The sequence below is a fragment of the Ziziphus jujuba genome, chromosome 10 (genome assembly GCF_031755915.1).
Source record: "Ziziphus jujuba cultivar Dongzao chromosome 10, ASM3175591v1".
NCBI lineage: Eukaryota > Viridiplantae > Streptophyta > Magnoliopsida > Rosales > Rhamnaceae > Ziziphus > Ziziphus jujuba.
The window spans coordinates 20,982,418-21,125,603 of record NC_083388.1 but is presented as its reverse complement, the minus strand read 5'-3'; the positions used below and the strand labels follow the sequence as shown (position 1 = coordinate 21,125,603).

The 143,186-nt window shown below is 33.4% G+C and overlaps 11 protein-coding genes and 1 long non-coding RNA gene across 26 annotated transcripts in view; 6 read left to right on the top strand and 6 right to left on the bottom strand.

Annotated features, from left to right (window-relative positions):
* Positions 1-7,347, top strand: part of LOC107411897 (phospholipase D zeta 1) — a 13,227-nt gene extending 5,880 nt beyond the window's left edge. The window contains exons 9-21 of the mRNA XM_060812414.1: positions 2,871-2,887; positions 3,030-3,169; positions 3,306-3,455; positions 3,652-3,808; positions 3,899-4,393; positions 4,545-4,655; positions 5,033-5,179; positions 5,284-5,481; positions 5,672-5,773; positions 5,955-6,086; positions 6,248-6,313; positions 6,616-6,677; positions 6,780-7,347. Of these exons, the coding sequence (XP_060668397.1) occupies positions 2,871-2,887; positions 3,030-3,169; positions 3,306-3,455; positions 3,652-3,808; positions 3,899-4,393; positions 4,545-4,655; positions 5,033-5,179; positions 5,284-5,481; positions 5,672-5,773; positions 5,955-6,086; positions 6,248-6,313; positions 6,616-6,677; positions 6,780-7,029 (2,027 nt within the window). The 3' untranslated portion in view covers positions 7,030-7,347. The remainder of the gene's footprint in view (positions 1-2,870; positions 2,888-3,029; positions 3,170-3,305; positions 3,456-3,651; positions 3,809-3,898; positions 4,394-4,544; positions 4,656-5,032; positions 5,180-5,283; positions 5,482-5,671; positions 5,774-5,954; positions 6,087-6,247; positions 6,314-6,615; positions 6,678-6,779) is intronic.
* A 118-nt stretch (positions 7,348-7,465) lies between these two features.
* Positions 7,466-11,397, bottom strand: LOC107411817 (ABC transporter G family member 11). The gene is made up of 10 exons (XM_016019485.4): positions 10,685-11,397; positions 10,223-10,512; positions 9,747-9,918; positions 9,536-9,658; positions 9,281-9,409; positions 8,971-9,165; positions 8,777-8,863; positions 8,396-8,668; positions 8,174-8,281; positions 7,466-8,084 (listed from the first exon to the last, which is right to left on the bottom strand). Exons 1-10 carry the CDS (start codon positions 11,096-11,098, stop codon positions 7,743-7,745), a joined length of 2,133 nt encoding a protein of 710 aa, XP_015874971.3. The 5' UTR covers positions 11,099-11,397; the 3' UTR covers positions 7,466-7,742.
* Positions 11,398-23,851: 12,454 nt separating this feature from the next.
* On the bottom strand, positions 23,852-26,077 carry LOC112491256 (uncharacterized). Its single transcript, XM_048480249.2, has 5 exons — positions 25,930-26,077; positions 25,685-25,845; positions 24,655-24,775; positions 24,271-24,526; positions 23,852-24,176 (listed from the first exon to the last, which is right to left on the bottom strand). The coding sequence occupies exons 1-5, from the start codon at positions 26,035-26,037 to the stop codon at positions 23,941-23,943; spliced, it is 882 nt and encodes a 293-aa protein (XP_048336206.2). The 5' UTR covers positions 26,038-26,077; the 3' UTR covers positions 23,852-23,940.
* A 31,323-nt stretch (positions 26,078-57,400) lies between these two features.
* On the top strand, positions 57,401-60,885 carry LOC107404838 (probable protein phosphatase 2C 34). Its single transcript, XM_048469098.2, has 6 exons — positions 57,401-57,763; positions 58,927-59,222; positions 59,342-59,650; positions 59,857-59,974; positions 60,056-60,279; positions 60,575-60,885. The coding sequence occupies exons 2-6, from the start codon at positions 58,980-58,982 to the stop codon at positions 60,785-60,787; spliced, it is 1,107 nt and encodes a 368-aa protein (XP_048325055.2). The 5' UTR covers positions 57,401-57,763; positions 58,927-58,979; the 3' UTR covers positions 60,788-60,885.
* A 7,913-nt stretch (positions 60,886-68,798) lies between these two features.
* LOC107407453 (topless-related protein 3) lies at positions 68,799-77,867 on the top strand. 3 transcript variants are annotated; one of them, XM_025069803.3, is made up of 25 exons: positions 68,799-69,194; positions 70,053-70,232; positions 70,335-70,448; positions 70,646-70,804; positions 70,960-71,134; positions 71,234-71,363; positions 71,910-72,025; positions 72,166-72,301; positions 72,410-72,483; positions 72,705-72,774; positions 72,855-72,928; positions 73,012-73,107; positions 73,179-73,271; positions 73,759-73,886; positions 74,149-74,386; positions 74,472-74,639; positions 74,751-74,837; positions 74,994-75,143; positions 75,233-75,343; positions 75,438-75,617; positions 75,703-75,831; positions 75,957-76,052; positions 76,586-76,768; positions 76,843-77,018; positions 77,110-77,867. In XM_025069803.3, the coding sequence occupies exons 1-25, from the start codon at positions 69,115-69,117 to the stop codon at positions 77,321-77,323; spliced, it is 3,357 nt and encodes a 1,118-aa protein (XP_024925571.3). In that variant the 5' UTR covers positions 68,799-69,114; the 3' UTR covers positions 77,324-77,867. The 3 variants fall into 3 exon arrangements, with proteins under 3 accessions (XP_024925571.3, XP_048324289.2, XP_015870224.3); XM_016014738.4 differs by having other exon boundaries at positions 68,800-69,194; positions 77,107-77,867; XM_048468332.2 differs by lacking the exon at positions 74,751-74,837 and having other exon boundaries at positions 77,107-77,867.
* A 530-nt stretch (positions 77,868-78,397) lies between these two features.
* Positions 78,398-82,334, top strand: LOC107411811 (pre-mRNA-splicing factor 38). The gene is made up of 6 exons (XM_016019470.4): positions 78,398-78,834; positions 79,565-79,686; positions 79,825-79,915; positions 80,142-80,271; positions 80,376-80,446; positions 81,704-82,334. The coding sequence occupies exons 1-6, from the start codon at positions 78,545-78,547 to the stop codon at positions 82,152-82,154; spliced, it is 1,155 nt and encodes a 384-aa protein (XP_015874956.3). The 5' UTR covers positions 78,398-78,544; the 3' UTR covers positions 82,155-82,334.
* A 6,319-nt stretch (positions 82,335-88,653) lies between these two features.
* Positions 88,654-94,727, bottom strand: LOC112489799 (uncharacterized). 9 transcript variants are annotated; one of them, XR_009634314.1, is made up of 5 exons: positions 93,142-94,726; positions 91,254-93,016; positions 91,083-91,155; positions 90,864-90,889; positions 88,654-90,757 (listed from the first exon to the last, which is right to left on the bottom strand). It is a non-coding gene; the product is annotated as an uncharacterized LOC112489799 (long non-coding RNA). The 9 variants fall into 9 exon arrangements; XR_009634313.1 differs by having other exon boundaries at positions 88,654-91,155; positions 91,254-91,506; positions 92,383-92,504; positions 92,687-93,016; positions 93,142-94,725; XR_007239382.2 differs by having other exon boundaries at positions 88,654-91,155; positions 93,142-93,788; positions 93,929-94,727.
* An 11,165-nt stretch (positions 94,728-105,892) lies between these two features.
* Positions 105,893-112,937, top strand: LOC107411802 (kinesin-like protein KIN-14G). Its single transcript, XM_060811817.1, has 19 exons — positions 105,893-106,419; positions 107,137-107,303; positions 107,410-107,553; positions 107,751-107,981; positions 108,071-108,142; positions 108,524-108,592; positions 108,839-108,916; positions 109,071-109,202; positions 109,299-109,380; positions 109,465-109,560; positions 109,671-109,847; positions 109,932-110,038; positions 110,173-110,353; positions 110,448-110,607; positions 110,743-110,996; positions 111,096-111,259; positions 111,483-111,668; positions 111,923-112,458; positions 112,601-112,937. Exons 1-19 carry the CDS (start codon positions 106,299-106,301, stop codon positions 112,728-112,730), a joined length of 3,087 nt encoding a protein of 1,028 aa, XP_060667800.1. The 5' UTR covers positions 105,893-106,298; the 3' UTR covers positions 112,731-112,937.
* Positions 112,938-115,359: 2,422 nt separating this feature from the next.
* On the top strand, positions 115,360-118,894 carry LOC107411796 (probable protein phosphatase 2C 5). Of its 2 annotated transcripts, XM_016019453.4 has the most exons (8): positions 115,360-115,627; positions 116,419-116,672; positions 116,949-117,120; positions 117,197-117,414; positions 117,521-117,628; positions 117,741-117,866; positions 117,952-118,181; positions 118,340-118,894. In XM_016019453.4, the coding sequence occupies exons 2-8, from the start codon at positions 116,463-116,465 to the stop codon at positions 118,557-118,559; spliced, it is 1,284 nt and encodes a 427-aa protein (XP_015874939.1). In that variant the 5' UTR covers positions 115,360-115,627; positions 116,419-116,462; the 3' UTR covers positions 118,560-118,894. The 2 variants fall into 2 exon arrangements, with proteins under 2 accessions (XP_015874939.1, XP_048325084.1); XM_048469127.2 differs by lacking the exon at positions 115,360-115,627 and having other exon boundaries at positions 116,541-116,672; positions 116,860-117,120.
* Positions 118,895-119,971: 1,077 nt separating this feature from the next.
* LOC107411787 (wall-associated receptor kinase-like 20) lies at positions 119,972-120,799 on the bottom strand. Its single transcript, XM_016019444.3, has one exon. The coding sequence runs from the start codon at positions 120,677-120,679 to the stop codon at positions 120,023-120,025; it is 657 nt and encodes a 218-aa protein (XP_015874930.2). The 5' UTR covers positions 120,680-120,799; the 3' UTR covers positions 119,972-120,022.
* Positions 120,800-122,873: 2,074 nt separating this feature from the next.
* Positions 122,874-125,594, bottom strand: LOC107411801 (single-stranded DNA-binding protein, mitochondrial). The gene is made up of 6 exons (XM_016019459.4): positions 125,436-125,594; positions 124,790-124,977; positions 124,120-124,328; positions 123,950-124,050; positions 123,462-123,521; positions 122,874-123,239 (listed from the first exon to the last, which is right to left on the bottom strand). Exons 1-6 carry the CDS (start codon positions 125,506-125,508, stop codon positions 123,223-123,225), a joined length of 648 nt encoding a protein of 215 aa, XP_015874945.1. The 5' UTR covers positions 125,509-125,594; the 3' UTR covers positions 122,874-123,222.
* Positions 125,595-126,345: 751 nt separating this feature from the next.
* On the bottom strand, positions 126,346-134,078 carry LOC107411812 (eukaryotic translation initiation factor 3 subunit A). 4 transcript variants are annotated; one of them, XM_016019471.4, is made up of 14 exons: positions 133,902-134,078; positions 133,459-133,553; positions 132,633-133,114; positions 131,810-132,025; positions 131,319-131,687; positions 131,189-131,218; positions 130,585-130,812; positions 130,318-130,479; positions 129,301-129,522; positions 129,008-129,208; positions 128,720-128,926; positions 128,413-128,493; positions 127,593-127,794; positions 126,346-127,054 (listed from the first exon to the last, which is right to left on the bottom strand). In XM_016019471.4, exons 2-14 carry the CDS (start codon positions 133,502-133,504, stop codon positions 126,603-126,605), a joined length of 2,898 nt encoding a protein of 965 aa, XP_015874957.1. In that variant the 5' UTR covers positions 133,505-133,553; positions 133,902-134,078; the 3' UTR covers positions 126,346-126,602. The 4 variants fall into 4 exon arrangements, with proteins under 4 accessions (XP_015874957.1, XP_015874960.1, XP_015874962.1 ...); XM_016019474.4 differs by having other exon boundaries at positions 133,459-133,524; XM_016019476.4 differs by having other exon boundaries at positions 133,459-133,506.
* Positions 134,079-143,186: the final 9,108 nt, after the last annotated feature.

Here is a 143,186-nt window from a genome sequence, read left to right as displayed (position 1 = left end):
ACAAGGTATGGTTCCTATGAATTTCTAGTGATGCCTTTTGGTTTGACAAATGCTCCTGCAATGTTTTGCACCTTGATGAATAAGCTCTTCCACCCATACCTTGATCGTTTCGTAGTAGTATATTTGGATGATATTGTCGTATATAGCAATACTATGGAAGAACACTTACAACACCTTAGACAAGTCTTCCAAGTACTACGAGATAACGAGCTATACATCAAGCTGGAGAAGTGCTCCTTCGCACAAAGAGAAGTTATGTTCTTGGGGCACAAGATCAAGGATGGGACACTTATGATGGATGAAGCAAAGGTACAAGCTATACAGAAGTGGGAACCACCAACCAAGGTGCATGAATTAAGATCCTTCTTAGGCCTCGTCAACTACTACCGGCGGTTTATCAAGGGATACTCGACGAGGGCTACCCCATTGACCAACATGTTGAAGAAGAACCAAGCTTGGGGTTGGACGGAGAAGTGCCAACAAGCCTTCGAAGACCTAAAGAAAGCAATCACGGAGGAACCGGTGTTGTGCCTGCCCGACCACTCTAGGCCATTCGAAGTGCATACGGATGCATCGGACTTTGCCATCGGTGGAGTGCTAATGCAAGATGGGCACCCAATTGCTTTCGAAAGCAGGAAGCTCAACGACACGGAACGACGTTACACGGTGCAAGAAAAGGAGATGACGGCGGTCATCCATTGTCTGCGCACGTGGAGGCATTACCTTTTAGGGAGCTTCTTCACCATTATGACGGATAATGTTGCCACTAGTTATTTCCAAACCCAAAAGAAACTCACCCCCAAGCAAGCTCGATGGCAAGACTTCTTGGCGGAGTTCCATTATAAGATGGAGTACAAGCCGGGGAAGGGGAATGTGGTGGCAGACGCACTTAGCAGGAAGGCCGAACTTGCATCCATAAGTCGGCTTGAGTGTACCTTGCTGGAGCGTATCAAGGAAGGACTCCCACAAGACCCTATAGCCAAGAACATCATGGCCCTAGTCAACGAGGGAAAGACTAGGAGGTTCTGGGTAAGAGATGGCCTGCTTTACACTACGGGGGACCGTATATATGTGCCCAAGAAGGAGAATCTAAGAAAGGAATTGATTAAGGAGTGCCATGACACCAAGTGGGCCGGCCACCCAGGCACTCGACGCACCCTAGCCCTTATAGGAGCCACATACTATTGGCCCCATATGAGGGACGATGTGGAAGTCTACGTGAGGACATGTCTTGTGTGCCAACAAGACAAAATAGAGCAAAAGCAACAAGGAGGGTTGCTAGATCCGTTGCCCATTCCAAACGGACCTTGGGAGAGTGTCTCAATGGACTTCATCACTTGTTTACCTAAGTCGGAGGGCTACGGTAGCATTATCGTTGTAGTGGATCGGTTTAGCAAGTATGCTACCTTTATCCCTGCACCTACGGATTGCACGGCAGAGGAGACTGCCCGACTATTTCTAAGGCACGTGGTGAAGCTGTGGGGAGTACCTAACAATATAGTAAGTGATCGGGACCCTCGATTCACTGGAAGGTTTTGGACCGAGCTCTTCAAACTTCTTGGTTCAGATTTAAACTTCTCCACTAGCTTCCACCCACAGAGTGATGGGCAAACGGAGCGCACGAATGCGTTATTGGAGCTCTACTTGAGGCACTATGTGAGTGCCAACCAACGAGATTGGGCTAAGTTGCTAGATGTGGCCCAATTCTCCTACAATCTACAGCGGAGTGAATCAACTAATAGGAGTCCATTCGAGATTGTGACAGGGAGACAACCAATGACTCCTAATGCCCTAGCCTTAAGCTATGGAGGCAAAAGCCCCGCTGCCTACAGGTTTGCCAAGTCCTGGGAGGAACAAGCCGATTTGGCTAGAGCATATTTGGACAAGGCATCTAAAAAGATGAAGAAGTGGGCAGATACTAAGAGAAGGCATGTAGCATTCCAAGAAGGGGAGTTGGTCATGGTGAAGCTACTGCCCCAACAATTCAAAGCCCTACGGAAGGTACACAAGGGGTTGGTTCGACGCTATGAAGGACCATTTCCCATTGTGAGGAAGGTGGGTAAGGTTTCCTATCAACTACAACTTCCTCCTAAGTTGAAGATTCACCCCGTTTTCCATGTGAGTGTCTTGAAGCCTTACCATCAAGACATGGAAGACCCTAGTCGGGGGGAATCAAATAGGGCACCTACGGCGGTTGTGACTTCGTTTGATAAGGACATAGAGGCTATACTTGCAGATCGGGTCATACGACGTAGAGGGGTGCCTAACTATACCGAATACTTAGTGAAGTGGAAGAACCTACCGGATAGTGAAGCTAGTTGGGAACATGAAGACGCTTTATGGCAATTTAAAGACCACATTCGGAGGTTCAAGGAAGAAGACGCGACGAGGGCGTCGCGAGATTAGGTGGGGGAGGGTGTCACGTCCCGTCCAGAAGAGGTGAAAACCTTGAGGTTTGGGCTGGAAGGTTCTACACTCTCCATAAAGATCCATGAGAAGTCCGGAATATTCTAGAGGATTCAAGAGAAACCTAGACTAATGTAGATGAGAATCTCTCTAGAATGCTCCATGTAAATATCTTGTACATAACCCTAGAATAATCTAGAACCCTAACTAGATGGGTGACATGTGTACATATCTAGAACTTTCCTACATGCCAAGCCCTCTATATAAAGGGTTGGTCTTTCATTTGTAACACATCAAGAATTCTAGCAATACAAGTATTCTCCACATTCTCTCAAACTCTCCTACTTCCTACTCTCTCACTCTTAGCTTCCGCATTTTCATAGCTTGTGAGCAAGGCTTACTTAGCAAGGGAGGTGCTAAGTGCCGCACGGGAGTGTTGGAAAAGTTAGGCCCGTGACAAAAAGCTAAGAAAGGGGTTCAGGTGCTGCAAATATTTAAGTCTCATTCCTCCTTTTCACTATGTTTATTTTTATCCATTTCTTTTTACTCCTCATTCTTGTTTTAAATCTGTTTCATGTGCATTTGAGCACAGTTAATTTGACTTTGAAGTTAATGATATGCAGATATACATTCTTCTTTACAAGGAGGTTTCACTTGCTTTAAAAATTAACAGTGGATACAGTAAGAGAAGCCTCTTAAATATTCACGAAAATGTTAGAGTACTTCGCTATCCTGACCACTTTTCCACCGGTGTTTATTTATGGTATATATGCTATTTTTCGATCATTTTCATTCAGTGTATTTTTCAGTGGCATCAAGATTTATCTTTTCAGCTTCTGCTTAGTACTTACTCTTAAATTGGTTTCTTTTATGCCCCATCAATTACTTTTGGGTTGCAGGTCACACCATGAGAAACTTGTAATTGTTGATCACCAGATGTGCTTCATTGGAGGATTAGACTTATGCTTTGGCCGTTATGACACAACTGAACACAAAGTTGGTGATTGCCCTCCTCTTATGTGGCCAGGAAAGGACTATTACAATCCAAGGTGATTGTACTATTATTATAAACAATGTTCAAAATATTACGCCCATGGAAGAGTCAGGACATCTGTCATTGAAATTTGATACGAACAGCTTTTCCCCCAGACAATGTATTTGTTAAAACTGTCATGGATTTAAAAATGCTTCATGTAAACTATTACGTCCATTTTATTTGATTTTTTGTTTTGATGGTGGTGCTAGAGAATCTGAACCAAATTCTTGGGAAGACACTATGAAAGATGAGCTGCAACGTGAAAAATATCCCCGTATGCCATGGCATGATGTCCATTGTGCTCTTTGGGGGCCAGCCTGCCGTGATATCGCTAGGCACTTCGTTCAACGATGGAACCATGCTAAGGTTGGTCTCTGCTACTTGCCATAGTTGATAAATCATATATGTTCTTTTCTACTCAAGTAGATCTACTAACATTTTGAACCATTTATGTAGAGAAACAAGGCTCCGAATGAACAAACAATACCACTGCTTATGCCCCACAACCACATGGTCCTCCCTCATTATATGGGAAAAAGCAGAGAGATAGACATTGAGAATAATAACAGTGAAAATCAGACTGACATCAGCAGACAAAATTCTTTTTCCTCACAGTCACCGTTGCAAGATATCCCTTTGCTTTTACCTCAAGAAGCCGATGGTTTAGCTGTTCCTAATTTAGATCAAGAGAATAGTCTGCAAGCGAATCATAATCTTCTTGATCATCCAAATGGGACTAAGGTCGAAGCTTTAGTTCCAGATGAACAGATAAATGGTTCAGTGGGAGATCTTGATTTTACAGACCATCAAAGAAATATAAATCTCAACATGGAGGAAGATTCTAGCATGACAGTTTCAGATGAGTGGTGGGAACATCAAGAGGAAAGCTATCATAATGCTGCTGTTCATGATTGTGGGGAAGTTGGTCCACGTATTGCATGTCATTGTCAGGTTACTTAGGCCTCTTTGCTTTGTCAGGTTACTTAGGCCTCTTTGCTATCCGTTAACAAATTCCATGTGTTGTATTTTGAGATTATTCTTATTATTATTTTCTCTTTCGACCTTCTAATTGTGGCTTCTTTCCATGAATCTATTAATGTAGGTTGTCAGAAGTGTCAGCCAGTGGTCTGCTGGTACAAGTCAAACAGAAGAAAGCATTCACAAGGCTTATTGTTCACTAATTGAGAAAGCAGAACATTTTGTTTATATTGAGGTAAAAGCCACCAGATGAATCCATCAGAAACTGCATTTCTCCTTATACGTTCTGGTATATAACAAATTAGTCTTGATCATAGCTCTAGTTTGATACTCCTATAATTGAACCAGGCTAGCATTATGGAATTAGGATTTAATATATAGGATGATGGATCAGTATTTTATGAGTTGAGGACTGGAGGTACTTTATGTACAGAACAGTAGTGGTATTTTTGGAATGGTTAAATGATGTTGTATGAAGAAATATAGATCATATGTACTGATTTCAGTTTTTTTTCTTTTCTTTTTTTCTTTTATTATTTTTATTGTAATGGAAAACCGCTAATTTTAGTACTACTGATTATTGTGCTGTTTCCGTTGCCTCTTTTCTTCCAGAATCAATTTTTCATATCAGGTCTTTCTGGAGACGAGATCATACAGAATCGGGTACTGGAAGCATTGTACAGGCGTATCCTTCAAGCACACAAAGAGCAAAAGCTCTTCAGGGTTATAATTGTCATACCACTCTTACCTGGATTTCAGGTACATAAAATGATCTTGGCATATCTAAGTCTTAGATATGTCTTTATGATAAATTACTGTTATTTTTTTTTTTTCTTTTTTTAACCCTGGTGTACAAATAACAGGGGGGTGTTGATGACAGTGGTGCTGCAACTGTTAGAGCCTTAATGCGTTGGCAATATAGAACAATTAGCTGGGAGAAAACCTCAATATTGTATAATCTCAGTGTTTTGCTTGGTCCTAAAACACATGATTATATTTCTTTCTATGGTCTAAGATCACATGGTAGACTCTTCGAAGGTGGCCCCGTGGCGACAAGTCAGGTACTATATATTATCTTGCATTACATATATATATATGTCCATGTCCATTTTTACAGCTTCTTTCATCAGGATGGTTAGCTGATTACAATTTATTTTTACGTCCCTATGGTTAATTCTGTTAAAAAAAAAAGTCATACATATCCAATAGACAGTTCTTTGTATCATAGTTTTTCCTTTGTTATATATGCAGGTTTATGTTCACAGCAAACTGATTATAATAGATGATCGTGCTGCCTTGATTGGATCTTCCAATATCAATGATAGAAGTTTGCTTGGGTCCAGAGACTCTGAGGTATTATATGTGATTTTTTTTTTTTTTTTTTTTTTGTTTTTTTTGTATTTACAACTGAACATCATTGAGCAAAGTTAAACGGTGAGATTTTAAAAGTACTTGTACCTTTTGCATTTATAAAGATTTGAAGTTTAAAATGAAAAAATTAATAGAAAGATGAGGTGTTGGTACTGTGTTACAGATTGGGGTATTAATTGAGGATAAGGAGTTTGTTGAATCATCTATGAATGGACAGCCATGGAAGGCTGGGAAATTTGCTTATAGTCTTAGGCGTTCACTGTGGTCTGAGCACCTTGGTCTTTACGCAGGAGAGGTTGGTAACACTTTTCAAACTTTAGTTATTCTGGATGGATATATTTATTATACTTTCCTTTTCATTATTATTCCAACTGTCATTTTTTATTTACTGAGTATTTTTGTTTGTTAATTAATCTTCATAAAAAAAATTAACAAGAAGTTGTTAATTACCTTCAGAAAAGTGAAATCAGTGATCCCGTATCAGACAAGACATACAAAGAGTTGTGGGTAGCAACTGCAAAGGTGAGATTAGCACGTACAAAAACACAGAAAAGTAGATTTTAATTTAATTTACCTTTGGACATATATATATATATATATATATGCACATATATTTTGATTCCGTGAGCAATGTTAGGACCCATGCTAAGGTGTACACCTTAAAATGGTGCCATCTCACTAAAACCATAAAAGGAAATTGACAATCTTAAGCATTTTTCACATAGGCAGTTTTCTAACATAAGGTGGAGATCAAGATCGTACCATCACTATGTTTATATTCTTTTATGTTGCGCTACATAATCTAGTTGTCTTATATTTTACAGAAGAATTCCAAGATTTATCATGAAGTTTTTTCTTGCATTCCCAATGATGGTGTACACTCGAGGTAAAATACTGTTAGCATACTATCAAAGATTTTACTTATTCATTTATTTTATTTAATGTTCAACTTCTTAATAGTTTTGTTACTATTTTCCATCAACTGCAGAGCTGCTCTGAGACAATGCATGGCTTATTGGAAAGAGAAACTAGGCCACACAACAATTGATTTAGGAATTGCCCCAGAGAAGCTACATTCTCATGACAATGGAAAAGTAAAAGTAATAGATCCACTGGAAAAATTGAACTCTGTAAAAGGACATCTTGTTTCCTTCCCTTTAGAGTTCATGTGTAAAGAAGATTTGAGACCAGTTTTCAATGAGAGTGAATTTTATGCCTCTCCTCAAGTATTTCATTAAAGAATTATCTCGTGCATTGAGGAACAGAAGATCATACACATACAAAAAAAGGTGGGACCAGTTGTTTGTGTTACAATTGTACATAAAAATTCCACAAAACAATTTTGGGAGATCAGCAATACGGGAATCACTAACAAATACTAACAGCCTACCAATATATAGAGATATGTGATAGGCAAAATTATTTTTGCCACATTGGCCTTGATATGCTCTCTGTATAGGGCTAGTCTCTAGTTGCGCAGAGTATGTACAATTTTCTCATGGTAAATTATGTAAGTGCATTTTTTTCATTTTTTTATTTAATAATAGTCGAAATCTGTAAAATTTACTGTTTTTTTTCCTTTTTTTTTTAAAAAAAAAAATTTCAATTGCCAAAATGACTGATCATTTTTCAATAGTTCAAATCTGTAAAGTCCATATGTATAGAAAATGTTGCGGAGGGAATTTCCTGCTAGACATTAACATTATCACAAGGAGTCCAGCATACTGATTAAACATTTGTTCACCCTTTGGTGAATCCCAATTTCTGTGGTAAATGAAGCAACCAAAACAGATACTCTTTGACTATATATAATCAAACTAAAAAAAAAGTTTAAAAAAAAAAACTTAATTCTATTCCATAGAGCATTTTCTAAACTAGTTTTATTCAAACTTGAGTGTTTTTAAGTATATAGTTTGGCTGAAATATATTCTTGCCTTGTGGTGAATCACATCTATCTTTTACTGGTTCCAGTTGCAACATAGGCCCTCAAAGAAGGAGACTGGGTGAGACCATCAGGAGCAACTGTCTTGTTTTGGCTTACATTCTTCTGTTGCATTCTTCTCCTTGCTACATAACCTCTCACCCAAGGAGTCACATCCTCATTGATCTTGATCATGATCAAAAAGATGATGCGGTAGACAACAATCATGCTGAAGATAACACTGAGGTCTATCCATTTTGATCTGTGCACATCAATCTGGAAGATCTTTTCAAGAATGTATTCACCGGGTATCTTGAAGCCTGGAGTTTGACTGTCGAACAACAAGCCCCTGAGGTCATTCTGGTATTGCCCCTGAAGGTGTAACAAGATTTATAGCTTCGGTCATATGTATGCATACAGCTTTCATTTCAACACCTTCAATGATGATTTTAGTATTTTACCTGTAAAGCCCAGAAGTGGAAACTGATATAGGACATTGGATACCGCCAGACAGGCTTTGGGATGTCATTTGGGAGCCTGAAGTAGCCAGAGACCAGCATGAATATACCCTAACACATGGAGAATAACAAAAATTACTAATCAAATATGATCAGAAAGTACTTGAATATTATTTTTTGATATTTAATGGGGCATGCATTTCAGTTGGAAAGCAAGGAATATACCTGAATTCCAGCCCCTATGATGATACCCATTAAGAAGTTAGGGACAACACTGGCTATGGCCATCATCAAGCTCTCAACCACAGTGACACTTGCATAAAGGCACAACACAAAGAATATATAATGCTCAAAACCCGGGTGGAGGCGGACCATGAAATAACAGATAGTTCCAGCCAGAAAGGTGATCAATATTAAGAATGGCATTGCAGAGAGTGTGTTGCTGATGACGAATGAAGTAACACCATAGTGGCCATTCAGCCTTTCTCTCTGGAAAACCTGTAAAAAAATATAAAATAAAATAAAATAAAAAGGGTAGGGAATTATGATAACCACTTAAGCAAACGTTTTAGGGGTATTAATGTGTAGGATAATCAGAAGACTTGCCTTCATGTCCTCTACAAATGAAGGAAATCCACCAATCGACATGAATGTAACAAACCCGAACACAAAGGATGCACATGAACCTCTGGCCTGTCCTCGTAACAATAACAAAGCAGGAAGAAAAGAACTTGTCAGTACGTGAATGATTCTGACATTAGAAAAGTTTGCAGTGCAGAAATTGTTAAATGTATTTATACCAGAATTGAAGTGTAGCTCGTCCCGACATTCAAGTAGATGGTTCCAATACATATTGTGACTACGATATAAATTACAAGCCTGAGCCAGTAGTACCCAAAGTCCCTTGACATGTTTACAAACGATCGCTTGGTCAATGTAAAGGACTGCATCAAGAAACTAGCCTGACTTCCTCCTGAATCCAGCACAGTTCCTTTCTGCAACATATGAGAAATAAACTTCCAATTTCAACTCTCTCACTCTTAATGCGTAGTATTAGCAGATTCAAAGAAAATGCTGAAAGAGTGATAGTATATACAGAAAAACACTTACAACTTTAGATATCTCTTCGACTTTTTCTCTAGCGGTGTAGCAGTATTGAGAAGTTCGATAGTAATCAATGAGAGTTCTTATAGCTTCAGCAGTTGTCATCTTCTCCAGAGGATCATCACTTGCCTCAAACTGACAATCACAAAGCAAAAGTTTAAACCACTTCAACTGTCCAATAGCTATTGCTGCAAAATGTCCATTCTATTGGAGCAGCAAATCAGGACAAAAAGGACAAAAAAACTATAACCAATCATATACCCTGAGTTTCATGGACCCTTTCAAGGTTGCCTTTACTTTATCAAAGTCAGAGTTAATGCATCTAAGAAAATGATCAGACGGGTTCCTCAAAGCAGGGCAGGGAAAGCCAGCTTGTGCAAAGAACTGCATAAATTAGACGACATGAGAATTTCATTATACTAAGTTCATCAAATGCTTGCAAGGAAAAAAATGATAATTCTTAGTTTCTTGCCTCGTATGCCTCGGAAGCCTGACCGAAATATACAGTTTTGCCACCAGAAAGCAAGTATAATTGATCAAATAGTTCAAAGACTTCACTGCTAGGCTGATGAATCGAGGCTATAACAGTCCTTCCATCCCTTGATAGGCCACGTAATGTCTGAGTTACAAAGAAAGCCGAAGCACTGCCATAGAATCAAATTGGTTAAAACTTCTATGACAGAACTTTGTACAATTTACTAGTTCAGTAGAGGACAACAATAATTATTTACAATCCAAAAGCATGGAATATATATATATATATATCTGTAAAAGATAAGCATATATTTTCAAAACAACAAAGAGAAAAATTACAATATCTAAGATGCCCAAAAAGACAGTAAATTAAAATATCCACTCTAAGACCATGCAGAAAAAGAGGTTTTCTCTACGTCTCGATTGTAAATAGATCCAAATAGAATATAAAGATCTCAGAAACACCATTATTACCTATCAAGTCCACTGGTTGGTTCATCAAGGAAAAGCAATCTTGGTCTCATCAAGATTTCAAGAGCAATGCTAACCCTTCTCTTCTCTCCCCCACTGATACCACGCAAATGCCAATTGCCAATAACTGTGTCAGCACAATCCTGGAGACCCATCTCTATTATGGTACTCTCAATCAGAGCACGCTTTTCCGACCATGGCATCTTATCAGGGAGACGCAATCTAGCTGAATAGGAAATGGTTTCTCTCACAGTCAGTGTTCCAATCAAGTTGTCATCTTGGGTCACATAGGCCTGAGATATACATCAGAGAAGTAGATATCAATATATAAAAATAGAAGATTTACGCATGGACCAAAGAGAAAACACAGAGCAAACATAAAACCCAAGTTTTGAAAGTGAAATAAAAGGGTGCCCACTTTAACAAGAAATTAAGAAACAGTTTAGAGGGTTATGAAAGACTCACTGCAGTCCCAAAGGAGAGCTTCCTTTTACGGCCATTGATGAGGATTGCTCCTGAGAGGAATGCGTTTGCAGCCAAACGACTAGACAGAGCATCAAGCAAAGTTGATTTACCTGAACCAGAAGGACCCATTAGAGCTGTAAAAGTTCCAGGCTCTGCGTAACCAGTGAGTCCCTCCAAAACATTCTGGGGCTCTCCATTACTGAGAGTGACCATCACAGTCAGATCCTTCCATGTAAGCCTAGCAGACACATCTCCTACAAATTCTAAATCAGTCTTCTCCCTCCATAGAGTCTCACTGAGAGGACTCAACCCAGTTGGAACAAGTCCATTTCCTGCTGGTTTGCTTGCCTCTATCTCCATCATAGTATTGTTTGCAGCAGAGCTTCTTGTATTCTCTTTCTCACCGTACCCCATTGTTTTTTTTTTTTTTTTTTTTTTTTAATTACCAAGGTTTCTGGTACTAATTCTAATAAAACCAACTACCCAAAAAATAAAATTAGCTCTGCAGGTTCTCTATAAGAAGGAAGAAGAGGACAGAAATATGTGAAAGAGTAGAAATGCAGAAATGGGTATTGTGTGAATTTGACTGGGAAGGACTTCTTTCAGTTTTTTAGTTTCCCATGCAAAAGGAGCCTGAAAACTTTTTGGCTTTTGGGTGTCAAATTTTTGTCCTTTTACCTTTTTTTTTTTTTTTTTTTTTTTTGGGGATAAAAGATGTAGCTTTTGCGGTGAATTTGACACTGCTATTATCCCATTCGAGAGCTTGAATCTGTAAACGAATCCAATATGAGAGAAAGAAAAGATGCAGTACAAGATAATGATCTTCATCATTCCACAATTAATGGGTTCTGGTAGGCGCTGGTGGGGGCATTTAATACTTGAACCGACCTCTCTCTCACAATTTTGCTACTTTGCTTCTCTCTGTCTAATCTATAATATCTATTTCTCATTAATCAAATATCTACATATAATATATAAAAATAAAAGAGTAACCCCACGTAAAAAATTATTTTTTTATTATTTATAATTATATAAAAATATTAATAGTACCAGAAGAAACAACGATTTAAAAGTATAATATTTTTTTATTAAAAATATATATTATTATTATTATAATATTAGATAATTTATTAAAAAATATTAAAAATTTAACTGTATCCAAATATATATAAAATTAATTTTTATTTTTAAATAAATAAAAAAATATATATTTATAATATTATATATATATATATATATAATTTTATTATAACAAATATTATCATCCAAATTAAATATATGTTATAATCAAATTATATATAATATTAAAATAAAATATATATAACATATTATAAATTATATATAATTTAATACTAATTTTTATCATAATATACAATATGATACATATAGTAGTAAAATTGTATATATATATATATAGAGATATATATTTTTTTTAAAATCCAAATTATTATTAATTAGATTATAATAAAAATAATAATAAATATAATTAAATTATATTTTAAGGATTTAATATAGGAAAAATAAATTTACAAATAATTAAAAAAATACATTTGAATTTGAATTTTATAGATGAAAAAAATTAAATATATAAATATTTTTTAATTTGAATTTTATAAATAATTTCACTGAAAAAGTAAAAATATGTTTATAGAATAAATAATAATAATAATAATAATTAATAATTAAATTACATTATAGAAAATAATTATTTATAAACAATAAAAAATACCTTAGAATTTAAATTAAATTATATAAATAAATTTAAATTTCATAAATAGAAAAAATTAAATATTATGTAGATGGAAAAAAATTATATAAGTAAATATTTTTGAATATAAATTTTATAATTAAATATTATTATATATATATAGGTCAAATTTATAATTTTTAACAAATTTTTATAGTATAGATTGAAAAAAATATATATATATTTATTAATAATAAAAATTTAAAATAAATTTTCAAATATACTTAATTATTATAATTTGTTTTAAAATTATCTATTATAATTATATATACTATGCAGTGCATGAAAATGGATGCCAGTATATATATAATATCTATTTCTCACCTTTTCTTTCTCAGGCACATCTTGTTACACAAATTGAAACCAACTACTTCATAAATAAATAAGTAATTGTAATAAGAGAAAAGAATATTATATAACTCTGTACCATACCTTACAAATGTGTGAAAGGTAAATGGTTTTTTTAAATTAAGCTACCATCTTCAATGGTGAGAAAAAAATATTATATTTTATTTTTTTTGCTATTCCTCCATACATTCTTTACCTCCTAATAGATTCGAAATTCGATCAGTAGCCTTACCAGTGGTGTCGTACCAACTGAGTTATTACATTGGTCTAGAAAAAAATATTATATTATTCATCATAAATAGTAAAATTATATATGCTATAGTTTTACATCCATTTTATTGCGAATCAAAATCATGTATGTAGAAGTTGGATTGTGATGTGGATATAATAATTGTTATATAATGGAGTAATTCGGAGAGAATGAGAAATTTTAGGTACTCTTCTAAATTTTATTTTTTTTCTTTTTTTGACAATTCCAATGTTTGACAACAAGCAATTTTAAAATGTGAGTTTGGAAATGAAGTTAGATGGTACTCTTAGCTAATAAAACATTAAGTTATTGGGTCCAGACTTCCATAGTTTATCACATGGGAAAAAAATTGATGAGATTAATAGAAATCTAAAAACAAATAAATAAAAGTAGAAGAAATTAGCTAGCAATAGTCACGTCAACTGTCAAATAAATACATAGTAGTTCAAAAGGAATGGGCATGTGAAGTTCAGTCACACCGCCATTGATGATTGCAGCTTCCTAACTACGTGTTACTGGATGGTACATTGTTTTAAAGGGGCTTAATTGTTGTTTCATCTGTCAACCACCTCTCCTCTTCTCCCAGTAGGCAATAGCTGGTTTTATGGACACCTTCCCTTTAACATTGATATTTCCCCTTTCTAACCGACCCGTCATTTCTGATGGACCTGGATGGCTGTCCATGTCTCTCTCCCCACCCTTAACCTAATTATGTTTCCCATTTCTCACTGGTTTCTACAGTCGCTTTCTTCATTGCTTTTTATGGGTTTGCAAATTTCAGTTCGATTTTTGGCTAAAATTGGATATGATGGATCCCAAAAAAATTAAAATAAAATAAAATAGGACATGTTTGGCCATTCAAGTTATAAAATAGTTTTTTATTCTATAAAACAGAAAAATATTTTTAAAATAAAAAATTATCTATATGGCCATTAATTATAAAAATAAAATAAAATTTAAAAATTATTAAAATAATATTTTTTATTTTTTATTTTTTTTATTTTGAAAAATATTTTCAAACATTATTGATCAAACATTTTTATTTTTAAAAAATAAATAAAGATAATTTTTTTTATTTTTAAAATAATATTTCAAAAATTAAAAATAAAAAACATGACCAAACAGATCCATAACTTCTCTACGCTAATCCCTCACAAAATACAATTTTTTGCCATTACTATCTTTTATTATCATATGCAAATTCAGATTTGGGATTATTATCTAAATGATCAAGTTGACACTCTTTTGGATTCAATTAATTTCATTCTACTCTCATCACCTTCATCCTTTTTTTTTTTTTTTTTTTGACTAGGTTCTTAAACATTTAATTCTGCTCTTTCATTCCTTTTAAGTTCTTGTTCAGATTGACATAAATTTAGGAGCCCATATGACAAAGAGACTTATGTCCTGGGATCATATGATAAATGCTGAGAATTTGTCTTTCTAATTTCATAATATTGATGAGGATACATATGATTTGTAATTAATAAAAACATGTCCAATTCTCCAATGATCTTCTTACAAGTGATGCTACATATATAACTTTTTATTTTTATTTTTTTTTGGTAAATGCTACATATATAACATGGTTAGTATAAATTCGATCTATAACATATATTGGATGGCGATTATGATCCGTCTTAGAACTTGGGCCTCCTTTCAGGCATGTAAGACTACTTTTGGGTGTGGTTGACGGATAGATGGATTTATGAATGGGCTTTAACCCGTTTATATAAAGATCTAATGGGGTCAAATACCCAATTTGTTCAAACACTTTATAATCCCCACTAGGGTAAGATGCGTACGTTACACAAGCACGTCTACGGGTCTGTTTTTGTCATATAGTTGTTTAGGACCTTGCCTGTAAAACTTTGTGAAAAAGTTATAATTTTTACATTGTTTTTATAATTGGATGATTTGAAAACAGAAACTATGATATATCTAGAAGTGCAAACATTACTACCAAGTTGTCCTTGCAAGGACTATAATTTTTACAATTGAGCTTTCTTTTTATACAAAAAATTTTGTGTATTAAATATATATCTTTTTTTTTTTTCCAGTATACTTTACTTATTAAGCATCCTAAGCCCTGAACTAACGTAAATATTTCTCATTAATCTACAATTATATTTTACCATTATTTTTAAAATAACGAATATAAATTAAAAAAAAAAAAAGTTATGCAAGAAGTCTAATGGCAAAATTCTCAAATAAAGAAATAACTTCAAATCACCCAGCCCTAATATCCCCAAAAAAAAACAAAAGCCCCGGGGGGTGCGTGGTGGGGGGTGGGGTGGTATTACTGTGAAGATGTTAAAAAAGATGATGATTTATTAACTAAAATAAATGTGTGTTGTTTGAAAGAAGTTTATTGTAATGGCAATAGATTAGGAAGTAATATTAGGGATACCAAATAAATGTAATAAAATCTATATTAAATATTTATATGTTAATATTTTATTGATAAACATATTATTATAAACTAGTTATGGGCATGTTAAAAATCCACTTATACTAGCTTTGCTCATGTTAACAAATAAGACACATATACCACAATTACTGAATTATGCCCAATTCTTGTTTTTTATTTGTCAGAATAATTATGTGTTGAAAGTGATTTTTATTTATTACAATTTATAAACAATTATTAGTAAAGCTTACATGCTAGCAATTTACATAGTTATTACTAAATAATTCACTTTTAAAGTTATAATGTTTAAATAATAAATTAAATGTCTTTAATTAAAATTTGCTACATATGTTAGTGATTGTCACATAATGACAAATAATAAAACTGTATTTTAAAATATTTTATTTTCCTATTACATATATGCTACATATTTGATGTATTTATGTTCACTATAAATTTATAGAAAATTATTATGATCGCTAATGTCATACACATTAAATAACCGAAATTATTAGCAACTCTTTATATACTACCTATAGAAAAGCATTTTTTTTCTCTTTTTTGTTTCATGATTCATCCGCTTGTTTAGGGTAATTTCATTTATATATCTTCGTATTTTATATTATAAAATTTGTCAATTGCCAAACCAATTAGTATTAAAATATTGATAAATTAGTTGATCCTCAAAATAGTGCTCTTTAAATATATATATATATATATATTTATATATATGTTCTTTCAAAAAAATAGAGAATTATAAATTTAGATTGCATAATAAATAGAAATATTAGCCTCTTCATATGCATAGATAATAGCTTACATTTCATAAATAGCCAATTTCTAACATTAACATTATTAATATAAAGCATGCAAGCATGACTTTCTTCTTTTTATGCGCCTTCGATCCTTCCTGTTTGCAAATTAAATTCAATGATGGTTAGAGGACAACATCGACATGGACGGACTGAACGAGGAGTTGCTGATCGAAATCTTGTTAATTAAGGTTGCCGATAATACCTCTCCTGCGACTGCAAATTATGGCGTATCATAATTAACACCCCATCTTTGATTGTGTTGGAATAATGTTGGTAAATTTTCAACAATATGTTGTTTTCTAAATTTACGTGCATGCCACTTTAAACTGTAATAGTTCAAAAAAATAAAAATAAAAAATATATACGCCAAATGAATCAAACTCCTCAGACGATTATATTGATTATTGAAAAACAAAAATAATCTTACAAAATCTGATTATCTTAATAGATAAAAAGCTTTTAAAAATAAATTTTCAACTAAAAACAATAAACTAGAAAAATAAATTCTAAAAAGAATAAACTAATTAGTTTATATTCTTGTAATAGTTTGTAGAAATATATAACGGTCCTTTTCCAAATCAATGGAGCTTCAATTTATATATGTAAAGAATTTTAAATTACTTCACTCGCTTCGCTTCTTATGTGGAACTTTTCAAAAATCAACTTTAAAATCATAATTTATACATATGCAAGTTTTATCCCTCTATCATCTCCGATCAATATGAAATTAATATTATTTAATTGATTTTCCAAAAATAATATTTCAACAAAATAAAAATATTAATTTAGAAAATTAATATTATGATCCAAACATTGCCCTTTTACTTTGTAAATTTGTAGTCAGTTGTAAAAATTGCAATCTTGGATGATAGCCTTATGATAGCTTCATGCCTTGATGCCAAAAAAACATTCTATATGCACGTAACCAGCAGCGGCCAAAACTCATGTGGATATATGACTCTACATGCAAGTATGCCGTGGCAATCACTTCATCAAAGTATCTGATATATATTTAATCCTTTCCTTCCATCCCCTTTTGAAATCCTTTGCTCCCATCAGATGCTCAAATAAACGGGCCAAACATATATATCTATATATATATATATACATTTTGCCCGGAATACTTCATATTAATCACTTCCAAAGACAACCGGAAGAAAATATCCAAGCCTCCAATTTTGCCAATCAATTCTTGCGCCAAATCTTTCGAGATTACATCCATAGATATATATATCCAAGCCTCCAATTTTGCCAATCAATTCTTGCGCCAAATCTTTCGAGATTACATCCATATATATATATATATATATATTTGGTGCCCAATCATTTTATTTTAAAGAAAAAAAAAAAAAAAAAAACCTATTTCTGGCATAAATCCTTGCTGCCAATCTTTTCAAAAACGTACTCATCTAAACTCACATAATTTGGCATCATTCCATAAACGTTCCTACTGAACTAATTCCTTGCCATCGGAAAGATCTTCCTTGAACAATTACCTTTTATATCACCAAAGGTTTTTTTTGCAAAAAATAAAGCTGTTTCCCTTTTCAAATCTTCCGTTAACCCTAATTTCTTTTATAAATAAAATCTTCAGCCCCCGACCATGTTCATACACGGTATATTTTCAAGCTGGCATAGCTCCCAAAACAGCTTTGAGGCCAACTGTCCTTTTCCTTTGCAACAGCACCGACGGCGGAATCGCATCGTGGATCTTGTTGTAAGGTCCTCCATCTTAGAGAAAGTTAAGTTCTACTATATTTGCTTGCTTATTCCACGGGACTCTAAAAATCACTCTGGTTCAAATTATAATCCATTTTTTGTTGAAATCACTGATCATGTCCACTGGTTTATATTCTTCCGTGATTTCAACCTCTGTGTCATTGATTCTTTCGAATGTTTGCAACCAAATGGTGTCCTTCAGACTTTAAGGTTACTGCTTGTGTGCAACTCACCCGAATAATATTGGATATAACTGATCTCGCGGCTCTGTGGTTTCCTTTTCTTACAGGTTGCAGGTTGCTATGTCCACATATATACCCAGTCCCTTGCAAAGCTTCTACCGTGCACTGAACTTTCTCCAGTCATCTGGTAATTGTTTCTTCCTGAACCTATTTAATGCTCCACTTAGCATATCTGGGATCAAAATACACTTGTCTATTTTCTGGCCACTCAAACATGCTCCCAATAAAGCATCAAAGCATCGTGTAGCTCAAAGGTTCACATTATCAAGGCAGCCACATGTCTTTTATCCAACCCACTAGCATTCTCATGCTTTTTTTTCCTTTTTTTTTTTTTTTTTTTTTTTTTTAATATGCTTGCACATGTGCAGCATGGAAAAACTAATACAATAACACACGGCTTTTACATTATACATATGTCAGAAAGGTGGCCCCATGTCCTTACCGGCCACACATGCTCCTTTTGATTATATATATATGTATGGATATAAAGCATGATTGCTTTCACAGTGGCACCTTTTATGTATGCCAAAGTACCTCATGCTTTCTTCTTTTTTATATATACATGTACACGGTTTCTCATGCTTTGTTTTTCTTTTCTTTTTAATGTATATGCTCACGTGAAGCATAAAACACACACACACCAAGGCACACGGCTTCATGGCAAATGTCATTTGTCCAACCACACAAACTTTCTCTTAGTTTCATATCACAAACTTTCTCTTAGTTTCATATATATATATATATATATATACTAACTATGGCCACGTGCCGATGCACATGTTTGGATTAAAATTTAAATATTTAATAGTTTTGAAGTAATATGAAAAAGTTTGAATAAAAAAATTGTTAAATTAGTTTTTTTAATTAACATTTTTCAATTTGTTTAGAAGGATTTAATCTTAAATTATTAACAAACATAAAGAAATTAATTATTTTATCCCAAGTTTTTCATAAATTTAATATCCAAATCGCATCATAAAATATCCGGTGTATCATATCTATTCTAATGGAATTGACCTCAATCCCTAAAAAAACAAAACAATCATATATGTTCAAAAACATGATTTCAAATATATAAAAAATGACCAGAAAATTTAAAATAAATAAATAAATAAAAATAACATCAATAATATAAGTAACATACATTGAGCTTACCTATTTGAAGAATTTACTAAACTCAACAATTCATGAAATACAACATTTTTGGTCAATGTATAATCTAATTCATCTATTGAAGGCATAATATTCAAAAATTTTATACATTGTCCCATCTTTGCTCTAGACAAAGCCACATATAACTGACCATGAGAAAAAACTGATTCCGGTAAATATACACCAACATAGTCTAATGTTTGGCCTTGAGCTTTATTAATTGTCATTGCAAAACATAATCGTATTGGAAATTGTTTACGTTTAAAATGTAAGACATCTTTTACATTCTCTATTGGCATAAATGGAATTCTAGGTAAGAAAACTCTTTTTCCTCGATATTCTCCAACACTAATTTCAGCATCTATCACATTTTGATCAAATCTACGACAAATTAATCTTGTTCCATTGCATAGCCCTTCAGAAGGATTAATATTCCTTAATAGTATAACTGGACAATTTACTTTTAATCTTAATTCATGTGGAGGAAATCCATTAGGCACTAACATATTCAAGAAATCTTCATGAATATCTTGTTAACTTTTATCTAAACATTCATCATAACTATAATATGTTATTGTATCACCTACAAATCTATTTATTAAGACATTATTAATTTGATCCACATAATCATTTTTAGGTGTTAAAATAGCTCTATTTATCATAAAATCTAAGTTTTCAGCATACTTTTCAATTTTAAGAAATACATGTTTAATTAAGTTATCCAATGCATCTTCTTTATCAACATTTGGAACAATCATTTGACATGGCAATTTAATATAATCATCATGAATATATTCTTCAACTCCATCACCAATGCGTAACAAATATTGACTAAATAAAGGATCAAATTGAGCTCGCATATTTTGACTTAATTTTATTTTATGTAATTTTGGCCATAAATATGAATTAACTAAAGATGAATTTATAACTTCTTCTCTAGTACCTTTTGGAACTACAGGAAGAACTTGTCTAAAATCCCCACAAAAAACAACTACTTTACCACCAAATAACAAATCACATTCATTTATATCTTGTAACATCTTATCTAATGATTCAATTGCTTCCTTTTTTACCATCGGAGCTTCATCCCATACTATTAAACTTGCATCTTTCATAAGTTTCGCTAATCCTGATTGTTTACTAACATGACATGTATTATGTTCTTCCATCACTAAAGGTATTTTAAACCTGGAATGAGCTGTTCTTCCACCAGGTAAAATGGAAGCTGCAACTCCTGAAGATGCTGTAGCAAGGGCAATTAAACATTTTGATCTAACAACAGCAAGAATTGTTTTATATAAGAAAGTTTTTCCACTTCCACCAGGGCCATCAATGAAAAACAAACCAGGTACTTTAGAGAACACTTTATCTAATATTTGATCGTATGCATATTTTTGTTCAATATTTAAAGATTGTGCACATGCAATATCATCATCATTTATAACAATCGATAATTCCTCACTAATTTCTCTATTATTATCATGAATATCATTGTCATCAATGTCAAATTCCAAAAGATCATAATCAGCTAAAGTTTTTCCCATTGATTCCAGGATAATGTTAATATGTCCTAAAACTTTTGATCTTTTAACTCTATCACTATAATTTAAATATTTAAAATCATCAGATAATGCTTTCTCATATTTAATCCATAAATCTCTCGGATTACTTGGACTACAATATACTAATAAAGTAGCAAACAACGTTCATAAACTATAAGGCATTTGGTACAAAGATGCTTCCTCCAAGCATAACTCAAAACTATTATCAGATTCTAATAGACCAACTTCCTCCAAGATACAACTTCCTCCAAGATCAAATATGTGATGGAACATTCAAGGATTTTAATTAACGTAATAGATAAAAGATAAAAGGCTAATGCAAAACAATAGTTGGAGTAAGTCCAATCCATTGTTTATTAACAAAAAAGTCAAGTCCATTTAACAGAAATTTATTTAATATTTAAAGTGAAAAAATTTACTACATCTCACATATGATAAAATATTCAACAAAAATATTTATTTTTTTAATTTACTTTGAAAATCATATATATATATATATATATATATATTGTATGCACATATTTATATACACATCAAAACATAAATTATTTCTTCATTTTACATTTATTTTTTGATACATATTGGATCAAAACTAACTGATGTCTGGCCGAGCTAACTTATGTCCGGTCGAGCTAAGTTGTGTCTGGCCGAGTTAACTGATGTCTGGCCGAGCTAACTGATGTCTAGCCGAGCTAACTGATGTCTGGTCGAGCTAAGTTGTGTCTGGCCGAGCTAACTGATGTCTGGCCGATCTAAGTTGTGTCTGGCGGAGCTAACTTATGTCTAGCCGCACTAAGTTATGTCTGGCCGAGCTAACTGATGTCTGGCCGAGCTAACTGATGTCTGGCCGAGCTAACTTCTGTCTGGCCGAGCTAACTGATGTTTGGCCGAGCTAAGTTGTGTCTGGCCGAGCTAAGTTGTGTCTGGCCGATCTAAGTTGTGTCTGGCCGAGCTAACTGATGTCTGGCTGAGCTAAGTTGTGTCTGGCTGAGCTAACTGATGTCTGGCCGATCTAAGTTGTGTCTGGCAGAGCTAAGTTGTGTCTGGCCGAGCTAACTGATGTCTGGCCGAGCTAAGTTGTGTCTGGCCGAGCTAACTGCCGAGCTAACTTATGTCTGGCCGAGCTAAGTTGTGTCTGGCCGAGCTAACTAATGTCTGGCCGAGCTAACTTATGTCTGGCCGAGCTAAGTTGTGTCTAGCCGAGCTAACTGATGTCTGGCCGAGCTAAGTTATGTCTGGCCGAGCTAAGTTGTGTCTGGCTGAGCTAACTGATGTCTGGCCGAGCTAAGTTGTGTCTGGCCGAGCTAACTTATGTGTGGCCGAGCTAAGTTGTGTCTGGCCGTTTTTGGCTTACGACCATTCGATTCGATCGTCTCTTGAAGAGACACAAGCCAAAGTGATGGAATGGCAGAAAAGAGGAACACAAGGAATGGGGCGGGCAAGAAAATAATGCGTAAAACGATCGAAAAACTTTGAAAGGGCATAACTTTTGATCCGACCGTCAGCCCGATTTTCAAAAAAAACCACTTTTAAGTGCCCAACAAGGGATTTCCATCCATTTGGGGGAAATTCCATTTTTTCTTTTTTAAAATTGGGACATGTTCAGGATTTTAGAATTCGAATTTCGACATGGGGCATCATGGCTCTTGCAGAGGGTGATTCCCCCAAGCCGTCCTTGGGTCGATATGTCCATGTTTTTTAATGTTGTAAAGTGCATAAGAATAATGTCATTGCAATTTTATTGCAACTTATGCTTAAGCCTTGTTGATTGTGTTGATTTCTTAAGCATTGTGAGCCCCATGAGGTCTTATGTTCGAATCTTAGAAAGAGGAATTATTTTTTACTTTGTTTGTTTTTCTTCTATAGACGTAAAAACTTGTTACTTTTTAAAGAAAGCGCTAAGTTGTGTCTGGCCGAGCTAACTGATGTCTGGCCGAGCTAACTTCTGTCTGGCCGAGCTAACTTATGTCTGGCCGAGCTAAGTTCTGTCTGGCCGAGCTAACTGATGTCTGGCCGAGCTAAGTAAGTTATGTCTGGCCGAGCTAACTGATGTCTGGCCGAGCTAAGTTGTGTCTGGCCGAGCTAAGTTGTGTCTGGCCGAGCTAACTGATGTCTGGCCGAGCTAAGTTGTGTCTGGCCGAGCTAACTGATGTCTGTCCGAGCTAAGTTATGTCTATCCAAGCTAAGTTGTGTCTGGCCGAGCTAACTGATGTCTGTCCGAGCTAAGTTGTGTCCGAGACATGGGTGTCCGATATAAAATATCCGATGTATGGGTGTCCGATGTATCAGCCTCCACCACTTGAATACTTAAAACAGGTCTTTTATCTTTAGGTATGGACACGCTCTTTTGAGAATGAATTACTTTCTAGATAAAGGCACCAAGGTTGCATCACCAACTCTTAGATGAACAGAAAATCTAGAAAAGCAGAAAATTTGAAAAAGCAAAAACCATTATTGTTCATAAATAGATTCTAGCTTCATCCTTTCAATTTTATTTGTTTTTTATACACCAATCAATATTGAGATGTTTTAGATATTTAGTGAGAATAAATTAATTTTAAAACTAATGAAAACATAAACAATTTATTTTGATTCTAGTCCATTGTCATGAAATTTAATTTATTCATGGATTTATATATTAACTAAAAGAAACACAAAAAATAAAAAATGATCATAGGAAATATAAGTACAATCATAAAAACTCATAATTACTATTTTACTTTCGTTAAACAAAAAGTTGTCATAAAATACTTGTGTCATAGATGAATCTATCTTAGCATCATTGCTATCTTCCTAAGATAAATTGTAAGATTTAATAGAAATGTATTAGGTTATACCTAAATCAATTTCTATTACATCTTGCAATGTACAAAATAATAATATTAGCGTAACTATCACAGTATAGTCTAAATATGCTATAAATTCACAAAAGACTGATAATAATCTACTTATGAACTGATAGTAATCTATCATGTCCACATTAACAAAAAGATGGTTCCCATGATAACGAATTAAGCATTGTCTTTAAGCTCGGCAAACTGCTTCCTACTCCCTTCACCAAATTGTAAATGAGAACTTTCAAGATTCAGCGCTATTGGATTTGCCTCACCTGCACTTTTGGAAATCATCAGCTTTAGTTTCTTTGTTGCATTGTTTCTTGCAGTAGGCTTTGAAACCAAATCAGCTAGGACTTTATCTTCATTGCTCATTTGCTCTATCTTAGCATTGTCAACACTTCCAGATATATCTGATTTTGAAAGTTGCAATATATATGCATTAGAACATTAAATAAAAGCTCATGTAATTTCACTTAGGATATAATGTATCAAACATGTTCATACCTCTCAATTCAGTTATGCCTAATGATTTTCCACTTTGCTCTTCAACAATTTCTAAAACTTGACTAACTTCAGCATCATTTGAAGTATCTGTTTGTGTTAATGTGTTGATTTCTTTTGAAATAGTATCACAAACAGAAAGGATTGTGTCTTTCCATCTTGTAATATCACGATATTCATGTTTAGATGCTTTAACTTGAATTAGAAGCTTATGACTACTGGATAATGTGGCAATTTTTTCAATATCTTTAACAGAATCCTAAAAAAAAGAAAGATTCATAGTTAGTACTCACATAAGCATTTACATCATTTATATATGTTTTTTCAAAGAACAAGTTAAAACTAACCAGTCATTTCCACAAACACATATGAAAAGAATTATATTACCCCATCAGATTTATTCATCAACTCATATGCAGTGCAACCAAGAAATTTTTCAGCTTGATTTCCGAACAATGTAGCATTCAATGATGAAGACTCATCTATCAAATCAACAATGACTCGGCACCTGAATAAAAGAAGAATTACCAGTTAGAGATTATAATTAATGATAAAATAAATAATATGAAATGTCTTATACAATAATTGAATAAAGTATTTCATATTATACAAAATTGAAGTGGCACTGGGTGGAGAGAGTAGAGGCAAAGATTGAGGCATTAACCTAATGCATTATAACAAAAGGTGATGAAGTAATAATGTAGATGAAGTAATAATCTATATGACAAAGATAAGCTAAGTATTTAGAGAACAAAAATTTATGGAGTTCTATATTTTGCTTACTAAACTATAAATAAAAATTCCTAATGAACATGCTTAACATAAAAAATGGCTCATTTTGTTATTTTTCTTTGTTTTGTGTTGCAATCCTTAAACACGATCTCTGTTTAAGTTTGATTTTTGAGTTTCAAATAATGATGATTAATTTCAATTATTAATTTTTGTGGATCTCAATTATTATGGCAACTAAATATCCGAAAATACTCAAAAGACAGTGGAGTTTTTCTTGCAACAAATCTTGTTATTTTGGCTAGCAAGCACGATCCTCAATCATAATGTAGCCTGCTTTTACTTTTAAATGCAGCATATTGACAAATGAGCAAAAGTTGTAGAATGGGGTGATTGCTATGGGGCTCAACAAATGTACAAATTGATCAGTGCAAGGTATAATCATATCTTTTTTCTGTTTTATTCTTGTCCTATTCATTTAGATCAAAGCTTTATCTTATGTTTCACACGTGAGATGAAAAATATAATATCATTGATTATAAATTTTTCATGCATAATTAATTAGTGTGTTTTTAATGGGGAAAAAAATCCAGTAGTTGTAAGTTACAATCATATAATGATGATTGCATAATTGGACGATAATAACAATAATAATAATAATAATAACAACAAATATTTGTATGCATACCTTGGCATAGCTTTAACTTGATCATGTCTGCAATACAAGCAGTTAAACCTCTGTTCAAATTCATATCCAGTTGCTTTTGTGCATTTTTCACAGCTTAAGTACCAAAAATGTTGAATCAAATTTGTCACTTTGATGTGACCATTGATCCAAAAGCTTCTCCTCTGTTTACATAATGAAAAGTACAAACATATCTTAATATTATAGTTGTTAATAATTATAAACAAAATAATAGTCAAGAAATTTACCGTATTAAGTTGATTATCTATCATCTTAATGGTAATGATGTCCTCAGCAGAAGGAAGTGTAGACAGTGACTTTGTCTCAAGACCAATCCTTCCACATATTATGTCCATGGCTTTTTCAGCATTAGCATTATACCTGTAATTGCTCAAATTAATTATTGCTATTTTTATTTTTTATACAAGAAAAATTGTTCTAAATTTAAACTCCAATATTAGTTTACCAAACTGATAAAGCAGCTGCTTGTGGTATCTCCGGTTCAATAACAAATGAACTGGAGGATTTGGTTGAAAGCGAGATACCTGTATGATGATATAAATAATACAAATATGCATGTAAAAAATTGAATTAATAAAAACTAATTTAGAAAATTGCTGACTATTTTAATTACATAAAAATTGTTCAAAAATAACATCAATTGTAGTGTAGTCATTAAGGAAACATACCATTATATGAGCTAACTTTAAGTCGACATCCAATTATGATTGGTTTTCTATTCATAATATTCAAAATTTGAGTACATTCATTGTTCACAAATTGGTTCCACATGATGAGCATCAAAGTATCCATACTGTCCATAAAATTAAAATCAAAATTCAGAAAAATGTTTATTAACTTATTTAATAATTAATAATTATTTTTATTTTTTTGGAGTACTTACTTATCATTCATTAAAGTCATCTCTTGGACAATCTCTAAGCCATCATTCGTGATTATCTCCTTTTTTGGCTTGATTTCAATAGCTATTCCAATCACATCTGATGATAAATAAATTCAAAAGTTAATTAAAATGTTATAGATCATTAGAAATTTGTCCACACGATGAATTAAATATAAATGAAAAGTTATAAAATATAGCTGAACAAATTGACTATATAGACAAACATACCGACATGGGATAGAGAATCAATATAAGTGTGTAGTCGTGAGAACGGAACAAAGTTGTAAACAGCAGGCACAATTATCTCTGAATCTCCAGTCACTTCTTCCACAATGGTTCGACCATTTATAGTCCATTGCAAATTATTTTGAACAATCTGATATTGTGCACCAATTTCTTTAACCCAAGCATTAGAAATATAATAATTTTTCCCAATTATGAGTGTGTCTCGGAAGATGTGGATGTCTCCACCATATGTTGTGGCCTGGATCTTATTACCCTGTATAAGAAAAACAAGAGACTTAAAATTGAGTTATATATGAAACAAATTATACCAAATAAATATATTATCAAAACAAACTTACTTCTTCATCAGCTAAGATTAACCTTTGATATTTGTTTGGACTTGATTTAAAAACTCGTGGCATTGCTTTCTCAATAACCACCACTTTTACTGTCCAACCTCTTTGTTGAGCTTGAATATCCTTGATTAGCTTTACTTCTCTAACCATTTTGCTATATTATATTTTAGAAAAACATAAAATGAAATCACTATGAATCAAATAAACCAAATTATAGATGACATAGTCATTGACTATTCATTTATTTTTTAGACTGAGAGAAAAAAAACAATGACCATCATGATCTCTTGTGGGATTGCATGCTCTCCTACTACTTTTTCTTTTTTCTGTTTTTTTTTTTACTGTTTTTTTTTTCCCTAACATAAATACATGTTGGTTTTTCATATATCAATATGTGATATTGGGTGAAGAACTGAAATATAAATCATATGCATGTGCACACAAAAGCAATGAAAAATGCAAAGATCCATGGACAATGAAATTCATGAACTCACAAAAGAATTGAAATGCACGAGGAAATTAAGTAATAAGACAAAGGAATGGAAAAAATTAAAGTTACCAATTTTGTACTGAATAACACAATCCTCAGGTTCTTTGTCGTCATTGATAAAGAGAGTAGGGGGAGAGAAAAGCTGAAAAAAAAAATAGAAAAGAAAAAAAGCCAATGGCATTTAAATACTGAAAACCAAGGAAATAGGCTTTGACTAAAGGATATAAATCAAAATTTTTACTTACATTGTAAGGCAAAGTCTTTTCTGAAGTACAATAATGAAGTCCAGAATTTTGTATAAAGTACACCAACTCTATCCTTACCATACTGTAAGTCATCATAACCATAATGCATGCCATACCACAACCCTGACACCTGTATGGCAAAATAAAAAAAGAAGCATAAAATGTGGATCTCACCAGTATGGCAACTGTTGAAGATCAAATATGTGATGGAACATTCAAGGATTTTAATTAACGTAATAGATAAAAGATAAAAGGCTAATGCAAAGCAATAGTTGGAGTAAGTCTAATCTATTATTTATTAACAAAAAAGTCCAGTCCATTTAACAAAAATTTATTTAATTTTAAAGTGAAAAAATTTACTACATCTCACATATGTAATAAAGTTAGTGTTATTAATCATAGATTGTTTTATACTAATTATTATAATTATTATTTTCAAAATAGATAATTGATAATAAAAATCCATAATATTTGCAAATAGATATCAAAATAAATAAATAACTAAATGTGATAATTTACCTGAAAATAATCATATCCTATCCCTTTCTTTCATTTGTCCACTGCTGACTCTTTTTCTCTTCTTAGATCTTCAATTTGTTCTCGTTTTGGCAGCAAGAACTAAAAATAAAAAAATAAAAAATAAAAAATAAATTTTTAGCGATGGTTTTTGGAATTCAGTCGTTGAAAAAGGAAAAAATCTGACTTTTTTATGTAAAAACATCGGCTATTATGTATAGGTTTTTAACGATGTTTTTATCCTTGGCATACTATTGTAAAATGAAACAAAAAAAGGATAGATTTGGATAAATGAAATTGTAAAAAAAAAAAAAAAAGTAAAAAACAAAGAAAAGAAAACTATTATGTATATGTTTTTAACGATGTTTTATCCTTGGCATACTATTGTAAAATGAAACAAAAAAATGATAGATTTGGATAAATGAAATTGTAAAAAAAAAAAAAAGTAAAAAACAGAGAAAAGAAAAGCCAAAACGCACGAAAAGTAGTCGTTTTGGAACCATTTTGAACAGTAAAACATGACCAAAACTTGGGAGCCCTTCTCGCTTATAATATAGACTAAAGGATATATATCAAAACATCCCATCCTTTCTCCCTCTTTTATATATATATATATATATATATGTATATATATATGCTCACGGTTTCTGTCCACATGTCTCTATTAGGCCACACTTGCACTCACACATATATATACAGTCTGTTTATGGTGTAGACAGTCCTCATATGGACCATAATATTGGTGATGGTTTTTTATAGTATTGATGACGATTTTCTAAAAAACTGTCATTAATACTATAAAAAACCGTCACTAATACCGCGGTCTTCATACGAACCGTCCTCACCATAGAATTTCCGCATATATATATATATGTGTGTGTGTGTGCTCACGGTTTCATGTGTATATATATTTCCAAAAGATGTCCACATGTCTCTATTAGGCCACACTTGCACTCTCTTGGTTCTATATATATATATATATATATTTATTTATTTATTTATTTATTTTTATAAATACTATAACATCTCATGCTTTGTTTTTTTTTTTTCTTTCTATATATATATATATATATATAAAGATTGCATTAAAAATCTACCAGTGGCCCTCCTATTTCACCTCATGCTTGTTTTTATTCAAACTGCTGAAATTTTTTTTTTTTTTTTTTTTTAGGTAATCGGCTCAACTATTGATTACGAGGACATAGCTTTACCAAAACTTAATACAAAAAATAATGAGATTCACTATATATCTTCACAATTAAAGGTCGCCTTAACTTAGCATACTAAATATATATATATATATTTTTTCCTTTTTTTATTTTATTTTATATATATATATATATTTTTTTTTTTTTTAATTTTTTTTTTGAAATATACTTTTTATATAATGCAGGCCACCAATAAAGACAAATCGTTATATGTGGAGCAACTTAAGCAAGCTATCAATCACACCAAAAATGCTATTGACGACAGGATTTTAATTGAGAGAAACCAACTCTACAAATAATTTAGCCTTGGTCCTCGATTCAAAGACAAAATGCCTTGTGAAGTTGAAGTTGTATTCCGAACTCGCTCAGATAAACTTCTACCATTTTTCTCAACATCCTTGGATTGGGCTAAATGGGAAGACTCTAAACCTTTCAAGTCATGGCCAGTCACACTGTAACACCCCGTCCCAAATCGCACCGGAATCCGTGCACGTTGACCGAGGTTGACCATTGACCGAGCGGGTCAAAAATTAACTTTTTGCTCCAGTTGGAATTTCCAGTTGACCAGGGTACCGTGGCGAAGTGCATGATGCCCCGAGTTCATAGACTAGTAGCACGTCGAAAACGGAGCTACGGTTTGAAAGTTATGGGCAAAACAAGTTGAAGTGCAAACAGTCCAAAAGGTGCCGGAAGTTGACTTTTTCTTGAGATGTAATTTTGTTTTGACTTTAGTATGGTTTTAAAGTACTCGTCAATATGAGTTCATAGACTAGCGGCACGCTTGAATCGGACGTTTGGTTAAAAAGTTATGGACGTTTGAAATTCGCCGGATACCGTATTATTTTATTATATCTTGCTTAGGTGCACAGTGATGCCACGTGTCAGCTTCTGATTGGTCCATGTGGTATGAACAGTGTCACACAGTGGCATTTATTTGATAAAATTCTCAGGGAAGAGAGAGAAAGAGAGAGAGAATCCGACCGGCCACCGGAGATTTTCAAATTTTCCGGCCGATCTACTGTACACGCACCAGCCAGAAAGATTCCCCTCCCAATTTCTGGTAAAACCTCAAAGTTTCACGGCGATCGACCGCCGGACGCACCCAGATCGAGGCGGCGAGTTTTTCCCTCCACCACCGGCCACTGCCGATTGGCCCATTTCTGGCCATTTTCCAGCCACACGCGCCACCTAGCCATCACCACCTCCTCAAGTCCGGCCGACCCACCAAATTTCACGGCCACCAGACCACCGACGCACCGGGATCGAAGCGTTTTCCGGCGAGGGGCCGAAAATCTTCAAACCGTGATTTCTCCGCCGTCCAGTCTCCGTTTGCCTAACCCCCGGTCCCATTGGATTGCTCTCCCCACGATCTACAAATCTGCAAAAAATCACAGCCAACGGCCACCGCACGCGCCGCCGCCGGCGACGGTTGCCGGTGACCGCTGCGGCTCGCCGGAAGTTACTGTTCCGGCGAGTACCCAGTTTTCCGGTCGACTCCAATCCACTGTGTTCGACCTCCTGAACCTGAATCAGGCATCCGTTTCAGCCAATTCGAGACGGTTTGGGAGAATTGCGGAGCCGAAACTCGAAAAGCTTTCCGGCGAGATTCCGACCTCGTCGGGTCCGATCACCGGAAAGTAAGACCGAATCAGTGATCCTCATCACTCAAGCTTCGATTCGGTATATAACTCGTAACTTTTAGATATCGTTTGGTGTTCGCTCCCCGGGTACCCATTTGGGAATTATCCGAATAAAATATTAATATTTCTGGTTGGTACACTGTGGTTATTTAAGTGCGCGTACGAGTGGTGGAGTTGATCCCGAGGAGGATCTTAGTTGATTTACGCGCTCAAGGTGAGTGACCCACCTTCAAAAATTATTTTGGGCAATTAATTGTGTTTATTTGGTATTTAAATTGATATTTAAATTATGCTCATGTGGTGTGATTTATTTATGAATTATATTGTGGTTTAATTTATTGTGCATGAGCAAAGTGTATTTCGGTAGTATTTGTACGTGGTTTCAAATATGATTTTTCGGGCATAATTGGGTTAAATATTTTACGAAAATATTTGTTTAAATTTTATAAATTATGCCCGCAGTATTTTTATGGTTGCATCTCGTACTTCGAGAAATTGTGGTTTGTTGGTTATCAATGTTTCGTATCGGTTTATTAAATAAAAATATGTGGGATGATAAGTGTGAGAATTTAATGTATTTCCCACGGTAATTTTGGAAAATGGTACGGTTGGTTAATAATGTTTATTTTTAGACGCACTCATACAATATTGGTGTTCTGGTGTATGGACACGTGGTAGCGCGCAAGTATTATGTGGTTTAGCGCGCAGGTATTATTTCTCCCATTGTTGCCATTGGACCGTGGGCAGGCAAGTTTGTTTTTTGCCACAGCCGCCCTCCTCCTTAGCCGGGAGATGGTTTCAGCAGCGGTACTGTCGGGACACCGAAGTGCCGTTTGCAAGTTTCTCTCTTTAACCCCCCCGCCAGTCGGTGCTCGGGACGCTGGGTATCGGAGGGCATCACCGGTATATGGTGTGGTGCGTCAGATGTAATTTGCAAATAATGTTTTAAACCCCAAAGGTGTTCAAAAATTATTTACTATAAATTATTACATTTTAATTATATATTGGGGTATGTATTTATTTATTTATTTATTGTTTATCAAATGGTTTAATCCCTTGGTTTTCGGGAAGTACGTATATCGGGTTTTGTGAAAAGGTTTTAAAAAGGAAACATTTCAAACGGAATGATTGGTGAGAGTTTTGAGGGAAATTATTATTTCCAACAGTTATTATTATTTATTTATTAATTGTTGGTATTTATTCAATTTCCTTAATTGTTATTATTATTATTTTATTATCATTAAAAGTGTTCAGTAGTTAGGGTCACTCATTGAGATGATTAGCATCTCACGTTTTCAAGTTCCGTTCCCGTAGGTGCAAGTGGTGGTAGGCGTTCTTCCGGAGCGAACCAAATTTTTCCGCTGCTGTTGTGTTTCGAGAAGTACTTCTGTACTCTTTCATTTCAGTGTATTATTTCTTTCATCCTTGTTGTATTTTTGTTGTTTAGCACTTCTTAAAGCTCTGTATACTATTGGGACACTTATGTTTTATTCATGCACTGGATTGTTGTTATTATTTGAAGTGCTGAAAATTTGTGGAATCAATTTGTAGTTTGCGGGAGGAATAAGGGGATGAGTATAGAAGTTTGTTTTCAGTGTAGGTAATTTGTGGTAAGTCCATCCCTTAGGGGAGGTTCTGCCGGATTTTCCTTTGGAAGGTCCGGTAGGGTTCCCTGGGATCAGGGCTTGTCTAGGGTTCCGGGGAGGAATTCTGGACGGGTCCTGACACACACCTCCGGAGTGGATTACGTGGATGGATCGATTGGACCCCTATTACTACAGTCCCTAAAAGAAATCTGGAATTTATGCCATGATACATCTATCCTGTCTTAACATCTCATGCGCCAAGGGCCTGATTGTAATAACGCTTTGCTTTTGGTCTTCTATTTCCAATGTTTTTTATTTTAGGTTTGGAATGATGACACCGACCTTGATGGATATAGCTGTTCTGCTTGGCCTTAGACCTCATGGCGAATTTTTGTCCATTACTGCTCCATCTCGAGACGGCATGCTGCATTATGAAGAAGCTAACTTCCCAAAGCATAAAGCTTCTTACAACCATTTTCTGAAGAACATCCAAGGCAAAGACAATTCACCTTCAGATCAAGAACACCTTTTTTTTTATTCTGTTGTGGTTGCGCAGGTACATCTTTTGTGTGCCTTCAATGCAGGTGACGAAAGTATACATTCACATAGCTGAAGCTCTTGCTATTGGTTTGCCTTATACATTTGGACCGCTCGTTCTTGGTCACCTATACCAAGGAATCAACAATGTCGCCAATGCTAACATGGACCCACATCATGCTGGACCTCTGTGGATATTGCAGCTTTGGCTCCATGCCTACTTTCCTGAGAAGAGGCCGTCTCTGTCCACAAGCCAACCCAATACACTCCTAGGCCATCAAATCCTACAGAATGCTTTGCAGGGACATTCGGCCAAAGATTGCTTTGACTTCTACTTCACAGACCATCGCGCTTCGGAAACTTTTTCTGTGCTGACCAAATATCCTTTTCTTCCTTCTTGGTTGAGTACTGCACTTAATCCTTACCTGGGCATAAAGAAAAATCTTCCATTAATGAAGACATTGAAGATTATTTAGTCCAGCATGCTGATCAATCGAGATCTTTCTTTCGGCGGAAAATTCAAATCCAATCAGTGCGGTGTAGAAGTCTATTGTCCAAACTTTGTGGCTCGACAATTCGATCTTTGCCAAGCTATTCATGTATCGTGAGTGTCTTCTCATAATCTTTATTCACATATCGACCATCTTTTTCTATCATGCACTCCTGACTAGGTCGAGATCCAAATGATAAAGGCAGAACGACAACCTTGTTGACCATCAATTTTTCCATAGTTTCAAATTTGACCATCGAAAACTTCTTATTGGTTGAAGAATCAATCATGTCTTCTTTCATAATGTCGTCATCTAGATTCTTTATGCATGGGATAACTTCAGCACTTTGTTTCCTAACCCATACCAAAGTTTGCTTCTTCACTCCAGAAGGGCTGGCTCCTAATGAGGTAATGGCTTTTTTAGCCATGACTTCGGCCATCTTCTTCAAACCCTCTAGTCTACCTTCTATATCACAAAGGTGCGACTCCAATTCCTTCAATATATATCATCTTTCTGATTTTCAAGCCAAGTTGACATTGTCATTGGCCTTTTTTCAGCAGCTTTCTCGTGAGCTTTTGATTCTTCCGCTAATCTTCTAACCACAACATGTTGCCGTATTTCCCACGGTACTACCAACCTATTTCTGTAATTGGTGGCCAGAATGTCCTTGGCTTTTCAATTTATAATAAACCAATCTTGTTAGATTATTTCTCGAAAATGTAATCTAAAACTTGGAGCCAAATTGCCTTCCCCCCCTTCCCCCGGTGTTGATGGGTCAGCTTCCAATGACCATCTTGCACCTTTGGTCCCAGGCGTTAGAATACTGACTTTGGACTATGAGGCCCGTAATTCTCTTATGGCAATTTTATCAAATTCTGCTCACATATCTTTACAGGTTGCTTCTCCCCATTGTCAACTTCATGCTTGCAACAAGTACAAAGCACCATAGTAGATTGTTCTACGCTTTTGGCCGAATACTCCTTTCTTGGTCTATTCTCCCTTTTCCAAACTCTACCGGATGAGGATTGTCCTAGATCAACTAACTCTAGGTTTGGTCAACTCAGAAATGTTGGTCGAAACCATATCCATTTCGACTGATGGGGAGGATTTCTATCAACCTCCATCATATCCTTTCCTTTTTCCGGGAACTTCAAGGTACCCTGGTCATTTAATGCTTGGATGGCATTTTGGAACACCACATAGTGAACAGTTTGATGTGTCCACATACCATGCCACTCGCAGTATTGTTTTTTTTTTAGTTTCTTCAGCTGTGGGTAAAACATGGTCGTCAAATAATTTAATTACTTTGTAAGCCAACAAATGGTCAAAAATTTGATCGGATTTGGAGATGTCAAAACTGTAACCTTCTCCGGCTCAAGTCGATTCTTTTTCGTATCCATGACCAATTGAGGAATCCTCTGGTTCCTTGTTGGTCTAGCTAAGGCTTTGTATACGTATGGCCTAGTGGCCACTACCTCAGCAGCATCGATTTTGGTGGAGACATCCTCGATTCCTTGGTCTTCAGCTTCAACTGAAAAAATCTCCTTATTTGGATCTCTATAATATGATCCCCGAGATGAGTTCTTCCTCTAATACTCTTCTCTTAAAATACTTTGATATCTAGATGCTTGAGAAACTAACTCGAACAAATCATGAAACTCTGTCCCTTCAAACTTCTTCCAAAGTTTGTAGCTCAATCCACTTTGGGCTAGCTTGACAAACTTTCTTTCTGGTATAACCAAGTGACACCTGATCCTTGCCCTCTTGAACTGGGCAATAAAGTTCTCCACTGATTCACCTTCCATCTAATGCAATCACGATAAATCAACCACAGAGATCTCCAGCTCAATCCTGTAGAATTTCTCATGGAATTTTTGCTCTAATTCTTGCCAAGTATGGATCGAGTTTGGTTGCAGGTTGATGTACCATGAGAAAGCAGAACATGTCAAAGAGTTAGTAAACAGACAGAGATTTAAGAATTCATTGGCCGCAACTTATCCACATTGGATAGTGAAGCAATTTATGTGCTCCACAGTGGATTGATTCTCTTCATCTGAAAACAAGGTGAATTCAGGAAATCTGGATCCTTTGGAAACTCTATTCGATCAATGATCTCGGGGTAAGGCCTTCTGTAGGATGGTCGACCAATTTTTTTGGATGCGGGGTTGATCATCTCCTAGATGATGGTCTCGACAGCCTCCTTATCCATTCCATGGCCGTTGTTCATCCAATTCCGGACATTATGTCCATGTTTCCATGCCGGGCCATAGTAGTCAGCCTAGTGGTGATGGTCTTCTTTTGGCCATACAGAAAGTTTTGGCCAAATTGTTCAGCATGTCCCCCACTATGACCTTGATTTTGGACATGTGGGAAAACATGGAGCTGAAAGTTTGCCCTTCCTCCATTAGCATTATTTGCAGTCTGAGGGACCTGCATGCCATAAGGTGCAGCTTAAAAAGCCTGCACTATATGTGGTACGGGCTGAGGGGCCAATACAATCTGTTCTTCTCGGCCATTTCTAGCATTCTAGCCTTGGTTTTCAGTTACTTCTCCACCATGAATTAGGTTTCGAGCTAGTGGAGGAATATAAGGTTGTCGTTCTGGCACAACTATCCTTCCTTCATTTCCATTTGTTCTCATCAAAACAGTTGATGCATCAGTTCTTGACGTGTTGCCATCAGGCACGACCGAAAAGGCCTGCACTTGTTCTTTTTGGCTAGTAAATGGCCTTGCGCCACTCGACGAGGCTTGAATAACCTACAATTGTTCAAGCAATAAATCCATAATGCCTTCCATCTGACGTTACTGGATTTCTTGGAATAACTCTATCTTCCTTTTACCCTCCTTTAGATCTCGAGATAGCTCATGGATCGACTCCTAGGTGGACATCTCCATCGAGTCGAGAGTCTTGCCAACTTCTTCATCTTTGTTGTTATTACAGGTGTCAAACTCCAAAGACCTTGATCGAGTCTGAACCATTCTCCTCGGTTGAAATTTTGATGTATGTCCCATCAGGCGTGCCAAAAAGATATGTTGGAACAATGTCAGAAAATTTCCAACAATGTATAGTCTCCTAATTTTGTGGGCGTGCCACTTCAAACCTGTAACAGTTCAAAGAAGTAAAAGAAAAAATATGCACCAAATGAATCAAACTCATCAAACGATTGTATTGATTATTGGATAACAAAAATAATATTACAAGGTCCAATTGCCTTAATGAATAAAGGACTTTTAAAAATAAAATTTCAACTAATAAAAATAAACTAGAGAAAGTAAATTCTAAGAAGAATAAACTAATTAGTCTATATTCTTGTAGTCGTTTGTGGAGGTGCGTAGTGTTCCCTTTCCAAGCATGTAGAGAACTTTGAATTGCTTCACTCGCTTCTGATATGGGACTTTTCAAAAACCAACTTTAAAATCATAATTTATACATGTGCAAGTTTTGTCTCTCTATCATCTCCAATCAATGTAGAACTAATGCTATTTAATTGATCTTTCAAAAATAATATTTCAACGAAATAAAAATATTAATTTGAAAAATTAATATTATGATCCAAACAAATTGCCAAACACCTTCTCTTCAACCAAAAAGAAACAATAACAAGATGCGAAACATTTATCACCTAAGGGATGCTTTATATGAAAATATTGGAATTTGATTTGATTCAAAAACCAAGGATTACAAGGTGGTCATGGTGCACAAGTACTATGACAACAATCCTAGCTACAATTTACGAACAGACTCTTGGAAAAGCATAGCGACTGATCTCTTTCCAATGTAATATGACAAGTAGTCTGAGTGGTGTATTTAGCAATGGAATGTATTCCTGGATTAACAAAGGGTCTACAATGATTACCATGAAATCATTTCGCTTGGCTTGACATGAACAAGGAGGTGATCATAGTAACATTCTTGCCTGATAATATTAGTTGCAAGTTTTATACTGGCAGCTGCCTTTTGGATTTTAAAGAGTCTCCTGCTCTCGTGCGTTAATTTTCTAATTCTACCAATCGAAATGATGATGAAAATGGAAGGGAATCCGGCGGAACATGTTTTGATATATGGATATTGGGTGAATTTGGTGTTAAAAGAGCCCTACAGTGAAGTATTTACAATTGGACCACTTCAAGGCATTGGACGAGTGTTGGTGGGTTTTGGCAGGACGATAAGGTGTTATTTGCAAAAGTTATGATGAAGAGCTGTTTTTGCATGACCCAGCTACTACCCAACAAACAAGCAGTCTGCAAACTTTTGAAAAACTTATTAAGGTATTTACCTACAAAAAGAGTCTAGTTCCAATTGATCAAAACACACCTTTGTGTTAATTTCAATTGATTATATATAGGGCTTTATTATAAAACTATAAACTTACACAAAAGAGTTCTCAAAGTCTTGTTGCCATCATACTGGGACTCTTCTAAATAGTCTAGCTGGCTTTAATTGTTTCTCTTGATTTAATTCCTTTTAATATATTATTTTCACATTGTTTGATAAAAACAAAAAAAAACAAAAAAAATTGAGATGGTTGTTGATTAGTAGAGATTATGCTCTCTCATTTAATTAGATATCATAGAGAGCAAATCTTTCAAATATCTCATTAGAATTAACAATAAACCGCAAAATTAAAAATCCAATCACGTGAATAATGCCACATAGAATATCAGTGTTTATATATAAGATAATAGTGACACATTGAATAATACTGCGAAATGGTACCTAGACGGAGCTGAAATTACCAACAACAGCTTTATTCCAATATATGTTTTTTTGAGCTACTAGTTAAACTGTACTAGAGAAGGAAAATATTGGACAGGATTTTCACAATTAGAAGGCTTGTTCTGTATATAGAAATAAATTTGGCACGACTTCTACACATGAAAATAATTTGATCCCCGGGTTTAATTCCCGTGGAAAAAATGTTAAGCAGACAATATAAATTATTACGTAAGACACTATATACACACTGTATGTATATAATATAGCTTAATCAATTTATTTATTTATTTATCATATCTTACCTGCTAAGAGTAATATCCGGTTGAGATGTAATAGCTTAACCTTGCTTTTATAACTTTAGAAAAATATTGGGTTTGGCGTTGAATAACTGCTTCAGAACTGGAACCATGCATATGAGATTCATCTCTCCAAAACTTTTTATTATCCCCTTGGGCCAATAAACTTCCAAATTGTTAAGTTGATTGGCCGGCAACTGTAAAATAAATAGGAAAAAATAATTAATTTGAACATTAACTAATTAATAATAATCATGTTATATATTGAAAATAAATAATAGCATACATGTTTAATTACCGATGTCTCGTTGAAAACTTATTTAGGATCCGGGGGAATTACTGTCTGCCCAATTTTTCTCACCGGCCACATACCATGAATGGTAAAGTAATTTTTGGTGGGTGTATAGCAACGGTTATGTGGGAGACTGCAGAAAGTAGCAAGTCGAAGAACTAGATAAAAATAATCATAATTAATTTTTCAATTATAAGCTCAGCCTGGGAAGTACGAGTAGAAAAAAAATGATCAAAGAGAGAAGAACAAAGATGAGAAAATTCATTTTCAATTCGTTGCTATAGCTGCTGTATAAAAATTCGTAAGTTTTGGTACAAAATATAGAGGTTCTATCCACACTATGATGACATTTCATTTTCGTGTACTGTGCTAGGTCCGTACGAGTATTTTAAAAAGTGTGCGCACAAGATATGCTTCACGAAGGAAATGCACTGTCGCTGATTCCATATCTCTACTTCTTCTCGTGTTTATATTCCAAAAGAAAGAAAAAAAAAAAAATATATATATATATATATATATACACATGTATAAGCAATTTTTGATATGTTGAGAACATACTCCCACTTTATAATGGAAATCTTCCGATGTAATAATTTTGTTAAGAATTTTCACTATATTATGTATGTAAAATAATTAAATCGTTGATTAATTAAGATAATACCATATTAAAATAATTATCAAAACATTCATATCAACATATACAAATATTGTCGCAAAAATTTTCACTTTGTTATCTACATAAACTTTCAAATCATTGATTAATTAATCAATGTGATGTGTGTTAACTATTTTATTAACCATGGATTTGTAGAAGCTAACTAGAGTTAATCTGTTTTGTGTGTGTATGGCCAATTAAGATATTAACGCTTGTAAGTCTAAGACTTTTATAAAAATCCAATTGAGACACATTTTGATAATATTACCAATGAAAATCTAATTGTTTGTAAGAGCATTTCCAATAATTCTATAAATTGCTATTTATATAATATAAAAGTTAAACGTAATTGTAGCCTATGTGATATGAATGTTACCTAATAGACACTCAAATATAAAAATCGATTTCCAATGCTCTTGTCTGAATAGCATAGAATTAATGATATGCACATTTATTTTTTTCTTAAAAAATTAATATAAATGATGTATTTATCTTTTTTTATTTAAAAAAGATTATATTTTATTAATAATTGTTTTACTAAGTCACACTTTTTATTAAATCCTTTGAGAGTAAATAATATCGTTAATGGTATCTATTTTATTTTGTGTCATATTAGTTTGACAAAATCGATAGACAAAAAAAAAATAATGAGAAAAATAGAACTAGAAGCTTCTCCACCTCCTTTGTATTTCCAATGTTAACTAGTTGTTTTCTCTCATCTCTTTTCAGTCAAACGCTATCATGCTATGCTTGATTTAACCTGTTAATTTTTGTCCCATATATTTATTAATTAATGTCGTATCTTACTCTTTATTTTCAGTATGTACAACTGGCTTCGATCTCCACAGTCAAAGTTAAATAAAACCGATGCCTACATCTACATGTGGACTTGTTTGGCTTCTCTTTATTGAAGTTAATACTCGACATCACACGGCTTCAGTAAAACAGACGAAGGGCATGGGTACTATCCTTTCTACGTGATATTGCAGCACCCTCTGCCACAATTATAATTATTTAATTCTTGAACAAAATTAAAGATTTTTATTAATGTTGCAACTCGTCCAATTTAAACTTCCTTTGGAAGCGATTTTACATGCATGCATGCATTAACCCATATTACATGCACAATGCAAAGGGTAAATGGTAGTCATAGCTGAAATTAATAATTGTTGTGACCGAATTTTATTTAGACATAAAAGCTAACCGTGACTAAAAAAGGTCGAGGCAGAAAATCATTATTATTTTATTTAATGCCATCTCCAACTCCAAATAATGTTTCTTCAATGTTTTTTTTTTCGTTTTTTTCTTTTTTGGATCTGGAGAAGCAGACCTAATTGCTAAAAAAGGAAAAAATGTGTAGTTCTAAATCGGCCCTTTACCAAAATTTATGGATCCGCCTCTAATCATACATGCTTAATTTATCCTTTTTTTTTGTAATTACAAATTAATGATTTTGTAACAAATATAATCCTCATGAAGCGCTGTTTTTTACGACTCTTTATTTTCAGTATGTACAATTTTTTTTTTCTTTTTTTTTTTTTTGGTCACACGCTACTATGTACAATTGGCTTTCCATAAGCTAATTAAAACCGATGCATGCATGGAAGCTCCATTTCGTCGAAGGATTGAAGAAAATTGGATCATTTGGTGATGTGGGTTTCACTGTTTTAGTAGATTATGTGAGAGTTTCTTGCAATGTGAGAGTTACTTAAGTTTAGCTAAGAGGCAAAGTGAAAAACAATGCACAATTCAGAATTGCAAAGTGTAATTAACCCAAAAATTAATTAATACCGATGCATGCATGTGGTTTCTCTTAGCTGAAGATAATACTCGATATCACACGGCTCCTGTAAAACAGACAAAGGGCATGGACACCATTCCCGTCTATATTGCAATATATAATGTATGTGATATATCGGGAGCACCTCATGTGCTATATTTGATTCTTGAACAAAATTAAAGTTTTTTTTTTTTTTTTTTTCAAATGTGGATTTTGCTTGTGTTGTAGTTTTACCTTATTTTTAAAATTTTTTAGGATAATTATATTTTTCGGTACAGTCCCCTCTTATGTCTAAAATTTAATAACTTTGATAAAAGTTTCCGTTATCTACTCCTCCACGTCGAAACCAAAATTAAAGTTAATGGCTTCAATTGAGAAAAATTGAAAGTTGGGATCCAAATTAAAAACCAAAACTAAAATTAACGCAATTAATTGGGGAAAAAAAAAGTTAGAAAATAGCTAGATAGACAGCAGTACTTTTGTTTCAAAAGAGAAAAAGACACCAGTACGCAAAACTGAGTGTCAAAATAAATTAACCCAAATTGAAAGAAAATTAATAATGTAGTTATTAATAAGAAAAACATTAAACGAGATCTTTTTATAGAAATTAATCAGGATGGCAATGAGCAATCTTAGGATTAATATTGACAAGCCTAAAGAGGTTCCAAAAGTCAAGTCCTGACATTAATAATCAATTTTTCTTTTTTTCTTTTTTTCTTTTTTTGAGGTCATTAATAATCAAGTCCTAACATTTATAATCAAGTCTAAGCCGGGTACATACGCATGCATTTTTTCTTACTTGTTAGTCTTTCGCATCTCACTAATTATTATACATTTTTGCCATTATTTTCTTAATCCAAATCATTCTAATTTTGTTGGAGATGATGGTTGTCGACAACTATCTGACGGAGGACTTGATAATCCAAATATTCCTGTTAAGGTTACCAGTGATTCTCTTCTCCGATTCAAATGCGTATGCAAGTAATGGTGTTCCTTGATAAACGGCCCTCCTTCACTACCAAACACCTCCTCTTCAACAGCAGCAACAACTGCAACGTTTATTTCCTTATCAAAGCACACAAACTAATTAGAAACGGCATTTCAGATGGTCAGCCTCCTCTCACTCACATAATTAATTTCTTACGATACACTCGAACCTGTGAAGCCCAAGTTCGCACCATCAACGAGGTACCCTCTACTTCATAATGAACTCACAAATGACACTCTCATCATCGGTTCTTGCAACGGCCTGCTTTTACTTTGTTAACATTTCTATATGGAATGGGGGATATGGAACCCTGCGACCGGAGAGACAAAGCATGTCCCATATTGCTTGTTCCACAAGTAACCTTTGAGGCTAGATAGTCTTGTAGGTGCTGTATTTGGTTTCGATGCAAAAAAACAATGATTACAAGATAGTCTTCATTCACATCTACGACCTTGACAATATTGGTCGAGATATCGAGGTTGATGTCTACAGGTTGAAAAGGGACGCTTGGACATTGAAAGAAAGTGTGACACCGCGTAAGATTATGCAAGAGAAGAGAGAGAAGTCATAATAAGATGAATATTACCAATCAAAGTAGTTATATTAAGTTTTTGATGGAAAATAAACTCTCTTTTTGGGTAAAAAACTTGATATGATTTCCAGAAATTTGAAGACTTGTCGTTTCTTTGAGTGACAGATTCATGCAAGCATAACGCATCTGCATCCTCATTATATATGCCAATCCCATCCAAAGTTCTAATCATATCCTTATCATTGATTACTACAAAAATCTTATTATTGTCCTTCCAAAATCCAAGCAATCTTTGAACATTCCCTGGAAGAGATCCAATAGTGAATAGCTCATTCCATGATTCCTCAACATCATATTCACCAATACCCATATGTCAAAACTAATGGTTTCCAACACTACCTCATACTCTTCATTATAGACGCAACTAGCTATAGCGAACGACTCCTCCTTATAAACCAAAGGATAATTGGAGTAAAGATGAGAATAACTAATCTCATCAGGCAAACGTGTTGTTATAACAATCTCATTGCTCACGTCGAATATAACAATGGTATCCAAATATACAATTTCCCGTGATGATGATGACCCTGTTGACCCTACTGGCTCTTGTTCTTGTTCTTCATCTTCTAATATTAGTTTACTCTTTACTGCCATACACGAATTCATTCCATTTCCATTGATAACGTTGATCAATAACTATAATCATCTATCTTTTAATTGATATATATATATATATATATATATATATATATGTATGTATTGGAATATTCAATTATAGAGAACATTATATATATATATATATATATAAATTTTAAATTTTATAATATGTCAACGCATATATTATATATGGTTGCTATTAAATATATATATATATATATATATGCAGTGACCCCCCTTTATGCTCATATGGATGATGGTAACATCTCTTAGCAGTTGGCTTCTATTAATTAATGCAATAATATATATATATAGACACACATTAGGAGTACTATGCATGCATTTTTTTCAAATTTAAGGTATAAAATTAAGCAAGATAAAGATTCATTGTAGTACTGCAAATTGACCGCCATAGAATTGTGCTATAATAAATGTATACTTGAATTTATATCCTAGACGATGGAGTAATATTGCTCCTAAATTGGTCAAGCTGTGCAACTCTTACTATGTAATTATTTGAACTAGAGAGATCCAATTCTACAAACTAATTAGTAATTATTTCGTATATGATTTATTTGGCCAGCACGTTATAAATATATATATGCTTTCTTTGGGCCTCTACTTAATCACAAAACCTTTTTTTTTTTTTTTTCCTTAAAAAAGCGAGATTTATAAACCAAAAAGACAAGCAACCTAAAACGGAAGGAGCTTGTCACATGGTCAAGAGTTGGCACCAACACATCTCTCCTGAAATTTTACTCAATTACAAAACTTTAAATATTTATTAGATTTGAAATTCATTGTTTTTATTAAATTTGTATTAGGAGATCATCACCATCAATTCCCTCCCGGACCAGCCTACAAGAAGAATATTCTGTGGATTGAAGTCGACCTAATTAACGATTTACATCCACCACCTTTGGGCCGGGTCTCAGCTTCCTGATTGGCTCCAACTCATTCACTCTAAGGGTTATTTCGAAAAATAACCACCCCGTAACATGATTGTTGAAGAATAGAAAAAAAAAAAAAATTTTAAAATAGCCATCTTGGGACAAAAATACTCTTGATAAAATTGAAAATTACGCAAAAGGCTTTTTTTACCCTTTCCTTCTTCCTCTACATAGCCGTTCATGTAAGGGTTTCTCTAACAGGCCACTCTTTGCATCTCATCTCCTCTCACTCTCATTTTTTTGTATTTTCTCATATCTGAAACTAAACTCAGGTAAAAATTTTATTTTTTTTCTTATTAGATGAAAGTAAGGAAATATGTATTTTTTTTCTTTTTTCTCTTTCTCTTTTTTCTTGTATTTTTTGTTAGTTTTGGAATTTTTAAGCTTTTTATTTAATAGGGGTATGCAAGAAATTAATTTATGAGCTGTTATATGTGATTTTAAAGATACTTAGGTGGCATATGGTTTGAAAATGGGGAAAATTTTGTGTAAAACTAAAAAATTGCGAAAAATAGTAAAAACAGAGAAAATTTGGTGAATAAGATGAACTTCCGCCATTTTCCTCCAGTTTGTCAGTTTTCGCAAGTTTTCCGCTAATTTTTCTCCAATTTTCCACTAAGTTTCCGCCAATTTTTCGCTAGTTTTCCGCCAGTAGGAAAAAGCTATATTTGGCCCAAAAAAAAAAAACAAAATCAACTTTTTTAATATAGTTAATATGTTTATTTAGTATTATTCAAAATTTTATATATTTATTGATTTAGTTTAACGTTATTCATTTAATTTTGTAGTAAAATGGAAGATGATGATATTGTAATTACGGTTTTATACAATGGAACATTGGCACAAAATGATGGTGGTAATTGGGAATATCGAAATGGTAAAAATATAATGGTTTCCATTGGCAAGAGATGCACAAAATCAGAGTTAGAGGATGAGATTTTCAATTCTATTGAGATAGATCAAAATGAATATTTGCTAAAGATAAAATGGATATATGGACGATGTGCAGAAAAGTTGGATCCTACAAAAATACGATGTGATGCGGATGTGAAATGCTTTCTTCAAGAAGTGAGGAATGGAGGGATGACAATGATGCGGCCTCCATTGTATGTTGAGGTGATTTCAAAAGTTGAACATGTATGTAGAAATGTTCATCAAACAGCATTTGCTTCGGATAGTGGGAATAATCTTCATTCTTTTTCTTGTCCTCCAATTGGCGTTCGTCTACTACAAGTTTCCGGTACTGAACCTATTCAGGCTACATCTCAGGAAATTATGGTTCAAGAAACTCAGTTTAGAGATCAAGTTGATGTTCGTGGGGCCTGGACATCATTTAACATCCACGAAGGAGTTGATGTTGGAGGTGACTATGCTGAATGGTTTCCTAAAGATGAAGAGTATGAGCAGTTGCATAATATTGATCATGATGAGAATTACAATGCAACAAGGGATGATGTTGATCATAATGATGTAGATTTGGATCATGAGTTTCCGGACAATGATAATAATATGCATCCTGAAATGAACAATGAAAGAGTTGATGATATTAGGGTTCATCGTGCTACAAGTGACCACATATCATCGAGCAACAGAAGTGGTTCTATGGCCATATTTTTCGTCAAAGTTCACTGGCTGTGAGAGCATAGTAGTTGGACAATTGTTTCGCAACAAATGTGACTTACAGAATAAACTGAGTATCTATTGCATGCCAGAAAATAAGGAGTTAAAGGTGACACGGTCAACTACACAACGGTATGAGGTTGTATGCTTGGAAAATACTTGTAAATGGTGACTACATGCAACCACATTTAAAAATGGAGAAATATTTGTTGTGAGAATTTTTGATAATCTACACAGTTGCTCATTAGATATCATGCATCGAGAACATAAGCAGGCCAGTAGCCGGGTTATCGGGCAATGTATCAAATCTAAATATGAAGGTATTGCACATGTTTACAAACCCAAAAAAATTCAACATGATTTTTTGCAGAAATATGGGGTGAATATAAGCTACAACAAAGCATGGAGAGGTGAAGAGTATGCACTTAACAGTGTTAGGGGATCTCCAGAGGAGAATTTTGCTAAGTTACCTGCCTACTGTTATGAGTTAGTGTCGAAAAACCCTGGGACTATTACACGTATCAAAACAGACGACAATAACAATTTTGTATATTTTTTTGTGGCGATTGGAGCAAGCATTAGGGGATTTAAATCCCACATAAGACCCGTGTTGGCAGTTGATGCAACTACATTGAAAGGGAAATACAAAGGGTACATGTATATTGCATCAGGCATGGATGGCAATAAGCAAATATATCCTTTGGCTTTCGGCATTGGAGATGGAGAGAACAAGCAAGCATATACATGGTTTTTCCAAAACCTCAAGGATGCCATCGGAGATTTCCCGGATTTGGTGTTTGTGAGTGATAGACACCCCGCTATTGAAAGGGCATTACGCAAAGTTTTTCCCAATGCATACCATGCGTTGTGCACGTACCATACAAGCAGAAATATTAAAGCAAATGGACATGCGAAAGATGAATCAATAATATAATGTTTCATGCTTGCAGCTAATGCATATTTGGTTGAAGATTTTGAGTTTTATATGGGGCAAATTGAGGCAAAAAACAGTAGGACTGCCCAGTACATTGGATCATGTGACCCTACAAGGTGGGCACGTTCTCTTTATTCATGTAGAAGGTACACTATCATGACCACCAATATTGCAGAAAGCTTGAATGGCATTTTGCTAGATGCTAGAGAGATGCCAATAGTAGCATTAATAAAGCACATACAGGATTTACTACAAAGGTGGGTTTATGAGCGACGTACTGCAGGTGCAAAATTGACGAAGCCTGTGACTAACCATATGGAAGAGCAACTCAAACTACGAAATTTGGAGTCCATTGGACTACGTGTGAAAGCCATTAATATGCATGAATTTCTTGTGGAAGGTGGGAGTTTGAGGGGTACAGTTAATCTCCAATCAAAAACATGCTCATGCTCAAAATTGCTCCTTATGGCATGTGTTCTCGTTACTACACCGCGGATGCATATCGTGCAGCTTATGCCGAGTCCATTTATCCTTTATTAGATGAAAAACAGTGGCATGCCCCGGATGACGTGGCAAGTCATATTGTTCTTCCACCAAGATGGACACGTAGGCAAGCCGGTAGACCAAGGATGCAACGCATACCATCCGAAGATGAAGATGTTATTGGACGTAGATGTAGCCGATGCGGTGGTGTTGGACATTATAGGCAGATATGTACGAATCCATTGTCTTATGCTTCGAATTAGAAAGTTTTAATTTAATGTTATGGTTTAATATGTTTTGATAATTATTTCATATATTGGATATAATATTTTCTACTCCACGGTGGAAGATTTATTAGCAATCTTTTTTTTTTTAATTTAATCCCAAATGAAAAGAGGCTTTTTGGAGTTGATTTTAAATCTTTAGTTTACATATCATTTTATGAAATGTCCAAATGATTTTGAAAAGAAAAACAAACATATATCATTTTTTCTTTTATTTAAAATGGTTATTGATTTTAAATGTCAATACATTTTTTGTTAATTCCATCTTCATCTTATATAATATTTGTCTCCACTCTCAATTTTTTTACCGCACTATTAACTTAAATAATCTATTAGAAATTGATTTTCCAAGTGGAAGAAATTAGTTTCTGATAGGAGTAAAAATTATTCAACTATCTTCGCTTGAAGGAAATTTTTTCCAACAGGAAGAAAACTATTTCTGCTTGGAGGAAAAATTTTCCACCTGGCGGAAATTTATCCAGAGGCTTCAATTGATCTCCATATGGAATTTCCGACTGGAGGAAAATTTTTTCTCCAGGAGGAAAATTTTTCCGCCTAGAGGAAATATTTTCCGACAAGTGGAAAATATTTTAAAATTTGCAATTAAGCTCGTAAGACGTTTGTGCATAACGGAATTCTAATAAATAAACATGGCACATTTCCTATAAGGTTAATTACTTATCCTTACATTAATACCACATCGTTATCTTTGTTAAATGAACATTATAAGCCACCATTATTTTTACAATTAAAAATCTAATATAATAAAGAATATGCATCTATAAACATGACAAAATGAAAGAAAAATGCATCACCACCCAGCTCATATGCTTAGTTCTTTATTGTAAGTCTCATGAGCATACTTCCTCCTGAAGAACTCTATGTCATCTTATGTGAAAGTCAATAGTAATCTAGCATATAAAAACTCCATGGACTTGAGCGTAAAAATGCCACAGTCACCACTGCAACAAAACAACTCATACAGAAATATATTAAGGATTACATTATGCTTTACAGTGCAAATTTTTTAAAAACTCCATTTTTTAATGTCGGTCATTTGATTTCGAATGCTTAGATCACTTGCATTGTAGATCACTTATTCCCATAATGGCTTCATTCTGGGAGTGACTCTGTACCTTCAAATCGTACCATATTCAATATTAATGCATTAATGTAGCATCAACATGCATAACATTTTCTATTTTGTTCAAAATAGCAACTTACATTAATTGAAAACAAACCACCACCAATGCTTCTTTATCTCTTTGTCTCTCCCTCTCTCTCTTTCTTTATCTTTGTGAGTATGTATGTGTGTGTGTGTGTGTGTGTGTGTGTTTGTGAGAGCTTCAAATCCTTATTTTTTCAATTTTCTTAGCAGTCATTTGCAACTATACGATCTAAAATATTGTGCTTCAATTTTCTGCTTGGTCCATCACTAGCTCCTTTAGTGCTAAAAAAATAAAAAATCAATATTAGTAAAAAACTTAAATATTTATATATTTCTTAATTAAACTAAAATGAGTTAATTTTATTCTTGTATAATGGGTAAGTCTTATAATGTAACTCGCCTATTCTCTCAATATATCTAACTTATCAATAATTCCTCTTTCAGTTTTGATATAAAAAAAAAAAATTTGCGAGCCCAAGCCATAGTAGGTCCAGCATAGGATTATCATTAATAGAGGATCACATGATTCATTAAAGGGGAAGTATTTATTTATCTCTAATCTTAAACTCTAACAATAATTTGCATGCTAACTTTGTTGAGATTGGTTTGCAAAGCCAACTGGGCATAAAATTGTTTGAAAAAGGATCATAACAAATATAAGATACTAGAATATGCATAAGACGACTAACAAATAACATTAGCCTAAATGCAGAAATATGTGCCACTAAACGCATCAATGGATTTCATTTTCTTTGCAATAAACATAAATACATAAATAATAGAAATATAAAACCATCCCAACCTCCAAACTATGGATCACAAATAAGCAATCATCATGATAAGTCACAAAATATCGTACATGTTAGAATTGTGTTTAAGCAAATATCATTTTCAAATTAAGTTTTTGAATTACCATATTATAAACGTGGTTAGAGAGGGAGAAGAAGAAGCAGAAATAAAAGCAATAAATATAATTTGACATTTATCTGATTCTTTTGAGAACTAATGCTGGACTTTCTATCTTACAACTCTTTTTGAAACCAAGGCTGGGGGAAAAAAAGAAGCAATTCAATCTGATTCAGTTGGTAAATGAGCTTTAATATTGTTTATGAAAAATATAAATCAAAAGATTTATATAAATCTAGAAAAAAAAAAAAAGTTCACTTCTTGCAATATAGCACCTAGTTGCTTACATAAAAATTAAAAAAAATAAATTGCAATGAAGTCAAGCCAATAATCTAAGCTTATATCAATACTCAATAATTTAAGTATTTATGTAAATCATCCATCTTGTATTGAAATCCCATCTAGACTCTACAGCCAAAACCACCTCATAAAAGAAATGATGCTTGTTTTCATCATTTGGGATCTTAGAAGTAACTTCCTTGTCCTGATGCAGTCAATGCACCAACCAAAATCCACTCCTTGTATAATTTGCTGCTCAAAGAACAATCCCTCTGTAAATCAATGCTTATGGGAGCCCGAGTTCCACCATTTTCACTAGTTGGCTGAAAGTAAATGAGAAATAAAACTTCAGAATAAAGAAGAAACTTCTACGCAGTCCTATCAGATAGAAAAAATAATCAAAAAGGATCCCACTCTTAAAATACAAATTCAATGTACCAAAACAAGATGTCCAATTAGACTGTTCAAAACTGCTGATTTACCGGCACCCTGAACATTATGAGCACCAAAAAATGTTCAAAGAAGATACACAAGGATCTCCAAACAGTTAAGAGAACAAAAAGTGTAATAAAATTGTCAAGATTTAACACTTTGCAATATAAACTAATCATCAAATAGCTCCTCACAGTTCATAAGGAAAAATATATAAAAAAAACTTCAATGTTTCAGAGAACCACCAATGCGAGCATTGGTACTTATAAAAAGAGGGAAAAGATCACGATATAATGGTTGGACCTATTTGATATCATTTTCCTGCAAAGACCAAGTCTACAATTCAATAGACAAAACAAGTTGCACTATCCGACTATCTCGGAAGGCAACAACATTTAATTCCTGAAAAATTGAAAATTAAAAAGAAAAAACAAAACAAAACAATACTAAAAAAGAACTCTGAGATCAAATGAGTAAGAGAAAATATAAGATGTCCTCAAGTTTGAAGCTATCTTCCGCTGCAATGACCCATTTCCTTTCTCAAGTCCTCAGTTCCTTGCCAACAAGATAAATTTCGTATGAGGAACTGACCTCAAAATCGAAGCAGTTATCAATCCTAACCACATGAACCAACATTGCCAAAGATCCAAACACAAACCAGATTTAAAGATCTATACATTAAAAAGAGAAAAGCAAATCCAACCAAATTCTAATGAATCAATCTATGCTCTTTGAAAGTATAAAGACCCAACCACCCAAACTACTATAGTAACACGAAAATGAATCAAAGCTAAGAGAGAAAAATAAAAATAAAAAATAGCATTGATAATTTATGGTATAGAAACCAGAAAAGCGGTGATAACGTAGAAAAGGACGAAGTTCACTCACAACATTGTCGAGAACGACAACATTTAGGAAAGTAGAGACACATCAAGAGAAACCGCTCGAACTGGAATTCTCATCAACTGTGGTGACAACGGTGGTGCGACGATGGTGGCAGCAACAAATGACAGATCGGAGTAGAGCCGACAATGGTGTGTTTCTCCTCTATCTCTAGGTGGCAACAATGATTGAGTTTCCGAAAGGGAAAGAAAGGAAAGTAGAAAGAAACCCTAGATGAGTCGATGGATTCAAAGGTAGAGTAAAAAAAAAAAAAAAAAAGAAGTGTTTTGATAGAGAGAGAAAAAATAAAATAAGAACAAAAACCATTATGAAAGAGTATTTTCGTCCAGACCAGTAAAAAATAGGCTACTTTTAAAAAAAAAAAAATTTTGCCATTTTTCAAAAATGGATTAGTGGGGTGGTTATTTTTCAAAAAAACCCTTCACTCTAAAGACTTACATTGCTTCACGGGTCTGCCCAGCAGCAAATGAAATTTTACTTCAAGGGCTAGCTCACTCTTGTTGTATACCAATGGCAAGATTGACCAATTGATAAAAGTAACATATTCTCTGGCTACGTAAACAAAGAAGCAAAATATAATCGAAAAACCTAAAGTCCACCACAAAAATCTAAAATTTATTTATTAAGCTTACAATATTATATCTCAACCTGATCATAACCCACTAATAATGAACATAGCCCACTAATAATGATTCCAAATTCAAAACTCACACCTTCAATTATTAGAAATTTTTTTTAAAAAGAATAACAATAAAAATTTACAATAATACGAGAGAGACTCTCTCTCTCTCTCTCTCTCTCTCTCTCTCTCTCTCTCTCTCTCTCTCTCTCTCTCTCTCTCTCTCTCTCTCTCTCTCTCTCTCTCTCATGTTACATTAGATTAAGTGAGAGTTAATTTCCATTTATCTTTTATTTTTTAATTTATCGTTTATTTATTTGTAAAAACTCTACATTCAATAGAACAACTAATGTTTAAATATTTTATTTTGAAAAATAGATAATAAAAAAATATATATTAGTAAAAAATAAAAATAAAACTAGTGATACAATATAATATTGGTGGTTGTAAACTAAATTTTAGAAAAACATATCTACCTACTTTTTTTTTTTTTTTTTCACTCCAATGCCAAAACATCAAATTCCCTAATCTTTGTCTTCATAATGACATAGGATGCCCATTAATTAGTCAAAAAGTTTCCTAGAGACCCAACCAATGTCGACCGGGCAACCATCCAACAAAGCAAACTGTTCAACTCTCGTCAAATAAAATTAATTTAGTTAGTATGACATTCCTATGTATAATTAGGACATTACAGTGGAAAGAAAATTGATATAAATAAATTAACTAATTAATTAATTAAAAAAAAAAACTGTTTAAAGTCCCATTTGACACTCCACATACGCGTCCTAACAAAAAGCACGTGCAAATGTCATCGTGTTACGTACGTATAATTAATTAACAACCAAACAATTATGAATTGGGCCCCGTTTAGTTTATTTTTTCTCCAATCCAACCAATAAAAAGCCCTAAACAAATTTACCAACGAATTTTCGTGGCCCAACTCATGCCGTCCACACCTACCAATTAGGAAAATGGAAATGATCGACAGTCAAACACCAACGTTTTCTCTGGAAAGGATTGGAAGTCGCTATCCGTCACCGTGCGGAGATAAAATCATGGGATTTCTAAATTTTTTTTTTTGGTATGATTTTATACAAGTGATAAAAATATAATAAAAAAAATAAAAATTTTAAATTATATCAATCATTTTAAAATTATAACAATTATTTTTTTCAATAATTTATGGAGCCATCTGATTTTTCCGCCTGTGACTTTTTCATTACGTGGCAGGTTTTGATTAGCTCAAATTTAGGCAAGTGGGTGATGGACCCCACGTGGTTCATGGGTCGCACTCTAATGAATCATCCTTGGCCACCACCGACTGTCATCATGTGGTTCTTAATTTTACGGTGCGTTGTCCTAGGTGCGTGTTTCATATGTGTACCGTTGCATAAGAGTGAAATTACTCCTGTGTGCCTACTCATACCCAAAAATTCCCTAGCTCTTCCAAACCTTGCTTCACCTTGACAAACACTCCTAACCTTTACTTTGGTTTTGGTTTTCTTTAGTGTCTGTACTGTTGTTTAGAATATTGTTATTCATAATCACTTTTTATAAATCACATGGTAATTTCTTATCGGTATTCATAGCATAGCACAAACAGTCAGATCCATTACTATAAATCGTTGTAATTGACAAACAATAATTTCATACCATTCCACTATAATAAACATCAATGTCTATATTATGACAGGACCTACAATATATATATGCTTGTAGACAACCAAATTCCACAGCCATCATAATGTGAGGTCAAGCCCATTATTGAAATTTTATATTTTCATATATCTATGTTTTCTTCCAGTTAAAATAGATCAAATTTTGATACAAAATAATTAAATTTGAAAAATTTACAAAGTTGAAGTGATCCTCGAATATAAAGAACATAACAAAAATTCTAAGAAATAATCATTTTGTAAGGTCCACCTAAATTGCCACTCTTTGATGCTAGATCTCGACCGTCTATCATTCACATGTGGGCCACATATCAGTGAGTGTAAAATGCAAATATGTTAACTGTACAGTATTCAACAACTTTCACATGCTAGAGATAAGTCTTGGCCGACTGCAAGATCTATGATCACACTCTTGACTAGGGCCCACAAAATATAGGCATGGAGTCCCTTGGAAGATGTTCATCTGCAAAAAACAAAAAGAACAAACAGTAAAAGTGTTATGTAACCAAGGTCAAGGGTTACATAATGCAGGTGAAAGTGGGTCCCTCTAGTCATGGCTCATGACCGTTCTCTAAGCTCCAATACTTCAATGGAGGCAACGGGTCATTCACTTTTGGGACATAATAAGGACCTTGGATTTTTTTCCTTAACTTATATATCATATTGTGGGTTTAGGTAAGATCCAATATGCGATAAGCTTTTCTAACTTTTTCCTTAGTGCTATTCCTATCCATTAGCAAGCACTTAGGCTTATAGACCTATTCATATACATATCATTATATATTTATATGTTTTTAATAAGCTTCTTTTGGGATATTACTGCTTGTTTTTTGTTACTAATACCCAAATTGGTATTCGAAAAAGTGGATAGAAAGAATCATTTTTATGAGGTGGAATTGCATGAAGGGTAAAGAGAAAGATTCCAAGGACAAAAAAAGTAAAAATATAAAAATAAAAAATAAAAAGGTTTTTGGAACTCAGTAGACAAAGTACCTTTGGATTACTAAATTAGGGCAATGTTCGGATCATGAAATGTTTGGTTCTTGGGATTGTACAGATGGGAAAGGTTACCTAATTTTCTATTTGCTTGACTTGGCTTTCATCTTTATAGGGTATAGAAGTTCAATTGATTCTTTACCACGAACACATTTTCTTACTAGACTTGCCAATGGTCTACACGTAGTGGGTTTCTTTGAGAATGAGACCCTTGTCACATTCTCTCGTCAAAAAAGGAAAAAAAGACTTGTGGCATTCTTTATTTTGTTAGAAACTAGTAAGTTTCAATTTAACACGTGGTTAAGGCTTTAGCCTTTCAATCTTTCCAAGATTTTCTTTCTTTTGTTAGAAACTAGTAAGTTTCAATTTAACACGTGGTTAAGACTTTAGCCTTTCAATCTTTTCAAGATTTTCTACGTCACCTTTTTACATAATATTAAATCCAACCAATTAATTAAAGTAATTAGAATGGAGTTTTTTTTAGTATATATAAAATTAGAATAGCATTTTAAATAAGTTTAAAATATTTATCAATATTAGATAACTTAGCAATATTTTGCATAAATTATAATTGTATACTTATTGTCAATGAATTAACAAAATTTAAAATTTTAGATAACACCCAGTTCCAACATTTATTACAAAAAAAATACTTTATGTTTCACAATAACCATAAACTAAACATGCCACATATTTATATATATATATATATAGATATATGTTTTGAAATTAAATATTTCATCTTTTTGTTTAGTTTAGTATATTTTATAATCTTCTTCCTGAATCGTCACCTTTAATATTCAATAAATTAATTACGTTTCGTTAATACCGACTTATTAAAATATATTATGTATACATTATAAAATATGTTCATGTAGGTAGGTCCAAAATAATTTAAGCAAATGATAATCATTGTTTAATTAAGTTAAATTTGGGCGGTGTTGGTCCTTCGAAAGACTGAACGGAGCAGCTTGACCGGTGCATATAAACATTATGTTATCGGATACTTATTCATTGATAATATATATAAATGTATAGCATCCCAAACTACTCATCAATTTTTTATTTTTTTATTTTTTGGTTTTCATTAAATAATCTTTAAGTTGTAGACATTCCAAATTTTATATAGTTACCAATTCAATTTTGTTCAGCCTCTTTAAAAAGTCTTTGCATTTTTTTTTTCATTATAATTTAACAATTTCGTCTACATAAACGATTATAATAATTTAAATTATACAGCTTGATTATTCCTTTTATTAAATAGTACGACTAAAGTCAAACTCCAAATAAATTGGATGCCATTTATTTTCCATATTCATTATATTGAACAAGTCATGTGGATGCAATGAGAGTTTAAGGATGCCAAGTTCCATATGGAACTTCATTAGTTTGAAGGGTCCAATGCGATTTTCAAATTTCAAGGGTTTTAAAAATTGTGCTGAATTTTGTATAAAAATAATTTTCGATAAGAACTTTGAGAACATCATAAAAACGAGTTTTTATTTGTAAATATGAAATTGATTAACTATTTAACATGCTTATAAAGAGACTGAGAGGAAGGGGGAAACTGAACTATTATTAGGAGATTAATTTTTTAAACACCTTTTGATAATTTAAATAAATAAGTGTCAAAAAATAATACCCAAAAAAAAAAGGAAAAAAAAAAAAAGAAGAAGACAGAAGGTATCTAAATTAAATGGAGCGACAAATCTCATAAGATCAATATAGATATGTGAAGAAATTTGGAAAATAGAGTTTAGTGTTTAACTAAAAATTGAATGTGAAATACATGATATAATAATAAGATAAAATCAATTCGGATCAAATTAAATAACTTCGAACAACATGGCAAACCAAAGTTGAATCAAAATTCAGGAAATCGGACATGATTTTCATGCAGCAGATGTAGAAATATCCAGACAGAAATTAAAATGATGCACAAAAACCCATATAATTTCAGATTCTAACCTCTGACAAATAACTTAAAAATTTTTCTCTCTAGTTGGCTGACACATTTTGACCTTGTATTTCTTCAACTTGAAACCAATCATAATACACATACATTTACATGTATATATATATATATATGATGTATTTAAAATTAATATATGTATGTAAAATTCGTACTCTGTTTAGTAGGAGTGTCTTTATAAAAAGTAGTTAATTTTTACATCTGATGTAAATATGGAAAGTTGGAAACTATGAAAAATATATTACAAAACATAAATATAGTATTTCAGCCAAAAAAAAAAAAAACATAAATAATAGTATTTGTCAGAATATATATATATATATATATATATATATATATGGTATTATATATAGGTAATGTATTATTATATAATTATATGTAGTAAAAACTAGAAAGTTGGAGCTTTTGAGCCAAAAAGCAGAGACATTTTAGTTACAGAGCCAAAGAAAGAAAGCCACGGTTAGATTACGTTCTATTGTATTTGTTTGTATGCAGAAGAGGCTCTAGTCCTAGTTTTCTTCTCCTTTTTCTTACATAAAAATCACAACCCAACAAAAAAACACCTTCATACACAGCCACTTATGGATCGGGAACCATCCACACCTTCTCTGCCTCAAGGTCTTCGGGGGCTCTGTAAGAATTGCTCTCAGCTCCGGCAGTTCAAACCCATTTTCCAGCAACTCTTTGTGGTTTCGGTTATCTAGTTTCTGACTTTCAGACTGAAATTTGCTGGGCAATTAAGGTTTATATCAACTCTGATGGCCTTTTTGGTTTTGTTCTTGGTTTAATGCTCTGGTTCTTTTCAGAGCTTTGCGAAAAAAGAACAACACGTTTTTGTTTTTGTTTTCCTGTTTCTGTTTTTCATTTTTTTGGCTAGATGAGAAGCCGAAATTAAACTGGTTTTGTTTCCTCTTTTTTTATGTTCTTAGTGGTTCTCGGTCGGTTTGTTTTGAGTTTGAGATGGAAAATGCTTAAGCTAGCTTTGCATTGATTTATGAAATTTCCACCTGCGAAAGATGAAATAAGGCCAACTTTGCCTTGTTTTGGTTCTTTTTTTTTATCAGAATTTTATCTGGGTTTGTTTATCTTTTTTTCGCTTAGAAATCTGTTTGGGAAACAAAATTGAGAAAATGAAGAAGTCTGAACTTTTTTTGTAGTTGAAATTAGTCTTCATTTTAGAAATAAAAAGGCTACCAAAATTCAATTATTTGTAATTTAAGAAACAAAATTTACAGAAAAATTTGCATGTCAAATCTGATTTTCTTTTGTTTTCTTTCATTTTCTCGACCTCCAAACAAATGGGTATCCCTTCTTGAGGTTTTAAGAGTATATATATTCATATCATAGGTATACTAGGTGTATATGGAGGTTTTCTTTTCAGAAGGCAAATTATGGGAAATTTCAGATTTAAATAATACAGCTTGTTCCCCTTTTCTGTACTGTGACATAGCAGCCTAACAATGTCAGGATTAAATTGCTTGCAAGCTGTAATAGATATAGTAATATTTTTATTTATTTTTTTTCTTTTGCCTTTTTCCTCATAGTAGGTAGAAAAATCTAGAGGTAGTGCTGGAATGCAGGCATGAATATTCTCTGCAAAATATTTCAGATTCATTGTTTTTTGTTTGTTTGTGTTAGTTAATTCTGATATTCTTAGCTTTCTGAGTCAGATCGTGTCTTTTACTCGGCCACTGAGTCACTTGATTGAAGATGCCTTGAACCTTCTGGTTCTGGCTCTTGGTAAAGAATGTTATAAGAATGGGAAAAGGATTAAATAGTGAAACGGTTCCTTCCGTACAATTTTTCAAGCATTTTTAATTTCTTCCCATTTGTTCTTTATTTATTTGTTTTAGTAATCTATAAAGGAACTATACTAAATTGTTTATAAAATGCTGAATCTTTCAGATTTTTGGATCAATAACCATTCTCAGTAAGCAATTAGATTAGCCAGAGAACTTATGGGGCATTTATCATCCATATTCAATGGACTGGCTCGGTCTCTATCACTCAAGAAAGGTAGGAATTCTGAAGATCGTGGGGGAAGAGAAGCTGCAGAAACAATGGCAAAAGAGGCGAAGAAGAATGACTTGATACTACGAACATCCGGGATTCTAAATGCCGATGGATCAAACAATTTCACCTCTACTTTCTCAAAGAGAGGCAACAAAGGAATTAACCAGGATTGCTTCATTGTATGGGAGGTAATGCAAAGAATTTTGGCTGTTTTCACTGAGTTTTCTTTGTTCTTTCTATGAATGCCAATTTGCGATTTTTTTTGTATTTATTTATTTATTTATTTTTGGTTATTGTTCAATGATAGGAATTTGGATGCCAAGAGGACATGATATTTTGTGGAATTTTTGATGGACATGGCGCTTGGGGACATTTTGTTGCGAAAGCTGTTAGAGAATCAATGCCACCATCTTTGTTGTGCAATTGGCAGGAGACACTAGCTCAAACTTCCCTAGACCAGGATTTAGACTTGGAATCTGATAAAAAGCATCACCGGTTTAATATCTGGAAGCACTCCTATATAAAAACTTGTGCTGCTATAGATCAGGAACTAGAGCGGCATCGAAAAATCGATTCGTTTCACAGTGGAACAACTGCTTTGACTATTGTTAGACAGGTATATTAATAGCTCTAAATATGCGTATAAGCCTTAAGTCTTTTGAGTTTGTTGTTTTGATTTTTACTCTTGCTGAACTCCTGGATGTGTTGAGAATTCTCATTTGGTCAACACTAATACTAGGATTAGAAAATTTGTACTATGAACTTATGCTATTTTTCCATCAGTATTGACATGAATTTGTACCCCAATCTTCTTTTGGCTAGGGTGAACTCATGGTGGTAGCGAATGTTGGTGATTCTCGTGCTGTGTTGGCCACAACTTCCGACGATGGAAACTTGGTGTCTGTTCAGCTTACTGTCGATTTCAAGCCCAATTTACCTCGTTAGTCTCTTGCTCTACACATACAAAAATTAAAACACTATGCACTATGTTCTAACATGTTTTCATGATTCTTATGTGCAGAGGAGGCAGAGAGAATAACAGAATGCAAAGGGCGGGTATTCTGTTTACACGATGAACCAGGAGTGCATAGAGTATGGCTGCCAGATGAGGAGTCGCCGGGATTAGCCATGTCCAGAGCTTTTGGGGATTATTGTGTGAAGGATTTCGGACTTATTTCTGTGCCTGAAGTAACACAGAGACATATAACAAGCAGAGATCAATTTGTTGTTATGGCAACTGATGGGGTATGCATTGCTCTTCTTTAGATTTCAGCTTTACTTATAATTTGATGCAAACATCCTGTGTTTAATGTCTGAGCTATCTTTTAAAAATTCATACCTGTTTGGACTAAAATAAGAAAGTTTAACGTTTGTCCTCCTGTCATAAAGCACTATATCTACTGGTTTCAATTGAAGAATTCTACCAGCACCAACTTTATTTTATGACTGCATACCTAAAAATTTTAAATAATAAACTTTGCTAAGGTGAATAAGTAGTAGTACTGACACTAAATTTTTGCCTCTGGTTTTCTGCTTTTAGGTATGGGATGTAGTTTCGAATCAAGAAGCGGTGGAGATTGTAGCTTCGACACCGGACAGGGCAAAAGCAGCTAAGCGTCTGGTGGAGCATGCTGTACATGCATGGAAACGCAAGAGGAAGGGTATTGCCATGGATGACATTTCTGCTATATGTCTCTTCTTCCACTTTTCCCCCTTGTCTCAGCAAGTCCATCCCATAACCACACCCAAATAGTATTGGAAAACTAATAGAAATGGATGTTTCTTGTATTCATCAATTTTCTAACCTCCAGTCTTCATTATCATAATTGGTAAAGAAATTGTTTCCTGCTATATGCTTATCATTCTCAAACTGGGTAGTTACAAAATTGTAAATTTATTGGCACCAAGATGAGTAAATATGGACAAACTATGAAAATGCTGAAATATGTTTTAATGGGTCGAATAAATAAGTTCTAGATGGGCATATAACCCGATAGTTGAGGAGACATTTGAGGTAAAAATTATTAGCAGATGAAATTGTGGACTTTGTCGCTTGCCAGTTGAGGCTGTCCTCTTAGGGAAAGTAGTTTTTAAGGAGACACTCGAGGTAAAAATTATCAGCACATAGTTTGAGCCATACAATTTAACAAAATTGAGAAATAAGATTGAACGGGGAATTTAGTCAATTTGTTAAGACGTGGGATTCAATTATGCATTTTGGTATAAGAGAAGAGAGAAAAATAAGGAGAAAGAGTAAGAAAAAATGGGGAGAAAGAGTGAGAAATTAGAAAATAAGTAAAGAGACAAATAAGAAACAAAATAAAAATATAATATAGTTAAGTTACAAAAGAGAAACATAGAATAAAAAAATAAAAAACAGAATCGCACATGAGCATCACTTTTTACCTAGAATGAGTGTTTTTTTTTGGAGTATTATTTTACTTTTCATTTGTGAAACGTCAATAGCCACTAAGTTGAGATAATGAAATGCGAGGACACTACCTCATTCTATGTAATATTCATCAAAAGAAACATGACTAATAAGGTAGAAAGAATGGAGAAATTAATAAATCCTCATCCAAAGTGAATAAAAAGAGTATAATATAATTACTTCTTTATAGAAATTAATAATAAGATTAAAGATTATCTTTGTTTCTCTCATATAATTCCTGATTATATAAATATTTGCATCGCAATTCAAAATACAATTGCATGCGCGAAGTTCTGTTTAGTCCCACATCGAAACCCAAAGAGAAAGTGGAACACAGTCCAGTCTATAAAATGAAAGCCAGCGGCGTACGTTATGACTAAGCCTGTCCTGTCAGGGGTGTAAGGCGACCCGCCAATGATCGTATAGAGACGGCGTGTCGTGCCGACACCTACTGTTACGAACACACACGTTACTTTAGGCGAGTGGGTTGGGCCCTACTTTAGGTTCGACCTACCCGTCAATTTTTGGAAGCCCACATTTCCTATGTGGGCTATCACCCATTTCCAAATGCAAATCAAATCTGTGAATTTCTTTCTTACAAATTCAACATTAACTCAGCATAATGACAAGGAAGAAGTATTTGTAAATTAAATTTTCAAATCCAAATAAAATTTCAACTTCTACATTTAATCAGCAAAATAACAATCTGTTGAACGGGATTCTAATTCATTACGATCTTTTGCAAGCTAGGTAGATGAACTGAATTTTCTGTTTCCATTATTTAAAAATATTTAGAAAAGAAAAAAATTAACTATAGATACGATGACACCTTATTTTAAAACAACATATATGAATTTTGTTTGTTTTATATAGGAATTACTCATGGCAAACTAATGTATAGCATTTGGAAACATAGTTTCTCAATGTAGAATATATCTATATATATATATATTATATGATTTTATAACCCTATAATACATTCAAACACACAAATATAGTATGCGAAAAGGATTTGGTATGCACAAGTTTGGTAAAAGAGCGTATTAGGAATTGACAAATGTGTGATCCAGACTATGTAAGCTACCAGATTTTAGTGCACATTGGAAAAATCATTTAATAATATTATATTTGGTGAATGGTCTTATAATTTTTATACTTTGTCAAATATTAGAGGTTAAAAAATATATGGAGGTGCTCCATACGTACCTTTCATTCAATATTGCTCAACTTATAGGCCCAGCCGGTCTCTAATAGATAAAACCCAAAAAAAATATATATATATATTTATTAAATGCAGAGCAAAGAAATTGAAGAAAAGTCGTTTTCTTATTTTCCCAACTTGGTGTGAGGGTTGGGGCATTGAAGATGTTAGCCATAATTTTCATAGTATATATATATATATATGTACCTCTTTGGCTTTAAACAATTTTGCATAATATTTAATTCTATGCTGTGGGCTTCGTTTTATACATTATTGGGTACCTGTTTGAAAAGTTGTTGAGCCATGGTTGGAATAGTGCCATTGCTGGGTCCAATTAAGATTGCCCTCGGCATTTATTATATATTTATTTGATCAGCGATTTTATTAATTGATATTGTCGCCAACGACAACACGCGCAATGTGTAGATATTGCTTGTGAAAACAAGATCTTGAATACATTTCTCATCGTTTGGATTTGTGTAGTACTTGATACTTTTGATTTGATTTTATTTATTTATTTATTTTGAGAAGAATAAAGAAATTTAAAAAACAAAACAGTATTGTTACCATCAACACAGAATTTACCAAATGACTTACATAGTAACCAATATGATTGTATATTAACAGTTTGTAAATTAATATATTATAAATTCATGAGTAACTGAAATATATCGATTACCTTGTTATTTTTATTAAATTAATTTGGTAAGCTATACATTTAGTAATTTTACCATCATCTAGTAAATGTTTTATCAAATAAATTTACTAAATAAATAGTAGAGTTGCAAAGGTACTTTTTTCTCTTATAAAGATTTAATATCCATGTTTCCACTCCAATATTAAATAAAAAATAATTAATGTAACAATTTATTGATAGTTAATAAACATTGATATGTTTGTATATATACCATCTTGATCATATTATGATATTTAATTTTAATTTTATAATACTAAAATGCGATGCAATTAATCGAGATAATTTAGTTATGTACACTACATTCATTCTCATCTGGAGAGATTTACATTATATTATGAATCGATGTAGACTAACCATGTGGTCCTCATGCATTGTCACGTATATATACAATTAAGTAATCATATTTAATTTGCCAATTAGGAAATGATGATGAAATGGGTTTTTATTTTTAAATTATAGGAGTGACATTCCCATCTCAACAAAACTAATAATAAATACAAATGACTGGCACATAATTGTCCTCTTGTGTTTTTTTTTAATAAATTATCTAAATATACATTATTAATTTTTTTTATCTCCTTATATAACTTAAATTTATACTTTAATAAGCACAAATATAAATACTTTACCATTTAAGCTAACCCATTTTTTAAATTATCCTCTTGTATTGTTTCCGAGTTTTTTCGTTTCTTCGTATGCTATTACAACAAACGTACATAGTATTTAGTATTGATATTGAAATATCGGATATGCTCACACCAACTTGTCATTCCTCAAGATGATTATTTTATTAAAAAAAAAAATTTTAAAAAGCATATAATATTGATGATGTCATCACCAATAAAAAATATGTTTAAAATTTAAAATAAAAAAAAATTTATTATTTGTCAGTGTTAATCAACATGACTACCATATCTAGTAACTTTCCGCCGACATGATAATTATTTCATTTAATTTATTTTTTTAAAATTAAAAACATAATATAGAAAACTAAATCTATAAGGCAATCAATCTATGCATCCAATATATAAAAGTTTACCAATAGTGATAAAATTTATGATATAAATTTGTTAATTTTATTCATAACTTAGAGAATTTAAAATAATACTTTAATTAAAAAAAAGAGAAAAAAAAAAGAAGAAAACTTATATTATAATAGACTGGTCCTTTTCATTTACTTACGTCAAGATGCAACATTATTTTAAGCAGGACGATAAAAGAAGAAAAGAAAGCACCACAAAGAATAAGGTGGAAACTAACCGAAAAGAAAGAGCGTGAGTCCCATCACAACAGTACCGCACGTCAAATACAAAATAACTACGATATAAACTTCCGACAAAGTTTGAAAACACTTCTCGTTACATTTCCTTTCTATGGCTGTCATAATGACGCAGAACGTGCGCACAATATGCTACTTTCTTGAGGCATAAAGTACAAATCCTCCACGCGCTATCTTAAGAGTGTGCGCGACTGAGGGTTCTGACCGGCATCATGCCAGGTGGCACACTCGCATCTCTTTCTAGTACCGAGGGAAGTGGGCCCCCAACCTTGGTTGATGGGACATCTCCCACTTTGTGTTCCCCGGCTTTGCTCTCACTTTCTAAAAGTGCTAGAACTGCCATATACCACCTCCACCTCACCCTATATCTACGAATTTTTATTGTTTTTAAATTTTTTTTTTTTTTTAATTTTTGCTATTTTATAAAATTTATTTAAATATATAATATGAGAAAATTAAGCATAAAATGATATATATATTTGATAAAAGTGGGGTCCACGTTGGTTTCATGGGATTGTATAAGATCTTACGTAGATTAGTTGGATTTCGCTTGGCCCTTTCGAGCTGAAACCAAAGGAAGATACGGAAAACCACATGAATATATTTTTTAATTTCATTGGCTAGCACTTCGAAAAAGTCATGCTTTTACTGACGCATGTACCTCTTACTGGAAACTTCGTGGTAACGTCCAAACAAGCAGTGATCATAAAAAGTTGCAAAAGGGACCGCCTCTTGTGTTTTTTCTTTTTTTAAGCAAATTTATTTTTCAAACTGATTAAAATATTTTTTATTTTTATAATTCAAATTTATAATTTCATGAATATGAAAAAAAATGTTACTATCTTTTGTGTCTATCTATAAATTTTATATATACAATTACTATTTATTGCTATGAGTAATGGTATACTAATGGAATTTACATGCTAAGTTATAATTTTATTATCCACCATTTTTTGAACATAAAAATGTTATTTAGAAGACGAAGAAGAAGAAGATGAAGAAAAAAGAGATACATCGTTACCAAAAGTATTAATATTTAAGTATATTGGTTATTATTAAATATATTATTGTTTCATGTTAAGTTTTATGTATTAAAAAATCAATGCTATCAACTAATAAATATTAAATACCATATTAAATTTTATAGGTGATGATTATCCATAATAATAAATAATAATAATTTTAATTTATTCTAATATATTGATATGACATTATAAAAATTGCCATTTACCTAATCAAGTTTTTAACTTTAAATTATTAATTAAGATGACATTCTTAATTAATAATGTTCTTACCTTGTATTACTAACAAAAGCATAACTATGACTATATATATGTGTGTGTATATATATACATGAGGCTGATTCTATATCCTAAGATATAATTTATAAAAAATTTCGATAAATATCATATTGATTATTAAATTCATATGTTTTCAACTCTGTATAAATAATGCGATAAAAAAAAATAATTTATACTATGTATAAATAATGAAAATTTTTAAAAAATTCCTATTATATTTGTTCAAGATATACCCATACAATGATAGAATGGTTTGTGAATTTGTTTTTTGGAAAATAATATGTTGTATAGAGCCCTTTGTGTTAATCCTTTATTATTTTTTTTCTATTCTTTTTGGAATTTGGACATTAAGAATTTTGACGCCGAAGTTATGTAATTAAAATAAAGCCTCTCACATATGGGAATTGGTCGGCTTGATTAGTATATTGTGTACAGTAACATATATTTTTATCATTTATTCTTCTTCTTCTTTTTTGTTCTCATTATTTGATATTTTCTTTTGTTTTAATTATTCGATATTTTCTTTTGTTGATTCAATTATTTGACCTTAGTATATATCCTCGACTAGAAGAAGAATAAAAATAAATAAATTTAAAAATAATCGAAATTGGATTTGATATAAATTATATAGGGGGTTAGTTTTTAATCAATAACTAAAATATTGTAATCCGTGACCAAAACCAGTGAAGTTTACAAGTCAAATTCAAGTTTTATCGTGTAAAAAATATATATACAGTAATAAAAATAATTTATTTTTGATTTATTTTTTTTTTGTTTTTTTGTAGAATCTCGTACATTTGTATCTATACAATTTAATTAATTTCAGATTTAATGACATGTGTAAGAAAAGATAATTTTAAGGTAAATTTGAAAAAAAATGATGTAACATTTGTGAAAAATGCTGTAAAATTATGGTATTCAAAAATAATGAAATAAAATAAAACATAATTGTAAAATGTTGTAATTTTGCTACATATTTAAAAAATGATGTAATTTAACGACAAATTTTAAAAAATATGCCAAAAATACTCACCTTTTATCGGCATTTAAAAAAAGTTGATAAATAAATGCCCCAACAAGTGATATTTTTTGTGGTGTGAATACGCTTGATTATAACTTGAAGCTATTGCAAAAAAAACCAAAAAAAAGAAAAAAAGGTATGATTATAAATTCTTTTATATATATATATATATATATTTTTTTTTTCTGATGAGGTTTTCGAACTTCAAAAGTTAAGTAATATTTTTTGTGGTGTGAATACGCTTGATTATAACTTAAAAACCAAACAAAAATAAAATGAAAAAATGATTATAACTTTTTTTTTTTTTTTCCCCGATGACGTTTTCGAACTTCAAAAGTTAAGGAAAGTTTATTTCATATTATTATAAATATTACAATACAGGTTATATTACGAAAAATTATGTTTTGATCCATGGTTCCAAAACAATCCTGTTAGCGTTCAAACTAATCCAAAGACCTTTTTAAATTAAAAAAAAAAAGGAAAAAAACTAATGCAAAAGACAAAATAATTTTAACGAATGGAAATGCAAACTTGTATAAAACTTCAAATAATTTTTGATAAGAGTATATATAAAAAATAGAAAAATAACTGCTTTTTAGAATAACTTACATCGTACATTATTTAGAAGTTGTATTCAAAATATTTGTTTAAAAGTTAAAAAAACATGCTTTTAATTGATCAATATGTTATCGTACTTTAGGATGGCAATGTCAATGATTTTTGATAAACCAGCAAGTTCTTGACAACGGTGCTAACTTGTTTGACTACTTAGTCAATGTATTTATATATAAATAATAAACCAGTTTGACATTTTTTTTTTTTTTTTTGCTTCGAGAATACAGGAATATTATTAAATAGTTTGCATAAAAGGGAGGAACAACAAATCAAAACCTAGCCAATTCACGCACAACTTGCTTTGCATTTATCGGAATGAAATGTATAAATGAATTGAGCTCTAAAGCTTCTTTACTCAGCTTAATCTTTTTAATAATAAAAAAATCTTTAGCCATTTATTTTGTCTAATTATCTACCATATTATAGCTAGTTTTGATTAATCCTTGTGAGAGATCTAAGATTCATGACTTAAAATAACTATAAACATAACATTTGTTTTTATAAACAAAAATAATTTCTTGTTGCTAAAATATACCATTAATAGTAGTGTTTTTTTTTTTTTTTGACAAGAAATTAATACTAGTTTGAATGCTTGATTTGTGGAAAAATGGTTTGACTATGTTAAAATTATATGGATACGTATTTGACTTTGTTTGTTTTTTGGGAGCAAATGATACATATTTGCTTGAAAATAGTTTCATGCTTTCCTGATTAATTACCATTAATTTACATATTAAACAAAACAAGTAACTCCAACTTTTTATCCTTTAACATGAATAGAGAGTACGCGCACAATTCACACAAACAAAAAGACAGCACAACACGAAGGGACCACTCAAACACGCGGCGCGTGGTGAATCCCATGGAAAATCTTATCCCTAAAAAAAAAAGGTACCGCGAGAAAATGAAGTACGATAATAACGAACACGAGAAATTAGCAAGCAAAAGAAACGAGTTATTTCATTGACTCGGAAATCGAAAGCGACAGTACAAAAAGGAAAGGGGTGGGTGGGTGTGTGGGAGAGACGACTGGACGTGTGTAGCGAATATTCACTAGATTTGAATTAGTGGTTTCGAATCCGTAATACCCTTGCTCACTTTTCCTATCATCTCACGCAATGATAAGGCAATGAGCAAATCGATACGTAGTGGTGTTTATGAGATAAGTGCATTGGATTATCACTGATTAGTCAGTAGAAAAAGATAGAAAGACTCTCACCCGCCCTGTACAACGCATCGAAGATAGCGAGACCAAGTCTTTCTCTCTCTGCTCTATCTCTCTCTGTTCTCCTTCTACGCAGCCTTTCAAACCCTAGAAATCCTCGAACGCTGAGCCATATAAAGCCTTTAGCAATCGTGAAAATTCGAGGATTTTATGAGCTCGGACGTGGAGCTGGAGTGGTGGAGCTGGGTTTAATTTGTCAAGATTTTGTTCGTATTTTGTGGTTTGCGTGTTTGAATAACAAAGTTTTCTGTTGAGGTTGTTATTTGTTTGGAATTTGGGGTGTTTTTTGAGATTCGAGAGTCGGTAAAAAATGTCATCTTTGAGCAGAGAATTGGTGTTTCTGATACTCCAATTTCTCGATGAGGAGAAGTTCAAGGAGTCTGTGCACAAGTAAGCCTCCCTTTTTTTTTTTTTTGGTTCGTATTTTTGTACGTATACCTTATGTATTTGCATGCGTATGTTGTTGGATGGGGAAGGGGTATGAGAATATGGAAGAAATGGGAAAAAGAAAATTATTGGTGTATGAAATTTGGTTTTTAAGGGTTAGGTGTAAATGAAGAATATTTAGTTAAACTTTAAGCTTAGTGGCTGGTGTCAGTTTCGGTTAAAGCTTGTTGGTTTTCTGATTTGTCTGGTTCTAGGCCGTGATTTAATTGTTTTAATTAAATTATTTTTGACGGTTTTAATTTATTTTTTACTCTTTATATGAAAGTGGTTTTCTTTTTGGTTCTGGAAATGATTTTGTGATTGCTTTTGCATTCTATGTCTTTAGATTTTTTTAAAAGTTAAAAATTGACATATTTTTAGGACATTATGTTGGATTTGGCTTGGTTAGATGGTGAAAATAATGAAAAGGGTAACCGATATTGGAAGTTCGTTCGTTTCATATTCTTAATTCATGTTTTCTCTTCTCTTTTTTCTTTTTTTAAATCTTTTTTTGTTTTTTTTTTTTTTTGGGGGGGGGGGGGGGGAGTGTAATTCATGCTGTTTGGTTGTTGGGATAAATGGAAATGAGAATTTTTCAGATCATATTGAACAGAAGTTCATTAAAAGTCAACTTTATGAGGGTGGGTTGAGCGTTTTTTTTTTTACCTGGGACCCTTTTTTTTTTTTTTTTTTTTGGGGGTAATGATGGTTTGCCAATATTAAGATTCAATTTCTCTGTCGCTCTCATAGAATGACTTGACTTACCATGATAGGGTGCTAGCACTTTTTTAACTTCTTAAATGATGACTTTCATTTTTATAGACTTGAGAAAGAATCGGGGTTTTTCTTCAACATGAAATATTTTGAAGAGAAAGTTCAGGCTGGAGAATGGGAAGAAGTTGAGAAGTACTTGTCTGGATTTACCAAAGTTGATGATAACAGATACTCAATGAAGATATTCTTTGAAATAAGGAAGCAGAAATATCTTGAAGCACTAGATAGGTATTGATTATTCTACTTTTTTTGACAATATGTTATTATTTTCTCTTTATTCGAGAATGGTTTAACTCTAGCTTCTTCTTGTCTATTGAATCCATTTGTTAGGCAAGATAAGGCGAAGGCTGTTGAAATATTAGTTGGTGATTTGAAAGTGTTCTCAACATTTAATGAGGAACTATATAAAGAAATCACTCAGCTTCTAACTCTTGGGAATTTCAGGTAATATCTTCCTGAAATGGTTATTGATAAATAGTAAGGAAAAACATTGATAATTTGATTCATTGTATGACATGTTGATGCAGCCTGATTTTAAGACCTCTGATTTATGCTGTCTCATGTTCAACTTATATGACTTTAAGAAACTCTTGATAGAGATAAATTGGATTTTACTAATTGCTTTGGGTTACTTGTATTAGGGAAAATGAACAGCTCTCTAAATATGGTGACACGAAAACAGCTCGCAGCATCATGTTGATTGAACTTAAAAAACTTATTGAAGCAAACCCCCTTTTTCGCGATAAGCTTACTTTCCCTACTTTGAAGTCTTCGAGACTGCGGACTCTTATAAATCAAAGGTAAGGTTGATGTAATATTTGTGTGGTGAATTATGTTGGAAACAATTTTGGGGATTATGGATGTTTTTGCATGTATTTCCATTATGCTGCCCTCATGATTGTTATTATTGCCAATGCTTGTCTAATTTCTGATGTGTGACTTCTTGTCCATGCAGTTTGAATTGGCAGCATCAGTTATGTAAAACTCCAAGGCCAAATCCAGACATTAAGACTTTATTCACAGATCACACATGTACACCTCCAAATGGTCCTCTTGCAACCACACCTGTCAATCTTCCAGTTGCTGCAGTTGCAAAACCTGCTGCATATGCCTCAATTGGAGCTCATGGAGTATGATAGCGTGCATCTCAAGTTTGTTTAACAATTTTATCGAGGGACTTTATTACAATTTTGACTAATAGATGCTTATTTTTACTTTATTGTCTACAGCCCTTTCCACCCCCTGCAGCTGCTGCTAATGCTAATGCTTTAGCAGGTTGGATGGCCAATGCATCTGCCTCTTCATCTGTCCAAGCTGCTGTTGTCACAGCATCGTCCATCCCTGTTCCACAGAATCAAGGTTAGATCTTTCTTTGAATATTCATGCCAATGTGATAGAGAAGTTCATCTTTGAACGATTTGTGACTTAAGCTACTCTTCTAGTAATAAGATAAAGATGTATGTGTGTATATATATTCACATTCTTCCAACATTTGCTGATACCTTCTATTTTCCCTTTGTTTTTTTTTTTTTTTTGGTGTGTTGGGGGGGAAGAAGAAAAAAAAAAAAGCTAAGGGAAAAAGGTCATCTATGAGTAAGACCATGTAATACATCATTGTCATATGTTTTACTCCTGTTTAATGTGTGGTAGAATAGGAACTTTTTTTCATAGGTTTTTAATTTTTAATTCCCTTGCTCTATTGTGTTGCCATATTGGAGGCTTCTGATAGATCTTTTGTTTTGATACTCTGCCTTGGCAGGCTACCATAACATTCACTTATTACATGAATGGGAGGATCTAATTGATATTTTTGACTTATGAATTCTGAATACTTTCACTTATTCATTATTTTGAGTGTCATTTGTGTGTTTATGTCAAACCTTATCTACTTTTGCAATGTAACAGTTTCAATCTTGAAGCATCCTAGAACTCCTCCGGCGACTCCAGGTATGGTTGATTACCAGAGTCCTGATCATGAACAACTAATAAAACGATTGCGGTCTTCTCAGTCTGTTGAAGAGGTAATGTAAAATTGTATTCATCAGATTTCAATTCTGTGATATTGATTGTGTTCTGTTCTTTATGTTCCTAAACCATGGAAGAACTTGTTTGTGTAGCAACAATGACTAAGTCAGCATGCCATTTGCTACTTTAATTCTAGGTCACCTATCCAACACCTCGACAGCAAGCTTCTTGGTCACAGGATGACCTGCCGAAAACTGTGGCTTTTTCCTTGCATCAAGGATCCAACGTTACAAGCATGGATTTTCATCCATCTCACCATACATTGCTTCTAGGTATGATGGTCTGGCCCATGGTTGCACTATTTATGGTTAACCTTTACCAAATAGATAGCATCTCCCTACTCCCAACAATCTCTCCTAACTTTAGCACTTGCTAAGCAGTCGGTTGTAGTAATGGAGAAATTACACTTTGGGAACTTGGATTGCGTGAGAGACTGGTATCAAAGCCATTCAAGGTATGGGATTTGGCAACTTGTTCATTGGCATTCCAGTTTTTAATGCGTTCGTTCATTATACATTTATACATAGGCTCAAAATTTCATCTTCAATGTGCTATTTGGCTATTTTGAGATAATTCTACATCATGCATTTTTACTCTTGTCGAATGCTTGTATTTGATGCTTGAGAATCTGAAGCCTATAATCATATTGGAATCTTACATTAATAGTTTGTACAGGCGACTATCGTCACAGATGCACCAGTATCTGTTAGTCGTGTTATGTGGAGTCCCGATGGGAATTTTGTGGGTATGTGCATTTCCAAGTGAATGACGAGCTTTCTTTCTTCATGTTCCTTTTTGTATGTCTTACTGTTTTTCTTCTCATAGGTGTTGCATTTACCAAGCGTTTGATTCACTTGTATGCTTATTCTGGATCAAATGATCTGCGCCATCATTTAGAGGTGGGATACCTATAATTTGTAAGATTGTTGAGGAAGTTTAAATTTGTAACTGCAGTTTGACTTGCATCGCTTTGTCTTTGCAGATTGATGCCCATGCTGGTGCTGTGAACGACTTGGCTTTTGCCCACCCAAATAAGCAACTATGTGTTGTAACTTGTGGAGAGGACAAACTAATAAAGGTGGAGTTATATTTCTTATCACAAGATTATTAACAATTTCCCACCTTGTCTAAATGAATGAAATGAAACAGGTATGGGATTTAACAGGACGGCAACTACATAACTTTGAAGGTCATGAGGCACCGGTATATTCTATTTGTCCTCACCACAAGGAGAACATTCAGGTATGTTAGACTTGAGAAAGCTTGTATTTTTGTTCATTTTCATTCTATTTTGTGCAAAGTGAGTTTGGATGTTCTGTTGAACTCTTTCAGTTGTAAGAGAAGATTGACTTTAATTTTGTCGATTGCTTAAAATTATGAAAATTTAGGATTATTCTATTGGAACAATGACAATATCACATGGATATGAACTGTTGTAATTTGTGGTACGAGAAAAGGTTGAAATCTATGAGAACGTCTGTTTACGGGGATTTGTGGATTTTCATATCCAGTTAAATGGCAGCCGCTTTTTGTTCTGTTTCTTTATTATGTCATAACAAGCATTTTGAATGCTAGCTTTGCTGCCATTCTTGTAGTCTTGACACACAAACTCAACTGTAATGACCTTTCACATCATGTGCCACCATTGCATTGTGTACGAATTATGTATATCCTTTTTTCTTGCAAATACATGTTTCAATGATATTCAAGTTTTCTTTTAATTTTGCAGTTCATATTTTCTACTGCTATTGATGGGAAAATAAAGGCCTGGTTATATGACAATATGGGTTCTAGAGTTGACTATGACGCTCCTGGACATTGGTGTACTACAATGCTTTACAGTGCTGATGGAAGCAGGTTAGAAAGTGAAATATCAAGCTTTTCCATTATAAAACCAGGATTGAAAACCTTTTATGTTCTTTTTGTTCTAGTTTCGACATGCTATAACTATGTATCGGCTAAATTTTTTCTTGTCATCAGATGAGTGCCTTTTTTTCTTTTTTTCCTCCGCTCTCCTGTGTGATGTTTTCATTATTAATAGTGTAATAGCATTATTCTTCATCTGCTTCTTTGTTGATGTTGCTATAATCTTTGCTGTTACCATTTATTATGTTTATAGGTTGTTCTCTTGTGGAACGAGTAAAGATGGAGACTCTTACCTAGTTGAATGGAATGAAAGTGAAGGAGCAATAAAAAGGACATACTCTGGATTTAGTAGAAAGAAGTCAGCGGGCGTTGTGCAGTTTGACACAACACAGAATCACTTTTTGGCTGCTGGTGAAGATAGCCAGATAAAGTTTTGGGATATGGACAATAACAATGTTCTTGCAAGCACTGATGCGGAGGGTGGACTTCTGGTCTGTATTTTGTTTAATTTTATAGCCTTTGAAAGAGCTTTAGGTATTGAATTTGTCCCTTACATTGTTATTTTAAGTGCTTCAGAGTCTTCCTCGCTTGAGATTCAATAAGGAAGGAAATCTCTTAGCTGTTACTACAGCAGACCATGGATTTAAAATACTTGCAAGTGCTGCTGGTCTAAAAACTTTGAAAGCTATTGAGTCTACATCTTTTGAAGGACTGAGGCCTTCCATAGAATCTACTCCTATAAAGGTGCAATTTTTCTTGTCTTATGAAAATATTCTTTTACTCTGGTTATGTTTTGTCTCTAGGACTATTTATGTTATGACAGCTATAGTGACTTCTCTTTTGGTTGTTAATTAGGTATCTGGATCCTCTGCTTTTCCACATGTTAGTCCAGTCAATTGTAAAGTAGAAAGGAGCTCCCCTGTTAGATCTACTCCAATTCTTGTAGGTCATCTTTATCTGTCTTGTATTTTTGACTCTGAGCCATTGAGGATTTGATCTGACTATGATATTTTCCTTGTCCTTTAAAAAAATGATCTGATTTATAGTGGTCTCCTGTAAATGTTCTCTGCATTAATTTCCTTGTTTTGGCTTTCCAAGAATGGAGTTGATCCTATGGGTAGAAGTGTGGAGAAACCTAGAAGCGTGGACATAATTGATAAAACCAGGCCCTGGCAGTTGACTGAAATTCTGGATCCTGTCCACTGCCGGTTAGTTACCATGCCTGACAGTACAGATACGTCCAGCAGGGTATGTTAAATATATTATTAGAGATCTTGTAATTGTCATCTTCTATTGTAAATATGAGATGCTAAGTAATTAATTTTTTATTCATTTAGGTTGTTCGACTTTTATACACGAATTCTGGCGTTGGCATTTTGGCTCTTGGTTCGAATGGTGTTCAGAAGCTGTGGAAGTGGGTCCGCAATGAACAAAATCCTAGTGGGAAGGTAGGAGCTAGCCTTGGGAGGGTTTTAATTATCTGTTTCATTTGCTTTTCTCTCTTTGAGAATTCAATCTTCTGAAGCCTGTGAATTTTTAAAGGCCACTGCCACCGTTGTTCCACAGCATTGGCAACCAAACAGTGGTCTTCTTATGACTAATGATGTCTCAGGTGTCAACCTTGAAGAGGCAGTTCCATGCATAGCGTTATCAAAGAATGATTCATATGTAATGTCGGCTTGTGGCGGAAAGGTTTCATTGTTTAACATGATGACATTTAAGGTATGACTGCACAAGCATATATTTTAAATTTTGTCAAATTTGGAATTTTATTTTTGATGGTTGGCTACAAAATTACTTTTTGTAGGTAATGACAACATTCATGCCACCGCCCCCTGCCTCCACCTTCCTAGCATTCCATCCTCAGGATAATAATATCATAGCCATAGGCATGGAGGATTCTACCATTCACATTTACAATGTTAGGGTGGATGAGGTAACTACTGAAGATTGCTCTTTTTTTATCTTTTATATAATTTTAAGTAATGCCTTTGGTCTCTCTATTCAAAAAGTTACTTTAATCACAGTACTTCTAAAAGCATATTTATCCATTGTTTTCAGGTTAAATCGAAATTGAAGGGTCACCAGAAGCGAATAACTGGTTTAGCATTCTCTACTAATTTAAATATCCTTGTTTCGTCAGGTGCTGATGCTCAAGTAAGTGGTATCCTTGGATCTTTTTGCATGTTTTTGATGAAGAAGTAATGAAAACATAAATCTAAAGAAAAAAATTCTGTGAATTATTCGTTGCTTCTTCAAATTTCTTCTTTAAGTCTGATATACTCTTATATTTTAATACTTGCAGTTGTTACTTTTGTCTTAATCTATTACGAATGAATAACCATAAAACCTTTTATCAACACTCGGATATAAAATCTGTTCCTACTCTAGATGACAATAATGCAACCCTTTTGTTGATTATGCACAAGATTCTAAGTTTCAGGTTCAAAAAGTAAAATATTGGTGATATATCTGTTTTCTTGTTTCTGCATATTTTCCTTAGAACTGAATGTCCATGGTGATGGTAAAGTTTTTTACCCTGTACCATTTGTTATGTCTTTCTTTTCATAAGCCAAATGCGCCACATTCTTACATGAGTCATTACGTATAAGGTCTTATTAAACTGATTGACATGTTAGATAGATTTGGTCTTTCCAGTTTTATTGAATTCCATTGAGTATGCTTTGCAGCTTTGCCTGTGGAGCATTGATACATGGGAGAAGAGGAAATCAGTTGCATTGCAGATTCCTGCTGGGAAGGCACCTCTTGGTGATACTCGTGTGCAATTCCATTCTGACCAAGTCCGTTTGCTGGTAGTCCATGAGACGCAGCTAGCAGTATATGATGCCTCCAAGATGGATCGCATCCGACAGGTAGATAAGATCTACTTTGGATGTATGGCATAAATTATCACTTTTCAATGACTTTTTGTCTTCTTCCATTTCAGTGGCTTCCGCAGGATGTACTCTCTGCGCCGATATCTTATGCAGCATACTCCTGCAACAGCCAGCTAATTTATGCAACCTTTTGTGATGGTAACATTGCGGTGTTTGATTCTGATAGCTTGAGATTAAGGTGCCGCATTGCACCATCAGCATACTTTTCCCAAGCAGTCTTGAATGGGTTAGTTGGAATCTCCTGTAAAACACCAGGAACCTGTTGTTAACGTTGATTTGATCTTTCAACTAATCATGTGTATGCTACTTTGTAGAAGCCAAGCGGTGTACCCACTAGTGGTTGCAGCTCATCCACAAGAGCCAAACCAAGTAGCAGTTGGGCTGACTGATGGTTCCGTTAAAGTGATTGAGCCTGCCGAATCAGAGGGGAAGTGGGGAACTCCGCCGCCTACGGATAATGGGATGCTTAATGGCAGGACAGGATCATCGTCGACCACCAGCAACCACACACCTGATCAGATGCAAAGATGAAACTCTCTTGATTTTCATGGTACATAGGGTTAGCTGTATTTTATTAGTATAGAATTTTAGGTCCTCAGGAGCCCATTTGTCCCTTATCAAAAAGGTAAGTTCGGACACAATTGGTTAAATGTTTAGAGATACATTTCTGTACCCTTAATTTGTTGTAGTCAACTCATAATTAAATTATGTAACATGCTTGCCTCCTTAATGTAATGATTCTTTTGCCCATAAATTGCATGTATATTTAATTTTAATAATCTTATTTACCATAGAATTTGCTCCTGCTTGACAAAAAAACATTTGAATTTTTTTAATTTTGGAACAAGAAGTCAATGTTCCTCAGAGTACAGCTTGAATATGGAGAATTTTGAGTTTGTTGTGTTATACATGGTGTGTTTGTTTCCGTTGCAAGTGTTTTATGATTGTGGTTTCTGAGAACTATAAATATGTTTAGTGAATATTTAAATATATTCTGCCTAGTTAATGCTAATCCGAGAGCAAGTTGATCATGTATGGTTCGTTAATCAATCAATTCCTTCCCCAGAGAATGGGGGGGGGGGGGGGGGGGGGGGGGGGGGGGGAAACAGAAGTTTATTTTACAATTTTAGCACCAATGATTTGTATTTTAAAGAGAGATTATTCTCTGACCAAAATATACTTATACATACACATATATATATATATATAGTTGAATTATCAAATTCTTATGTAATTGGCCTTCTAAGGTTATTTTGAGTGAACTCAACTAGTCCTAAAATTAAAGTGCCTCATTAACATATTTTATTTTGACAAAACATAAAAATCCATAATGTAACCTTTTAAAATATAAAACCCTAAGTTAACATCATATAAATAACGTCCGCATATACATTAAAAGAAAAAAAGAAAAAAGAAAAAATGTATTAAGCATGTAAGTATTATTACACGTGCTAAAAAAAAATCTCAAAAAAATAAATAAATAAATAATTCTCAAAAAAAAGAAAAGAAAAAAGAAAATAAATAATGTTAAAGCAAAACGCACCGTCTTACTTACTCCTCGTGCAAATGAAATTAAACATAATAATATATATATATATGTACACCTTTACCTCCTTCCTTCTATTCGGACCGTTCCCTCTGTCTCAGAGACACCAAGACTGATGGGATTAGGGTTTCTCTGCAACTAGGTATCCTGAACCCTAGGTTTTACGTTTCGTTTCTGTTGTGCTTGTTTGTCAGTAGTTTATATCAATGGCTAATCGTACGGACCCAACGGCAAAAAGCATAAGAGGGACGAACCCTCAGAACCTTGTGGAGAAGATCGTACGGTCGAAGATATACCAGAACACTTACTGGAAGGAGCAATGCTTCGGTTTGACCGCGGAGACCTTGGTCGACAAGGCTATGGAGCTCGACCACATTGGAGGAACCTTCGGTGGCAACCGTAAGCCTACACCATTTATGTGCCTCGTCATGAAGATGCTTCAGATCCAACCCGAGAAGGAGATCGTCATCGAATTTATCCGAAACGACGATTATAAGTAATCCTTACTGTTTTTGTTCTTGTTAATTACTTATATGCATGTATATATATATATATATTCATTATTATTAGCAAGAATGTGGACTGGTATTCGGACAAGGGTTAATTAGAACAAATTGGGTATTATTAGGGTTGCTGGGCTTCTCTTAAGTGAAGTTTATGTTATGCGAGTGCACATATATTTGAATTTTTATGTGAAAAAAAAAAAAAAAAAACAAGATCATTCTTTTGAAAGCAAAATACTTTGATAAAAACAAAATATTAGTTTGCATATCTTAGAAACAATTTGAGGGTCTACCCTGTTTTCATCTATTTGTGTTGGTTACCATGTCTTTTGTCGCTCAGAAAAAGAACCACAAGCGTCTTAGACTGTTCAAGTTACGGGTCTAGTTCATTACAAAGAAAATTGGTATAAGAAAAAAACTCTTAACGTTTTGGTATATTATGCTCCTCTGTAAACGGTTTGTAAATTATTGCTCCTTAGTTTGAGGGCTACATTTTCGTCTTCCTGGGTATTAAATTGCAGGGCTGATAGTTCTACCATGTTCAACACCCGTTGTTGGCATATATCATATAGATTATAGGATTTCTCTTTTTTCTTTAATCTTTTTAATGCTTTTTACCGAGGATATTTGCATTTGTTGATAACTTCATAGACCTCTATATTTCCCAGGTGAATGTGGGCTATTTTTCTTAGTTATTTTACTAACATATATTGTTGGTTGCAGATATGTCCGGGTTCTTGGTGCATTTTATTTGCGTCTTACTGGGACTGATACTGATGTCTACCAATACCTGGAGCCTCTTTACAACGACTATCGGAAATTGAGGCAGAAATTACCTGATGGACGTAAGATATCAGGCCTATCTCTGAAATTCCCTTATCATTTTATCATCATTTGATTTCATTTACTGTACATCTGCAGTTGTCTTTGTGAACATTCATACTAACTTCTCTATGGTCAATGTCTTACTCTAATTGGTTCAGGTTTCTCCTTGACACATGTGGATGAGGTTATTGATGAACTGTTGACAAAAGATTATTCCTGTGACATTGCCTTGCCACGTATTAAAAAGAGGTAATTTTTTTCCCCTTGACCTTCCTTTTCTCAAAAGTTAGTTTTTTTGGTGTCATTTATGCTCATCTTTATTGTTGTTTATAAAGTTCCAGAGTCTTAGTGTTGGACCACTGGCCGTGCTTGAATCTTTGGATTGGACTTGTTTGTGTTGTATCTTTTTCTTCTAATTTATAACTCTGCTTCTACCCCATTTTCTAAAGGTTTTCCCTCTTTACATATATTTCAGATGGACTCTTGAGTCACTTGGTACACTAGAACTTAGAAAAAGTGCTTTGGAAGAGGATTTTGAGGAGGAGGAAGACAAAGAGGAGAATGATCAACTAGATGATGGAATGGATGATGGGGCATATGAGAAGGTTGGTTTCTCTCTCTCTCCCCCTCCACAAAGAACCTTTACTATTGTGTGTTTTTCCATGCAGTTTAGTTTTATCATTAATCTTTTCTTTCAATGCACAAGCAGGATTATTACCGTGGCCGAAGCCCTGCTAGGGAAAGAGACAGGGATAGAAGACGTGAGAGTCACAGATATAGGTACAGTCAACTTTATCTCAATTTTTTTTGTTCTTGCTTGGAGGGAAATTCTGAAAGTGTTGTATGCATGTTCCTAGGTAGGATATTTTCTATGTAGCATTTATGTGCACATTTGTGCTTGTGTTTGTTTTTTTGTTTTGTTTCTATTATTGTTATTATTAATTTTTGGCTGTGATGGCAAGGTACAATAATTTGTATAAAGACTGTTTTGAAGTTTTTTATTGAATAATATACTTTCCTTTAAATTGTTAAAAAACTACTTACGTGTAAATTGATTTGGGAGGGTGAGGCTTGTTGAAGTGGTTTGTTTCTAGCAAGTCAGCCTGTATCTAAAATGCTCATAATCACCTTTTTAAAGTATTTTGAATTAAATTGGAAGTGTATTCTTTCTGGAAGTAAGAGTTTTATCTTATGCATTTACGTATTTTTGATGTGCAATTAGAAAATATGGTTGAGTTGCATGGTGTCTTAGTCTTTCATCAGTTTTTTAGTAAGTGAACAATTTTTGTCATTGTTTTTGTTTATCTTTTCCTCCCGTGCACAATAAGTATAGTGGAAGCAGCTGTCAAATTATTCAACTGCACACATTATTACATTCACATGTCATTCAAGTTCCCACAATGGCATTTTAAGCCATCAGTAGGTTTACCATTGCTTCCTATATTAATATCTCATGATCCTGCCAGGTTTCTCTGTACTGACAGTGTACAGTGAGAAGTATGATGGATCGTACATTTTTAATTTAGTGTAAATTGTGGTATGCTGGTCATTTTTGCCTGTCTCATCCAGAGTTGAAATATTTTCATATGATTTGTCTGCTTTTAGCAACTAATTATATTTGTTGCCCACTTCTTTTAGCAACTAATTCTATTTGTTTCCCACTTCTTTTTTCACTCAGTTGTGCTTTCCTTACTCAGCGAAAATTTTAATGTTGGGTGGGGTAAGCGTTCGTGTGAAATCAGTTATGTTTTTTTGCTATTACATTGTGAACTTGTCAATAGAATTCTGAAGTCATTAAATTGATTTCCTTTTCAATAAAGTTGGTAGGAAACTGAAATATGCTCGAACTGGTATGAAATCAGACTTTTGAAAATTACATACAAACCATGTTAGTTGAACAATACTTGGATCCATAGCTTCATACTGTTGGTATATGATTTTATTTGGTGCCATAGAGTTTCTTGTTTACAGAGAGAATTGAGAAGGTGATCTGGTTGTTGACATGTCATTTCTGTTGTTTTCTTTTTTTTTTTGCAGGGATCGAGACTATGACAGGGACTATGACAGGGAACGAGGACGTGGGAGAGAAAGAGATAGGGACAGAGATCGGGATAGGGATAGGGACAGAGATAGAGACCGGGATCGATATCGCCTTAGAGAAGAAAAAGAATATGGCCGTGATAGGGATTGGGAAGGTAGGGAGCGGGAAAGGCGAGATAGGGATCGTGGCAGGAGGAGGAGCCATTCAAGGAGCCGGAGCAGGAGTAGGGATCGCAAGGATCGTGATGGGGATTATCGGAAGAGACATGCCCGAAGCAGCGTCAGTCCCAGGAGACGGGATGGATCTGTGGACAATGGACATCGTGAAGAGCCGAAGAAGAAAAAGGAAAAGAAGGAGAAGAAGAATGATGGAACAGATCATCCAGATCCAGAAATTGCAGAAGCTAACAGGCTTCGAGCATCACTTGGTTTGAAGCCCTTGAAGTAAATGTTTTTCTCTTTTGGGTCAAAAAGTGCTAATTTCTTAAGAGATCAACTGGTGAAGGTGTCTAGAGACTTTTCAGCCTGTACTTACTGAGCTTTGTAAATGTTGAGAATCTTAATATTTGTAGCAGTCTTGTTTTACTGATAAAGTGATATATAATGACTAGCATGATAATTTTGTATATCATATGTTTTGTCATCTAAGCTTCATCTAACCGTTTCAAGATGTAATGAAATATGTCTAGCAAGCCATTGTATGGCTGAGTTTAATTCATCTCATTTTAATTTGAAAAAAACTTCTTAATATGGTTATTTTGTTATAAATATGTCTAATATATGTGCATTCATGATATCCTTTTGATGCAACTTTTATATATTACTTTGGAAGATTAATGAATTTTTTTTTCATTGATGAATTTTATTATAATAATTTTTTTTATTATAATAGATCATGGATAATCTTCTTATCTCAACGGGTTAATAAATAATGCTAAAAGTTTTACTATGGTTAAATAGAGCACTGGGAAGATGCATATAGCAATATAGGCTTTGGCTTGGTTGCATTCCAAAAACTTGTCGTAGCTGAATTTTTATTTGCTCAGATTTTCTGAAATACTATATTTATTTATTGAAAAATATATATAATTTCTAGATTTTGAACATCTTCAACAATATATATATATATATATATATATTTCAAGAAAAACTAGTTCTTTTTGGTAAAAGTTATTTTTACTCGTATAAATTTAGTACATATTTCTAAATAATTTTTTTCTTTCCAAAAAATAACGTCTTTCAATCTATCCTACATTTTTTAAAAATAAAATTCTTTTAACTTTAATTCTGTCTCAGGGCATTTTTACTGTCTCTGAAGGTATGGAAAACTTACTGCATGCTGAGTTCTTCTAGGGAGGATGGTTTTAAATATAATTTATATATGTAGATAATGCTGGGTTCTTCTAGGAAGGATGGTTTTAAATATAATTTACATATGTAGATATGAGTTCCAACTTTCCATGCATAGATAAAAAGATATTATTACATTTCGGGGAAGTAATTTTTTTAAAATATAAAAACAAAAAGAATTTCGCTCGCCATGTTTTAGTTTCCAGTGAAATTTTATTAGAGAAATTTGTTAGAGAAATTATGAATTTTATAAAAACAACGAACAAAGTGCAGCAGCATAGCGAGCAGATCACATTATCAGTGCCTAACAGATTATTATTATTTTTTTGAGATAGTTAAATAGTAATTTATTATTAAAAATCTCATCATCTGAAAGTGCAGTTCGTGCATTATAGAACAGTAATAAAACACTCAAAAGTTTGCATTATTATTAGAGAATTAAGACAATTCGGTTTAAAAAATTAAATAAGATAATGATAATCAAAAAGTTTTATCTCCAAGGTAATTGGAAAAAAAAAAAGAAAAAGAAAAAGAAAAAGAAAAAGAAAAAGAAAAAGAAAAAGGAAAGCCGTTCGGATTTCCTTTCCACCTACAAACCAAAATGGGGTTGCAGCTTTGCTGATGAACACAAAAAAATTTGAAACCGAAAAAGTTTTTATATGAAAATGAATGAAGATCACCAAGAAAAATAGGAAATTTGCCAACAACTTAATTGCTGTAAGGTCATTAAATCTGTTTATCAAAAATATTACAATCAAATTTTTTTTTTTTTTAAATTACCATGCATGAATGCTATATCATGCAATTTTCATTTTTATTTCTATTTAAATTTTGGGATGGTATATATATGAAATAAAAATATCATACAAAAAAAATAAAATGAAAAGAAAAGAAATAAAAATATCATTATATGAAAATTAAAAAAAAAAAAATGTTGTCCCTTTGGAATCACACGAAACAGAATATTTATATTACAAATGAAAATCATCGATTAATCATAGAAATAAATTTGAGATAAATCAAAATTAACGGTGCACCTAGAATTTGGGCCTATAAGTCCAAAAATATTTCAGTAAAAAACGCAAACAAATGAGAGCAAGAGAATGAACGCAATGAGTTACGAAAAACGAACAAGGGCTTTGGGCTCATTTACCCAGCCCAAGACTGGGTGTCAAATGGTATTAACATGTGCTGATTATGACACATGAGTAAAAGCTACGTGTTGGAAGTGGTGAAACATGTGCCTTGTTGATGTGTCAACATATGACAAGATATGACATGAGTATCTCCACGTGTGCAGATTTGGGTCCAAGGATGCCATGTGTCTTTTTACAAGCGAACCACGTTCACAAATGCCACGAACAATAGTCAAGCCTACGTGTTGCAGTGTGCAATGTGCAACAATCATATCACGCCACATATACAAGGTCCCTACGCTGTAATGACACGTGCCAAGATGACATGTAAGGTCCACCTGTCACCCACGTCAGGTGTCTATTCGGAAGTGGTCCATTGTCAATGAAAGGCCACACGGCTGATGATGTGGCCCGAACACGTGTATACACCACATGTCACGAGTCGTAATGTGGCACAATTGTATCATTGCCACATCTAAAAATCGCCACGCTATAAGTACATGTGTCATGATGATGTGGACGATCTACTTATCACTCGCACCAAGTGTCTGCTAAGGAGCGGTCCACATTTCCGTTAAAGGCCACAGGGATGACGACGTGTCACCACGTGTCGCAAGCTGCAATATGGCACAATCGTATCCCACCACATGTACAAGGTAGCCATGCCATAATTACACATGTAACAATGACATGGATGGCCAACCTGTCATCTGTGTCAAGCATCTACCAGTGAATGGTCCATATGTTAGTGAAAGCCACAAGGATGATGACATGGAAAGACCACATGTCCACGCTACGTGTCGCGAGTTGCAATGTGGCACAAATCGTATCACGCCGAATGTACAGAGATGCCACGCTGTAAAGCCAAGGGATGATGACGTAGCATGACAACGTGTTCAATGCCACATGTCGAGAGCTACAATGTGGCACAATCATATCATGCCACATGTACAATGTTGCCGTGCTATAACCACGTGTCGTGACGTGTATGATCTACCTGTCATCTGTTCCAGGTGTCTGTCCTGGAGTGGTCCACTAGTCCGTGAAAGGCCACAGGGATGATGATGTGGAAAGACACCATGCCCCATGATGTCTCACGAGCTGCAATGTGGCGCAATAGTATCACACCACATGTACAGAGATGCCATGCTGTAATTATACGTGTAAGCTTGACGTGGTCAGCCTACCTGTCACCCGTGCCAAATGTCAGCTCATGAATGGTCCACATGTCCGTGAAAGATGATGACATGGCATGCCAAGTGTTCAAACCAGTGTCGCGAGTTGTAATGTGGCATAATCATATCGCACCACATGTACAAGGTTGCCACACTATAACTACCGTGTCATGATGACATGTACGGTGTACCTATTACCCGTACCAGATATATGTTCGGGAAGAGTCCACATGTCCATGAAGGTCATAAGGATGATGACGTGGAAAGACCACCTGTCCACATGACTTGTTGCGAGCTACAATGTCGCACAATCATATCACACCACATGTACAATGCTGCCACGTTATAATACACGTGTTGAGATGACGTTAGCGATCTATCTGTTACTTTTGCCATGTGTTTGTTCGGAAGTGGACCACATGTCAAAAAGGCCACAATGGATGATGATGTGGCACCAACACATGTCTACCTACGTGTTGCAGTGTGCAATGTGGCACAATCCCATTTACCAAAGTGACAAGGCACAATGTGTACCTACATCCACATGTTACTATCTACCTATGTGTCACACCTACATGTGCAATCTATATGTTATTCTTGTGTCTTTAAAAAGTGATCTGACATGTCATGCCAACATGGCAAGGTTATATGATTAACACGTGTCACCTCCAGCAATGTGCCACAATTTACTTGTGTCACATGTCCAGAAATGCCATGCTAACAACCTATATCTTGCCAAGGTGGACAACAGATCACGTGTCATGTCGGCCACATGTCAAGGACACATCTAGTAAACGTGGCTCTCTATTCATGTGTGTTGCCATGTTTGGTTAATAAGGCGCTATACGTATTTTTTTAGCGTATTTCATTTTTTGCGCTATTTTTTGTGATTTTTCCTTCTTTAAAAATAATATTATACCTATCTCTTTTTTGTTTTTAATACACTTTTTTTTTTATCGGAAACCAATCATGTATATTTTTTTTTTTTTTTTTAGTTCTTGTTTATGAAGTTTCTCGCAAAAAATATTTATTAAAGCATAGATACAGAAAAAAAATAACAATAATTAACAAGTATAAAACCAATTTCAACAAATTTGAAGATTTTACCCTGAAAAAAGGTGGACTCGGAAAAAAAAAATTAAAATGAGTATTATAATTTAAAAAAAAAAGAACAAAAACATTTACTGACCATGCATGTGGGTTTTTTCACAGCAATTTCTCTCTCTCTCCACCTATCATTTTACCATTTCAATTAAACGGTGCATTGCCATCTTTTTTGGAAAAAAAAAAAAAAAAAACAAAAACATTTTTACTTTTTCTCGCCGTCCAATACTGTTCTTCTCTTTTATCTTTCCTAAATCCCTAAACCAGTATCAGCTCCAGCTTCTCTTCCTTTCTTTCCTCTCCAGCTTCTCTTCCTTTCTTTCCTCTCACACACTTGCCGACTAGCAGCTCACTCCAGTCACATAGCATTTTCAGATTTCTTTTCTTCCTCTCTCATTCTGCATTTTAATCTGCTTAGTTTTTTATTTTTCAATCTGTAATATGTGTTTGTTTCTTTTTTTTTTTATATGCTTATTTTTTAGTGCGTTTGTTGCTTGCTTATTTTGAATGCGTTCGTTGCTCTTTTGACATGATATTCCTCATCTATATCCAACAACAAGAATGATCTTTTCAACAAGAATTTCGATTGGGATATTAAAATCTTCAGGAAATACACAACAAAGCAAGAAGCATGACTTTGCTTCCTTGCTTTCTAGATAATTGTAGCTTAACTCTATGTGTGAGAATACACGTTTATGCATTCCAGTAATATCGCTTGGTGCAGATTTTTTAAGCAAAAGAGCAAAGAAGAAAACCTATTCTGTTGTTTGAAAGGCCATTTGCAAAAGAACACAAAGAAAAATTGACACTTCTGCATTTCAAACTTTATCGAGATGGTACTTTGTGCCGTAAAACAATTTCTTGGCAATTTGTACCTCCAATTCACAAAGTCCTTGCACCCTTGGTCCTTTTTTTAAATAATTAAAAAAAATGACGATGTAATGTGTAATTTTATATAGTTTAGAATGTAAATTGTAAAAATTTACAAATAAAAAATAACAAAAAATTAAAAATTAATTAAAGAGGACTATTATTTTTTTTGATAAGTAGGTAAAAAAATTTAAAAAATTGCAAATGTAACTTAAAGACAAATAAAAATAAAAATCTTTACGTATAATAAATATTCAAAAAAAAAAATAAATAAAAGCCAAGTAAAAATTTGAATATGTAAAAAAATGCACATCTAAAATGAGCGGGAGAGAGAGAGAAATTGCTGTGAGAAATTGCTATTTTTGTTTATTTATTTATTTATTCTCGAACATAGATCTTGTTTTTAATTTGTGAAGCCCACGTGGTGGTATAGGTTCAGTAAAATATATGGTATCACTATGTTCACATCTCAAAGCATAGTTTCCTTAAAAAAAAGATAATGATAAAATAAATATGGTCAATATAGACAAACAAATTTCTCAAATAGAATTTGCATGACTTACTTAACCAACTCACAGTATGTCTTGACTTAATGCAAAATCAAGAAACTAATAATATAATGCAAAACAACAGCAACAAGTCACATCTGCTGAGCATTTTCGAAATAGGTTTCTCGCACGTTTATGTTCCTTTAAATTTGTCATTATTGTTGTAGGAGGCAATGAACATAAATTACATAATACACATACAAAGAATCAAAAGCCATCAACGATGCAATGACCACAAATTACACAATCATAATCACGTGAACAGTTGTACAAAATAAAGCAACTGTTGTTTACCACAAAAAATAAAAAAAAAAGCAAGTACTGTCGCACAGAGCAGTAATATAATTATAAAGAAGTGCATACAAAAAGAACGAGAAGGGAAACAGAAAACTCAAAACACAATTAAATTACAAAAAACCTACACAAAATAAGGTTCACAAAAAATCAAAGGCAATGCTAATTATCTAAAGACACACAAAACCCATAAACAAGAACCACCTGATGTTGTAGCAAATCAGAAAACAAGTTTGAAATAATGAATAAAATATAAAACAAATTCACCCTTTTAAATAGGAACTCAGTCATCTCAATACACTCTTTAAAATACCAAGAACTGTAAAAAAGAAAAGTCAGATCTCGGAATTTTATTATGATTAGAATCTTTTGCAAGTTATAAAAATCCATCTGAAGAGGTTGCTACATACCTTTTCTGTAAAAATGGAATGGTTATTTTCCACAAAGCTTTAAACTGAACAACATTGTATAAAAAGTTACCAATCAACTACTATAACTTCTTCATTGGGTTTTCAATGAGGAGGAACCTTTAAGCGTTGTTCATCATCTGGTTTGACATGGAAAGTTATAGTTTATGAAGCATCAAACTCACAAAAAACAGATAATGCAAGTGGAAGAAAGAATAAAAACACCATGTTGAAATCCATTCTGTTGAAAAGATAAATCCAACTATACTTGAAGACCGTGTTCCAAAGATGCATCGGCAATGGCTTCAAATTGAAAACCAACTATACTTGACTTGAGTTTATCTGTGCATGTAAAGCTAAATCCTCCCAAGCTGCCTAACATCGCCATTGGACACTGATGAAATTCCTTGCTCAATGCACTCGTTAAATAACCAAATTTATCAGGAGAAAGAAATTGCAGTAATAGCACAACTAGTTCAGAAAGAGAGAAAAATAAAAGTAATTTATCCAGAATCAATTTAAAAATTTTCAAAAATAATTGAGAGGTGATAATAACAAAGCAACGGAAGAAACGGACAATTAAAAAATAAATATGTAAAGAATTCTTATTTTTATTTTTTAAGTTTTTGCTTAAAGGAATGAATATCCTAATTTGCAAAATTGCCTTTTCATAAAAGATAAATTCAATTTTTGCATTGAACCCACAAATGCAGTTCTAGATCACTTTCCACATGCTTGATCCAATTCCAATTGTTTGACATGAATCTATAGCTAATCATGGCATGCAGAGTATACACCAAAATTGCCTTAAAGAAGCTTAAAATGAAATGAAACTTAAATATTTCACAAACCCAAAAATACATTGGTCTACGTGTTTCCACCACATTTCCCATTTCAAGGTTAAAAAGACTTATTACCATAGACTCATTCTGACTCTCATTACCACTGAATATTCCAGGATTTAAGTAAACCAACCATATCAGAGGGGCATGCAACAAAACATTACAAAAAAGAAGAACCACTAAATTTGATGATAAGTTGAAGATGTGAGGAACTAAGTTAGTTGTCTAGCTGTCCCATTTGCCATCTACTATGGCTATTAACTTAACACTACAGCTTGGACTAAAACATCAAAGTAAGTTTGAAGAAGCACTGAACCTATATTTTGAAATATTAATAGAGAAAGTATACATGAATAAGAAAAACTAAATAATAATAATAATAATAACAAATATGAAATGAAAACCAAATAATAATTACATTCTCCACTGAGTTTGAGCTCCCCTCAGCTAAACCAATTCTTTCAATTGCAAAACACTAAAAATGCTTTGATAATGGAAATCTCTGACTACAACCCATCAGACAAGATGAAAAAGACACAAAGGTGCATACCTGTGAATTTTTTTTTTGGGGGCTAATAAAGGAGCCATGCCTTTAAGAACTGAGCCAAAACATGAAAACCGCCCAAATAAACAAAAGTCCAAGCAGGATAGCAACCAAGTAAGGAAAACCAACTAAAATTAACACACCTGACCAACCACTCATGCTCATATTCATCCTCTAACTTATAAAAATTATTCAACATTTGTTCCACCGATGTCATCCTTTTAAAATTCAACCTCACTAATTTTAGGAACTGAGCCAAAAAACCTAAACCGCCCAAATAGAACAAAACAAAAAGCCCAAGCAGGATAGCATCCAAGTAAGGAAAACCAACTACAATGAACACACCTGACCAACCACACATGCTCATATTCATCTTGGTGGAGAATCTCACAAAATTTAAAGTAACTATTCTACTTTGTGATGAAAAGCAGTCACACTAAAAAAATAATAATCACACTTCATATCATTTAGTAAGCTCAGATGTCTCCCTTACCACATGATAACATGATATAAATTTGACAAGCAAGCAAGGGCACATGAAGCAATAAAGAATATTCAAAAAGTACAGAGAAAAATAGCAGAAAGCCCAAAGAATCAAAAGGCATCCATGAAAAATAAATATTGAAGAACTACAAAAGAAAGCAATGGCCATTTGTGAACTGGTTTGTGTGGCCACCCCATGTAAATATATTGCCTAAGGCAAATGCTTTTTCAAATGCAGCAACCATTTCCATTCCAAGCACATATGAACCTTGTCTTGTCCCCAAGTTGTAGGCACTACCTAAGACATGAAACCAAAGTGATATCCAAGTGCCAAATGAGATCATCATACACACCCGAGAGATGCTTACATTTAGAAACACAGCAACTTTGAGGAACTCTCTTACCTATTTTTTTATTTGTTTTTAAAAGGCTGTTACATTTAGGAACATAGGCAGGTATCAGAAAGCTCATTCGCATAAGTGTTTAAAAAGTTGATTTTAAAAATACTTTCAATTCCATAGTCAATTAAAGAAAATAAAAATGTGGAAAAAAGAACAAAACATAAAACAATACTGAAAGGTCATTTCTTCCACAAGAAAACAGTAATGAGGACAGTTATTTACCTCTGAAACAACACTAATGTCTAACATACAAAAGTTTTTGTCCACCAACCTTCATATTATTGTGCATTTGCACCTGATACATAGCATAAGAAAAATATAGAATCCAATGAGAATGAGCAGCTTAGAAGAATAAAGATTGTATAAACACCCTAAAAGATGAAGAGCCTTAACTCTTTCAATATTCTGAGACACGTTTATTTCTTCTTGTTGGATAATATTTCTTTTTCTAAACTGCCATGCTTCGTACATTTGCTAGCTTCACCTTGGCTTTCAGGAACGGTTGAAGAATTATTTTCCAGTAGTGAATCAGTGTCATCTGTTGCAATGGTGCAGAATTTGCCTTCTAAACTTTTTTTTTTCTTGGCAGATGTTGACTTATTATTCTCATAATCATATATACTTGGTCCAAATGAATTCCCTGTAACTATATCATCAAAGGAACAATGGACATCAACCAATCTCAGAGTAAGATTCACCATGTGCACAGAACACTCTCATAATAAATTATTTAAGACAAGTAAATAACATGTATAATCAATGTTACAGAATTTACTGCTTGAACAACAAAAGTTAAAACAGCCTAATTGGGTTGCTCTTGAAATCCTGCTTCTACTTATAAAACTATGCAACATTTGTTGCAGCAGGGAATCTGTTTACTTTTACTAGACAAGTTAAAAAAAAAAAAAAAAAAAAAAAAAGCCACTATTATGTGTTGGAGTTCAAAGTCCACTAGATCAACCAAACAATCCAACATAACTACCAAGAAAAAAGGAAACACAGAAGAAGAGAAACCAGTTAATTATTATCATTATTAATTAGGAAAGCCCAAAATATCAATCTCCACCACTTTTCTCAAAACTTAATAATGGACACTTGAGTAAAAAATTGACCCCCATTTATTCTAAAAATAAATAGAATCAAAAGCAAACCACCCAGAAGAGAACAAAATGAAAGTCCAAGCAGGATATCACCCAAGTAAGGAAAACCAACTACAATGATCACACCTGACCAAACCACACATGCTCACAGGTCATAAGTCACAGCCACAATTATTCAACCTCTTGGTGGAGAAGTCTTGCAATCAATAATCTTAAGTGACTATTCTAGCTTATGATAATCATTATACTCCAATTCATGAATTAAGCTCAGACTGTAGTTCAATTCATGAAGCATGATAGAATAATCAGATCACATGATGATATTTAGGGAGATACCCTTATTAAAACCAAGTAGTGCAAACATATAGGGACCTACCACAGAGTGCTTTCATCTTCTAAAATTTAGAAAACAGATTAATTACCTTGTTATTAGCAAAAATGAGATTGCAAAGGAAGAAATAGAAAGAAATATCTATTTCTTTGACCGACAGCAATCAAGCAAGATGAAAAGGTCAATCCACCTCTATTATTATTGGCTTTCCAACTTTCATTGTTTCGTCAGATCACCAGCCAAATTTAGAAGCCCACGTGACACAAAATTATAATCGATCAATTAACTTCCAGAAATCATTAACATGGTCATGCTTTCACATACTCAAAATTTATTATCATAATGTAACAATATCTAAAAATTTTCTCTCAACAGCAAATTAGTAAAGTGGATACCTTTATGGACAATACTGCATTCCCTACAAAATTCAGTAATTAACTCCTCGAAGGAGGTGAAATCCCGTGCCCATATAGGACTGGATGCCAATGGTGCATTGAATCGAAAATGAGTAGAGAATAAGCACTTTGACATTGTTCAAGTAGGCAGAAAGCTGTTAAGAGCTACAATAACTATTCATTTTGAATGAAAAGCATGTTTAAAATTCAATTATCATTCCTCATGTATTGTTCTAACATAGCTTTGAATAGTAGCAAGGTTCTGACTAGAGTTAGAGATCTTGAGAAGTGGTCTGTCGACATGCACAACAACTCATATACCATATCTGTCTGTAACAATTAACAAAACAATGGGATCAGTTGAATCCAAATTGAACAAAGTAGATAAGAGAGAGAGAGAGAGAGAGAGAGAGAGAGAGAGAGAGAGATGCCTAGATATATATATAAGATCTTACCTGCAAGATATTTGGCAAATTTAGCCTCCGTGCGAGTTGGGTTGCAATTGTAGACTACCCAACACAGGCAGTACCAAATACAAGAATGACTGATGGCACTCTATGACGGTGAAATCTGTCAACATGTTTTTTTTTTTTTTTTTTTTTTTTTTTTTTTTTTTTTTTTTTGGGGAAAAAGACATTACAATCTAATGCAGGAAATTTTACCCTCTTCGTTCATTTTCTTTCTTTCAAATTGATGTAAATCTTGGGAAAATCAGTTCCTAGCATCACCAAAACAAATACATAATGAATGCTTGCATGAATTTCAATATGTAATCAGTTTCTAGCATCACTAAAATAAATACATAATGAATACTTGCATGAATTTCAATATGTAGAAAAAGTATACAGCAATGCCACAAGTACATATTAACAGACTATAACAGTACATAATAACATAAGTTAACGATGATGACTTGAGAGGACAATACCCAAATCAAGCTAGTATTGAAGTATACAAAAAAAATAAACATATTCTTGATGCTACACAACTGATGAACCCATACCATTTGTCGAGTAAAGAAACACAAATTCGCCAAAAAAATTGCCATCCTCAAAATGAAAAGGTCAACTTGCCTCTATTATTGTTGGCTTTCCATCTTTCTCTGTTGTTCAGATCACCAGCCAAACATAGAAGCCCAAATTGCAGACATATATAATTGATCAATAAATGTCCAAAAATCATTAACAACATGTTTTACACTGAAGAAAGAAGTTTCGGGCAAGTGCATGCTTTTTCACATACCAAAAATCTATTCTGATAATCCAACAGTATTTTGAACAATTTATCTCAACAGAAAATTAGTAAAGTCGATACCTGTACAGAAGAATAAGTATAATAAACTGATAAAGAGAACCATAAAATTAAAAGACTTGAACAAAATACATCCAACAACAAATAGAAAGATAGACAGACAAAATTAGAAACAGAAATCAAAGAATCAAAAGGCATCAAAGAAGAATAATGAACACAAATTTGGAAACCAAGCAAGGGCGCATGAAGCAATAATGAATATAAAAAATAAATAAATAACACAAAGCTCAAAGAATTAGAAGGCATCCATGAAAAGTAAATATTGAAGAACTGCAAAAAGAAAGCAATGACCATTTGTAAATTGGTTTATGCGCTCCACTCCACGTCAATATTGCCCACCCAGACGCTTTTTTCAAACGCAGCAACCATTTCCATTTTCAAGCACTGATCTCGTTCTGTTGCTCTGAGTTAACTCGGGGATTTCTTCCTTTTCTTCTTCATGAAACGAAATTTCACTCAAAGGATTTTCAACCTCTTCGTTACCATCCTAATTCAAAATTGAATTCTGAAATAGTAACTATTTATGAATTTTCATCTTTTATTCTGTTCAACGGTAATATTTTTTCAAATGGCTATAATTAAAATTTGAATTTTGAAATAGTAATCCAGTACATCTTTCCTTGCACCCAAAAAAAAAAAAATTTCTTTCTTTGCAAAAGTAAATACTATTTTGAATTTTGATAAAATTCAGACCCTCTTAGATAGTTCTTCTTCTTCTTCTTTTTTTTTTTTTTTTTTTTTAATCGGACCTTTCAAAATTTTCATGGTAGCTTGAGCTAGGTGGGCTAGAGGAGGCCCAGGCAAGTCAAAACCATGCCCAGCTTCTCCCATTTTCTGGGGACTTATGTATTCATCCATAAATTTGCCTCATCGATTAATAACATTGACCCAAAATAATAATAATAATAATAAATAAATAATAAAAACTCTTCCATTAACAGTTGTTGTAATATTTAGAGATTTAAACGAAACAATAATTTTTTTTTTTGTCTTCTTTAAACTGATGAAGATAACGAATATTATTTTTATGGTAAATAATATATATATATATATATATTTTGGGACTTGTTTATACAAGTTATTTTGCCTACGTTATGTCTAAAAATCTCTTGGTAAAATGGAAGCATTAAAGTTTATGCAGCGAAGAGATCAACTCAATTGATTGTACCAAAAGGAAAAGAAGAAAAAAAAAAAATATATATATATATATATATATATATGCTGAAGAGTGGTGGTGGAGAATATGACTTTGAAAAGTGTAAACAGCAAAGAAAACAATATCCATAACCTTAAAAATTCACAAAAGAATTCAGTTTGTTTATTTGTTTAATTTAAAAATAATAAAAAAGTCATTTATTTGGTGAATATATATATATATATATATACTGGAAAGCACTAATCTAAACTTACACATGTTAGTGAAAATTACTGGATGAGATAAAAGGAAAATTACACATGTTTTCCATTTTTAGTATCCATATTTGGTTCTCATTCTCAAAGGAAAACTATAATTATATATCCCTTTATTAATTTTCTTATGAGGTGGAGTTTTAAATGGAAAGACTGGTCATGGTCCAAGGTTGGATTATTATTATTATTAATTTTTTTCCCCCTGGAAAACTACTAACAAACAAGCCATCTTCAGCCGAGTCCCTCTTAGTGGAGTAAATCACATCCACCTAGGTTTGAAACATGACTGATAGATAACATCGGTTTGAGAAATTGAGATATGCATTACTAACCAATAACATTAACATCAAAATTGTCAATTCCACCTAATTAATGCCGATTTTAAATGGTTCTCATGTATTTGGTGCAAGTCTATCTATAAATTTAATTTTGTTTACACTATTGGACGTTCATTTTACTTTTACAAATTTTCTATTTTTCACTTATTTTTAATCTAAATTTTGATCTACAGCACAATTTTCGTCTAAAGCAAAGAAGGAAAGCTAACAATTTATAGATATATAATATTTGTTTTCTCTAATGGAATATTCTCCGTAAAGGGTGAACAAAAAAGAAGAAAAAAGAAAAAGGCCTAGCTTAATAGAGCAAAAGAATTATAATACTAGTCTCCAATGGCCTCAGGTAACAAAATGCCATTGTTATCATATTGGAGTGTACCGGACAAGTTGAGTGGCTTGCATTTGCCTCCCATTAGAATTCTCTTCTTGCATAATTCTTGGCCAACATCCCTTTCTTCTGATCTAATCGCTGTCTTATTATCATTTCCCATCTTTCTTACATATATTGCTATTCTCAACTTTCTACGACTACTAGTTGATTTTCTCGACGGAATCCTTATCAAATGCCTTGAACTTTCCTGCCTCCCAATCACCATTAAACCATTACTATTACCAACATCATCACCATTATTCTTGTTGTTTTTTTCATTTTTCTCCATGTTAAAGAAATAAGCAAGAGGTAGAGAAACTTTCTGAGGCCGCACCTTTGATCTCTTGTCTTCATCTTCGAAGATTGGCTGATCCTCTTCACTTGTTGTACCTTCCACGAGCAAGGAATAGAAATCATCCAATCCATTAACATCTAATTGGTCATTTTTGGAAGAAGATGACTTCTTTTTGTTGCCAAAGAATTTGGAAAAAATAGAAGCACCTTTCTTTGGAAGAAGCTTTTCAGTCCATTTCTTCTTCTTCTTCTCGTTCTTCTTTTTGTTGGTTTGGTTATAAGTGTGATCATGATCATCAATTCTATGAAACTTGATCCTCATGTTCTTGACAAGAAACTTGGGGATCTTAATTCCAAGCTTAGGCTGAGGAATGGTGATGCTAATCAAGTATGATTGTTTAGAGTAGTCTCTTGCATGACTAGTACTACTTCTTCGACGGTACTCTTTGGGAATGAAACCTCTGCGAGAGTTTGAGTTTCGGTCTTTGGCATTAATCAAAACCCTGCGAGAGTTTGAGTTTCCTAATTCTTTCATTTTCTCTTAATTTTGAGTCTGTGCTAGCAATAATATCTATTTTTCGCTGGAGTTATTTTATAGAATAAACTTGGTTTAAGAAATGAATTAGGAAATGGATTTTTAAGAAGGCTTGGGAAAAGAGTTGGGGGGGAAGAGACGTGGGGTTGAGGGTGGGAAAATGTGATTAAATCTGTGTTAAATCAGATAATACTAAAAACGGAAAATTAATCATCTATGATATATATCCAATTGAGAAATCCACACGTCCATTTTAATGACGAGTTTCATGGGCAACTGCAAGTCTCAGTGATAGACCTCAGCTCTTGTTATCCAATCCTAATCGAACGTGATATACATTAACATGATGGGCAGTTAGATTTGTGATGTGTGCTAACATTAATTAATATTATATTATTGTGCTTTAATAATAGTGATTAAAAGAAATGAACATATATTGTGAAACATCAACGTTGTTTTCAAGGAAGTGATAATATTCTTGTGCCTTTATTAAAAGATAGAGCAAAAATGTGGGAGGATTATCTTGTTTCGTTCTCGGTGCTGTTTCATTTGGGGGCAAAAAAACCAAAAAAAAAAAAGGATAAAGAAAAGAAAAGAAAAAAAGAGATAATAATAGAGTATTATATCATCTATTGGAGAAAGACCAGCCTCACAACTTCATTTTGGCTTGATAAGCTATTCATGATTTTACTTTTTGTCTTGCACAATAATTAGCAAAGATCTTATTACGAATTCAAACATTCACAAAATATTATTTACTCAGGATCAATTTATGTGATCACATATAATGGCGGGTTTTTTTTTTTTTTTTTTTTAAGAGAAACTAATGACTTTGTTATTAAATCTCTTAAAAGACCTCATAACTGCACTAATCCCCAGTAATACTTCAATTCTTTATATATTATTTATTTCGTCTTGTATATACAATATATGCATGACCAAATTTATTTCCTCATGTCCTAGAGATCTTATTCTGAGATCTAGTACGTATAAACAAATAAAAGATCTAAGAAAATTTTATATCTCTTCGAGTTAAATTGTAATATAACTTTGCTTAGGTAATGATCCCCAATTTTAAATTCCTCTACCTTAATATATAATAGAAAAAAATTGTTGTACATAGCAGATGAGATTTTCTAGTCTCATTTTCTTTGTTCCCATTTCGTTGGATTAGTGATAGAGTTGCACTTTATTTTGGAAAGCTATATTTTATTCTATATATGAACTGTGGAATTGATTTTGTATCTCTTCCTAACAAATCAATTTTTTTGTTTTTCCTCTCTTCCTCATCCCTGCTTCTCAACTCCAATCTAATCTCTTAATCCTCGTTCATAATTCTTATTCTTCCTTCAATTTTCAGATTATTCTTTATTCTTTTAGATGATCGTGTTGAATAATTTCCGGTTTTAGCACCAGGTTCTTAATGACCATTATATATTTTCCAACTTAATTTTTGTTTGTTTCCTATTTTATGAATCAGTCCAATGGACCGATGACCAAATCTATAAGATATCCACCTTCCTCTCCAACTCTACACTCATCTTGTATATATGTCCTACATATATGACGTATGTAAGTAAGTATATATATTACTAAACTTGAATTACCAAACATATATATATATATATATATATATACTAGGTTTAGCCCACGTGCTTTGCACGTGTATTGAGGTGTAATTGTGTTAGTCATGTATATATGTATTCACATTTTCAAAAATAATTACCTTATATAGATATTAAAATATTTGATCCACAAGTTAAAAGTAAAATATTTTTTTATTTATTAGTGTTAATTAATCAATATATTTCTCAAGAAATAATATATTATAATTTTTTTAAAACTCCAATTAAAATACTTATACATTTAATGAAAATGATTACTTTAAAAATTTTATATTGAATTAAAAGTGATAATCAAAATTTTGATTATAAAATATTTATTTGTTGACACATATTAGCATTGCATTTAATTTTTAAAATTACATTGTTAATATTGTAGGAGAATAAAATTAAAACTAAAAAGTAATATTTTTAATTTAATCAATAAATTTTAATAATGAAATATCAATTTTATGAGAAAATAATAAAAACATATTACAATGTCAAAATCTAGATAAAAAAAAATTATAACTTATTAATTTCTATTTGAAAAAAACAAGAAGCAAAAAAAAAAAAATTAGTTGTTGCGTGTGTAATGGGTGCCACTGAAAGGTCAAATTGAGCAACAGAGGTAAAAAAACACAGCCGCACAGTTAAAAGTACCTATCACAATCAGAAACTACGATAGTTATTTACGAAATTACCATTATATCCTCGACATACCATCTTAGGAGTAAAACAACAAAAGGATAGATTTGGGTACTTCCATTATGAACAACAGCATTTTAAAAGCAAATAAAAAAAAAAATCCAAAACAAAATAACAAGCAAAACGCACATAAGCGCAGTCGTTTTTTAACCATTTTAAACAGTAAAAAAAAAATCAAAACTCATCACCACTTCTCATTTATAGTATAGATAAAGGATATATATGATCTCATGATAACTATAGAAATTGATGTAGATATTAAAATAGGATTCACTGTCTTTCATGTTAACTTTATCATTCAATAAATAAGAGATAATATTTATCAAATATCTTGATATATAAAATCAGTACTATGTGTAAATTTATATATATAAAATGCATGTACATCCATATTATTGAGGGCATGAGCATGAGAGCATCACAATAGATGTAATCTTGGACAGATATATATCCTACAATTATATGTATTTTGATGCGCACATCCATGATAACATGGGCTTGCACACATTCTATAACAAGACTATATATATATAACGATAATCTTATTATGACATTTTGGTGAAATTTTGATACAGACTTACTCTTGGATTTGCACCAAATTTTATTAGGGTATCTTGAAAGATTAACTATATATACATATATAGCAAGTTTCATCTTAAAGTGAATTCAAAACCATCCTTACAGCTAGGCGGTGATCCAGAACTCCCAAATCGTACACTCCTTATCACAGAAACTGGGCCTCTCTAGCTCTAATTAATATTTAATGATGAATTTCACAAAAGTGCAATATGTTCTATTTGTCAAACTTTAAAAAGTTTGGAATCAACTTTCTACTAGAAACATAACTCATCAATTGCCCCCCGCCTTTTTTTTTTCCGAACGTATATAAATTTCTAGGGAGTTGAGTTGTCCAATTCATGAGTGAAAACCTATGCCTATAACACACTCAAAAACTTCTTTATAATCCACTAATAGCCAAATTTGGGACCATCCTAGTTTATATTATGATAATGTGGGGAAAGTGATAATGAAGGTTAGAAATAAAGATTGGTGCTTATATGAAGTGATAGAATAGAGTCTTTGTCCCTTAAAGAAGAACATCAAAGCTTTAGGACTAAGCTCTGCAATTTCATGAATCTATATCATTTTTTGCATTCTTTTCCTTGCTTGATTTTCTATGATGTTAAGGGACTCGGACATAATAATTTGACAAGTCATTGGGAATATTAAAGCCTCCTAAAAGCTTTACTCTTTCCCTTGGAACCCTCAGACACAGCTAAATGGGTACTTTTGTCTCCTAATCCCAAGTTATGACTTTTGCTAATTAATCCTAAGATCTAGCTAGCTAGGTCCTGGTTATGAAATTTAAATGCATAGGACTTTAAAACAAACTTATAACTATAAATGTATAGGAAATGGGATTTATCCTAAAAGAAAACTTGGAAAAATGGGTTTCTTAAAAAAATAAAAATAAAAATAAAAAATTGCTAGTACTGTATAGGTAGAACTAAGTTTTTATGTTGAAAAATTTTACCATTCTCACCTCCAAATGCTTCAAGGATTTGCAAAAGCATACATGTTGGACCAAGCAGACAAAGTAATTGTATGAAAATGTGAAGGTTTTCTACTTTTTTTTTTTTTTTAATTGAAGTGGCTTTTGTATCAAAAAGAGCAAAAGTTTGAGAGGAACTAATACCGACCCTTTTGCCCTCCATCATGTTTTTAATGGTCCAAAAGAGTAAGGCAAACCCCCCAGACATAAATAGGATACCGTCATAGTTTAATGGGGGATGGGGCATAACTGAAAATCCCCACTGTAGTCATTCTTAACATTTGGTTGCCTTCTCTTTCCAACCACTTTCTGCTATGCCAATTATGTATATTACTTTAATATATATTGAGAATAAAATTCTGTGAATTATGATAATGCCACCAAGATGGGAACAAGTTATATCAATTAGATCCAGTAATCGAAAAGGATTGACCAAAGTTTCATGGACCTTTTTTTTTTTTTTTTCCTTCTCTATCTTTTCCTGTGAAAAATGTTCGAAACCCCAAAACATTGGGGTTTTGTCTATTTTTATTATTTATTGGGGTTCACATAGATTGATTCTGATTAAACCAAGTCAAAATAATTCAAATTAATATTTTTGGGTCATTGACCAGCTTAGGTCTTGGGCTCTTGGCAGTATGCCATTTGGTGGAATTGAAGACCCATTCCAAGTAGTCTTAATCTTCAGAGTAAATCAAAACCATGCATGTATGTATATAAAATAAAGAATTCCCTTTTAAAGATATTCTTTGATTAAATTTAAAAAAAAAAAAAAAAAAAAAAAAGGTGACATAGGTATGAATTAATTTTAATTTGTCGAAGTCCTAAAGTAGTTGAATGAACATGATCAAAAATTCATGTTCACATGCAATCAAAGGACTTTATTTCAATTACTAATCACATCACTGTACGGTTTATAAATCATTTTTGTCCATGAATTATATATATAAAAAAAAAGAAAAAAAAGAAAAAAGAAGTTGTGCCTCTCACATATTAGATATATTACTTTGTATCCAAAATTAGAAAAAATAACTACTAGGGTTATGGAAATCAACTTACTTAATTTGGAAAGAAGGGTGGTTCTTACCACATCTAAAGCAAAGTATGTGGTTCTTAAGAACCACCTAAAACATGTGCTTTGTCACATTTGAGAGGGGACATGCCTGTGAATGTGATTCATGTACCAAATTTGACATGCAACCTAAAATTTTTTTCATGATTATGTTAATTTTTTGGTTTTGGATTGACATTTGACACTGACCCGTTTTATAAAATCTAACATACAAAAATAAAATGTTTTCTTTCTATTTATATTGAGATTAGTTCATCAAATCTAACTAGTATTTCCGTGAGATTCCCAATGCTAAATATTAAAGGACAAACAAAAAATTTTATTTTATGCTTTTTCAATGTTGATATATTTTTGTTTTTAAAAAAATTTAAGATGTGCGCTTTTTTATTTTGAATATTAATCAGAAGGATTAATTCCAGAAATTTTTTTCCAAATGTTTTGCCAAAGTAAATATTTATTGTAAACAATTTCAAGTAAAATCCTTCTCGTTTTAACAAACTTAAATCCACATTTAATAACTATTAAATTCTATGAATAAATTGAATTTTACCTTTTAAATGAAAATATTAATAATGGATATTAGTTTAACAAAGTAAAGTGCATTTTATTTGAGTTTTATAATACCATTTTTATTTTTCTTTTTATTTGTAAAATTACTTTCTCATAATATCCTCATTTTGTGTAAAACTTGTAATTATTTAAACTTTTCAATTTGATTAATGGGAAAAATTATAGATTTAACCACAAAAACAATACGAATGTAATAATAATAACAATAATAATAAAATATGATATTCTCTATTGATTTGATCTTGGTTTTTTTTTTTTTTTTTTTTTTTTTGTTTGGGGATAAATATTGATTGATATTGTTGCGCCCCGTTCTCTTGTTTAGCCGGGCCAGTGGAACCCACTTGCTGCTAAGGGTTGGGCTTGGGCCGGCAGCCTTTTGATCTAAACTAAAATACATGCCGGCATAGTGCTTGGGGCCCCACACCAAGCCTTTTCTCTGTGGGCCCCTTTTCTTATCACATGCAACTAACATTTAAAATGAATCTCCGAAGCTATTTGGCTCGGATCCGAACCGCAAGTTTGAATATGGAGGGAAAATGGAAACTGATTTGACTATAGTAGCCGTTATTCTTTAGCTGATAACAGTCTATCCTATAAATAGCGAATAGTAATAGGTTCCTCCACGCAATTTATCGCATTTGTTAAAAAATGAATGGATTTAGTCACTCTTTTTTTTTTAAAAAGAGTTTCTTTTTCTATTCAATATTTATATGCATAACAAAATTTATCCGTCATCAACGACAAATATTATAAATAAAGCAAATTTCAAAATTTTTCTTCAATTTTTTTTTGAATTGTTCATCAAAATTGAATAGTTCATGATAAATTTCATCCAAAAAACTTGTTAAATAAATGAGAATTTTAAAATAAACAAAGTAGTAGTGGCCTAAATGATGAAGATCGTGAGGTGGTGCACATTGCCCACATCATCTGCTTCTACTTGCTTTGTCCATGATATGCTTTTTGGTTGCCCAATGCCCATATCATCTTTCATCAGGATAAGGGCTCTGCTCAGTTATACATAAATCTTAACTGCTTCTATTTATAGTATCTTGCATGCTATTTTCTTAGGTCAAAAACAAAGAACAAGGAAACATATATATATATATATATAATTATATACAGTTACAATCACAATTTAATTACAGGTTTATATTATTCATGTTCCACAATAGTATAAAAATGTCCAGAATTATTATCTATTTAAATGATTAAGTTTTATCTTGTTCTAAAACAATGGTCGTAATGATAATGTTGACTTTAAAGAATTTGTGTTATGTAATATTTACTTTAAAGAATTTGTGTTATGTAATATTTTTTAAAAATTTATTTCTTAATCATGCTCACATGTTTAAACTTTACACATAAGCAAAGTACAGGCCACATATTAATTAAGAGATAACATGCATGGTCTTTGAAATCCATTGGAAAGGAATAACTATATATTATTCTTTATACGAATCTATCATCAATTGATTAAGGGTGAAATTGTAGTGCTTGTGTACATGTACAAATCTTGTTGCTTGCTTGGGCATGAACTCTTTATTTAATTATAATTTCAGGTTGATCATGAAGAGGGCATGTGAGGAGAGATAAGAAGATTCTTCTACAGAATTTATGAAAGATTAAAAGGTTGCACTTAAGTTTGTAAGTGACCTACGAAGCCTTTATTATAATTAAAAAAAATTAATTTCAAAGTAACTATGCTTGGAGTGAAAGCGACTCAAGTAGCTCTTTATATAAAACAAATGGTAGTATAGAAATTTAAGATATTTGTAAGTGTTTAAAAGAAGACAATTGGTAGACGCCGGCTTCACATAGCTCTTATACCAAACCAAATATATAATCTACATAAATCAGAACAATGCAGGTATAAATTTAAGCATCGAGAAATTAATTAGTTGATTAGTCCTAAAATTATATTGTTTTTGCGTATTATTTTCCATGGATGAAGTATGAAACTAGACTCTATAGCTTTTTTTACCAACTAATAAGATTACATGAAATCCAACTGAATCACAAAGCAAAAGCAAATATATATAGTTTATTTGTGTCAAGAGGGAAAACTGGTCAGATTAATAGACACCATCGAATTTCTATAGCAATGCAATTCCTCTTTAAATAAAAAAAATAAAAAAAAAATAAAAAAAAAGGAAGAAAAAGGAAAAGAAAAGCAGGCTAATAATAACTCTATGATGATTAAAGGTTGAGAAGCTATAGAATTAAAAAGGGTCTCTTGCTTTCTTATCTTCTTATATTCCCACTTTTTATTATTATTATTATTATTCATATGTTTACAATTGCATTTTATAATCAAACGATGAAGTTTAAAATTGTTTTCTATACAAAATAGAGTTTATTTTCTGTTGAAGTGGCTAAGTATAATGGAGTAATAGATTTTTTATACATATACAATGTATAGCGCCAAAAGCGAGCTTGAACTAATGGTTTTGAATCAATTACTTTAAAAGTAGAATGGAAATATTTTAGAAAACGATTGGGAAAAGAAAACGTAATGCTAAAAAAAATGAAATGGAAAATACATTTCTAATCATTTTATATACATAAGAGGCTTTTAGATACTAGATAACATCATAACAAACATTTAGTAGTCACTTGTAACCAAACATGACAAAGATATACTGCAAATTAACCAAATCATCTCTCCAAACTTACAATAGCAAAGCAACAACGTTATTGAGGGGAAAGTTTAGCTTCTTCTTTTTACATCAACTTTACCCTCCAAAATATAGTTCTTTTTTTTCGTTTTTTTAATAATTTGTAATCTCCAAATTTATGCAAATTCAGTGGTATAAGGCTTTCATTTTAGTTTTCAACCAAATGTTTAAATATATATGGGAAATGTTTTGGTAAAAAAGCAATTTGCAAATATTAGTACTTAAAGGGTGAAAAAGAAAACACTTTACAACTTAAAACATTGGCTTTAGTGGGCTAGATTTTGACTGTTTCTTTAATGTGGGGTTATGAATAAAATGCAGGCCAAATCATGATTTGCTTTGCCTGTTTTCTTTAGAGGTGATGAGTGATTATCCTATGGTACCCCCTACCAAATTATGAAAAAGAAAAACAGAAACTTTAAACATGTTTCTCTTTTTTTTTTTTTTAATCATAATTAATTGTGATTATCAACATCATCAGCTAGACCAATAACCGGCACTACAACTTTGGATTATAAAAGAAATAAAATCTTCCATTTTTTTTTTAATTTCCCAGATAAAGAAAGTAATTTATTTAAGCCAACACCTAATTTAATATTATCTAAAATAATTTATTATTATTATTATTATTTTTTAATTAGGCATTTCTTTTCTCACCCGCGAAATATAAACCGTTAAAGGCAGGTCCCCGGGAGGTTCGGAACCAGGTTCGGTCCAGCTTTTTCCTATCAATATTAGAGAGCGAGAGAGAGAACGAGAGAGAGAGAGAGAGAGAGAGAGAGAAAGCTGAGAAAAACAGAGGGAAAGTGAGAGAAAGAGCGAGAAAATATTCCCAAACCCAATTTTCTTCTCTCTTCACTTCCCATAACTCTTTCACGACCCATCTTCAAAACCCTACTCTTCTTTTATCATCAATCTTTATTCTCTTTCTTTTGAGAATTCAATAACTTTTTTTTTTCTTTAAATAGACAAACAGAAAGAAAATAAATAAATAAACAAACAAACAAAATTCAGAATTTGTCGTAGTTTTCCATTACAATCCGGTTTCTTGCAACGTTTCTTGAAGTTGGTTTTGATAAATGTATATAGAAATTGAAATTTGAAACTGGGTTAGTTGAAATTTTAACGGTCAGATAATTTCTTCTTCTGGTTTTTTTTGGGGGGAGTTTGATAATGGCGACAGAGCAAGTCATTCCTTTCTCTGTAGCTTCTTTGGTTGAGGATGTTCTTCATCAGCATGGAGCCCGTTCGAAACAACAGCTTGACTTGGCTTCCAGGAAGACAGAAGAAGCTTGTATGCTCCAACATTTTTTTTTTTTCGTCTTAATTTCTTTTTCCCTATATGAAAAAAATGACGTTTGGTTACATGTTCTTTCTGTTTTCATAAATTAATTAAGTTCAGCTTTATTGTTATTATGTGTTTTTTTGTTTCTCCGGTTTCTTTTATGAATCATGTGGGTTTTTTTAATTGTTCAATATATGTGGTTTTGATAATGAATTATGGACTGGATTAAAATATGTAACAGTTTTTATTCAAGTTTTGGAATTACGACCATTAAGTTTCACAAATTATAAAATGGGATACCATCTAGATGACGCGAAATTAAAGCAAATATCAATTTAGTTTCTGAAATATTTAACCTGTAGAAAAACTGTTTAGAAGTCCATCCTTTTTCCTAATGAAATCTTGGGTAGCCACTGTTTTTTCATGATAATGGTTGGAAACTGGGATTTTTTCTTGGTTGAAACCGTATTGTTGGTTGAATGGAATTATGTTATTCTCATTGGAGATGAAATGAAAAAAAGGAGAACTAAAAGCATGATTTTCTTATAAATTTTATGCCTGCCTTAAATCAATTCTGAGTTCTTTCTCATATGTTAGTTGTTGAAAATATGGGGTTTTTCCTTTGCTTTTTAAGATTTACTCATTGCACAAAGGAAAAATGCTAAAAATTAATTTGTATTTTTTTTCTCTTTTTTTTTTTTTTTTTTTTTTTTGTTTTTTTGGCAGCCTTGAGAAGGTATGAAGCAGCTGGGTGGCTCAGAAAGACAGCTGGAATTGTAAATGGTAAAGATTTGCCGGCTGAGCCTTCTGAAGAAGAATTCAGGCTTGCATTGAGGAGTGGAATTATCCTGTGCCATGTTATTAACAAGGTTCATCCCGGAGCTGTGCCAAAGGTATTCATTTTGACTTTGTTTCTGTTCTTTATTCGTATGCTTTTTATCTATCTATCTGTCTATCTCTCAGCTGGTTCGGCAATTATAAATGCCTTTTTGTTCTTAGGTAGTTGGAGGCCCTTGTGATTCTGCAGTCAATCCCGACGGGGCGGCTCTTTCGGCTTTTCAGTACTTTGAAAATGTAAGAAACTTCCTTGTAGCTGTGGAAGAATTGGGGCTCCCAACCTTTGAAAACTGTGATCTGGAACAGGTAGGTGATGTAATTCTTGTGACATGAAAAGGGAAATATTGAAGAATGTCATTTTAGTATTTAATGTCCTTCACATTATTATGGATGTGAATAACATCTACATGAATATATAGATAAACTCATACAGACTGAAAAATGCATTACTTTGTGGAAGTTGTCATTCTGCTCTAACAATCTTCCATTTTTGGAATTTACAGGGAGGGAAATCTGCAAGACTTGTGAACTGTGTCTTAGCACTCAAATCATATAGTGAATGGAAAGAAGGAGGTGGGAGTGGCTCATGGAAATTAGGTGGAAATGTGAAACCAGTTACCTCTTGGAAACCCTTTCAGCGGAAAAATGCAGAACCTACTGTGAATTCCTTTTTGAGGACCTTGTCGGGTCAGCAGACTTCAAATGCAGATGTTGGCCAAGACCTCAATGAAACAGTTAGTGAGCTTTACTATTTCTAAATCTTTTTTTGTTCACTTGTCAAATGATGTAAGAGAATGATAATAAATGCATACTTGATCTTCAGGGCTCCTCTCGTTCCTTAACTATGCTAGTCCGCGAAGTTCTTTCAGACAAGAGGCAAGAAGAAATTCCCCTCGTAAGAGTTCTTGTGCTTGTTGTGTTAATTTTCTGACCTAGTGGAGATTGCTCACAAGTCTGCAAAGTAGGTAGATAGGTATTAACTGTGTAAGACATTCAGGAATTGACACAACTTTCAAAGAATCTAATAATAGAGTTAACAATGGAGGCACTTTTGACTACCAATAGATGAGTTGTTTAATATGAACTAATTGAGTTGTGGCACTCTTCCCCTATTACTACAACCATTAAGTGGATCAGAAAATTATCTGTGTCTATAATGGTCAAAGTGTTGGCCATGACAGATCTTTTTCTTTCCGGCCCGAGTATTATTCTTCACATAATTTATAATATCTAATTACTTAAAAAGAGAAACAAAATTTTCTTTTGCTTCTGACAGGTTATCGAATCAATGCTTAGTAAAATCATGGAGGAGTTTGAGCGTCGTTTAGCAAGCCAAACTGAAAAGGTAAGCTGCTTTTTTTTCCTTGAAACTGGTTCACCACTTCATTCACAAATTCTTGCTAGTTTCTTTGCAATTTTTAGTGTGATTTAGATAGAGGATTAGGTTTTGACTTTCAGTTTACACTTATCCACTACAAAATATAGTGCTAATTAAGTCTTCTTTCTCAATACCGAAGAATCATTCATAGTCTTGTCTTAATTTTAGTCGAGGTTCCTGAACTCACAATTATTTCCTTTTCTGAACTAACAGGTGAAAACAATTCCAAAAGATATTCAACAGTCTGGCCCTGATGAGTCTCTTTCAAAAACCGCTTCAGATGATATAATGGTATGGTTTTAGATTCAGCATAGAAGGTTTAAAATGCAAGTAAAGATTGTCTTGGTTCAGTTTAACAATACTATTTGCATGCAAGTTGATTATAAATTGCTTTTTATCTTGAGCACATTTGGGTGACATTTTTTTCTACCTATTGACTCTTAAGACGGAAGCAGAAGATGCCACTCAAAGTAAAAGGGAAGAATGCCAGAATGAAATGTATAATCATGATGAAGGATCAAAAAAACAGTTTTTTAAGCAGCTTATGCTGATTGAACAACAAAGGAATGATATTCAGGTAATTGGCAGAGGTATCATATTAGCTGCCATATACAAATTTTTAAAAACTGCCAGGAAAGATACAACTTTTTTAATTTGTGTTGATGTTCTGTAGGAACTGAAACTTACTCTTCATGGTACGAAATCCGGAATTCAGTTTTTACAAACGAATTATCAGGAGGAGTTCAACAAATTAGGTACATATTTTAAAAAGTTGGTAAGGTTCTTATGAGTTTTCAGGGGAGGAATTGCTCATCTTATACTAATATCTTATCTGATAGGTAAGCACCTCCATGGTCTGGCTCATGCTGCTACTAGCTACCAGAGGGTTCTTGAAGAAAACCGTAAGCTATACAATCAAGTGCAGGACCTGAAAGGTAAAAATCCCAATGGCCATTCTTGATCTTCAATAACATTAATAATATTCCCTTTTTTTTTTTTTTTTTTTGGCAGCAAGACTAAATATGTATCCATCATGTTTAATTAGGAAATATAAGAGTATACTGTCGAGTTCGACCCTTCTTGGATGGTCAAGCAAGCCGTTTTAGTACCATCGATCACATAGATGAGGGAAACATTACAATTCTCACCCCTTCCAAATATGGCAAAGAGGGAAGGAAGTTATTTACTTTCAACAAAGTGTTTGGTCCTGCTGCTACCCAAGGTCAGCTAGTTTTTATATAGATTCTATTCATAATTTATCATTTTTGTTAGCATCTCTTCAGTGTTCTTTTCTCTTTTTCCACAGAGGGAGTATTTTCAGATACACAGCCTCTGATTCGATCTGTTCTTGATGGTTACAATGTATGTATATTTGCTTACGGCCAAACAGGATCAGGAAAAACTTTTACCATGGTAAGGAAGAGGAGCATGTTGCAGCTGCAACTATATTGATGCTAATTTTTACCATCATAAACTAATTTAACTTTCTGTAGGCTTCTGACCAGTTATTTACATTCTGTGACTTTTTTTTTCTTTTACCAATTTAGACTGGGCCCAGAGAGCTTACAGAGGAAAGTAAAGGTGTAAACTACAGGGCATTAGGTGATCTATTTCTTCTTTCAGAACAGAGAAAAGATACCATTTCCTACGAAATTTCGGTTCAGATGCTTGAAATTTACAACGAGACAGTCAAGGACCTCCTTGTGACAGACGGTGTTAACAAAAAATATCCTTTATAATGTTAATTCATTTCTCTATAATATCATCATATCTTACCAATAAGTCTCATGTTCGTACTTGTTCTTTTAACTCCTGAATACATTAGAAATCCGAAACAGTTCTGTAAATGGAATTAATGTACCAGATGCAAATCTTGTACCTGTTGCATCAACATCTGATGTCATATATTTGATGAATCTTGGTCAAAAAAACCGTGCAGTGAGTGCTACAGCTATGAATGATCGGAGTAGTAGATCTCATAGGTAATGGAGATATTCTGAAATCAGAATGTGTCCTGTCTAAAGTAATTGCATTAAAATGCTATGGTGATCTTATTGAACAACATCATTCTACTATCCAATGCAGAAGACTAAGTTCTTCATGGTATCTATTTGCAGCTGCTTGACAGTTCATGTTCAAGGACGAGACCTAACATCTGGAACTGTTCTTCGCGGTTGCATGCATTTGGTTGACCTGGCCGGAAGTGAAAGGGTTGACAAATCTGAGGTGACAGGAGATAGACTAAAGGAGGCTCAACATATCAACAAATCTCTTTCAGCTCTAGGAGATGTGATTGCCTCTCTTTCTCAGAGGAATGCACACGTTCCTTACAGAAACAGTAAACTCACACAACTCCTTCAAGACTCACTTGGTAAGATAGCTATAACTTGAACTGATTTAGGGCCTTAAAACCAGATTTCCACTCTAACCTTTGCTGAAATCTATGTTACTGGATATTGTGTCTATCCAGGGGGACAAGCAAAGACGCTCATGTTTGTTCATATTAGCCCAGAGCCTGAAGCTCTGGGAGAAACAATTAGTACACTGAAGTTTGCTGAACGAGTTTCAACTATTGAGCTTGGTGCTGCAAAAGTTAACAAAGATAGTGCAGATGTGAAAGAGCTTAAAGAACAGGTTAAACTCTTTAATCCTAGTTTATTTTGAATAATACAATTCATGAATGTACTCCAATTGTGACTTTCAATTTGAATATGAAAAGTTTTATATTTCTTATTTCGTTCAAGCAGCTTGCTCAAAGCTGCCTTTTCTTTTATTATTTCGCCAGTAACAATACAATAAATCGATTAGTCTAATTTTACTCTGTTGTGGTCGATATGCTTCTTCTTTCATTCTACAGATTGCTAGTCTTAAGGCAGCTTTAGCAAGGAAGGAGGGAGACAGAGATCAGCTTCAACATTCTCGATCCTGCAGCCCGGATAGAGTTAGAATGAAGTCTGAAGGGTCTTCACCTCTGCATCCTAGTTGGAGAAGTACAGGAGATTTGACCGCTGGTCATAGGCATCCAATAGAGGACGTTAGAGAGGTATGCAACAAAACCAAAGTACCATTATATCCAAATTACCATTACATTGGTAGCCTATATTTCCATTTTAATTTACTCAAACTTAAATTCCAGCGCTAAAATTTCTCATCCTTCACATCAAATGACCTTTGCTCTTATAGTCTTTGGTTTATACATAAATTTAAGTTCATCTGGAAAGTGATTAAAACGGGTATTCATCATTCATTTTAGACCAGACTTCATTCAATTCATGAATAATATTTCCTGTCCCGTAGGTTCGAAACAAGTCTGCAACAAAACTGAAAAGACGAAGTTTAGACCTCCATGACATGATAAGGAGTACAAGTCCTTGGCCCCATGTTGGCGATCCAGAGCCGAATGGAAAGGAAGATGATAAGGATTCAGTTTCAAGTGACTGGGTTGATAAGGTAATGGTGAACAAGATGGAAAGTCTAAGTAGAGAGGATAGTCTGGTAGATTGTTGGGATGAAGACAACAACCACATACCAGAAATATTTGGTCAGAGTTATCTCCCAGACCCTCCAAAGATATACCCTGAACAGTTTGGCAAAGTCATAGGGAACAAAAAGGAGAGCCAAGATTATGATGCTCAGAAGAATAATATTCGATATGAGATGGCCACCACTGATGAGTCTGATGAACTTGAGGCTGCAACCAGTGATTCATCAGAGCCAGACATGCTTTGGCAACTAAATCCACCTAAAACTACCATTACCAACATTCCAAACGGCTTGGGACAAAAAACTAAGAAGACCACCTATCCAAGGCCATCTAGAATCCTAGAAGCTAGGTAATGAAAATCCAATCCCATTCTTCTTGGTTTACTTTCTTGCTTCTTTTTAAGCTGCATTATAACATATCATACTTTTGCTGCATTTTAAAGGGTCTAACAGAAACTCTTTTTTTTTTGGTATGGTTTTTTGAAAAACTAGGAGTTTAATTCCATCATTAATTCCATCACCGGTAAGAAAAGCACCAAATGGGGTTACTCAGCCTTCCAACAGACCAGTAAGGCATGGAGTTAACCCAGACGGGAAGAGGAGAGCTGGGAATGCAAAGTGATAGTGCTCGTTAATGGGGGTTTTTGAGGGAAAGTTGGTTTTTTTTATATTTTGTGTATGTATTTATTTGTTTAGTTAGTGAGAGCGAGAAAGAGAGAAAGAGAGTATTTTGTATTGTAAAATGGCAATTGTTATTCTAGTTGCCTGAGGTTTGCACCTTGCAAATTTCATTTGGTTTATACGGGTGTGAATTTTTATTTTTTCTTTTTCTTTTTTTTTTTCGTGAAACACCTTGTTTTTTTCATCTCCAAAAAGTGTTTCTCATAAGGAAAATGGAAGAAAAAAAAATATGAATTTGGGTATTTCAAGTAGAGTATTTGTGTTTGATGTGTAAAAGATTAGCAACTAAAAAGAAAACGAATTTAACAACCATTTTCAAATTTCAATCGTATGAACAAAGTCAAATCCCCTGAATTTCTTATAACAAAATCCAAGAACGAGTTTGTTGTAACACTCAAAAATTCAAATTCCCAGCGGTAATATACAATTTCAGCAACTTCAAATATCACAATGTTCCAGCAAATAAATTCAAACTCAAGGGATTATATTGCCCACCAAACAACATCCATGTCTTACATCCACGTCCACTTGAGTGGGCAACACGCATTAAGCTTTACAGCTGGTTGAGGACCCCTCTATCGTATTCATATCAAAGGAGTGGCAAACTCCATCGTGGGACCCGATACATGTGGCCACGTCAGCAATACCTTTGATATTTCGTATGAGAATATCCACAAATCGGTGCAGTTACAAGTGTCAAAATCAGTTCTAGAGATTTGTCCATGACTTTGGTAGGAGATTTCACCTTTATATACCTTCTTGTACTTGTACATAAGAAGCCCTTTTATTTTATTTTTTTAATTCTTTTTTTTATTATTATTAATTTGCATTCCATGTACTTCACTATTTTTTTCCCCCTCAAATTCTATAAAAATCTTGTATTCAGATAATTTTTGGAAAAGTACCTAAAATTGCAAGTGAGTGCTTTTCTAAGAAAAACAAAAAATCACGAACATAAAGGAACAAAACAAAAATTGTATTAGAGATTTATGAAGGAACATAAATTTGTAGTACTAGTTCAAATCTTAGTCCCAATTGATACTAAAAACTCAAATAATAAAAAATAACAATCGTCTTGCTGAACCATCACAATCTTTGGCAACTGACAACAAAAAATTGATATCGTTTTTAGCTTTTTTATTATTTTTTTTTTTAAGGTTTTTAACTTTAGTTGTGTATAATTTAGTTTGTGATGTAAATAATAGTTGGATTTTTCAAGTAATTACACAAGTTCTATCATGCATCATTAAATAAAATTCATTTTTATTAACAATTTTTTTGTCATTATAAATTACTATCAACGTAATCATTTTATTATTTATATAGGCTTGATTTTTAAAAAAAAAAAACAATACACATCATTAAAGGGCTTTCTTCTAAACAAAAAGTTTGGATGCAGGAAGATGAATTTGTAATTCAAACGTGAAAATTTGTGTCTATTATTTGAATGGGTAACTTTTAAAAAAGATAATAAAATTTAAAATAAACTAATAAAATAATATTACATCTTTTTACTACATCTTATAATAAACTAAACTCTTTAGATGCTTCTAATATTCTTCATTAATAAAAAATAAATAAAAATAAAGATATGCTTTTAAAAAAAAAAAAAAGAAGAAGAAAAAAAAAGAAAAAAAAGGGGCTTTCTGTTATTATTGAGATTTTTTTGGTTCACATATTGTTATTGAGATTGAAGAGGTGGCTCGAGTGGAAGGGATACATTTTGAATTTTTTTTTTTTTTTTTTTGGGTCAAACTTCTCTTTGATAAAGCATTAAGCCCTTTATAAGTATTTTTATTTGAGAGTTTTTTAATAATTAAATAATCATTTTCAAGTTTATGCTAATTTTTTTTTATAATGATGTTTTAGTTTCTGGTTATGTAAATTAATCTATTAATTATTTTTACATAACCTTTTCATGCCAATGATAGGATTGATATACTTGTGAAGATATCAAAATTTCAAATCAAAATAGTAATCTTTTGTAACTATACACGATATTAAAGATTTGTTGTATCCAAAATATATGGATTTGTTTATTTCAAAAAGAGATATTTAAAAAAGAAAAAAATGCAAAACAATTGGCTTATTATCTTAATCCACCCACCAAATTATGTATTTTTTTTTTAGAAAAAAAAAAAATCCGATCCACCTAATTGTTTGACAACCAAGTCACCGCACTTTTCTCTTTTTTTATAATATTTATTTTGTAGACGGGGAATTATTGTCTGTGGGTGGAAACATGTTCATCACAACCAACACTGTCAAGTGAAGGGCCGTTTCAGGAATATCATTTTTTTAGCCGTTGATCTTGAAGGAGCCGTGTGAGATCAAATGATAATAGGAAATGGGATACAAGCCGTTGGATCATCCTCCATGTGTTATGACTAATCCTATCCAGTTCCCATACCATAAAATACCCGCAGAGCCGCTCAAGTCAAAGGGATTGCAAATGTCAACGAAACCAACACCTAAGGACCTACAAGTCATTTCACAACATACCCGCTCCTTCTCTATAATATCGAAGATTAGGACATAAACGTCATTATCAAATACTTTGTCCCCCAAATCGTACCCTTTTTCCGCGTTTCTTTCTCTCTCTCTCTCTAGATTTCTCTTCCAATCAAATCACAGAAAAACGCTGCGACGCTCTCTATCTACTTTCTCTTCGGAAAAAAATTTCAGTTTCAGAGTTTTTTTTTTTTTTTTTTTTCTTTTTTTAGTGATCGGTGGAGCTGAATTTGCAATGGAACTGGTATTGGAAATGAAGGATTGGTAGATGGGCTTCAATGTCCGATCCTCTATGCTCGATCTGTCACTGACTCGCTTTGTTCAGCTGTGAGTCTTAGGGTTTCTGAAAGTTTACAATTTTCACTGGTTGTGCTAATTTATTTTTTTCTTTTTCTTTTTTTTCAAGCTCAAGTTTTGATAAGGATTTGATTTGTAAAATTATTATTATGTAAATTGTATATAAATTAGTTGCATTTAGATTCTTCAATTTTTAAGCATTAGGGATTTTGGGTAGATAAATTATTTGTACATTTTGTCAAATTTATGATTTATGGCTGTTCTCTTGTTTAGTACGTATGATCGTACTCTTTATTATTTAAATTTACTTTGTTTGGTTGGTTTACTAAAATGGGGTTTTGGCTTTAGGGAAAAGTTCGGACATCTGCAGACATAGACTTGCATGAACAATTATTTTTATATTTTCTTAAGATTTTTGACTGATTCTGGCGTTACTGCATTTTTTAGGATTGAGTTCGGTATAAATTAGATCATTTTGAGGATAATTGTGTACTTCCCATTTGCGATTAGATAGGAAAACTCACGTTCAAGAGTTTTAACTGATTGATTGGGCTTTACAAGTTTTGTTAAGAAGGTGTTGAAAATGTTGGGATGCATGCCTTGAAATGTTTTATTTTTTTCAACATTTATTTTTCTCATTTTATAATTCACCCATTTTTTCTGTTCCAGTTAATGTTTTCTCTTTGCTAACATGTCTACTAGATTCAATTATCAGTATGCAAAATTGTTAAATAAATTAGTGTGATTATGAGCTATTTATTGTTCCCCCAACAACTTGTTTATTTATGAAAAGGATTTATTTGATGTTTTTGGATGATTAGGGTTTTGGTACCAAGTTTTCTGAAATGTCAAAGCATAGAGTAAAATGAGCCAGATTGAAGTATCAAGGATGAAGCCTCCCCTTGTTCCGCTTGCAACTTTGATTGGTCGTGAGCTTAGGAGCGAGAAGGTTGAGAAACCATTCGTTAAGTATGGGCAGGCTGCTTTAGCAAAGAAAGGAGAGGATTACTTTCTGATAAAACCCGATTGCCAGAGGATTCCTGGAAATCCGTCGACATCATTTTCTGTCTTCGCGGTATTATTTCATGCTATGTTGCCCTTCTTGCATTTATTGAAAAGACAACTCGTCATCCTCTATTTGAATTTTGAAAGAACTGAGGAAAAGTAAAGACAATTTTGATTCTTAAGAAGTGAAAAAGTTGACCTCACCCAAGATTTATAATTTTATTCGGTGTGACTCTGGGAAATCCTATCTTTTTCAGGTCAACACTGTGAGATAGGAGCAATAAAAAGTTTGATTTCTTTCACTGCTTTGTCATTTATGATCCCAATTAGCATTCTTTGTCAGCAGATTTTTGATGGGCATAATGGTATATCGGCTGCTATTTTTGCGAAAGAGAATTTATTGGCTAATGTCTTAAGTGCAATTCCTCAAGGAAGCAGTCGGGAAGAGTGGCTTCAAGCCCTTCCTCGGGCATTAGTAGCGGGTTTTGTGAAAACTGACATCGAATTTCAGCAGAAAGGCATGTACCAAATTTCTTTTCTTACTTTTCTTTCAGCATTTTCTTCTGTTCCCTTATGCTTTAAAATCAACAACAGGGGAAACATCAGGAACAACTGTGACATTTGTTGTGATTGATGGGTGGACCGTGACTGTTGCATCTGTTGGGGATTCTCGATGCATATTGGACTCTCAAGGGGGTGAGGTTTCTCTTTTGACTGTTGATCACAGGCTGGACGATAATGCAGAAGAGAGAGAACGTGTAACTGCAAGTGGTGGTGAAGTAGGAAGGCTCAATGTTTTCGGCGGCAATGAGGTATGTCATAATCTTATTAGTTTGTCCTTGCTACTCACAGCAGAATGATGTTTTAGAGAGGAAATATTTTATTGACCCTAACCTCCAATGTGTACATGGCTCATAGGTTGGCCCCCTACGCTGCTGGCCTGGTGGATTATGCCTTTCTAGGTCAATTGGTGACACAGATGTAGGAGAATTCATTGTCCCAATACCTCATGTGAAGCAAGTTAAGGTGAGTTTATACCATCTCATTTGTAATAATTCTGATAACATTTGATATAAAATCTGATGCTGAAAAAGTTTTTTTTTTTTTCTTTAATATATATATATATATATATATATAGCTTTCAAGTGCTGGCGGAAGATTGATAATAGCTTCTGATGGCATCTGGGATGCTTTATCTTCTGATATGGCTGCAAAGTCTTGTCGGGGATTACCTGCTGAGCTTGCTGCAAAGTTGGTTGTTAAGGTAATGTCTAAGATGCCCAATTTTCCTACAGGTATGTCTGATTTTACTAAGTTTTGTATTAAGATTTGTTCATTCCACCTTTTAGGAGGCTCTAAGGTCGAGAGGTCTGAAGGATGATACAACCTGCCTGGTTGTGGATATAATCCCATCAGATCATCCTGTCTTACCGCCAACAACACCAAGGAAGAAACAGAATGTGCTTACATCACTTCTCTTTGGGAAGAAAACTCAGAACTCCGTTAACAAAGCTAAGCTTTCTGCTGTTGGAGTTGTGGAGGAGCTGTTTGAAGAGGGTTCTGCAATGCTTGCCGAAAGGTATGTGTTTTGTTTTATATCTGTAAAGAAAGTTGCAACCAATGTCCTTGCCTCCTTGATGACTGAGTTCCATGTTCAATAGAAGGAACTAAAGAGTTTTATGTCTATCTTCTTGAGTTACAGTCGTTAATTCCTCTCTCTTCTCCACCTAAATGCAGGCTGGGTAAGGATTTCCCTTTGGATACAAATTCTGGGATTTTCAGATGTGCAATCTGCCAAGTGGATCAGCCTCCAGCTGATGGTTTATCAGTAAATTCTGGACCTTTTTTCTCACCAGCATCAAAACCTTGGGAGGGCCCATTTCTCTGCACAACTTGTCGGAAAAAGAAAGATGCCATGGAAGGAAAGGGGCCAAGCAGACCCACAGTGATCTCGTAGTAATTTATCTATTACAGACTGAATATATTTTTTCTCTGGCAGTGTGAGCATGCTTAGTTTTCTTTTTTTTCGGTGGTGGTTATTATAGATATGTGTAAGAAATGAGGTTGAGATACAAATCGCCAGTAGGTATTTTTTCACTTGTTAAGAGTTTGTGTGGATCTGGTTTGTGCTCAGCTGTTGGACTGGACTGACTGACGGAGAGTGGAAGTGCTATCTGATAGATATGCTTGTGATAGGTTTTTTGTTGCTAACTGCTTGTTGTAAGTAAATTGAAGATTGCATAGTAATATAATTTGTTGCAGTGGCTTATTTATGCCCAGTTTGCAATCTTACTCGATTGCTCCCTGAATGTTATTTGTCGTCAAACAATGAATAGTACATTTGGTGGGCATTACTTTGGAAAGTTGGGCAGGTATTTGCAATTTTGTACAAATCTAGCCTACCTGCTTACTGCATTTCTCCTTGAATAGCTGTGATTCTTATAAGATTGTATTTTGTTTTTGTGCGCAATTGATTTTTTCTTTTTTTCTTTTTTTCTTTTTCTATCTTTTGAATACTGTATGATGTGCGCAAGATCAAGCAAAAGCTGGACAGGAGGTTTCCATCATAAGCGATGGAAAAGAAAATTGTAAAAGATGGACCATTTATGCGGGGAATTTATAAATGTAAAAAATGTTAATTTTCTCAGTTTACCAGAGGGAATGGATGAAAAGGTGGCATCCAAAATTAAGCGCTTTTTTTAATTTATAATTAATAACTGGTCGAGAGGACTAATTATTACTCAATCTCACATTTTTTCACCATAACATTATTATTCAAATCCGGTATGCAGAATTAAATTTTGAGATAATTACTAATCATTTTCCAAGTTGTTGAAGAGATTGAAATAATTTAGGAAGAATGTTTCTATAAAAATGTTCGAGTAACATGAGCCATAAAAATTGGATATAACATGGACGATCTCCTTGTTTTCAGATATTTTCAGAGCTTGTTATGAATAACATACTTGTTATCTGTAGCGTGGAGGAAGTAATTTTTTAACACCTTTCCAGTCTTGAAACTAAATGGCGTTTTTTTTTTTAATACATGAACGTGCACAACAGGTCTGAGTAATGTATCTGATTACCTAAGTTGCATTATGTAGAAGCAAATACAGAAGTTCTTCATCCAAACTTGGAAGGAAAACCAAAAAACATGGCAAGCAAACTAGAGACCAACCAAAAAACAAAAAAGACATGCATTTTATAGAAGACACTAACAGAGCAACAACAAACCCACGGTCTTTTTAAGTTCCTCCATTAACACTTGGATTTTACTTGCTAAATGCAAATTTTAGTGGAATGAACTAGTTTTTTTAATGAAATAGTAGAAAGTGTCAAATTATCAAAATACTTTACAAATTTGGCTAATATCAACTACTTTGCATGAACTATGGCCAGTTCTGCTACCTTGAATCCAACTCAGTTAGGAAGCAACCACTGTATCTCAATGCCATAGTTCCATTGATCCAAAGAAAGTCCAGGTTGAACATCCACTGCAGAAGTATAAGCAGTACACCCTCCATCCCTAACCTTGATCCTATGCGAAGTCATGCTTGAATCTTTCAAGAAATGGCAGCAAAGTGTACCTTTACATGAACTTCCCTCCTCCATTTGATCCTCAAACAGCCTACAAAAACTGCTTGAGGTACAGTTGAGAGGGGACAGAAAAATAGAACTAGAGCAGTTGAACAACATGACAGTGTTATGAGTAGATATATTGAAGGGTGAGTTATCGTCAATCCTAAAACCTTCTGTTATGAAATCAGAAGTAAAACATTGTGTTTTCTGAATCCTAGGAGGGTTTATGATGAGCTTGTTGGAACTCGGGTTTATGCTGAGGATGTTATAGTACAACCCTCTAGAGGAAGAGAATTGAAGAGTGCCATTGTTGCAGTAGACCCTGTAGTTTGGTTCCCCACAGTTTTCATTTGTGCTAAGTGGGTAAGGAACTTCAAGATTGCCACATTTAGGACAAGTATCGAAAGCTGATGCTTGGGAGACTAAAATGAGCAAAAAAGAGGTCAAAAACATTTGCAATCTTTTGTCCATTACTATAAGTGGAGAAAAAAACACCATATAGAAGCAAGGAATTATGGGTAAGCTACTCTTCTATTTATAGAAGTGTCATGAACTCTTAAAAGCTAAAAATAATAATATTGTAAGTTATATATTGGCAAATTGGTATTGGTATTGAACCAGATTGGTATTGGTAGTGAAAGTGATTTAACTCCTTTTCTGAATTTATCACCAAGAATGTGGTAAGACTCCTCTCAGTTTCTCAACTTCATTAGAGAAATGAAGGGGGAAAAAAGGGTCAGTCAAATTCTAATTATTCATTACAATAAGGATTATATAATCAAGTTTAATATCAATAACCATGAATCTTGAAGCTGATTAGCTACTTAGGTTTAAAATAAACCAACTCACAATCTTATATTGCTGTACTGAATTTACATTTGCGTTATCTGTGTCATCCAAATTTACAATGAACCAGTGGGGACCAAACATTCAAATATATAGCCAACAAAACAGTCAGCAGTGAAATGAAAGTGAGTATATATTGTCAAAATGACAGTTAAAAGTATTATAGCATCAAACTCATGTAGAAAATCAAATAACTCCTCAAATTAACAAGTGGGTTTAAACCAAAAATCTTGGTAGCCCAAACTGTTGCGGTTCATAATTAATTATCTATTACCATCTCCATGCAATTTCTACAAACGAAAGATAAGTTTGGCCGATGAAAAATCTAAACTGTAAATTTTGAATTTGAACCAAAATTTAGTACAGGAGAGATAAAGGATACAAAAAAGAACTTGGCCAAATAGTCCCCACTAAATAAATAATCTGTATCATGGATGCCTCTGATGGAGGATCATACGAATTATAAAGCCGAAAGGTGTCCATAATTTGGTTATAAAAAATTGGCATTACCAAATCCACTTTCCTCGTATAGAGTTTTATAGGTGCCACTTGCACTCCCATTTCCTAAAGTGGTCTCCATTAAATGATGAAGACAAAGAGATAAAGCTGTAGTTTGATTACTGGAATAACAATGTGATATTATTTAGACCAATGATGAATAACATGTATGCTACTTGGTAGCAATTAGAAGAGTTTTCTGAGCACTACAAAATATAGATTTGCATATTGTTTTCTACTTTCAAATTAATGAATACCCTACAGTTGTATTTGATCTTTTATATGTAATAATGTGCATATATACATCCTGATAAATATTAATATATATCAAGGCAATCTTACTTTGAATGTTCAAGAATTCTGTTTAAAACATCCAATCATATAAGCTAATATCATATGTTGAAAAGTAAAGGTGTGTAATATTATTTTAGCCCATCAAACCACATACGCACACATCAGCACCAGTGTCATAAAGCAACAAACATGATTTGCATCAGGGCATGTGTCATGGATCACCACCTTGGACCTTACTTCACCACCAAAAAAATGTTTATTTTTCTGGAAATGGGTAGTGAAGCCATGGATTTTAGATGCCAGGAGACACCAAACTGGGATTTTGTCATTTTGATGAGAAGAAAAGAAAGATGGTGTGAGATTGTAGGACTTTATGAATGCTTGGACTACAATGAGAAAAACTTCAATCTGTAACCGTTACACGAGTCACATAGTATAGCCACTCATAATTAAACACTAACAATTTTTATTTTTATTTTTATTTATTTATTTTTAGATCGACATGCTTTGTGAGGATGCAGTTTCCCAAAGCTATAGGTATTGATGTCGAGTGAAAGAAATAAGAGGGGACTTACTAGGGTTCTAGAATCTCTTGCTGATGACTATTGTTTTGGTTAATCTCTCGCTGATGACTGATACACGCTGGACCACAAGGATCGTATATTCTGACAATTTATATTTAACTAGGTATGGGAGTGGGAAGGAAGAAAAAGAAAAGTCATGAATTTATTTATTTGGAGAATTAAATGTTTAAGCAGCATTATCATAGGACTTAAATCTAGTATTAAAGTAGGCTTGCCTAACCTTAGATGGGAAGGCAAAACCTTCTCTTAATTTGTTTCTTTTGTCATTTTGACTACGGTCAAAAGTTAAAGAGGGCCCCCATCTTATGACTATATTTCGATTAACTTGCTCATATTTGGTTCCAAAACTTTTATGAAAGGAATGCAATTCCAACCAATTTCCTTCATTATCTTGCATGATTTCCAAGGATAGAAAAGCAAGCGTAAAAGGTCAATGTCGTTTTATTAAGCAAGTAGAACCAATGCTTGAGTGACAGAAAACAAGAAAAAATTAATGGGGACTAAAGAACATTTGAGTGTGACTGTAAACTGAAAAAAATTACTTCAATAGTGACTAATAAATTACATTACCAATCGTATCCTCTCCCTAAGAAACAAAAAGACAGACGTACAGAAGGTCACAAGGATTTAGGAGGCGAAAATATAACTAATAGAGAGGTGAAGGATCATTTAGAGAAAGCTTTAAAATTCCCAAGCACCTCTTTTCACTGACTTATAATTCGAGATAAAAATAAGATATGTTTCCTATGAAAGTCAGATGCATAAGCAGCACTCCTTTTCAAGGGCAAGATGTCCATAATGTGCAAAAATGACACTTGGCTAAAGCAATCCTTCTCCTGCCAGTCACAGATGGACAAAATGATCAACAGAGAATCATCAAAATGGTACCACCAACCACAACCACTCAAAATAAATATAGAATAATGACTTCCTCACATGATACTTGGTGTCTTCTTTCTTTCTATTTCTTTTTTCTTTTCTTACATTTTTTTTTTTTTATATTTTTTTGTTTTTGGTGGATTGGGGGATGAGAAAGGAAAACATAAAAACAAACTTACGCAGATCATCCAAGGAAATATTGCTGACACTCTCGCCAATCATCATAAGGCGAATCCTTCCTGCAAGGGCGACAACAACATAAGGATTTTGACCATGTTATGGACTGTATATCAATATCATCTATTTATATACCATAACTATCTTTTTGCAAACTTAGATATTGATTCAAATTTTATTTAGTGTATTAACAGTTTGGCAACCATGACAAACAGCTTCCCTAAATATTTTCATGCCTAGGTGCATACATCCATCTCCAAAATGTTAAAACACAGGAACACCAATAGTAAACATCATTTTTGTGTAAGAGTTATAACCTCTTCTGTCTCCCATCCTATCCCAGCAAAGAGATAGAACATTGTTAAAACTGAAGCACAAGTTTACCGAATAAGCATAAGCCATCATATATGATATGTCACCCTAGTAATTCAAAAGAAAGAAACGAAGATACAAAAGAAGATTTACAGAAGTTCAATACTGGTTAACATACCATCATGACGGATGCATATCTCTGGAACATTTTTTACTTCACCACTGATACTGTCATTGTAAACCCTAGTTTCAATATCACCTTCAACATACACCAATGAGCTGCATTGAACCTTTAAAGGTTAGAGAAGCAATTAGAAATTTTAATTTACTTAGAAAATGGATATGTACTTCTTTACAAATTTTTGAACTGCATAAGTGCCAAGTGTTTCATTATGCACAGCGATTCGATGCCACTGAACAGGCCTTGGCAAGCCTGATGCTCCAACTATTCTTTGGTCATACATGCCTCCTGTTCCAACTGTAAAGATGGTTATAGTTCGGCCATTCCTCAAGATCTTCTGCACGGGAGATTGCCCAACTTTTCCACAAATAATTGCCTGTTTATGTTCCACGTAACCAGGGTGAATATCAGACAAGAAATAAATAAAAATCAGTAACATAACATCTGAATGCTCAGACATGTAAACAAAAGAACAGAACATGAAGTTTTCCGCATCTTAAAAACTCAAGCAACTCAAAAAGGTAGCATTATGCTCAGTTGTGAAAAAGTTTCCGTATTCAGAAATCCTATATGAGAAGAAAACTCCAATTTTATTTCTTACTTCTGCCTAAAAATTCTCCGCAACCATAGGCTAAGAGGATGAGTAAATGAATAACCCATTAAAATGCTTTCATTATTGACAAAAACAAAATGCAACCATTTTCTGAAATATATTATGATCATAACCTCCCATCACTCATCAGCAGTGTGCACAGATTGCATTTTCAATAGTGCCCCAAATTGGAGCTTTTCACATATATTCAAAATGTCAACCAAAGACTCATATCATATATATACCCTATGCACACCGCGAAAACCCCAACCTCTCTTGGGATCCACACCATGAGGTTGTAAATCCGGTTCTTCATTCACACCAAGAATGTCATCAAACTCTTCCTCAATTTTATCATCCTTCCCATTTTCACCTTCACTACCGGCTGATTCAGTGGAGCACCACAAGTTGGAGCTTCTTCGAACATTCATCACTACAAGCACAATCAAACTAAGTATGAATAAGCCACAATAACTTAACCAAACATAACCATTCCAGTAAATATATTAAAAAGCACTTAATAAGAGGGGGGGGGGGGGGGGGGGAAAAAAAAGGGAACTACAAAATCCACAACATACTTACAGTATTTCTATATGCTTACCAACCCATTTGAGAAATTCTTCTTAAAACAAATATGATCATTCTGATCCATTCTTTCAGACATACTCTTTAGACTCAAATTTCTTTTTTATTTTTAAAAATTTAACCCACAAAAAAAAAAAAAAAAAAAAAATTCTAAATTCGGACAGTTAACCAGTACATGTGGGACGTTCATTTCAACAAAACGAAATCTATATACAAAAATATAATGAGCTTAAATCACCAATAACAATATATTTTACACACAAAAAATAATAATAATATATTCAGAGAAGAAAAGAGAAAGAGAACCAAGTGAGGAAGTAGGCAAGATAGGAACAGAGACTCTCAAATACTTAGCAAGTCCAAAAGCGCGGGTACTCATTTTTGAGCAACAAACTCAGAAACGCGAACCAGAGCGACCAAGAAGAGCAAAGGTACATGAAGGGTTTTAGGGGACATGGGTCACGGGTGTAAAGGTGGATCCGGGTAATCTGGTTTGTGGTCCATTGATCCAAAGCAGACAGGCTAGTATTGAGCCCATAAATTAAATGGGCCTTATGAACTACTTCACGTGTCGTGTACCCACTTTTGTTTTTTTTTTTTTTTTTTTGGAACATTACGCGGTGTACCCACTATTAAATTTATTAAAAATGGGGGAAGAGAGCATTAATTTTCGTTAAGCTATCTGCATAAATAAGATTTAAAAAACTAAACCCATATAAAACAATGCAAACTTGATTCTGCAGGATGATTTATCCTCGTTCAACAAATGTGAAAAGCAGATTTTATTTAATTCAAATATTAATAATTTTTGTTTTAATTTTGAATTTTTGACAGGGAAAAAGACTTTATTAGCAGGATAAATATACTGATCAAATAAATTGTTTTCCAATTTGTTGTGATTATAGAATTTTGTTATCTTCTTCTATTGATATTTATTTATAATTGTATAGTTATTATGCTTCCTATTTCATATTTGTTTATAGTTCAGAAATAAATACACGTATTAGAATTTACACTACATAAAAATATTTGGTTTTTTGATAATTGTAAATTGTGATTCAGGATGACCACGATGTAACAAAGATCAACTTCTAATGCTTTGATAAACAGTACAAACAAAAATAAAAGTTAAAAAAAACAAAAAAACAAAAAAACTTAGTGCAACCAATGGAAATCACTAGCTGGGAATCTAAGGTGTTAAAAAACCCATAAAGAATGAGAAGCCAAAAAAATAACTCCGTCAATCTTCTAGAGTACAAAGGCAGTTTACAAAAGATAACATTGCAGAAGATTGCAAAGAAAATCAAACAAAAAGGACCACAAAGAAAAAAGAGAAGTAACAGCTCTTTGGTAGGTCTTTAATCATTTTAAATCAAAGAACTAGGAGTATTTTCTTAGGTCCACCAGATAAATTCCAAGCTTAATAAAATCAAAATTGACCTGTTTCAAGCAAAACAACCAAACTCCATGTGATCAGCGTTCTGAGCCACGTGGCTGGTTCCTGGATGAGGACCAACTGGACCTTGAACTGCCAAAGGATGGTCTCCGGTCATCACCACTACTGCGCCACCTATCACTAGGCTGGGATGGGCGATCATCCTGCCTGCCACTGCCCCAACGATCAGGTTCAGGAGGAGGAGCCTGCCCAGAGCCTTCAGCAATCTGTCGCCGGAACCTAGGCACATATTTTCCAGACGATGATGCAGCAGCAGCAGCAGCAGGAGCGGCTGGAGCAGTAGCTCCAGGCTCAACTGGACGAGCAGGAGGAATCTCAGCAGCAGCAGCAGCAGTAGATCTCCCTAGGAGTGCCTCTTTTCTCTGCCTTTCCTTTTCTTCTAGCTCCAGCTCTCTTTGCCTCTGCTTTGCAGCAATCTCATCCAATTTTGCCTTGCGCTCAGCTTCTTCTTTCCTTCGCCTCTCAGCTTCTGCACATTTCAAAATGGACAATAGCACATATGTGAAGAAGTAACAAGGCACCTTAGGTGTAATATTCAGATATGTCATTTGTCATGAAAAGAAACTAATAGAATTATAAGGTGCAGGGGCTTGAATCTCCTATAAGTGGAAGCCAATTAAGAAAATACATACGACTTGCAGAATCTATAAAAATTCTTACTATGACATCTAATAAAAAGACATACTAATCTTAAATGTGGATAAGCGTGCATATACATACAGCTTTTACATAAATTTCAATACCATCATCAAAAATAGTCATTAGTGTATGTAACATTTTTTGAGAGCTAATTTTGTACATTTGTTAATATTCTTTTTCTTTTTTAGTGAATAATATTTGTTAATATTCTTATTAAAGAACAATGGGAGAAAATAATATATTTTAAACTGTTTTTTAAGTTTCAGGATTTGGGTACATCCGCCTCTGAAAATATCCTGCATGTTGCTGACCCAACGCTTAGAAAAGAAAATGCTAATCGTCTTAGAAAGCTAATTTTGATAATATACCTTCATGCTTGCGAGCTTCCTCCTCTTCTTGACGCTTTCTGTGTTTTTCTTCCTCAGACCTTACATAAAAGATTTTCTTTCTTTTAGCCTCCCTGTCCAGTTTACGAGCCTGAATCATCTGACTAATTTGCTCCTCTCTCTCCTGTCTTCTTTTGTCAAATTCTGCTTGCCGACGGCTCATCACCCTTTCTTGGAATATCATCTGTAGCAGAAAAACAGAAACCAATTAGTGTAAATGTCAGATTAAATTGTGCTAACACAATCTTTACATGCTTCAGATGCGAAAAGCTGCATGAAGCTAGGCCTCATGATCAGACTGAAAGTGCGAGAGCAAGAGCTTGAATGAAATCAAATGGGTGGTAATATCTAAATTTTGCTAAGGGCAAGAATATTTCCAGACTGTTACATTATTTACTTTTTGCCCTCAATAATCAGAATGGATACATGTGGAATATACAACTTAAATAATTGCTGCAAAATCATGAAACAAGGAGATAAGGGAAAGAATGAAAAAGAAAAGAAAACAAAAACAGTGTGTCATTTGATGGATGTTTCAAATATTTATTTGGTAAAGGTAGAAATTTTGCACTAGTTCATTCACCAAAAAAATAAAATTAAAAAATTAAAAAAAATTACGCTAATAATATAGAAGTTACAAAGAAGGCACCTACATGTAGAAGAAAATAGATAAAAGGACTTTCAGGTTCTTTGGCCTTTATAACACAAATGCCTCATTTAACAAGCAAAAGGAAAGGCAGACGAAAAAAGGACAGCATGCTTTGGAAATTGCAAAGCAAAAAAGCAAAAAAGATAAACTGACCTTATTGTCCAACATACGTGCCAACCTATTCTTCTCCTTTAGGTCCCCTTCATGCCGCTGTTGGCTCAACTCAATTTCCAGCTACAAAGCAGGACAGAAGTACAGCCATTATGTTAAAAGTCAACAGATACAAAATACATAGATAATCACGTTGATTAATAACACAATCATTTAACATAAACAACCAACAGGAAGGAAGTGAAGTCAAACTTTGTTCGCGATAGCTGTTAGGCATCCTATTAACATGAAGCTCAGTATCCTTTAAACTTAAAATTTAGACGAATAAAAGAAATTCAAGCATAGATACCTGTTGTTCACGTTCATGAAGAATCCTCTCTTCCACCACACGCTGTTGAAATGCAGCTTCAATTAAGGGAGCTGACTCTTCTCTTTTTGCTCTTTCCAAATAATCCATCGTTTTAGCAAGTTTTTGCAACTTCTTTTCCATTTCCTGTCTCTCTCTCAGTTGTTCACTCAAGGCTAGTTCCATCAAAGTTTGCTTTGTCACTTTTTCCTGTATTATAGAAACGCTTGTCAATTTTCTTCCCTTCCAGCAGAAACATAATTTTATATCAGACCAAAAGTTTTAACTCACTCCTTCAAGAATTGGTTTCTTTCCCTTCTTCTTGCTGCGTGCTTCCTGAAGCAAAGCCTGTGCTTCTTCTAGCTCCCGCTCTTCTATTTCCTTAAGGATCCTTTGATTCTTCCTCTGCTCATACTCAGTTGCAAGCCTCTTCTGCTCTGCCTCTTCGGTAATCTTCAGCAGCTTAAGCCTTCGTGATTCTTCTTCACGTTCCTTAAAAGGACAAAGCAAATCTGTTGTTAAAATTTTGTTCATTTCAGATAATGATAATGACAATACTTGGACAACGGCTTTAAGATGTGCACCATTTCTAAAAGTTGACGTTCTTGTTCTTCCTTCCTTTTCTCAATAAGTGATTTCCTAGCAAGAAGCCTTTTGTGTTCTTTATCGACAATATCTGCTAAAGAAGGCAGCACTTCGCCTAACTTCGATGCTCTATTTGCAGGAGAGTATATCATAGCTCGTGCTTTATTTAGAGATTCAGCAAATATTGTCAGGTGATCCCGAAGCCTATCAGACTCGATAAACTGGAGTAAACCCCAATGAAGAATCAAATTATGACTCATTAGAACATGAACAGCAAAAACTTCCCCATCAACTAATAAAAATACAGTATAGGTCAAAATATAAGTTTGTTTCTCATAAAGCCAAGAGACCTTGATTAGAAAAATTGAGGCAGAAAACATACAAGTTTATGCTTATGTTAGATTTTTCAGGAATAATACTTATCTAAATCTTCCTTTTCCTGGTGAACTTAATGATGCCCATAATAAGCATCCACATATTTTAGATGATATTATGACAAAGTCCAAAGCATGCAATTCTATTCCAACAACACACACAGACTAAAAGAATTTCTTTAACGTGTCCATGGCAATGTCCATCATAGGTCACTAGTAAGGAGAGCTAAAGCTACGAAATAAAATATTACAATGCAAATTGAAATGACTAAAGAGGACAGGTTCTTCGGGGAAAGGGATCAGACAGGAGGGGAGACTCATGTTTTCACACTAGTTTCGGCTTTTACCCTCTTTTAAGCTCCACACTCTTGCTCAAACAAGTAATTGAAGGTATAGAAAGTGAGAATTTGATTATCAGTAATAAGAATAGAATTTAACTTATACTAATTACTGTTTCCATTGCTACATATTAGTGTGATGGAACATTAGCAGGAGAAAAACAGCTTCAGAAACCAGAGTTCTTAAACATTCATATTTAACAGCATAGTTTAGAGAAATATTCAGTTCAACCTGGCAAGTTACCTAAAAGAGAGGGGATTAGCTCAAGCGGCAATAACCATACAAGTGCAAGCACTAACTTACCAGGTTACCAAATACCACAACACCCTTCATATGGTCAACTTTCATGGCTACAAAATTATACTTAACAGCATCCACAGATATCTTCTCCACAACAGAAAAATCATAGAATGGGATCATCTGAGATAGACACTCGATTTTCATTGTCTGATACACCTTAGAGACCTGAAAAAAGTACAAAAAATTAATTAATCGGAGAAAATTCTGTTTTACTAGTGTAAGAAATAACATACATGTAACCAACTATAACAAACACAGAAATGAACACACCTGCTGAAGCAACCTAAAAGTAGCAAGCTTTTCCAGAGCAGGAACGTATTGAGACAGTTGCACTTGTGGAACAGAAGAAGCAGAAGACAGCTTACCCCCAAACTTTGAGACTTTAGTCAACAATGGCTGTATCTTTAATGCAAGATCTAGAGGTTGAAATTCATGCTCCAACAGATGGTAAAGATCTTTTATTTCCTGGTTTGCACAGCTCAATACACCTTTTGAGACCTGAATAGGATGTCCAAACCAAACGCCAAGCCCACATTAAAAAAATCCTCCCTAAGATATGCCAATAGATACACATTTGAATACAATTCAAACACATGCAGAATTTTAGGACTTATGTGACAACTATCTTTGTAATAAAGGATTACCATAACAACCTTCTGGAGCTTCCTTTTTCAACAGCTAAAACAATAAAATCAAATGCAACCAGACATAACCATAGGGAAAAAGGCCATATATGAAAATAAATTGTAATTTATGACAAGTCTATTGGAAAGAACTAAGAACTTGCCAGATGTTCAAAAGAAACTGTATTTTTCTTAACAAATGAAATAACTAGAGGAGATATAGAATATAGAACCAAGCCCTAGAATCTTACCAGTTCTGATAGAAGAGATGCCCGTGAAAGCTGAACCAAGAAAGCACATTCTCAGAACCAAAATAAAATATAAAAATAATTCATTGATTATATGTATTACAATAAAAAAGAATCAAATAAATTGTAATACCACTTCTCCTCTCTCTAATTTAGAGTCAAGATTAAATCCAATAAGATTAGCAATCCTCAAGTTGTGCTCTTTCTCATTTTCAAGTTCTGTATGAGACGCATTGTATGTGTGGTCATATGGGGCCACAGAAAGCGCTGCCAAAACCACAGATGATGCTATCAACTGCAGATCCTTCTGGCTTAAGTTCTTATTAAAGCTTTTCTGAAGCGTGAAAAGCTTGAGCCATGCATAAGCATGGTATAGATGGCTAGATGAGATCCAGAAAATTTCTGACAGCTTAGCATAATAAACCACCATCAGTGACGCTTTAGGCGTTTTCTTAACCATGCACATCAGTCCATGAATATCTTCAACAGAACGAAAAGCTTCCTGCATGAAAAAACAATAATTATAGAAATAATCATTACCCATGAAACACGAACTAAAAAAAAATCCATCAAAATGCACGTTTTTCATAAACATTAGAAGCAAATAGAGCAATTCCCAGAGACCTGCCAGAGTTCAAGTTCAGTAGCAATCTTTAGTTGCTCAAATCTTGTATCGAGATACAACTGCAAGCTCTCTGGTGCAGATAGGTCAGGTCGGTCCCTTTGGTCTTTATATCTGTTAAGATTGATTAAATGGTTCCGTATGATTTCACATAACCTGCGAAATTCTGTTGTCCGCTTGTATTGCTTGCAGAACTGAAAGGCCCGATGCGCTGTCATCTATAAATGAAAACCATTTAAAGTGGATATCTTCTTCAATTTGAATAAAAAATCCTTGATTTCTACTAGTAAGTACAATGATAACACCACAGCAGGTTAACATTACCAAAACATACTTTACACAGCCACATGTATATTTTATGGTAATAAAGATGGTGAACAAACAAAATAAGATCCACAGTAGCTATCCTATATTCCTATTATTGAAACTATGTCCATGCATAAACGAGACTAGGAATAAAAAAAAATAAAAAAGGCCAAATTTTTCCAGAAAAATGGTTTCTGCTATGCTCTTAGCCTCATAAGAAGGGAAAAAAGACAGAGAGAGAGAGAGAGAGAGAGAGAGAGAGAGAGAAGTAGAAAGAACAATTATGAACCATGTAAATTACTCTAAGCTGAGGAACAAAGAAGAGTCAAATATTAAATCCCCTAAGCTACAGTGCAAGGCCAATAGAATCCTGAAAAGTAGCTAAAATTATAGAAAAACCTTTTTGGTAATTTAGAGCAATGTATTTAAAATTCAAGAACACATAACTCACAAGCAGAAAATAATGAATATTGAATGACCATACTAAAAAATATTGTGCCTTTTGAAGAATCACCATACCGCATAAAGTGCCTCCAACTTCGAGTTATTCCTCAAAATTTCCAGCACGGTTCTATATGTCTCCCACAAAAACTTGAACCAAGGGGTAACCAGTTCACGATCAGACCTATCTTTTCCCTTCTCCCCACTGACATAACTAAGCATGAGGTCTTCTGGCCTTTTATCAGCTTCCAGATCATCAACATCAAGTGCTTCTTCCAATGCCTGTGCCTGACTCCGTGCCAGCTCAGCTTTTTCTGTGGACAGATGCATAAAGTGCTTTATCACCTCTTCCAAGGAAGTCACATTCACTTGTTGACATATGATGCGGTACTGAATCAGACCATCCTTTGCAAATCTGCCTCTCCGCAGGTCAACGCAAAGCTCTACATATTTAAACATAATCCTTTCAAGTGGTTTCTGCCATGCTCTATATCTCTTCGACGTGATGAGGTCGTGGAGCGCCTGCAATGCATCTTGCTTCTGCCCAACATTTATCAATTCTGCATCCACAACATTAAAGATTCACAAATGTTAACAACGATTCAAACTGCAAACAAAAAACTAAATAAATAAATAAAAATGGTTCTTTCTGTCACGTTTTTCAAGCATGTGCCACCAAATTGAAAATTCCCCATTTAAAATTGGCTCAATTACCATTGTTAGCAAAATCATATGGTACTATATATAGATGTAAATGGCAGTAAATTCAGACCATGGCCATGAAGATTAGCAAAAATAAATTAATGAAGTGAAAATTGAAGCATGCTTTGAACACATCAATAATTCTAAGCCGGAAAAACTGAAAAAGGAAAAGAAAATGTTTTCAGGGAAAAATCATTATCACCTTCAGCTCGCTTCAAAGCGTTCTCAGGCTTGGCAAAAGTCGACATATCTGAAATTGTTCAGCCAACTCAAGAGACGAAACAGTATAAAAGTCACCTGAAACGACATTTCAGAGTGTGTGTTGGTTTCTTATCACTTATATAATCAATAATGACAACAAAGACAAATACCAAAACGCACAATTTCACCACCATCAATCCTGTACCAGATCAAACACATAAATTCAAAACATAATTCTAAAAATCAAAAAAAAAAAAAAAGGCTCTTACGTGGATTATATGCCAACCCGAAATCGTCACCGGTTGAGATATTCCAGAACAGAATTTAGAAACAAAAATAGTCATGGAATCAATAACCATGAATCCAGAGAACGATGATTTTATGATGTGAATGAATGGATATGAGGAAAAAAATAATAATAATAAAAAATAAATAAAGCCTGACCTGAGTTGACGGAGAGGCGTCACAAATTGCTTTTTTAGGCAGCGATATTGAGTTCTCTGTTTCTGGTCCGTAGACGCCGTATCGGCAATGAGATTGCGAAGCACAGAGGGTACAGAGAGAGAGAGAGAGCACGTCAGGGTTTTGGGTTTGCCGATTGCAAGTGTAAAAGGGGTGTGATAACTCAAGCCGAGGTTGGAGTCACTTGTTGTCTGTCACCAATTTGGGTTTGGGTCAAAGTCCGATCTGAACAACTTTGGATCCATCACCTCTGTTTAATTTGGGCCTCCCCGTCCATTTAGCCCACCTTTCTCTTATATTTTTAAAACAATAGGCTGTATACACTTGAAATTTTACTGAATTAACTTTGGAAAAACTTTGACCAAAAAAATAAAATTTTAAATAAATTACCTATTTGTATGCTTAGCATTAGGGGTGGGCTCGGTGCGGATTGGTTCGGTTTTTAGGATTTTTTTAAACCTAACCGACCAATTCGGTTTGGGTTGGTTACATAACCGAACGGAACCGAATCCAATATACAAACCGAACCGAACCGAACCGACCATATTTGATCGTTTGGGTTGGATTTGCGGGTTGGGCCGGTCTGGGCTTCGTGTTGGGCCTCGGCCCAAATTGTATATATATATATATATATATATATATATTTCGAATTTGGTATTTTTTGGACAAAAATTGTATAAAAAAATTTTTAGGCCTTTTTAATCATCAATCTATATTTTAAATTAGATATTCTTTTCAAATTATTCTTTAAATTAAATAATTTTAACATACATCCATCCACCTAAACAAAAATACCAAATAAGTTAATTATTAAGCATCAAACATATTAAATAATACAACACATAATCATACAACTATAATACAAATCTACAACTACCACCACCCAATTATAAACCATACATCAACAAATAAAGTATATAACAAGTCTACAACCATTATTAGCTACAAAATAAAATACAACCCATATTTGAAATCTAAAATTTTAAAATAAACTTATAATTAAATAAACTAATAATCCATAAAAATAAAAATTATTTTAAATATTGTTTTCTTCCACATTCTCCATTGCATGAAAAGCCACCAGTAGCAATCACAAGCTCACTACCTCAATAAACCAAATTCCATTCATCCTTCAACAAACATTAAAATTATAAATAAACATTAAACATTAAGCATTAAATGTAAAGAATTAGCAATCAATAAACATTAAGTGTATTACTAAAATATTATCTAACTTAAAAGATAATTGATGATTTGGAATTAACAACAAACTTACCAAGTAATCATATATCAATTAGGTGGAGGTAAACTTTGTTTTGTAACCCAAGATACTCCTAAACAAATTAAAATATGATATTAGATTAATTAGTAAGCTAAAAGAAGTTGTAAATATTACTAAAAAATTCTAAAAACTCTAAAATAGATAATAAAAATAAAATTACAAATAATAATAATAAAAAAAATTCTTACCCGATTCAATAGAATCATAATATGCGACATCTTCTATTGGTATTTCAACTCTATAATCATACGTCATAGGCTTTAATTGCAACCAATTTTGAGAACAAATCAAAGCCTCCACCATTTTTGGACCCAATGAACTTCGGAATGCATCAAGAATACGCCCTCCGGTACTAAAAGCAGATTCGGATGCTACTGTAGAAACTGGAATGGCGTATACATCTCTTGCAATTTGAGATAAAATTCGATATTTTGTCCAATTATTTTTCCACCAAGCCAAAATATCAAATTTCTCACTCTCCACATCCTCACATGGATCAAACAAAAATTTATCAACCTCATTCTTTATTTCCAATACATTTTTTTCCATTTTTCTTTTTTTAAATTGTGATTCTTTCAAACGCCGACGATCATCTATGCTTCCATCATCCAATGAATCCATCATCATCCCACTTTGTTGTGCTTGCATTGATTGACCATCATTTGAATTTGATACTTTAGAACTCCCATTCATAGAATCAATTTCCTTAAAGAAGTTGTAAAGGTTAACTAAAGTATCTTTTACATCCCTAGTCAAAGATTCAACCATACCACTTTCATAAGCATCCTCAAAAAGATATGATACATATTCCAGCTTATATCGTGGATCAAGCACAATGGCAATAAGCAACAACTTGTTGACATTTCCAAGTGAACCCCAATATTTGTCAAACTTTATCAACATTTTCTTTGCCATATCGGCCATCAAATGATTTTGACTATTACTCCATTCAACAAGTGCATTATACATCAAACTCAATTCATGAAAACATATATTAGAAGTAACAGTCAAAGAGGCACTAAACTTTAAGGTAACTTCATAAAAAGTAGCAAGAAATTTCACAAAAACCCTTGCACTATCCCAATCTTTAATTAGAGGTGGTCCGGCTCTCTTCCTTCCTACTTCATGTTCCTCAAAATATCCAAGATAATGTCCATCAGCATCTATCATCCTATCAAAACCTTTTTGATACTTCAAAGCCGAGTTCAACATCAAATAGGTGGAATTCCACCTAGTAGACACATCCAAAACCACGGTTTCTTTATATTCAATTTTCTCCTTCTCTACACATTCTTTAAATTTGTTTAACCTTGAAGGGGATGATCGAACATATCTAATAGCATTACGAATTCCAGCAATACTATCATGGATTTCCTTTAATCCAAATGTCACAATTAAATTTACAATATGTGCAGCACAATGAACATGTAAAAACTCACCATCCAAAACATTTCCTTTCCAATAATTTAATTTTTCTTTCAAAAAATTAACAGCCACATCATTTGAAGAAGCATTATCAACCGTTATTGTGAAAACCCTTTCAATACCCCATTCAATCAAACAATTTTCTATAACCTTACCAATTGTCTCACCCTTATGATTTTGCACAATACAAAAATTTAAAATTCTCTTATGCAACTTCCAATCATCATCAATGAAATGAGCGGTAAGAGTCATGTAATTGTTATTTTGAATGGAAGTCCATGTGTCCGTCGTAAGACAAACCCTTTGCTTCCTCAATGAAAACACACTCTTCAAAATTTTTTTCTCATCTAAGTACAACTGAAACACATCTCTAGAAATTGTTCTACGAGATGGCGGTTCAAACTTAGGGTTCAAAGCATTACAAAACTTTCTAAACCCTTCTCCTTCAACGTGGCTAAATGGTAACTCGTCCATGATGATCATTTCTGCACATGCAAGCCTACATGCCTCTTTACTAAATGTTGTACTCATAGAGACCAAATTGCTACTACCACTTTCAAATGAAAGAACTTGTTGCTTTTTATCCTCCATCCTATTAGGGTATTTTTTGCATTGGTTCATCAAATGGTTTCGCAATGTACTAGTTCCACATCTCTTGGTATTACATGCATAATCTACCCCACAATGTTTACATTTGCACCTAGGATTATTTGGGTCATAATCTGGAATTTTTTCAAAATGTTCCCAAACCCAAGATGGAGCCCTAGAAGGTTTTCTCTTTTGCGTTTTATAAGGTTTATCCAACTGTGAAGGTTGAGATTCAGCTTTATCTGATTCATTTAAAAACTCTTCCAATTCATTAATATCATACAAATCATTGTGGCCCTCATCCATCTAGAACCTATTAAAAACAAAATAAACATATACATATATGTATATATATATATAAATATATATACATATAGCTGTCAAAATCAGCAGGCCAGGTTATATTAACAACTTCACAGCAATCAAGTCACACATCACTTCACAATCTCCAAACTTCACAGCAAACAATTTCACAGCCTATGCTTCACTACACTTTCCAAAAGCAATTTTTGACCTTCCCACATGCAAAAATAACGAGAAAAAGGCTAAGTAACTTACCTCCAAATAATAGACAATCACACAATTGTTTGTGATCTTGGAATTAAACGAAGAAAAGGAATGTTATTCGATTTATGCAAGTCACGATAGGCTGTTTGATTTTATCTACAAAACAGGGGAAAAAAATATATTAGACCACAAAGCAAAATAAAAAAAATAAAATTGCAATACTAATTAGAAAAAACAGGAAAAAAAAAAAAGTTTGCTATACACTTCTTCCATCCAAACTCCTGGTGTTAAGACTGATTAGAAAAAACAGCATTCCATAGTTTCCATGTATAATATTTTATGTATTTAAAATAGCATAGATTCTTTATCAAGACAAAAAGTTTTAGTTATGCATAAATAATTTTGAGTGACTTGAGGAAAAGAACCTCATATATAATTATATATAAATATATAAATAAATATATATATATATATATATATGCAGCTTGTACTTAATCACTTAATTGTTAGATATATATTGTTCTGATATAAAAGTAAATAGAACAGTCAAGGAGATTACATACGAGATAATTAGACTCTCTTTCACAATGCTTCAAAAATGATTATCTAAGAAGGCTAGTCCCACTCGTTGCTTAATTAACCCATTTATACGCTTTGACTTTTTTTCCTCAATCATACTCTCACTTCATCACCATTTTGAATCAGTCCTCCAGAAAAGTAAAACTATAAATATTATTTTTCAGATCCACGGTTGCTTTATTAAAACGATTGATTTAGAAACCAGACAACAAATTAATACTACCTCTTGACAAAATGACTCTCAATTAAAGTATTTCTACATAAGCTTCCCATAAATTTTGGAAGTTTATTAATTAATTGCTTAGGATATATATTTATATGTGTGAATGCTTATTTGTATTTATCATCATGACATACATAGCCAAGAAAATTAATGAAACGATAAGCACCAAATTTATGATTGCGCGATCATAAACGACATAAAGTAGTTGGAAGGAAGAAGCAAAAGGAAACAAAACAAGTTACGGATGAATGGCCAACCATATGGGAAGGTAGGGACCCTCCATAAGGAAAAGTAATGGTCATCAGTTTGGCACACGCAGAAATTGACAATTCTCTGTTTTTAACTTTATTTGGAACGTATATATATATATATATATATATACTGTCATTTTAATCTAGGAACATTTTGGCTGTAAGTCGATAACCAATCCTATAAAATGCTTATTCTCAGCGGATCTACTTGCTCTTACTCTTCATCATCATCATCCTAAACACACCTTGGCTGATGAGCATGCGAGACACACCAAAGTGAGCGTGGCAACACCCAACATTGTAGACAGCATGTATTGAAAGGCGAAGAACTTTGCTAAGACTATTTGTTTGGTTGCTGTGGAAGAGAAGCAAAATATTCAAAATTTTAAACAAACTTCCCATTCTATAAAATGGAACCAAAATAGAATAACTGCTGAAAAAGAGAAGTCAGAAACTATAAAATGCATTTTTCATCTACAATATAAGCATTCTCAAGCAACTCAACCAATAATGTAGAAAAGGCAACCAGTATTCCATGGGCAACTACATCTAGATGTTAGTTGGAAATATGAAATTTTACATACCAGAAAAGGTTTTAAGGGAAAATAATAAACTGAAAGAAAAGGAACGAAGAAAAAGTGAGAGGAAACAAAATAAAATTTTTCCCTATCTTTTGGTTAATAGAAAATTCACCCAAAAAACCAAAAAAAGAAATCAGAATTGAAAATTAAAAGGCAATAGGAGGCAAAATTTGGACTGCCCTTACATGGAAAAACAGATCCAAACTCTCCTTCATGTGTGCCACCAAACAACCAAGCTCTGGTTGAAGAAGAACTTGGTTCTCGTACGGGAAATGCAAGCCAAAATCACTGGAGTTGGAAGCAATACTATTGCAGGACGTAATCAGATTCTTTCAAGGGCTTCATCCATTGTATCTCTAAGTCCCACAGCTCTCAGAGGATGAGGGTATACCCTTCCCAACACAAAATTTCCGTCTGCATGAATCAAGTACAAGGTTCCATTTTTCATATATAAATCATCAGCTTCAATATTGCTACTGAATTTTAATTTCTAGCTTTCTAATGTTTTCGTATAAATTAATATTCTACCAACTTTCAAAATTGCTTTTTTCATTTGCCATCTCCTTGTAATTGAAGAGTTTTAAACTGGTGTGGACAACAAGCATCAAGCTTAAGTAGTACAAGTACTTTCCAATGCTTTTGTTTAGATGGTTTTAAATGTTTTTTACTATGTTTCTAACATTTTGTCATGTCACCAGGTATCCTATTAATTTTGGGAGAAGCTAGTTTCCTAAAGATCAATATTCCTCCTTTTGTCCCTATATATATATATATATATATATATATATATATATGTATGTATGTACCTGGTTTGAGAAACGAAATATTTGTTTCTTACGAACGACATTCGTGTGCATTGCATGATCTTATGTTTCTGTGTATGGTATGAAATTTAGCAAGTTTTTTACTCTTTAGTTTATTTTTAATGATTTCAGGTGAGAATATATGTCAAAATTGATGTAAATGGTTAGAGTGCTTGAAGACGTGGTGATGCTCACAGCCAATGAAGATCCAAAATTTGGACTGCCCTTACATGGAAAAACAGATCCAAACTCTCCTTCATGTGTGCCACCAAACAACCAAGCTCTGGTTGAAGGTAATACATTATACAGATCATGTTCAGCATTTCTATAAAAAACCAAATACATTCAAACAGCATTTACAAACTACTAAAAGAGAACATTCAACAACATATTAATTGAAAGAAACCACAAAAATTAGATTCGATAAGGAAAAAGCCAGGAAAATCAATATTCCAAAACACACAAGTCAACAAACCCTGTTCAACATTTTAACAAAATGACCATTTGAACTTGTGTGAAACTTGCATCCAGATAACAGACCTTGTGAAAGGCATATAATCTAGAAATTCTTAATGCATACTTAGTCCCTTTTGTACCTAGCATGACATGATGCATGGCAATAAATGATGTTGTAATTATTGATTTAGCAAACGAATGAAACATCCAGCTGATCACAAAGATTGAGAAAAGAAACATACTGCAAATGATATGACTAGTCCCTTTTGTACCTAATATGACATGACGCATTGCAATAAATGATGTTGTAATTATTGATTTAGCAAATGAATGAAACATCCAGCTGATCATAAAGATTGAGAAAAGAAACATACTGCAAATGATATGACCTGTGACAATACAAAAAGATACAGAGGAAATTTAGCCTAACAGAGTGCCTCGAAGACATGAATTAGCCATTCAAAGTGTAACGAATTGAAGATAGAAAAGCAAGCAAATAAACGTATGAGTTATAACTGAACACAACAAGAGAAAACAATCTTCATACCCGGGAAGTATCAGTATCTTGATCCCTAACAATTAATTACTCATAAGATTTGAAATAACAAACTTAAAATGTGAGATAATCTATCATCTTGGATTATCAACTTCCTGAATAGAAAATAAAAAAGAACAATAACAATAATTAATCCTAAACATGGCGTGTTTGACATTGAAACAAAGTTTAACTGGTTGAAAATTCGAATCCTTCTGACTTCTAGGGTTAGGAATTCATAAGTATTTGGCTCTAGCGAGCTATTTCAACATGCTTTACGTATATGTTTTTTTCTTTTCTGCTTTTCCTTCTATATTGTTTTAGGTACTCGTACTACACGATCTGGGGAAGTATTTTACCTGCAGAGCTTGGGACTTGGGAGGGCGACGAGTGGTGGCGAATGGTGATCGGCGAGAGGGCAATGAGTGGACTGGGTCCGGTGCCGGCGATTGTTCAAGTGGTGGCGTTGCTTGGGAGTTCAATCGGGTGGTGGCTGGCCGGAGGATGCTGCCTGCGAGTGGCGACTGGCGACGCGAATGCTAGGGCTTCAATTTCGTTTTGTGAGAATCTGAGATTGTGTTGACTGTTGAGTGCTCACTGTTGTGTATTGTGTTTTCATCTTGAAATCCAACGGTGGTAATTAGATGGTGAGAGATCAATGGCTTACAAAATTTCATAGAAATAATTTAATAAAAATAATTTTTGCAAAATGGCTCTTTGGGTATGAAACGGTTCGGTTCGGGTTGGGTGGGTTAAAATTCATTCCAACCCATAACCCGAACCGAAAATCTAACATTTTTATATGTATAACCCAACCCAAACCGACTAAACAATAAAAACCAACCCAAACCGACCCAAATTTTTCGGTTTGGTCGGTTTTGTCGGGTCAGGTCGGTTTTTGCCCACTCCTACTTAGCATTGGTCGGAAGCATGAAGCTAAAAATCATTAATGTGAATTACCAGACAATTCTTTTTCGTTTCTATTTTTCTTTTTTCTTTGCAAAGTATTTTCTAAAAAAATAAATAAATAAACTTGTACGTTCAAATATTTGCTTTTATGTTTACCACTATTCTAATTGTTATTTGATATATGGTCCGCGTTTTAACTGTTTGTTTACATCAATATATTCAAGCAACTTCTTTTGACTCTTAGGGGGGAGAAAAAAAAAAAAAGTGTTTAAAAACTAGTGTTAAACTGAAGAAATTATCAAATATAGTTGAAAATTGTGAGGAGAAAAAATCGTGTTTTTATTATAATCAACCTCGAGAATAACAATTAAGTAAAAAATATTGATTTATTATATTGTCAAATGACATATGTTAACTATGTCAAAAAATATATATATAATAAAAGGGCCGGTTCTTAGGAAGACTGCAACATAAAGTTCATTTGCTTTTTTGCTTTTAGCGGACCTTTTATTTGGCAGAACAAGCTTATATACATGGCCACCTACTTGTATTTTTTTTTTTTTCCTCTTTTTTTGTTGGTGTTTCCCTCGTAATAACGACTTACATTTTTTAAAAATTATGTTATCGACCCAATAATAATATAAAATATATGCTTTTTTTTTTTTTTTTTTTTTTGGTGGGGGTGAAGGAAATATGCTTCTTTTTTATAACGAGACCCTACTTTACCGGGGAATGTAATAAGATGCTATCTACTTTATACGCAATATTTTTCTGTTTCGACGAATCCAATTATTGGATGCACAAGCACAATGTCAAATGTGGATAATGCCGGATCTCACCAGTAAATTAAATAATTTTATTACTAGAACTGTTAAAAAAAAAAAGGAAAAACAAAAAAAAAAAAAGAAAGAAAGAAAGAAGAAAAAGCAAATATATTTAATTATCTCATTACTCCACTATTAAACTTTAAGCACCATTATAGAAAAGTACACATAAGGGGTTTATGATTCGCTATCAGATTTGGAGGCTATAAACGTATCGTAAAATATTATTAATAATTTCCACTTATAAAAATTAAATTGATATTGTCCACCATATACTTCCTCAAATAGAGAGATTCTTTTTTAT

Excerpts from the sequence above, each read along its gene's own strand:
- LOC107404838 (XM_048469098.2), top strand. The coding sequence starts at position 58,980 with ATGGGGCATTTATCATCCATATTCAATGGACTGGCTCGGTCTCTATCA. Across the intron at positions 59,223-59,341 it reads ATTGCTTCATTGTATGGGAG|GAATTTGGATGCCAAGAGGA; the intron begins GTAATGCAAAGA and ends GTTCAATGATAG. Across the intron at positions 60,280-60,574 it reads TTGTTATGGCAACTGATGGG|GTATGGGATGTAGTTTCGAA; the intron begins GTATGCATTGCT and ends TTCTGCTTTTAG.
- LOC107411817 (XM_016019485.4), bottom strand. The coding sequence starts at position 11,098 with ATGGGGTACGGTGAGAAAGAGAATACAAGAAGCTCTGCTGCAAACAAT. Across the intron at positions 8,864-8,970 it reads CGAGCTACACTTCAATTCTG|GCCAGAGGTTCATGTGCATC; the intron begins GTATAAATACAT and ends TTACGAGGACAG. Across the intron at positions 8,282-8,395 it reads TCATAGGGGCTGGAATTCAG|GGTATATTCATGCTGGTCTC; the intron begins GTATATTCCTTG and ends TCCATGTGTTAG.
- LOC107411811 (XM_016019470.4), top strand. The coding sequence starts at position 78,545 with ATGGCTAATCGTACGGACCCAACGGCAAAAAGCATAAGAGGGACGAAC. Across the intron at positions 79,916-80,141 it reads TTGCCACGTATTAAAAAGAG|ATGGACTCTTGAGTCACTTG; the intron begins GTAATTTTTTTC and ends CATATATTTCAG. Across the intron at positions 80,447-81,703 it reads CGTGAGAGTCACAGATATAG|GGATCGAGACTATGACAGGG; the intron begins GTACAGTCAACT and ends TTTTTTTTGCAG.
- LOC107411787 (XM_016019444.3), bottom strand. The coding sequence starts at position 120,679 with ATGGTGTTTTTTTCTCCACTTATAGTAATGGACAAAAGATTGCAAATG.
- LOC107411802 (XM_060811817.1), top strand. The coding sequence starts at position 106,299 with ATGGCGACAGAGCAAGTCATTCCTTTCTCTGTAGCTTCTTTGGTTGAG. Across the intron at positions 107,554-107,750 it reads AAAACTGTGATCTGGAACAG|GGAGGGAAATCTGCAAGACT; the intron begins GTAGGTGATGTA and ends TGGAATTTACAG. Across the intron at positions 110,039-110,172 it reads CAGGAAAAACTTTTACCATG|ACTGGGCCCAGAGAGCTTAC; the intron begins GTAAGGAAGAGG and ends TTACCAATTTAG.
- LOC112491256 (XM_048480249.2), bottom strand. The coding sequence starts at position 26,037 with ATGGACATAATATGTGGAAGGATTGGTCTTGAGACAAAGTCACTGTCT. Across the intron at positions 24,776-25,684 it reads CAAGTTAAAGCTATGCCAAG|GTGCCGAGTCATTGTTGATT; the intron begins GTATGCATACAA and ends TCTTTTATTCAG. Across the intron at positions 24,527-24,654 it reads TGATGAATAAATCTGATGGG|GATTCTGTTAAAGATATTGA; the intron begins GTAATATAATTC and ends TCTTTTTTTTAG.
- LOC107411796 (XM_016019453.4), top strand. The coding sequence starts at position 116,463 with ATGAGCCAGATTGAAGTATCAAGGATGAAGCCTCCCCTTGTTCCGCTT. Across the intron at positions 117,629-117,740 it reads CTCATGTGAAGCAAGTTAAG|CTTTCAAGTGCTGGCGGAAG; the intron begins GTGAGTTTATAC and ends ATATATATATAG. Across the intron at positions 117,867-117,951 it reads CTGCAAAGTTGGTTGTTAAG|GAGGCTCTAAGGTCGAGAGG; the intron begins GTAATGTCTAAG and ends TCCACCTTTTAG.
- LOC107411812 (XM_016019471.4), bottom strand. The coding sequence starts at position 133,504 with ATGTCGACTTTTGCCAAGCCTGAGAACGCTTTGAAGCGAGCTGAAG. Across the intron at positions 132,026-132,632 it reads AGTTGGAGGCACTTTATGCG|ATGACAGCGCATCGGGCCTT; the intron begins GTATGGTGATTC and ends TTTCATTTATAG. Across the intron at positions 130,813-131,188 it reads CATCTCTTCTATCAGAACTG|GTCTCAAAAGGTGTATTGAG; the intron begins GTAAGATTCTAG and ends CATCCTATTCAG.
- LOC107407453 (XM_016014738.4), top strand. The coding sequence starts at position 69,115 with ATGTCATCTTTGAGCAGAGAATTGGTGTTTCTGATACTCCAATTTCTC. Across the intron at positions 72,484-72,704 it reads TGGTATCAAAGCCATTCAAG|GCGACTATCGTCACAGATGC; the intron begins GTATGGGATTTG and ends TAGTTTGTACAG. Across the intron at positions 73,887-74,148 it reads TACAGTGCTGATGGAAGCAG|GTTGTTCTCTTGTGGAACGA; the intron begins GTTAGAAAGTGA and ends TTATGTTTATAG.
- LOC107411801 (XM_016019459.4), bottom strand. The coding sequence starts at position 125,508 with ATGAGTACCCGCGCTTTTGGACTTGCTAAGTATTTGAGAGTCTCTGTT. Across the intron at positions 124,978-125,435 it reads CTTGCCTACTTCCTCACTTG|TGATGAATGTTCGAAGAAGC; the intron begins GTTCTCTTTCTC and ends TTGTGCTTGTAG. Across the intron at positions 124,051-124,119 it reads GTTCAAAAATTTGTAAAGAA|CTCATTGGTGTATGTTGAAG; the intron begins GTACATATCCAT and ends GGTTCAATGCAG.